Source organism: Amia ocellicauda, chromosome 13, assembly GCF_036373705.1.
Source record: "Amia ocellicauda isolate fAmiCal2 chromosome 13, fAmiCal2.hap1, whole genome shotgun sequence".
In the NCBI taxonomy this organism is placed as follows: domain Eukaryota; kingdom Metazoa; phylum Chordata; class Actinopteri; order Amiiformes; family Amiidae; genus Amia; species Amia ocellicauda.
In genome coordinates, this window is record NC_089862.1 from 7,561,752 (window position 1) to 7,691,047 (window position 129,296).

Below are 129,296 nucleotides of genomic sequence, written 5' to 3' on the forward strand. Positions count from 1 at the left end.
ACTTTGATGATGGTTGGGCATTAGAATAGCTGAACTACTGCAGCCCAAGTCACAGTAACCCGTCTATAAATCACATTCTCAAACTTTGAAGATATTTCTACCATGGGACATGACTTATGTTTTTTTTTTTCTGCACAGATATCTGAAAACAGTTGCTCTCCAGTATGGCATAGTATCTGTGAAGTTATTTCCATAGAAATTATTCAAGTGATAACCCGCGGCAATGAAATCTGCATTTGGGTATCATAGATGGAGTTATCTCCAGTGTAACCAATGTTAATTTAGCTATGGTTTAGGAGTTAACCAATTGAGTGCATGGATATGTCTTTTATAGATACACTTTCTGCCTTTCATATACATACAAAGACACTAATGTGCCTTCCTAGCCACACCTTACAGTGTCAGAAATCCAATAAGAGGGTTTTTTTTCTGCACCTTTTTTGTTGTTTTAAGAAATCAATTAATCCATTAGCAGAAGCCTGAAATGCTACAATACTTTATTTCAGGAAGAATTATCATGAATTATGTACACAATAGGGGCATCCCATGTAACATGTAAAGTGTTGGTCCCATGTTTCATGAGCTGAAATTTAAGATCACACAAAAAGCTTATTTCTCTCAAATTGTGTGCATGAATTTGTTTACATCCCTGTTACTAGTGAGCATTTGCCAAGATAATCCATCTACCTGACAGGTGGTTTTAGAAGCTGATCAAACAGCATGATCATTTCACAGGTGCACCTGTGCTGGGGACAATAAGAGGCCTCTCTAAAATGATTGATTATCAGTCACACAACACAATGCCACAGATGTCTCAGGTTTTGAGGGAGCGTACAATTGGCATTCTGACTGCAGGAATGGCCACCAGAATTGAATGTTAATTTCTCTACCATCATTTTAGACAATTTGGCAGTACGTTCAACCACACCAGCCCCGGACCTCCACATCCGGCTTCTTCACCAGTGAGATTGTTTGAGAAAAGCCACATGGACAGCTGATGAAACTGTGGGTTTGAACAACCGAATTATTTCTGCAAAAACTGTCAGAAAGTGTCTCAGGGAAACTCATCTGTGGCTCGTCGTCCTCACCATGGTCTTGACCTGGCTGCAGCTCTGGTGGACATTCCTGCATGCCAATTTGCACGCTCCCTCAAATCTTCCTGAGTTCCTTCCTTCCCCGTTTTGTTTGATGCTCACACTTGTCCCTCGGACCTGGTGTTCCACTGTTCCATTGTGTGTTCTCCTGTGAGTGTCCCTGATGATTAGTTTTCACTTTGACAGCATGGGTACATAGTATCCCATAGTCCCTTAGGAACTATTTTGAAAGATTACATTGGGTTGTGGATGCAAACTTGGTAACACTGAAGAAACAGTTCCCAACTTTGGGAAGGAGTTGTAGTCCTATCTGTCTGATGCAAAGGCGGGTGTTTCGCCTGCGTGCAGTGAACTTAGCCTGTGAGTGGGGGCGGTGATTCCATAGTAACCACAATCTATGTTGATCTCAAACTGCAACATTCAAAACGAATGATCATAAATGTGTTTATTTTAAAATATGATATAACAGTGATACAGGATCGGGATATAGAGAAAGGATGAGAAAGATGTGGTAGAGATAGACAGATGTGGCAATTGTCATCCCTGGGTCTGTGCTTTCTAATAAGCCATAAAGCAGCAATATGCAATTTAAAATGAATTCATGAAGCGGGTTTAGATCCACCCCCCTTGGGTCTCTGAAAATAAACGGGTGCGTTGTAGGGTACAGGGGGGCACATTCATGAGGGACAGGTTGTGGGGTTTGTTAGGTTTCAGAATTGGGGGGGACATGCATTTTGGGTCCTCTGCAGGTGGGGGGGACTTCTTATTGAGCTGGGGGGATGCTATCAAGCAGTCTTTGGGCCATATGCTCTTTGTCTATGTGTGCATAGTATACCATATCACACTACAAATCATATGTTACCATGATTTTACCAAATGTTTCCATGTGTTTTTACCACCGTACACCTCACTACAGTGTAGACAAAAGTGTCACAGCTTCATATGCCACGTCGTATGACACTATTAAGCTGCCTTCTACAACACTTTGCCTTTTCCTTATTGTAACTTCATTACTGTAAGGGCTATTTCCATTGTATGATCAAGAATAATAATAACACTTCCATCTACTCTATTGTAACTTACTGCCCATAACTATACATACCTGATATTAAACTACAGCTCCTTATTTACCTTTACATACTGCATACATCCCATACGCGCTTCGGAGAGTATCTGCCCGACACTTCTGCGATCCTTCGCGCCGTCCCGGGCCGGATGAAACTAAAACGCTTTCCCGGAGTTTCACACCAGGAAGCACAGACCCCCCCAAACCCACAGACAGAAGTGCGCTGTGAGGAGCACCATCTGGGAATAATGCATGAGGTCCCGGTGACGCAGAGCAGGTCTATTGGCTCTGGGGCCGAGAGGGACTCGGGGCACAAAGACAGCGGGAGAGCGGTGTGTTGTTGAGCCGCAGCGCCGGGCGGTGGTGTGTTTTGAAAGAGCCTCGACTCCGGCTGCAGCACCGGTAAGTAAGCGCCTGTCTGGCTGCAAATGTAATTGTACGTTGTGCTGAAACAGCGTTTTCCAGTGTCAGTATCTCTGCCTCAACTTCAGGCAGGGAAGCTCTGTATCTGGTCGCAAATTTGTCAAGTTTGGCACTGGGTGAGAGCCGGGCAGATCAGCTGTGTGGAGGTGATGGAAATGTCCGCCGCAGGTGTGTTAGTTACATGGCAGGGCTTGATGACAGAGGACTGTTTGGCTGGGCTGTGCGGTTATCAGATGGGATCCACTGTGCTTGCAGGAGAGTAGATGTGTTTATGACTTTTTACAAATGTTAAGCAGTAAGAGAAAGTAACCCCTGTCTTCTTCAAGGATTGGGTTTGGTGAAGCACAACATGCGGTTATTTTCCAGGCAACCCGGTTTACTTTTCATTTCAGTAAAAGTGCGTGTGTTCCCCAGTCCTATATTCAGTTTGGCAAAAATGGGAAACCGATCATCTCTTTTTCAAATTGCTAGAGATCATTTGACTGCAGTTTATAGGCAACGAGACTCTTCTATAAGGACTACCTGTACAGTACAACATCTACCACCGGTAAAACGAGATTAAAACATGGCACCAACCAATATTTGCAGTCCATTGCTGTCAGTATCATGGGGGGGCGTTTGCACAAGGGTGGTCCATCAAAGCAGGCCATTCGTTTTTTACAGAAGACCACCCCTGTTCACATTGCTTGTGCCACAAAAAGGGAAAGAAAGTTGGTCAGTTTCAGAGGTATCCTGAGATCCCACTTTGTGTAGTAGAAAATACATCGTGGCTATTGACATTATTTAAGATACATTATAGACCCATAGATTGTGAGGGTGGTCTTTAGGAGTATCACAATATCATTCACAACTTTACTAAGTTCCTTGGGATGTGTGTGAAAAATGGTCAGTCCTGTTTAAGAGCTTGTTCTTCCTCGAGTAGGCAATCCATTGGCTTAGGTCTGATCATGATTTCATTGACTTTGTGTAGCTCTTAATGACAAAACAAAATGCCTTCAGAATCAATGTGGATAGCGTTCCTTTGTTTGATACTGCACCCCCCCCAAAAAAAAAACAACAACAACAACAACAACTATTTACTTTAGAAATAGCATTTGAGAAACAGGTGCTTAATCCATATTTGTTGTATCACTTTTCCCATTGTCTGTTGTCCGCATTATAGAATCCAATAAGACCTCAGCACCAATACTCTCTATAAACTCCAGACCGGTTTTGAAATATTAGTTGCTGAATCGCACACAAAGCCCTAAGCTGATGCATGTCGTGGCTTCAGAGGGCGTACCATTGATGTGTTCTCTGTTGATTCATTTTACTTGTGTGATATATAAGGACTATCCTAATTCAGGGTATGTGTAAAATGTGGCTGAAAGTGATTTATTTTGTAAATGCTGTGTTTACAGAAGTGAGAAATTGTGCATTGCCAGTGTTTTCTCTGCAAAGCTTTAAGGACTGATTGGTATTAATATTGATCCTGCCCGCCTTCAGATGCAGTAGATGTGATTATGCCCATCAGGTACAAGTGAACACTGTAATCTCTCGTTAGTGGAAATCCAATCCATCTTCATCTCTCTGAAATCCCTCCGGATATCAAGATTAAAGACAAGATGAAAGTATTTTTCAATAGCAGGTTGTAAAGGTCAGGTAATTGTTGTGTATTAAACCTGTCAAGCTGTGTACAGATTTTCTATCCATTTTGAAAATTCATTCATTATTTTTGTTTTTCTTTTCACCTAAAAAGAAACAGACTTTACTGCTAGTCTCTTGTGGATAGGCTTAATGTGGGAGCATAAAGGGCTGATGAAACCTCACAAACTCATACCAAATAACTTTACCATCAGTACTTTTCGAGATAGGGAGATTATCCCCCACCCCCAGTAGTTCATGGGGTTAATATCAGTCAGTTATGATCTTGGGTTTTAGGACTAAGAGTAGCCTAGGATTGAAGTCGGGGTTAGTCTTAGAGCACTAATTTAGCATAAGACTTGAGTTTAGCCATGCTGGAATAGAGCTGTCCCAGCTAATGAAGCGAAATCCTGCTTTCTCCAAACATGAATGTTATAACACTATCATAAAGCTCTTCATCCTGTCCTTTATCTTCTATTAATTTCTTCAGCTTCTTCAAGAGAGATGAGATGATGGTAATCCAACTCATATGGGGCTATTCAATCCCTTTACTTATGTGCTACCCTGCCCACCGGTGTCGTTTCAAAAATAGGTGAATAAAATATTTAGTTCACCTGAGATGGAATAGGGTTCATTGACCACGGCCTGCATAATGTAGTGTATAGTCCCATTCAAACTGAAATGCCAGCAAAATACAGGCAACATTTGCCTGCTTTTTTCCTGTTACACCCTCTTTCACACTGGCTTTGAATGCTGTGGATGTGTTTGTAGAAGTTCAATAATTTCCCCATTTTGCAAGTTTCCTTCCATTGGGTTTACTGGGCTATTGGTTCTAACCAGGGTGCCGGTTTGGTTCGTACTCACTACCAAGACCAAATAGTCAGGAGGGAAAAGCAAACGATATGTAAATCTAGGTGCGTATTCACGCTATGACCAGGTCATCAGGTTAGCTGGTTGTGTGTTTTTGCGGTGTGGTCATTGGACCCAGCGATCACAGATCATTTGAAAAGTGTTGGTGTGCAGATCTGCAATTGATTGATTGCTCAAAACAGCTTATTTTATTTTTCATTTTTTAAAGTTTGATATTACTGCCTTAAAATCGAATTAAATAACTTGAAACAAACTATTGTCATTGTCATTGTAATGCAGTCTAATAACACGTTTCGCCGTATAGAGATTATATTTTGCATGATTTATTGGTATATAACTTCTGACATATGTGTGACAATAGTTAGCATTACATATGTCACCAACCTGTGGGTTCATCAATAACACTCCTAACATTTGCTGCGACAACAATATTTTCAACCTCCACCATTTCTAACGAAGCATTCCTTTTTTCCTTACGGTCATAAGTTCTTTGTCAAAGGTAGCTTAACCTCGTCGTGTTGTGGTCAAAATGTGAAAATGCGCCCCTATTCTGATTGGTTACATCAGTTAACTTGACACACTGCGTCGACAACGCAAGGACGTGACAAATCATTTGCCTGCATTCGTTTTTGTGCTCCATTCACACAGACCCTTGCCGGAAAACTGTTGGCATTTAGAGGTCCAGAGGAGGAAAATTGCTGGTGTCGAAATGCCAGCAGTAACCCTTTCACACAGACCTTGCCGGCTTTTTAGTGGCATTTTGTTGCCGGAATTTGTTTCGGTGTGAATGGGGTATATGATCATGTAGGCCTATCCCCTGCAGCAGCTGAATTTATTAAATCAATGCAGGTATTTCTGAAAACTATGCAAAGTTGTACTCGCTGTAAGAGTCTACCAAAAACATGTTGTCTTAAAATTTTAATTGTTGGTGTTGTTGACATCATCAGTGTTAAGTTGTTTATTACAGATGAACTGATGTTTTCCTCATCATTGAGCAAAATTCAGTGGGTCCAATCCCATTCATTGGGGGTCAAGCATCAGTTCACCAGTCTCTTGCAATTCCAACAGTATTCCAAAATATTTTTCAATGCATTCAATACACTGTCTAGACACTGGACAGACAAAGATGTCTGCTGTTTTTGTCACCAGGCATTGTCCTTTCTAGTGTTTAATTAAACATAATATGCAATTAGCACAGGATCTGCTACACTTTGCTAATTCATTCTCCATGACATTGGATGAAACTGTTTTGATCTTTCAAGGATGTAGACATTAGGATGAGGGTAAAGCATGTTAGGGTGAAGACTACTCTCAGGGTTATCCTTAAGTTTATGGTAGGAACACGAGTAAGAGTAGAGTTAAGTTAAAGCCTAGGATTAGGTTTTGGACAGTGGCTAGTTTGAAGGCTAGGATTAGAGATGAGTAAAGATTTGGGATTGGTTTAAATCTAGGGTCAGAGTGCTGCTACATGTTTGATGGTGGTAATTACTTGAACTTGTGTTATTGATAATTTATGTATTTTTGTTATGTACATTCCATAAAATTACACAAATCATTCTATTACCATGATCTGAAAACCAAAACCAAGCATGCATCCCGTTTTCCTATTTATGGACTCCAATCGCTTGGCATGTCATCATAGTTTTACATTAATGTGCACTGAAATATTTAGAAAACCTCCAGCATTTGCTCCAAATTTAGCCTGTTTATCTATTACTCATTAAAACGATTTGATGCATCATTAAAATTATTTTCATGCACTTCAGATAAAACCATATATTTTCTCGTCAGTTCCTGAAAATCTGACCCTTTTCCTTCAAAAGATCAGTTTTTAAATAAATTGAGGCATCCATTGACCTCAAGCAATGAACCACAGTCATGGTACGAGGGTCAAGCAGACAGGTAAGATTAACATCCGCCCAGAAATATTTTTTCAAAATGAAAGTAGTCTGTGCAGAAGTTAACCGGTGACTGCTTGTAATAGCCATAATTTAAAGACAAACAACCTTTTTTGGTTATCCTCAAATCTGAGTGAAAGGGTCCAGTAAATCTTCCGCAGCATATTCCTAATTTAAGGCAGAAGAAAGCAGCAGCAAATGGTTCTCAGGGTGTAAAGTGCTTTGCTCATTATCGACTAACTAGTGTTTAATGAAGTTCAATCTTCCTGCTGAAGCAAATAATGACACACTTGACACATTTATTTTAGTCTGTTTTTCTAAGTGAGGATTTAAGTATTTGGTAGTATGTATGCTAATTTAGCAAAGTTTTGTATTATAATGGATTGCTTTGGACAGCAAACTTATCTGGAGGTTCGACATTGTACTTGCAGATTTGAAACTCTTTGATAATTCTCCTTTACTCAGCCAGCTTCTTCAAAAGTAGATTATTCCACACAGATTTTCCCACTGTGTTGCAGACAATGAAAAATGTAGAAGAGATTTGAAAGGACATGAAACACAAGGATGTTGTTTCTGTGCAATATGTGCCAATTTGAGGCCTCCAGTGTATACAGGGAGATTTATGATAAAACCAAATACTTTATTAGGGCTGAACAGCACAACTTCTTGGGAAGTAAAAATCGGAAGGAAAATCCATCTGATCTCTAAGGGGTTTCATTTATTTTCTTTATCTTAAGACAGTAGATCAGCAGGAATTTCAATGGACTTGATACATATAGGCATACATGTAAGTGCATATGAGTTTTAAATAGTGAATCATACACCAGAAGATATGGGTGTCATTAAATACGAATGCGCAGATCTCAGAGAAGATTGGGATAACTTTCACTGTGTTCAGTTTGCGCTGATTTTTTCTTTTTCTTGTGGCAAGTGAGTTGCAGCTGCAGAGTATAGGGTACAGCTCCATAGTATATCATTATAACATTTTCAGAGACTTTAAATAATTACAAAGAACTGTTACAATCCAAAATTCCTCTTTCGAAAAACACAAACGAAAGCTTTCTGATATTGCACGACTACATCTTCAGCTTTGTGGCATGAGCACGCCGTATTTCAGTGTATCTATTGCATATTGTCTGAAATTTGACGATGATGGTGGTAATTCCACTATAGCAAGGGTTGCTGGCCTTCTCTGCACTCTGAATGACTTATGCCTCTTGTTTTAGCCCTTTTTGTATGCGCTTACTTCTTGATGATGATTGTAATTCATTTGTTAGGAAGCAAAAAATTGAACTTGTGGTTTAATTTAATTGTTCTCCCTGAAAGCGGGGTTGTGAATGGGTGGCTCTTCTAGCCGAGGGTGAGATTAATAAACAAGTCAATGCTGTATTGACGAAGGGTAATAAAAACATTCCTATTGTTTATTACTAATGAAGCTGCTTTGCAATTCCACTAGGGCTGTACTACAGCTTGTGTGGGTGAAGAATTGCATATTAAAAAAGCACTTAATCATCAGTGCTTGCAAGATGGTTATTAATTGTATTTATTTGCCATGAGAGAGCTGCCTCACGCTGGGCTGATGTGTCACCTCCTTAAACACATTCTCCCTGGTCCTCTCTTTCACGTCTCCTCAGTATTTAGTGCTGCAGAAACTTCTAGCTGTGCAGTGACTGTCAGTGATTAGAGGAGTTTTGCCCGCAGTGTTTTCGCAGGCTGCCTCAAGACAAACAATGGCCTGTTATTCACATCTTTGGGTGTGTGCCTCTTTGATTTGCTCCATGAAGCAGAGACTGATTCAGTGGCTACCCAGGAGTGTTATTACTTACGCTCAGTGGCAGTTAATCGATCGCCGCTGATTGTGGAGTGATGCAGGTCAGTTAGAAAAGAAGTTACATTAATTCATGATGTCAAAGAACAAAGAAAAAAGGTGGGATGAGAACCTTGACATCAATTCTTAAAAGGTTTTCATTGATAAGGTGCTCCTTTATAATGTTATTGATAGATATGGTAAGGGTCTGTAATTGAGGCTTTTTGTAATCCAGCTCATCTGGGTTTGGACATGTTGTGCCTCTAGAGCAGTGTCACTGTCGAGCAACAGTCACCTTTTGTTAAAAGTAAAAAATACAATAAAAAAAAAACCATAATTGGACATTCCTAGTTATTCTTTTGTATCACTGGAACTCGTTAACCATGAACCAGCACTGCTTTTATAATTTTCTGATACTCACACCAGGGCTTATGTTTAAAGACTGGAGCAATTAAAGACTCATTGAAATTCAGCACATTTGGAGACCTCCAACAAGAGCCTTGGTAGTTTTATAATTGGGTTATAATTAGAGCTGTAGGAACTAGTAGAATTTGCTAGATAACTTTCTGGTGCTGCTAGTCAACTCCTATCAGCCAAGTCATAGTCTGACTGTAATGTGTTGCCAGGTGCTGCATTCTCACTCCTGCAGTGTTATATGGCACATTGATCTGTCATGGGACGAAAAATGATTGTCATTGAAAACCAGCTTGTGATTTTACAGTTGCTATACTGCACTTAACCCAATCCTGTGCTTTGGGAAACCAGTGTGCCCTGTCTGTATGTTTAATTTTGATTATAAGAGTGTGCTATGCCAGTAATAAAATGGTATTTAAACACTGTTCCTATGCACTTTCCTAATCACAGCTCGGATACTGTTGGGTTTGTGTAATCCCTTGCATCACGTGAACAAAAAGGAAATAGCACACCAGGCATTTATTGCCAAATATATTGTCTTCTGTGTGATTATTATAGATTAAGAATGCATGTATTGCCATTTAGAAGTGCAGAATAATTAACAAAACTATTAAAATGAGTAAACTGTCAGGCCATTCACTGCTTTGAAGCGAAATCTTTAGATTTAAATTGTTCTACATTATAACAAGCACAATGTGCATTTCTAGTGATCATTGTCAGTAGAAACTGTACATAAACACCTGGCATACGTATTCCATACTCCATATTCTAATTAATCAACTTGAACAGTACGGATAGATAGGGTCTGTTGGGTCACATGGTGCAACTGACAGATATGTACTTAACCGAGACTATGAAATGCAATGACAATATATGACTACAGTCATAGCACTGTATCAGCTAATCACATTTTATAGAGCTTGTTTTTAATGAAAAGCAGTAAATGTGTGATGAGTCAATTCCTTGTCAATTTCTGCCTATTTTGAGCTCTATACTTTTTTTATTTGAATGCTTTCCTGCTACATCAAAAGCTGAGATGAAAGGAAACTAAGAAATTATTATTTCCTCTACCATGATACATTGACTGTCATATATTGGGGAGTTTCTGAATAATAATCAAAACCCCAGAAGATTCCAGCCCTTTAAAATAAATATATAAATAAAGGATTGCTACAGAACTGCTCCTGTTTCTGCCAAAATGTGTGCCTGAAATTCAATTTGCAGCAGCAAGGGAAAATAAATAAGTACACCACAAGGGCTTTAATTCTAGTCATTTTCACACTGAAGCCTGGTAGAAGCACCAAATTATAGAGCTGGAGGACTCTTAATTTCTTCCTATAGGAGATGTGCTTTTACCTGCTGAGGGTTTCCCACAGCTGTGGTCTGTTGTTGTGTGGACTTCATGTAGTCTCTGCTGAGCAGCTAGGTGCAGAGTATATCTTCGGATTCACTGAACCACTTCTCTCTGCCTGGTTTACTTACAGTATTCTGGGTCAGCACATAGAAGTTGATACTGGGTATTTGTCCTACTTTGCTACTCATTCACAATAATGCCAAATTGGCTTTAGGGCAGGATCAATGTCTTTCTTTTAAACAAATGGCAAAAAGCAAGCAGACTGTTTAGTTCCTGTTTAGAATAAAAAAAAAATGATGCAAGGAATTGTATGGCTTAATTTCCTTTCCATTCTTGTATGAAAGCTGATTCTTTCTGTTAAGCATGCTACATTATATATCACTGAAGCAGAACACTTCTTCGTTCTTAATTTATTTATTTCTAGCATTGGGAATTCATGTTTATTTTATAACTTCCCAAATTGGAATCCCTAATTGTTAATCAACTGGGCTCTTGACTGCATGTCTCTTGCTTACCTCGTGAGAGATTTTGGCAGTTATCGTGTCCTCCAAAATGTAGCTTATGAATCAAATTTCCAATGCAAACAGCAGGGCAGCAGCATCGTGGGGGGACCAACGCAGCTCTTACTAAAACAGCAGACTCCGAGGCAGCTGGTAAGTTCCAATGGTAACATTGAGAAGGATAATCCTGGCAAACTCAAGCCCACTCACCTCTGGCAGCACCTGGGGTGGAATCCTGGTAATAGTAGGTCAAAATTGAGACAAGGGCTTTCTGCACTAATAGGCCCGACCTTTGCTTCAACTGGAGGCAAAACGAGTTTGCAGTCCTTCGTGCTTTCCCAGTTTGGGCTATGAAGCAGCTTGTTCTTTGCTGATTGAAGTATGGCACTTGATGCTGTGGACCGCAGTTAAAAATATGTAATTCATAGAGGCTGCCCCTTTGAATAAAATGTTTTGTGTGCCAGAAGTTATGTGCTTTTTTACCCCAGATGTGGTTTTGTTCCATGTGATATTTGCTGTTGGACATACTGGTGAAGTGATTAGGAATTCTCTGCTCATTAATAATGCTGTGTAAAGGCACAAAGTAATCTTTGAATTAAAATGACAGTGGATGGATTATGTATTGCCCTTAATCCTCATTGACTTGTTTACGAACAGTCTTTGTATCCACAAATAAATCATAATTTACCATTTTGAAACATATTCCACAGTTTCAGTGGCAAAAGGCATTGAGTGTTTGAGAGGAATATTTGTGTTTCTGCCCAGTGTATATAGACTGGTGATAAAAATACCCCAAAAGTTATGTATTTCAATGTACCTATGCATCTTACTCTTTGAATATGTACATAATTTGTGGATAAATCTCTGGGGCTGGTTGCGTAAAGCACATAAGTAGATGTCAAGTTCAAAGCAGTCTTCTTAGGAATCCCTCAAAAAGAAAATGAGATGTTAAACAGCTTACTTCTGATTCCTTAATCATTGCACATTGCATAAAAATCAAGGTTAGACTCCTCTTATGTTTATTTATTTAAAAAAACAAATGTTCACTCAAATTAAATCATATAAATATGTATCTACTATATTTAGTTTGGCTTTAAAAGATACTTCTTTATAATTAGCTTTTCCCACATTTATTTTCTTCTTCATTCCTCTTATGTTTATTCTTAGTAATTTTCTGTTAGCTTCTGCCTTGATTTTTATTTGCTTGTCTTACTCAGAATTCCAACAAAACCCGTCTTTGAGAGATTCCTCAAGGCTGACGGTGTAGAAAGGAGGTGGGGGAATACATCTGTTTATCTAGCTCGCTTCCCCATGATTCCTCCTCGCAGTCAGCTTTGAGGACTCATTTTCGTAAAGCATGCTGGAATATGTATAGCATTAGGCATATCATGTAAGAAACCATAACCCAGAAGGACGAGGAGAAACGGGTGGTGGGGGAGTAAGTTATTCCTTTCGGGATTTGTTTCTTTCTGACCACACCTCTCTGATCAATATTGCAATAGTGTATATGGTCTGATACAGTCCTGATATTCAGTTGTTGACTGGATCCATCTGGAATACTCTTACTGATTTAGTGATAAATTGACCCATCAGATATGTCTACAGCCTCCCTCCCAGGAAGTCTCTGTTTGAATCTCAATAGCAAAGAATGCTTCCAAGTTGGGGTACTTTGATTTAACAGAATTGCAACTTGTGTTCATGAATATTTCTCTGAACCAGGGTGTTGCCAATATCTGGTGCTGTTCAGCTTACCCAGAGTGTCAGCATGTTCTGTAGGTGTCCTGCCAGCTTTGTGGGCAGTAAAGAACGAGCATTGAACTAATACTATTAACCAGTACTGCTGGTTAAATCCAAGCCAAATCCACGCAGCAGCATCTTGTATAAATTCCTTCTCTGATATTCTTTCAGTTGATTGTGCTGCACACTCTCAACCATTTTTGGTGAAAATTGCATTCTGTACTACTTTTATTTCCTGTCACAGAAGGCCAGAACTGGTAGCTAGTTCCTGAAAACCACTAAATAAGAAAAACGTAACATCTGTCCGTGTTGGTAATAAACTAACAGATATGATATTAACATAAGAAAAGAGACTTTCCACCCCTTGTCCTCGTTTTTCTCACTGTAATTAGTTTGATATATGTGTGTGTTATATCTGAGCAAAAGCTTGAGCTGAGAAATTGCAGAAGTGCTGACTGTCCACTTTATTCCCCTGAGGGAATATAAAGGGGACAAACTGGCTCTGAAAGTGACTCTCTGCTGTAGCAGTCAAAGCGGTTTCTGTGTTATTTTTGTGAAAGAAGAGCATCTTAATAGCCATATGAAATCTAATGTGTACTGTACTATATTTTCTGCATGTCTTTCATTAAAAAAATAAGTTTGGTTTTAGCCTGCACTGTAGGACTCGAATCTTTACAGTTAAGAGATCATCAAACTGCCTGTGTATCCTTCATTAGAGTCCTCATTAACAAGAATCAGAGCCTTGTCATTAATATTAAAATACAAGATGGTAATAATGAACATTAATAGGCTAGTTACTTCTGCATTTTTTTTTTTTTTTTATTAGTGTTAATCGTCATAATTTATGTTACTGTGATCTTTTGTTGCCATTAAATTTTTTTCCTGTGTTTGTGCATGTGTTAACCATGGAGGTGCTCAAAATTTCAGAGGATTCAAATTTCACATTGCCATATGCAGTCATCGAGGCTATATCAAAATTCAAGCCTAAAGATTACATTAACACATGTGTAGCTTTATTGTCAGTTTACAATTCATCATGCTCACCTAGATTTTAAGGGATCTTATTCAAATCATATAAGATAGGATGATCAATAGTTAGCCTACCCAGTGTTTTACATCAATATTGCACTAGATGACCATATTGTAATACTGAACTTAACCTGAAGGCACTACAGCTAGTTGTTACATTAATTATTCTCTTTAATCGCTAAGCTTATTTTGATTTACGTTTTAATTTTCCTTCACTTAAATTGATTATATGGCATTTTGTTCCTGAAGCTGTCATATGCGGTATATAAATAACTGAATAAATGAGTGACAGGAATAGTGTTCTTTATTATTTGCTTTTTGTTTCCTTTCGTTTATCATTTTCTGTTAACTGACGCTGATCTTTACTGTTGGCATTTGAGGTTATCATTTTGCACTTGATATTTTTTCCACTACATTTATCTGGTGAACTGCATCCAAACTACAGATTACCACAGAATAGACCCCGTTGACTTGATTTGTAGGCTAGACACTCAAATGTGGATTTAATTGTTTTTCTTTCTGACAGGTTCCCTAATAGGCTGTTGGGACTCTGATAGTCATAGTGCGGGGAGACAATGTCTTCCTGAAGTGAACTAGCTGTAGTTTTATTTAGGTCAGTTTATTTATTTATTTATTTATTTTATTATTTATGTGCCATCTTTTAAGTGTGTGTGTGTGGGGGGTGGGAGACAATTTACACAAAAATAAGTACATCAAACACAGAGCTATACGTAACCCTCGTGGTCATTACATTACATGCATTCCAGTACAAGGCGTTTTGAAAGACACGTCCACGAGTTTGTTGTCCTTGTGATGTACAGATTTGGAGGAAGGAACAGTGCACAGTAGGGTTTGCCATCTGTTGCGGATTTACCCACAATGCTGGGAATTGGCATCTATGTCTCGGTGGCATGACAGACAAGCCCTGCTTACTGTTGTCTATACATGAATAACCAAGGCATCTACTTTTCTTGTTCTCGTAATTGTCCCTCACTTTCCGAGCTTAAAGCTTTGAATGTGGACTTGCATTCAAAAGTATTACAACCAACAGAGAAATGTAAATTTATATCAAACATATTCTGCTCAGTGGCCTGTTGGGGTGAAAGTGTGCATCTGAATTAAGAGCCAAATGCCTACTTTATCAGACTTAACCTAGAAAGGAGGATTCATTTATTAATCAAATATTACATATTCAATATATTTTTCCACAATGGCTCTAGTGAACTATACTGTATGCTGCGTTTGTATAATCAAGATTGCCCTGCTTTAAATGTCATTGTAACAGTATCTGTTTTCATCTCTGTGTTTCAGGCCTCCAGGTTCCCATTTCGGGTCTTTCCAATAGGAGGAGTGCTTCTCACTGTAGCAGCTGTTTTCCATCATTGCCAGAGATGGTGCATTGGCTCTGTTCTGCTCTCAGCTTCCACAGCAGTTCACTTGTCATCTAGGAGAGCGCAGGCATACGCGCACACACCACACACACACACACACACACACACACACACACACACACACACACACACACACGCTCGGGCACGCATCCACTCAGCACTCGCAGATACACACTCAGGAACGACGAGCCGAGGACTGGAGAGGAATCGCATCTGTTTATCTCCGGCTGACAAGAACTGAACCTGGGAGAGATGTTTACAATGTATTTATCCCAGGAGCCAAGGACTTAAAGTTTTTATGCTGCTCTTCTGTTCTTGAAAGCTTTTTTTTTCTTCTTCTGAGAAACAACCAAATAAATAAAGAAGAAGACCAGCAAAATTCCCCTCCCCTCCCCAATAATCCTCCTATATATTTTTTTCCTCCCCCCCTACCCCCTCCCTTAATTTTTGCCTGAATTCTGCCAACCATGGCTGGAAAAGTGGGTCTGCTGTGTGTATTGATGTTCTGGGGCTGTACTGTATGCAAATCCCAATTCTACTTGGAAAAATCACAATCGGAAACTTTGGAGTTTGGATCCGTTCCTGCTGCAGTTTATGATACGCATGTTTATCATGAAAATGGAGCTATTCTAGGAATTCTTTTTCATATGGTGCATGCTTTCCTGTTCGTGGTGCAGCCCAATCCATTCCCACAAGGTAAGACCTCTTCATGTAATTATTCTTATGTTTGATATGAAAACATTTTCTATATATGTATTTTTTTAAATTTGATTTTGCAAGATGTGGTTCTGGCTAAGTAAGGCTACAGCTGCAGTGTTAGTACTATTGTTGTGTAGCCAAAAAGTGTTTAATCAAAATTCATATGGGACAGTTTGCTTATGGTGCTAATGTTCAGTTTGTGGTTATGGTAAGAATAATTGACTGACATTTTATTTCCCCCTCCTTATTGATTTGACTATTACTGAGCTAATGCAAAATTGAATGAGAATCAATGTTAATATTTTGATATCCTATAACCAGCCAGCATAGCTGTTAAATCTATACAAGTTTAATAGAAAAAATGCGGTGTGCCTATAATTCACTTATAAATAACTTCTCCAGAAAGATTAATTTACTTAAGATTTATTATTTTCCAATAAGCAAATAGAATACCGTGTTCTGCAGCTATTTGAGAAGAAATTCAAATGTCAGACTATTTATGGAACCGATTGCTCTGTCAAACCTTTTAAAAAGTTTTATGTTTTGGCCTCAATAGTAAGTTGCCTTTAATTTATTCATTATGTTTATTTTTCTGTTGTTGGGGTTGTAATTTGTGTGAAGCAGTGTACAAGTCGCACAAATGTGTTTTATTTTCCACTCCATGGAAGTTTTCATTTTTGTGTAGTTTGCAAGAAGCGGTGGAGTGTTTTGGGTCATGTAGGACAGGGGGAGTGCAATAGGATTGGATTTAAGTTGGTACCATTGTGGCGATCGTAATCAATTACAACATCTAGAGATTAGGTGTGACTTTCTGAGTCACCTGCTTAATTAGGTAAACCAATAATCTTATGTGCCATATGCTGCTTTGTTTTTGGTTTCCAGCCGGACAGAGCTGCACATTGCTATGGTAAAGCAAGACTTATTTTGAATGGATTTGTTTAAGGTCCAGAGTGTATTGAAAGTCATAGGTTGAAAAATGAAAAATTCTCCCAACATTCAATAAGCACTGCTGCCCTTCTTTTCATCCACCGGATAAAGATCCAACACAAATTGTTTTATTTATTTGTACTTCCCAGAATTAGTTAATGCTTGGAAAAAAACTAATCATATTTTGTATTAGTTTTAGATTTTTAATTCATTTAATTGATTCCAGCTTAAGGCTCCTTTCTCACATGGTGCATAATTCAGTTAGCTGCAACACATTCCACCCATATAGTTATGTTTATTTTTAACATTGACAATTCAAGGGAAACCGACTCTTTTTATTCCTTGTGAGTTGAGACTGATTTGATATTTTGTCATACACACACTGATTAATTCCCTGCAGAATACAATAATGTAGAAGCAGGCTCTGTGTAAGCATCCACTAAGCACACAGTGTGCAATGGTGATAGATTGCAGTTTGAGATGTATGCTCTCTCATTGTATTCCCAAGGCCTAAATAGCTTCAGAAGTAGCGATATGCATTGATTAAATGGGACAACAAACAGCATGCATAAAGAAAAAGACTTAGCTTAAAATAATCTGTCTGGTATTTTGATTAGAAGAGACAGGATCAAATTCTGAAACTCACTAGGAGGCCAGATAAACTGCAAGGCTTTGGAGAGATGCATGCAGCTCGTGGAAGGGTTTAGGGGACTGGTGTATAGGAACTTTCATTTCAGATATTTTCCATACACTGCACATGCGCTTACACTGACACAATCCCCCTCCTCTCCTCTGTTTAACCCCCCACCCCCTCCGTTCGTAAAAAGGTGTTGTCATTTTGTTTGTTCGTTATTGGGGTCTGCACCAAATGTGCTGCATCTATACACAGCATTGGAAGGGGAAAATTAATTTCATACTCCTTTATAAATGATACATGGGTCACAATCAAAGTCATATTGTATCTTATTTGCTTGAAATTGGATTCTGAGTGTTTTCAAAGACAAAGGTGTATATACTAGTTTTCTGAAAAGACCACACTGGGCAGTGCTGCTGTGTTCCGCATTTTAGGATGATACTAGGATGATCTTAATTTACACCTGTAGTAGGAAACAAAAATGTTTTTCCAAATACAGGGGTACATTTATTATTTTTATCAGAAATTAATGACATTCCTTAGTTTCTAATTGAGCGTATACGGTTGCTTTGGATGTATAGATGCCGAATAACATCTCTTTGTATGTCATTGTGTTGCCTGATCGACCGCTGTCTAATTAATACAGTTTGATTAGTCTGTGGTTGTTCTGTGGGCATGTGGGTTTGATTTCTGTGTTTCAACGTCGGTCCCCCAAAAAAATTACTCCCAGAACTTTCTAATTATACATTGTGCCTGGCTTTTCAGCTTTCTTAAATAGTTTTACTATCTGGAAAATTCTACAGCTTCTGTGGTGACAGTAGAACATGGCAATTTCTGTGTGAATCCTTTACACAGCCTGGAAATGCAACAATACATTATGATGTAAGTGTGTGTTGCAAGGAATTCTTGTCATCAGAGTCACTGACCAGGGAGAAGAAACAAGTTTTTCTTTTTAAAGACTGAATTCAGTTTTAATGTTGGTCCTCCCTTTGTGAGAACCAGGTGTGGTATAGATTCAGTGATTGTCGACTTGATAGTTCATTTCATAAGTAGAGTAGTGGTTGCCAAGGAAACAAACTGCAAGGCTTGACTTTACTTAAAAAAGGCATATATTTTAATGTTTTACAGCTTTGAATAGATTTCCATGAAGCATATGCTTCCAGTAAGATTTGCAGATTTGTACTGTTTTCAAGTCTTAAACTCACAAGGCTTTTCTCTTAAAGCAAACCTCTGCACATTAATTAATTCTTGACTGTTGTATACAAGTGAACTAAGGACATTGGCATCCATGACCGAATATAGCAAAATAACCCTTATTCAGTAGTCTTGTAATGGTTAAGAATGGTTAAGGTTAAGGGCTGACGGTGTTTTCTCCGGTAGCAGAGTTTTTCCCCTTGTGTTGCCGTCGATGCTGTGGTTCCTGTTAAGTTGCCCCTTGGGGGCCACCCTTCCAGCTCAGGGTCCCAGGCAATTGCCTAGTTTGCCTACCACGTTGCGACTTCTCTGACCATTGAGTGAACTGCTTCAAGCAGTTTGTTGGCTTTTTAATTTGTATACAATTGTACTAATAGAAAGGGTCACAAAACTCCATCACTATGTTTCTCTGTTCCTCTGTATTCATCAAGCACCAATTCTTCATCACGACAGCCAATTGCCATGCATTTAGCAGTTGATGTGCTATGATCTGATGACCACTGACAGATTGGCTAACAAACATGCCTGTTATCTGCATGTTCAGTTTAACTCCCCATAGTCCAAATCGAAGTTCACTAACAATTATTATTCGTTAGATTATTTCCAGCAGATCCATTCATAATTCCAGTAAATAAGCATCCATTCATATTAGAGTTTTTTTCAAATTAAATTGGGAATAAAAGGTAATTTCACATGTCAGTCAGTGTCTTATCCAGCACAGAAAGCATTTGGAAAATCTCTCACTTTTTTCCTTATTTTTCTAGTTCTCAACTTTCAGATGCATTATAAAAATGCCAACACTAGCTACAATGAGACATTGCCACTGCAGTTCTCTGTCTGTGTGTCTGTATTTCTTTCTTCAGAGCCACACTTTTCCTGACCTTAGATTAGGGTTAAAGGCTCTTGAAGGTCATTTGTTATTATGTCTGGAATAAAACCCCTTATCTGTTTAGAAAGTCTAGTATGTAGTTATCCTTCTGTAAAAATGAGCGTGGATTACAGGATTAGGTGCAATAATGTAGCGTGTAGTGCAGATGCCATTGTTTCTGAGGCAGCCAAATAATGTATCTGTACAGTCCATCTTAAAATTGGGTCACTGCTTTTCATTTGACTCTTAGGTTTAATTATTGCATGCATTGACATCTTGTTTCAATGTTGTAGATGCTATGTGTTCATTTGACCAATTAGAGATTGTGTAGACTAATAGTTTGGATATAAGCATATGTGTGAAAGTCACACTAAATGGGACTAAGTAGATAAAAATAACATGGATCTCAATATTGTTTTTGAAGGCACAGCAGAGTTTAGCATTGGTATAGTCATTGTTTAAATCAACTTCAGTTATTGGAACCAGTGTATTTTATAGACATGGTGTGACTTCAAATGGGTATATTTCTCAACTAGTATCATCCCTGTGTTTGTATGTAATGTGAACATTGCTCCTTAAAATACAAATAATTCAAATCTAAACATTTTTAAAATTACAAAGATGTGATTGGAGGCATTGCCAATATTGAAAGGCAAGTTAAAGCAGGATTGGAGTGAACAGTTAATGTAATGTAATTGAAGTTAAAGCTAAATAGAGGATGGAGTGAGTTATAAAGATGTAACCAAGTTATCTTGGTTTATTGGCTTTTTCAGAGTTTAACTGAGAAGCAAAATCAGGGACAAAATAAGACTGAAGTGATGTCACCGCATCATACAATTAAACTGTATAACTTCAAACAAAGTGTAAACGGTTTGAAATCCATATACCTGAACAGAAAATAACTTAATACGTGAAATCCATATAGGCATATGGTTTAATATGTACAAAATAATTCTGATGGTGCTTATACGCTGACAATTTTAGTTTTGTTTTTTGAATGTTTGTGTATGTGTATAGGGTTAAATAAATATCCTGAAAACTGATTTGTTTTGTGTGTTCTCAGGTTCCAATGTATCCTTTATCTCCCTTTCTCTGTGTCAGTGATACGTCGGGCTTTCAAGTCTTAACAAGACGGCATGTCGTGTATTGGGTCCCACAGCTGGGCCAGTTCACCTCGAAACTGCAGGACCACTTTAAGAAGCTTTCTGAAACAGTCTGACACATTACCTATTCTAAAATCACAGCCTTTAATGTGATAACTAGTTGAAAATTATAAAAGAAATCTTGCTTTCAACTCCCTGGAACACAATTATGAGTTTCATCATCCATTATGTAAATCTTATCCAAATGTATAATGCTTCAAGAAGCCTAATCTGGGGAGAATTATTAAGTTGTCTGTCCCCTGTATGAGCATCATTTTAGGATCTTTGTTCTTCAGTTTTATGATGACAGACAGTTGGAAAAAATGGGTTAGAGTAGAGGTGAGGGTGATGGCTTTATTTTTGCTGTTCATACAGACCATTATATCTAATCCAATTGGACAGGTACAATATTTGATAATGGCTTAACGTTTCTGTTTTGTGAGATTTGTGAGCAGGGACCATGTATCCTAAACTGTGCCATCTATTTAACAAATGTATTAACACTGTTTAAGTTTCTTTGGAGCTCTCTTGCAACGATTAAGTATATTTCAATCACAAATGTATGGTTACAGTGCCCTGGTACCCTGCCTCAAATGATACTTCATATATACGAAAAGAAGAATTCAACAGTTCATATTGAAACAATTTGTTAAAAGTAAACAAAGGGGCCTCCTCTAAAAAGTATTTAATTTTTTAAAGAATAAAAATAATCCTTAGCTACTAACGTTTAATTAAAAATAAGCCAAGATACAAATGTACCAAAGGCCAGTTGCTGTTTTAATGTTTTGTACCGAAAAGCCAGCTGTGTGTGTGACGGGCTGAAGACCTGCTTTTTGCCCGTCTGATTCCAGGTTCCAGTAATATCTTTGTTTGTCTCTGGACTGTAATACCTTCCTGTAATACATGAGGAGGTAAACATGGTGCCCAGACTCGTCAGAGGTAATCAAGGCAATGTCAAGCTGTTTCTTAAGATCTTAAGACCTGCTATTCCTGTAAATGGATTCTGCTAATTTTAAATCCCAATATCTTGTGAGAGTTTTGAACTACAGATACACATTTAAGCGTTTTACTTTTGGAATCAGGAACACATATGAAAATGAAAAAAACAATATTTATTTTACTTTATGTATGTATGTATGTATGTATGTATGTATGTATGTTTATTTTTATTATTCCTGAATGATCGTGTATTTGCAGGGTATACCTAGGATTCTTTCTGGAATGTTGGGATATGGTCCCCAATGTATATTCATATACAATTCATGTATTAGTTGCGATCAAAGATATTTCTTTTGAAGTTTATTTCCATCTAGTTCCATCATTCCTCCTTTTAATACTTTATGGTCTAAAGCTCAAAGGAGTGGTGCTTTTCTTGGTCAGTGCCACTGCTGGAAAACTGAACAGAAGTCAGTCTCTTATGCTTTTTTGCGATTTTATTACAGCCGTGTATCGGTACAGTATTCAAGGATATCGGACATTTACCCCTCAAGGTATTGAATTCCCTGAAGAAGGAAGCCCAGTTTCAGTTTTGAAAGAAACCTCTATTTTTAGAAGAACTAGTTTCTTCTAAAGGGTGTGGGTTTGATTTCTCTGGAGAATGTAACAAAGGACTTAACCCAGGGAAAGTAGGCGGATGCAAGATCCTACTGGAATTCATGTTATGCAACCAAATTCTTTATAGATGCCCGTTTCCCATCCAATGGAAGTCAATTTGAGCTTAAGAGGTAATAAATGAGAATGTCCACAATGAGAAGCTGTGACTAATTATTTGCTGAAATAGCGTTATTTAATTTTGATATTTTTTTACTCCGTGCTCCTTTTATTTCTTCTTCTTGTTAAGCACAGTAAAAATAAATGTCCCAATTGGTGCTGGTCCTTAAACATAATCTGATGAAGAACAATATGTGGAATGGTTATGCTTAAATATTGCACTCTAGAATCCCGAGGACCTGTTTACTAATATTTATTAATATTTTATAACCCAAACTGATTTTTAAACTGCAGAACAAAGAATGGTACAGGTTAAAACTAATTTGTACATCTGATTAGTGATGCCACTTGTTTGGGTAGTGTGACTAGGATACGGGAAGGTGTAGCTGTGGTGCGTATTTGTGAATGAGATATTTGTGTGCCATAACCATTTAAATTGCTTTGAAAGCTGAGAGAGCATGTTATCCCATTATTAAGTTAGTGGTTAAAGGAAGATAGTAAAGGTATTTATGAGGTATTTATGTATCTATTGAGCAAGAAATCGGATCAACTAAATCTGCTTGTATCCAGATAACAAGTGTAAATGGGAGAGTGTTTTAAATGCTTGTGATACAAAGCCATCAGGGACACTTTAGAATTCAATAAAACATGTATCTTGTGATTTATGGAAGCCAAATTATATGGACAGTATGTAACTACACTTGTTTAAACTGTAATGTAGTATGCAAGCAAGCGAACACATAAATTGGACCACTTAAAGTACACAAAAGGTGTCTTCGTAATCTTAGTAATAGGTAAATTTTGCAAATCTGGACAAGCATCAACCTGCAAGGAAGAAATACCAACTAGCAATTTTGGCTTCATCTGCATTTTTGTCCAAGTTCCCATCACTCTGACAATACCAGATACTAATGAAGACCAGGATACTCTGCAGGATTGTTATGAAGAAAGTCTCATGAGCGTCTCTTGCACTTCCATAAAGTAAACATGGATGCATCCATGTTTGTTTATTGGGAAGAACTCAAAAGGGGACATATTGTAAAGAGAGCAAGTCCTTTTGCAATCAAGTCAAAGTGGAATTTCCTTTAAAGCTAAGAGATGTTTACTGAGAGCCCTTTAGTGTCTCAGAACGAAGTATTGTTTGTCATTTCTGGAAGAGTAGAGGTGGGATTAGTAGTTCTTTGCTGATCAATAAGGGTATCTTATTTATAGCTCTTTCTGTCGGTCATTGTCGCTGTGGCAACCAGGTGTTAGCCCCAGTAAGCTGATGTTAATCTGGGATTCATTTGCCAGCTTGATGTGCACAGCAAATCTTCAGCTTTGCAAACGTGGCCTCCTGCGGCTAAGCCTGACCCACCAGTACAAGAAAGCAAGCAGAATGTAGGACTCACCCACTGCGATCGTTTTTTATTTGTAAAAGTAACGGCAATTTGACCTGTTTACTAAAGTACTTACTGTCTTAAGTGGAAGTCTCTGTGTTAGTTACCAAGCATAACCTTCCGAAACCCTCACTTTATCTCATTTAATCATGCTGTTCTTGAAAACTGCTCAAGGCAGAATCATTTAATATTGCTCAGGAAAGAGGTGATTTTCATGAACATGTTTTTGTGCTCATGATGAATAGTGAATTTGAAGAGGACCCCTAATCTCTAAGACACCATTTCCTGCACTTTTGAAGCATTTTTGTTGCAGGGTGTTTATTTCCATTAAGATTGGATGAAATATCCTTTAGTACCTTGTTTCTGAACATTTCATCAATAAAGCATAAGGTAAATATCCTAGGGTGCAATTAATTTCAGAGCACAGGTTCCAGGTACAGGAAAATGTTTGTAGCTTGTGTCTGTTAGATTGCCTTTGAAATAAAATAAAAAAAAAACATATATAGAAAATAAAATGAACTATTTAAAAAAGTTGTCTAAATAGGGCACTTCTATTTAGTTATTTATTTGGGCTGGTTGTTTCTCTACCATATTATTATAAAAAGTTCATTATGTATTTACAGTTTTGAATGTTATGGTGTAGGCTATACACTGTTTTTCAGTTTTCCCTATTCATTAAATCCTTATTCCATATAATGTAAAGGACAGCCATTGTGTTATGTATATCATCTGAAAAGAACAAAACCCCAGGCAGTGTGCGTGAGAGAGGGGGATCTCACTACAGTAACCTTTGCTTATCTTTCCAACGTGAAATAAATGATTGACGGTCTAATTGGCTTTTCATTTTTCAGTCCTTCATTGAAAAAAGGAAACCTAATGCCCTTTTCTATAAGGAGTGCAACAGCACCTCCCATCTTTTGTAATCTGTTTAACGAGTCCTTATCATCACTGACTGCCAGAGGAGTTTTTATTTCCAGTCTTACACACACATTCTGTTCATGCAATTCTAGTAACTGAAAAACAACAGCAAAGTGTCTATTTGAAGGTGTCCTTGCCTAGCATACAGTTTCTTGCAGACATTATTCACTATGAAATAAACAGTAGAGTGAGTCAGCGTATATGTATTATTATAATTGCTCAAAGCTCTTTGCAGTGTAGAATGACTGCGACAGAATGTTATATAGGCTAGCTGATAGGGATCTGGGGGAAAATCAAATACCTTTGAATGTACTCAAGTAGCTCTTTCTATTGGTTTGAAAATAATGTCTGCAAAACATTATTATGTGTGTGCATGAATTATTGTGGTTATGATTATACAATCATTGAATGTTTCTTTTAGTGACGAACTTGGCAAATTATGCCTCTTGAGGTGAGCCCCAATAATGCGTTCATCTTATGCTTTACAGTGCTTAACTTGAAAAGTATATTAAAGAACAGGAATTTTGTAATGACTGTTTTTCATTGTCTTTAATTTCCTTGGCCTGTAATTTCCTTGGCCTGTCTCTAATGGGTTCCTTAAACCCTCCATTTTCACAGGAGATATTCTCTCATGACGTATCACCTTTGTGTTTAGTTTCTTTTTTGTTACATGAAAACGCAAATATGAATGCTGACATCGAACCGAATTGCATATTCCAGACCGCGTACTTCATGAGGACTTTTGTTGGCTAGGAGTTCCCTCCATCCAATAAAAAACCCATCGTCAGATACTGAGCTTGTAATTTTCTATTGACTGGTGCATTGCAAGATTTGACATGGTCTTCACCGTTTTGTCATTCTCCTTTGCTTTCGTACCTGGCTGTGGATTTTCAAAAGCATACATCTATAGTAGAATTGATTCAGTAATGCCATCAACAGCAGTTTGCAGTGGCAGCCTGTTTAAACTCTGGGCCAATTCTCTGGCAAACACCATCCATTACTCTCCTGTCAGCATGTATATCTTGACTAACCATCTTGTTTTCTGCCAGTCTGTCTCTTTGTCACTGCTCTCTGTGGAGCTCTTATTCGTCTGTCAGGCTAAGGTTTGAAAGAGGTAACTGGCCCCTTTTAATTCACTGGATGCAATATTGATACTCCAGTTTTCATTTTTTTCCTCCCTAATGCTATACCCCATTATTCTTTTGTAGTTTTCCATTACGGCAGTGTATAAATAATGAAGGATTTTATCATTTGATATTTGAATGGAACAGATCACGTGCTGTGGGGGCAGAGATGATATCTGACTGACACTGTGCATGGTGAAGCAATACCACCTTGTTTACTGCTCTCCCTTCAGTGTTAATTTCCGTTTTTGTCTCCATAAGGAATGTGGCAATGAAAATACTTTGGCAGTATTAATATATCAAGAGATGGCAGCTACAGTTGTTTACTTGTATGCTTCATACACTTCTGGGTAGTAGAGAGCGTATTCTGTCACCAGCTTGCTGAGATGTCTCATGCATTTCATTATCAGCTGATCATACATTCATTTTTTTTAAATAAAATGTCATTTTTTAAACTCAACTTTACTTAATCCATTTATTAAACTCCTACTGAATTCTTAATCTGAAGATTTTTTTCTTTTTTCCCTATCTTGTTATGTGTTAAATAAATGTTCGGTGTCATGTAAGTTTGAGGAAATCAAATGCCATTAACAAGTAGCTTTCCCCACTGTGCTAGTGACACGAAGACCGCTATTAGCACACTGTGCCTAATGCCTTGTTAATATTTGATAGTAGTGTACTTGCTGTCAGCATAAGGCAGTGATTTTAGACTCCTATGACCTAGGTCCTGGACAGAATCTGAGCCTAGCTCCCTGGGACTGCCGAAGACGCACTCGGCCGCTCCACCAGCAGAGAAGGAGCCTCCGCAGGACTGTATATAAGAGCTTGAGGCAAGCGTTCATCATCATCATTGCAGTAGACACTAGGGGTCGGCAGTTGTAATGAGGATGCTTTTACTTCAGGGTACTATTTTACCACCTCCCGTAAAAAACAATAATTAACGATTAAATGCATCCTCCTTTCCTTCCCCATTTCTTGTGTATTAATGCTTATTTTTTATATATTTTTTTGTTTCTCTAGATTAGCCAGCTATGGGTTAGAATAACCAGTCATCAAATTGAATTCTTAAATGTTGAGTCTACAGTTTGTCTTTTTTCTCTCTCATTTCCTGGTATTTGTTTTTTTACCAATAGGAGAGAAAGCTGTCATCAGATGAATGCTTCTTAGAGCTATTATCCATTTTTTCAGTATTGTTAAGCTTTAGTGAATGGTTTTATCCCACAGACCTGCAGGAGTACAGAAGTGGCAGTGGAGTGGCGAGAGAAAGTAGAAGACTCTCTTGCATCTTGCATCTCGGGTACAGTGTTAATTATTATAGAGTGACACCCTTCATAAGATTTTATCGTAATACAGCAGTGATTAAATATCACGTTATATGTCCGAGATCCTCAAACTGATATGTTAAAATAGCCTAGATCTCTGTCCTGCAGCTGTTTTAGGTAATTGTATCTGTGCCATGGTTCAATCCCAGCAAAGCATGGCCTTGTTTCCCTTTCAGCACTGAGTTCAAGTGACATACCTGTGACTGTGATACTTCTATCATGGATTGAATCCACCATTTATAGTTACATTTAAAGCATCATTATGCAGGTCTTCCTACAGCATACTGAAAAACAGGGAAGTATAGAAAAGCAGCTGCTTTCAGTATCTTGCCTAATGAATTTAAGAAAGTAAGAACAAATCTTTGTGTACCAGTAATGACCTCTAGGTTTAGATTTGGGCTTAAGTGTTTTAAAACCCTCTTAGTTGTAGCTTGTGGGAAAGCCAAGAGAATTCCCAAGAATCCTTTTTGGATCATGTCAGTGCCAAGAAAGTCATGAAGCAGTCCTTTTTTTTAATCTATGGTAGTAAAAATGTTGGTTTGGTATTGGTTTTAAGTATCTTGTTGCTAATGGCCACAATATGTTTTAAAACTATTAAATGCACAACTTTAGAAAAAGTATTTTATCGAGTGAGGACTCTTCCTCAATTGAATATCTATGGAGATTTTTTTTTTAATTGGCATTAAATATAGCCAACAGAAGTATTTGTCCCCTGAAATATGAGGCTTACATATCTAATAAATTGTACTACAAGACATTTGTTATTTCTCTTTGTATTAGATATATGGGTCAAGGATCATGTAAAAGAGGCTGAAATAAATCATGCATGTTTGAAGGTTATTAATGGAAATACTAAAGAACTGACAATTAGCTGGCTCCTGGAATTAGTATACTGTGGCAGATTAGCTAAAAAAAAAAAAATCTTCTGGGACTGTTCACACTGAGGGTGGATATGAAGTACATTGCATTACACTCTGGTTTTGTAAGTGCATTTTTGCAGCCTCTTTGTTGCTGTCAGTTATGATGGAGATCCACTTGATCTTCCTGCAGGGCTTCCACTCCTGGTTTTGTTACGTCAAACTCACACAGTGCCAATCCTTTAATTGATCTTAAAACCTCCCGACTATCTCCATTGTCCAGTCATTTTTGGTATACATATATTGAATGGACAGGCAAAACTGTTTTATATACATTTTTATATACAACACTTCTCTTGCTGTCTTTTAATAATTTTGGGAATAACCTTGCATTGTTTGACAAGACATTGTGAATGAAAAGATATGTTACACTTAAATAACTAAGTGCTCATCCATTCAGGGGATTGTAATTTGAGAAGCTTAAAATTAACTCTATACTTCACTGGAAACCATTGTGAAAAGGCCATCAATTTGCTCTTCCTAATATTAGTCTGCACTCTAGCTGCTACTTTTCGAACTAGTTGTAATGGAGATGATAATGATATGCTTGTGCTTATTTTTCAGCATCAGGTTTGGAATTATATCAGATATGTTAAAAAGATAATTTATTGATTTTTGTAATATCCCAGACAAGAAAGGAAAGGCAAGAACCAAACGGAACATCCAGGTTTCTTATGTGATGGTTTAAAGTTAATGGAAAACTGCTACATTCTTAACTAAACAATGCCATTCAACTGTTAGTCTGACTATAATAGCATAATCTGAGTTTTATCTTAATTTAACATCAGGAAATGCCAAGATATATAAAGCCTGATATCAGATACAAGAAACTAATACATGTCCCATAGTCGTATTACCCGATTTTAATGACCGATAGAACTGAATATCATGGAGTTATAGCATATGATGGAGTGCCTAGAAAAGACAGTTGAAAATAGAGAGAACCACAGTGCACTGATGCTCCGGTATCATCAGGAATAACTGTAATTAATGCATGCAATGGGTCTGTGTTTACTCTATCGGGGGGATCCATTTACAGTGAATGGACATTGAATACTAGTTACAGTTCATCAGGACCCTGTAAGCCGATGGGATCATTGTTGTGCAGCAACCAAAACATCCCTCCGGCCCTCATTCCTCACCATGCAGAAGAGACTGCCACTTCGCCCGCCTGGTTTTCCCATCCATCAGCCATGCCTTTCACACCTGTGAGATGTTTGCCTGCATCTGCTCGGGGTGCCCCTACACTAGAGCCCTACAGTAATTGTGACACAACTGAGATTTCCCCAGCCTGCAGCCTGCTCATACCTGCATGCCATGTCGGCTGTGTTCAGTGTTTGAGGAATGCGTGAGGCTCATGTGCTGTACGTGTAGAACCTTGGGAAAACGCTGGAACTCATTTCAAGATGGTTTAGAGTTTGTTGGCCGTCATGTATAGGGTTTGTAAGGCAATCGAAAGCAAGAAAGATCGTATTGAATTGAATATATTTTGTACATCAAATTACATTATAGAAATACAAATTTTAACATTTTTCAGGGTATTACAATACATCTTCAAATGTAATTTAATCCGCTTTTCTGCACTGGCTGCTGGAGGTCTGTCTTCAACCTCCCAACCTGTTGGTGTCAGTACTTGTTGGCATTCAGTTCCCCAGGTTGTGCCAAACAGCATCATTCTCTGCTGTTCACTGTGTGCCCTTATTCACTCCCTGAAGGTGCCGTCTAAGTCCAGCTTGCTCACATGGCACAGCCGCAACTGGGCTGCTGTCTGAACAGATCTTTGCTTTTCTCTTGATAAGGACTGATAGCCACGCTAGGGTTTTACACATAATTTAACTATTTAAGTGCATATCACAGGCAGTTGCACTTGCTTTAGCCTTGGCAAATTACAGTAGGCCAACTTGCTCAACTCCTTGTAGGTGAATTATACTCCCTTGTATCTGACTAGAAATTTTGCTTAGCAAGATATTTAAGCAGAGATTAAATGGTTTATCCTGTTTATTAAGCACTGTTTATTAATCTTTTGTGAGATCTACATTCTTTGAATACATTAATATTCCCATGCATTTTATTAATAATCTGTTAATAAGTTTTATGTAGGCTAAATGGCAGAGGTTGCAGATATCTGAATTAAACTGCTGTATTAATCTTCCCAGATTTGGTTTTATGTTCTATATTTACCTTACTGTTTACTCCTGTATTGATCTTTAAAGGTATTTTTATATCCTTCATAGCTGTCAAGGAGAGGAGGTTGAAAAAATAACCTGATTACATACATTTTCGGCAATATTTGTATTTTGTGTTAAAACTGAGAATGTGAGTTTCTCATTTTCCCAGATGTCATCTCTCGTCCTCCGCCAGGCAGCTTTGTGAGGCCTGAGAGAAAAGGAGGTCAACGAATCAACTGTTTCCCCCAGCAGATCAGACACTAAGCTGCTCTTGACATGTATGCACCTGATGGAAGGGTCTGTGGAGAGCGTTCTAGAATGTTCCCGGTCTGTTCAGTCTTCAGTCAAAACGGGGACAAGTATTATAGGTCTCGTGGCAATGTGTTCTAGAGAATTACTAGAGCTGTACTGTTTATTATTATTATTTTTTTAAGTTTCCGCACCTCCACGATTTTGCTGTTTTCAGGTATTGGTATAGAAAACAAAGCAGCCATTTAATCAAAATTGACTTATCATTTTGTTAAAGATACCAAATTAAAAAGAAAACAAGGCTGTTGTTCAATACTATTTGATCCACTGCATACACACCCTCCTAGGTATAGGGATTTTGTAGAGATTCTCAATTTGTCAACTAGTGCTTTTTCATACATCAAAGATTGTTTTTTTTTTTTTATGATGATGATTTTACAATAATAGGTGCCTTATCTAACTGTTAATTAAAACGGGTCCTCTTGTAGTATAGCCTACATTTTATTGATTTGACATGACAGGGAAAGAGTAAATCCTGGATTGGCATGTAATCTCCTTTCCACCCAGGCACAGCGAGGTTACATAGTCTCACCAGCCATCATCTGTGAGTCAGTGTCTGAGACTAAAGACATAAATGCCTTCATTTCAGTAGCTCTTAGCACTTTTAATTTAATTTGTTTTAAAACCTTCCCATCCAGGTGACTCGTCTTGTGTTCTGCTTTCATGAATACTACTAGCTCTAGGTCTCTAAATTAATACCTACCCCAGGGCTGTGGGGCAAGGTTCAGCTGTGATTTAATTTACACTTGATAAGAATTTCAAACATCTGCACAGTTAAGTATAAACAAATGACAATAACAATTATGATTTAATCCAATTTTTAGTTCATGTAATTTGAGAAATACATATGTTACTGTTCATTAAAACTATCTGTAAAATATACTAATGAACTAGACAAATGTATATTTATATACACACTTATCTGATGTTTTTATAATTCATACCCTGCACTTAATACACAGTATTGTGAAGAAAGTCAGGACACAATCTCAGTCTCCCAGGAGATTGGACTCAACAATAAGAAATCTACAGAACCTACAGCTTAGTGGCAGTGTGCTGCTAAACTCCACCATGGGCCTACTAGCTTTACTTTGACTTAAAATACTATTTGCTCTTTCAAAACAGAAATGCTTTCTACTACAAACTTGCCACTTTGTTTGGAACTTCTCGGCAACAGTCGCCGAGGATGTGTTGTTCTACTAATTAAGTCTACAGACATTCCTAGTAATTAACTCTTTCCGTTAGTTTGGTTTGCCAACTCACATTTTTAATTATTTATATATGAGGAAATGTCAAACTCACTTGAGAACCACTTTCTTCCCCTGTTTTTACTTACCCACATCATTTAATACTACAATGCCTGCTGTACTATTTTATTAGCACTGATTGGTTCTACAGCTGTAGAGACCAATGGAGTTATCAGTACAGGATGTGCTGTATGAGATTTCTCAAGGAATACCAATCTTTATTATTTTGGGAATTTGTGTAAAAGAAACAGGATTTCACCTCTATTAATCAATAATGTTGTTCTCTTTTTCTGAACTGTCTTTATTACTTAAGGATGTTAATTAGGAAACATCATGTTGAAAGCTAGCACAAAATGTCTACACTTTGTGCTCTATCCACATAAGCACCCATTCCAAATTTGAGACATTAGCATCATGAGTTGGCTTTTACGTTTTTAGATGTAGTTACATGATGGTCCTCTCTCTTCCCAGTCAGATGGTTATGTTTATTCCTAGCCCAGCTACTGAGAAAATTATAACTTTTTCTGTGACTTTTTAAGTAGGCTTAAAAATGTCAAAGCTTGTAAATTGAATTTACCGTGTCCTTTGGGGGCACCTATAAAACTAACTGAAATCAAGATAACTATACATAAACAATTGGCTTAATCTGATAATGCATGGGTTTTAACTGCCATTTTAACTGAAAATGTTCCTTCTACCTGAGTCCAGTGTACAGGTATCAGTGCACCTGAAATAACTGAGACCACAAAAAAACACAAACGTTTGAATAAAGAGTATAGTTCTCTCTCTAATGACAGTCGACTTAAAAGCGTTTTACACTAAACAATATTGAGGGCTCAGACTGAATGGGCATAATGATGTATGCGTTGTGTGTCTATTTCTTTCCTGTCCTTATAGTTTGTATACCGTGGTGCAGCAGTTGCAATGGGGCATGCACTGAAGCCCTCGGTTGTGATGAACAGCCTCAGCTGTACCTCTGTGAGTGTACACATTGAAGTGGCGCACACCGACATTTCTGCATGACTGTGCTTGTCATAAGCGCTGCTGCAGCTCCACTTCCACAACAGCTGTACTTGCAGCTGATTCCCACTTCTAAAGGGAACCGTAATCTGAGCAGCAGTTTATTCCCTTTCTTATTATGCCCCTTTTACTTTATGTTTGAATATTTTGAGCTAAATATCGTGCCATGGTTTAAAAACTTCCCTAACGCTTAAAGAGTGGAATGCAATGTATTTATTACCACACAACTTTATTTTAATTTAAAACAAGAAACAAAGATTCTAATCCACTGAGTTTATTCAGTTTATCAAAATGGAGTTCTCCATTCCCTGGTGCTTGATTCAGGTTACAGCTGAGAGCTAGCTATTGTTCAACATATAGTTGGTGTCATAACAATAAATAACTGTTCTAGTTGCACATAAACAGCAGGCATGGTCACAGATTCATGAAGGATTAAAGAACTGCTAAATAGCCTATATTTAGCCTAAGCTTTACAGGAGATACATTTCCTTATCATTTTTTAGATCTTTATCTTTGCTCGACTAGTCTAAGGTGAGGTGAGTTTTACAGTTTGTCTTTCACAGACTGTGCAGATGGTGCTTGCGACCCCTGAGGTAGTCTTCCTAATTGATTTTAATTAAATGATATGTCCCTTGGCTCAGTAATTAGAAAGCTCAATGAGCATTTTGTGGGGAACACCGCAAAACATGCTCAATAAAATGTGATGCACTTACATTCATTCAAAGACTTTAACATAACAGATTGGCATTAATGAGAAGGAACATTTTTATGCCTCTCCCTCCCTCTGAAATCAAATAGATTCACAGTAATTAAGGATGCCACAGAAATTTGAGGAATGCTATAATGAGGAAGTTGAAAAATGAAAATGGCATACGTACCCATTCCACTTGGAAACCAGCATACAGCTTCCTCATATTTGCATATTGTGAAAGCTATCCAATATTTTTCACACTGCTACCCCAGAATTCCCATAGCATTCATCGTTTTAAATTTTGATATAGCTGGAACTGATAACAATCATAAGCAAGTGCCATAGAAGTCATGGAGAGTCGCTGATTGGGATGAACTGAGCATTGCCCAGGCGATTTCTGTCTACCCTGGCCCAGTATCACTCGACCCATTGCCAATTGTAGAAATCAAGACTAGCTTGATCCCGGCTGTCGTCTGTTGCACCTCAGATTGAAACTTTTACTGGATTTGGAAATAGTGTTTAGAGATTTTTGGAAAAGTATCCAAAAGGCCTTTAATGATGTTCTTTATTTTAGCTGAGCTATAATCCCATTTGTAATGGATGTCCCTGGACAACTTCAATTATAAATCTGAATGATAACTGATATTTGTTATGTGCCATTTTATCCGCCTCATTAATTTTGCTCCACATTGTGTTTGCTAGTAGCTCCTGTTCTTTCATGTGCAAATGATCTACTGTATTATGCAAAAGTCTCCTGAGTGTCAAAACTGATAGTATTGCGTACTGCATCCTGAAAATATTGCAAGAACAGTTAGTCCAGCAGCATGGCTCTCACCACATGTGCACGTATCACATAGATAAACTCTGGAAAGATTAGCCAGCATCAGTGTTTGGCAGGCTTCATTACTTTTCATTATTAAGTAAATGATACAAATCAATATACATTCTTCACTCTGCATAGTTTAAAATCAATATTATTATATCAAAAGATAACTGTGTGTATCTCTCATTCTTTAAACACTGCACCCCTGCAACATTGTAAGACTCATAACTCCTCCCCCCAATATTGTAAAGTTATGTGAACATTGCCACACTCAAAAGTAAGGTGATTCATATCATACCATTCATAATATATGTATAATTGAACTCGTAATTTTCTTCTGAATTTCAGACTTTACTGCATTGAAATCACTGCAAACTTGTTAACTTCATTTTAGAGACAATGCCCAATAAAATCTGATTGAATTTAGCATACAAGAAAAAGAACATCTATACCCTGATCAATCCACAAAAAATACACTCAAATACAATTTAATATCTAGTTATCTTCTCATTGCAAGAATATACCATACTAAGCCTGATTTACATTTACATATTGTCTTATTAGGATTTCAACCAGTACAAACCAGGAGCCACTAGCCTTGTGGGATCAATGCCAACCGATCCTTCCTCACTTTCACCTAATATCTGGCAACAATTCAGTATCTGAGTTCCCAGCTGGAACACAAACCGCATGATACAGAGCCACTCTAGGACCAGGATAGAGAGCCATTGTTCCAGAGGACACAGTGTGATTTTTATATTAAATAAAGCAAATGCATATAAACTCAAAGATGCACTTAAAGGAAAGCTCACACTGGTTCTAAAATCACGGTTTTATTTATTTTTGTGTTATAGTGTATAAATCAGACTTTTCCGGACCGAGTCCATCATATAAGCAACTTTTAAAAATGTAACATGTTAATCTTACCAAATAATGTCAAACTTCGGTGTGTTAGTCTGGATGTTTTGTGTCCTAACATGGATAGCGGGAAAATATATGAATCCCCAGATTTATATTCCCCATGGCAGCTAGCAAGTTAATCCAGTCAATTCGTTTTTACCTCCAAAACCAGAGGAGATTAATCTGTAGGGGAGATTTCAAGTAAGCAATCACATATTAAAATAAATACATAAAACCACAATCTGCAGTGATTACTTTGATTGCCTACACTGGTTAGCATGAATTGGCTAATGCACAGTAATGTGTGTTACAGTGTGTGTGTGTTCTACCATTCTTATTCCAGTACAATTTGTACAAAGGATTTTGATTTATTTTGCAATAACATGGGTCGTTAAAGATAAACACTGTCCCTACACTGCACCACTTACAAATAATAATAAATTGTACCACCATAATGATTGCTTGTAGATCTTTTTACTTATCAATTTTAGTCCAAACTGAAATAGAAACATTCAGTTTTATAGCAACCCAAACTGAAAAAAGAGTGGTATGTATCTTACTTATACACCTATAACACATAGATGCATAAAACCATAGTTTTAGAACTACTGGGACCTTTCCTTTAAAGGAATGTTATATATAAATCTTATAATAAGACTACTGGTCAATTCTATAGTCATTGTTAGTGGAAATAATATGTATTCCTGTCAGTGTCTCTTTGACCCCTGTCATAATGCCTTAGCCAGTGAAACCACTGGATTGTGGTATGATCTACCACTTGTGCAACTGGACTGGAGGGAAATATCCTTTCTTACTACTGTAAATCTGTCAGTGAGCAACAATGCACATGATTCACTAAGCACAGTATAAAATCTTACTGAATTCACCAGCCAAAGTTCAATGTAAACTATTGAGTCAGCTTAGAGACCTCATCAGTTTATTGAACAATTAGTGTGTTTACATAGCTATCCTAACGGCATCTGCAAGCATAAGGAAGAAAAGGGTCCCGCTTTAGACAATCAATTAAAATCAATGTGTGTGTTAATGCTGTCAGTGTTCACAAACTCTTCGTTGAGTTGTTGAGGCAGTGATTTTTAGACCTACCACACTTGGCAGTGCAAAGAGCTCTTGTGGCTCGAGTTCGCTTATCATGCCTGCATTGTCACAACAGCCCATTACTTCCCTAGACATCCCCACAACCTGAATTGTCACCAGCATAGGCATGGGTTTAACGGGGATGAGAGAGAGCGATTGAGAAAGCTTCAATTTGTCCGCCTCAATTCATAAGAATCACTTTTTGAAATGTGGTGAAAGACACGATCATTGGAGATGTTATTTACGAGGTGTATAGGGGAAATTGTCCCCCCCCCCCACTCTCTCTGACATGTCCCTCCACACTGGAGAAGCCAGCAGTAACCTCCCTATTATTATAGTAATGTGTATCGCATTTGGACAACTTCTCCACACTCAAAAACATATGGAGTGTGAGTAAAGCTGGACAACGTCTCTATTTCTCCTGTACAAAATGAGGAAGTACATCAATAGCTGTGGTAATGCATCTTAAAACATATTTTTGGAGGCGGGGGATCCTTCTTCCAACATATTGTACTTTGAAGACTAAAGTAATGATAAGCATTTTGCACTTGATTGCCCACTCTATATTAACATGTAGCCTACCAACAATTCTAGTCACAAATTAAAAAAACATTGGCTTTAAGTGGAAAAGGATGGAGACTAACTAATGCCACAGTATATCCTGCTGTGTGTTTCTTTGGGGGACAAGATATTTGAAAAGCCATGTTGATTTGAAAGGTGACAGACATAAACAAACAGGTGTAGTGTTGATATGACTCTCCAAGGCATATTTCCTGCACACGTACACAGTGTTGGAGAGGTGTCTTTCATTATCTTATTTTTCCACAATCTCTACTTCACACTATCAACACTTTGCTCTCTCTCAAAGAAAAACAGATAAAGAAAATAGATTAACCCCTTCGTTTTAAAGCAGCCAGGACTAGGTCATGTTTGTCAGTGTACTGTTAAAGCCTACCGGTTCATCCCAGAACATATCATTTCTAGAGGTCTTGATGATGCCCTAAAATCATGTCACAACTGTATTAAAGATGGATACCGTATTCGTCCTAATAGACGCGCAATGTGCAAAGACAAGACCCTTTGCATGCGTGTCTAATAAGTATGACATCCCAAAATTTGCATTTTTCCCCACAAGTCATGATTTTTGTACATTTATGTATAGTTCATCATTTTAAAGTTATGACAATATTTGTCCGTTTTACCAATCATGAAAAGGCGATGCATGCATTCATGACCTTGTTATACAGGAAAATCAATCAATGGCAACCAATTTTGAGCGGGTCCTCTAAAATCATTGGGGATGTGTTCTTGAAGATAGCGTCAACTTAAGGGGAATTAATAACCATAAGAAATAATGTGAACAGCCCTAGATGTGTTCCAACACCCCCAAAAAAATTGCGAGGACCCCCTATATATTGCATTCCAAAGTACCACAATGCATACCAGCCTGTAGATTGTACCATCTACAACAAGTGTGCTGATTCGCTGATTTGTCAATTCACCTTGGAGAACTGCAGGCTGAGAGAGCTGTGACACTTTTGAGGTTATTTTGCCTCCAGAATGCTTTGAAAACCCTATTAAAATAAGGCACAAAGAGTCTCACAGAGGAGTAGCAGAGCTAAGATTGTCTGTTCATCAGCAGTCTTCTCTTTCATCAGCATTATATTTCATTTTTATTCATCATTATGAAATAAATCAGGAACCACTTAGTAACAATATACCTTTCGGGTCAATGGATTGACAAAGAAGTGTTTGTATGGAATGACACATACTCATACTCATAATCCTAAGTAACTGAGCTGAGCTGTGGATTGATTTCAAATACTTCCTCCTCCATCAAAAATATAACAATGGAAAATATCTGTACTAAACAAGATGAAAGAATATGCACAGGTTTTGTTTGTTAGTATCTTTACCATTCAAGACTGGCAAGTTAGAAGGGAAAATGTATTTCACAAAAGTTTGGTAAGGATGATATATTTGTGTGTGTGTTGGGGGGTGGGGAGTTTAAAATCCTGAAAACTCCATAAACTGTGTTCGTTTGTCTGCGAAAAAGTCCACCCCATCACTTGAAAAAAAAATTGTTGCAGAATTTACAAACTAAACGGGCACAAGCTTCACATTTTCAGACACCCACACTGTTTATTTTTACCTAAATGGCTGACCTTCTATTTTTGTCCTTGCTTAAATTCTAGCAGGATTGATTTATTTTTATTTTTTTGTTTCATCTCTTTTCAAAGAAGAATGAGGTATTGTGCATGCATAGCCTGCAGCCATTTTTGTTTTTCATTTGCAAATAAAACTTTAATTCCTTCATAACACTTCCATGCACAAGTATCTATACATTAGAGGAACACTGAACTAATTAAAATACCGAAGCCATTGTTTATCTTTTCATCATGTGGCTTTGTTTCAGAATTTGTGTTATTGATTCATGGTGCAGTAGCCCTGGGATTTCACATGGCAGTTCAATCGACAGCATCAAGTTGAATGAAGCTGGCCAATCAGTTTCTTTTGAAACGGGTATCAGAAAACCTGTAATTTACACAAGTATGTTAACATCAGACCAGATGACTGCAATTAATCTGCAAAATACTGCAAAATACTGTAAGACTATGCAGTAGATTGTCTAAATATAATTCAAAGAACAGGAACAGAATTAAAAGCTTTTTCAGTCAACTGATATATTAATTAAGATCTCTGAGTATGGGTATGGACAGTTTGCAGTGTATGCCTGCAGCTTGTGTGTGTGGACTTTGAACCAGGCTGTGAGCGGAGATGCAGTGCATGTATTCTATCTTTCAGTTTGTGATATTTACTGGAGTGTATGGCCTCTTTCTGGCAATGATGGCTACTTTGTGTGGATCTCTTTATCAGGCTGTGCTTCCTCACTTCCTCACAGTAGGCATCAGAGAGACAGATCTGTCTGCTGTGCTACTCCAGCTGGGATCTCTGTACTGCAGTCTCAGGAGAATGGAGAGCTCTATATATATCTTTCCCAAGTGGGGCCATTTTTCCAGGTCTTTAGCAGAGGATACATTATGAGTAAAACATACAGTGAGGGAAAAAAAGTATTTGATCCCCTGCTGATTTTGTACGTTTGCCCACTGACAAAGAAATGATCAGTCTATAATTTTAATGGTAGGTGTATTTTAACAGTGAGAGACAGAATAACAAAAAAAAAAATTATAAATGGATTTGCATGTTAATGAGTGAAATAAGTATTTGACCCCTTCGACTTAGTACTTGGTGGCAAAACCCTTGTTGGCAATCACAGAGGTCAGACGTTTCTTGTAGTTGGCCACCAGGTTTGCACACATCTCAGGAGGGATTTTGTCCCACTCCTCTTTGCAGATCCTCTCCAAGTCATTAAGGTTTCGAGGCTGACGTTTGGCAACTCAAACCTTCAGCTCCCTCCACAGATTTTCTATGGGATTAAGGTCTGGAGACTGGCTAGGCCACTCCAGGACCTTAATGTGCTTCTTCTTGAGCCACTCCTTTGTTGCCTTGGCTGTGTGTTTTGGGTCATTGTCATGCTGGAATACCCATCCACGACCCATTTTCAATGCCCTGGCTGAGGGAAGGAGGTTCTCACCCAAGATTTGACGGTACATGGCCCCGTCCATCGTCCCTTTGATGCGGTTCAGTTGTCCTGTCCCCTTAGCAGAAAAACACCCCCAAAGCATAATGTTTCCACCTCCATGTTTGACGGTGGGGATGGTGTTCTTGGGGTCATTCCTCCTCCTCTGACCACAACACTTTCACCCAGTTCTCCTCTGAATCATTCAGATGTTCATTGGAAAACTTCAGACGGGCCTGTACATGTGCTTTCTTGAGCAGGGGGGCCTTGCGGGCGCTGCAGGATTTCAGTCTTTCACGGCGTAGTGCATTACCAATTGTTTTCTTGGTGACTATGGTCCCAGCTGCCTTGAGATCATTAACAAGATCCTCCCGTGTAGTTCTGGGCTGATTCCTCACCGTTCTCATGATCATTGAAATTCCACGAGGTGAGATCTTGCATGGAGCCCCAGACCGAGGGAGACTGACAGTTATTTTGTGTTTCTTCCATCTGCGAATAATCGCACCAACTGTTGTCACCTTCTCACCAAGCTGCTTGGCGATGGTCTTGTAGCCCATTCCAGCCTTGTGTAGGTCTACAATCTTGTCCCTGACATCCTTGGACAGCTCTTTGGTCTTGGCCATGGTGGAGAGTTTGGAATCTGATTGATTGATTGCTTCTGTGGACAGGTGTCTTTTATACAGGTAACGAGCTGAGATTAGGAGCACTCCCTTTAAAAGAGTGCTCCTAATCTCAGCTCGTTACCTGTATAAAAGACACCTGGGAGCCAGAAAACTTGCTGATTGATAGGGGATCAAATACTTATTTCCCTCATTAACATGCAAATCAATTTATAACTTTTTTGAAATGCGTTTTTCTGGATTTTTTTGTTGTTATTCTGTCTCTCACTGTTAAAATACACCTACCATTAAAATTATAGACTGATCATTTCTTTGTCAGTGGGCAAACGTAAAAAATCAGCATGGGATCACATACTTTTTTCCCTCACTGTAACCTGTGTAATCACTGTGTGATTATTTAAAGTGCAATCTGCTCTTTAGTTGTAAGATGCCCATATTTGCACTGCATAAAGCTTAAACAGTATTACTATTTAATGTGTTAAGGAGGAGTGAGTGTTGGAAATGTAAAAAGCTGAGCCCTCGCTGAGCCCTCACAAAACAACAATATCCAGAATGAAATGAAACGTGATGCACTGGCCTTTTTGTGGATTTTGTTAGGTATAGTACACTGACATTTAAATTCAAGTAAAGTAACAGACAAAAATAAACACTATTCTAGTACTTTGTTTCAATGTACTTTAACAGCCAAATCCATTTTTTTGCACTTTCACAAAACACAACAGTGAGATGCAGGAGATAGGCTGCATTATCTGCCCCAGAGCAAAGACCCCCAACCAGCAGGAGACCATTCAGCCTGAACCATTTTAGAAGTTGTCCGATGTATCCATGATCTGACATTTGTGACAGCCTTTCCCTGTGTCTTTCTCTTTTGACCTTTTATTTGAGTGGTCTGAAACAATATTTAAAGTTGCCATGTTGAGTCAACAGTAAGACCTGTGTTATATTAGTTCAGTATGTGAGGTGTTCCTGTTATGGTAGCCTATACAGGTCATTTAGTTCAGATTGGGTATGAGATTGCCAAAGCAGGGTGTTTTTAAAGATGGTTTCACAAAGGGAAGTCTGGCAATATTAACATTTTTGAACATCTCAGAAAGTATCAGTTGTGGAAGTGCGATAAACAAACATGTTGTATCGCTGTTGTGTTCCCAGCTGTGTGAGTGATTCCTGTTATGACAGAGATAAAGCCCTGTCATTGCCAGTAGACAAACAAAAGAGGAAAGCCTGGATTATGAAAATTCACACATACAGCTCTTAACTGATTCATAACAATTTAAAAATAAGATGTGTATTTACAAAATGTGAAATGTCACTTAAATAATACAAGTTTGAATACAAGTGTCACCTAAGTAACCTAATACTATTGATTTCAGCTAGATCCAAAGGCATAGTCATAATATAGCTAGGGCTGCTCGTTTTTGGTTTTTATTTTCCGACTATCTGCCTTTAAGATTCTTAACCAACATGGCTTTTTCTAAAAGTTACAAAGTATAATTAGTTACTTTTTGCATTCCCAGTACTAGGCTAATATTATTATTGTTTCACAGATTAATGATGGCACAAGAATGTGTATCAAACACTTCAAGGACGATGTTTGCCTGTTATTTACTGTATTATTTTTTGGTCTGTATAATGACTGCTGTGTGCTACATGCATGTTCTGTATAAAAGGGCATTAAATTCCCAAAGAAAGAACGGAAAGAACACATTTGCCATATATTTTGCACCTATGCATAATGTGCCTATTTACTCATACTACAACAAGCCAGATTAAGCCAGTCACAGAAGGCTCTGTGTTTTTATGTCAGATGAAAAAATTACCAAAATCTATACGTGACCGTAGACCTGCCTACCTGCAGTCTTTATGGCGATTCAATTAACTTATTTGATTGAAAACATAGCTCTCTTAAGCTGTAACCACTGTCTTCCACTTTCACTGCAGCAATTGAAAAACTGGTTATAATATGGACTCATATTTAATCTAGAGCTATAGTATAAGACTTGACGAGCTATGGTACAGTTATTTATGATGGCAGTGTTTCTCCTAGAAAATCACATAGGCCCAGTGCTTATTTGTCCGTTTGTCTGTGTGTGTTGTATAGGGTAAGTCCAGTCTGTTTGCAAACACTGCCTTTTTGTGGCCGATGTTACCTTCGATATCATGCGTGTATCCCTCGATCCAATTACTTCTCCTGCTTTGACCTTGGAATTATCTCTTCTTCATCTGCCCACTTATTTCTTTCCACCCGTGTAATTTCTGGTAAATACTCGATATTTTTTGACCAGATTGTTGTGTCTGTTTCGTTTTAAAAATTAAGTTGGCGCTGGCATGAATAAAATCTATTTGGTACCGGGAAGGGAAAATTGCAGAATGTAGAGGAGCATAAAAGGTGAAATAATCTATCACTTTACAGAGCAGTGAGTGGACGAGATGTTCTGGGAATTGGTAAACAGGACCAAAATGCTGAATGCAGACTGCTTAAGCACAGGGATTGCAATGGGCTGTGCCATTTCAGTTCCAGCATAAGGACATTCTGATTTCTCAGTGCTTCTGAAGTGAGTTAGGACTTGAAATCCACAAGATTTATTTCTTATGCACTCACATTTGAATATTTATTACTCATGTTTCTGTGTTTGTGAATATGTAAAATATGTGTGTGTATGTAAACTGTGGCATGGCGTGGGGTGTGAGCTGTGTCCTGTTTGGGTCTAGCTTTAGCATTGTCTTTGTTAATGTCTGTTCCAGGGTTCGTTTAATGCAGGACAGGGGTGGGTATTTTGGCAGGTGCATGACGTGGCACTTTTTCCATCATGCAGGGTGCTAAGAGGTTGATGTAAAAGTCTCCTCCTGTACCACATCTCTCATGCTATCACAATATATAAGTATATATATTTGTGTATGTGTATATATGTATAATATAATATGCTTTAAATTGGGTATTAGTTTAAATTCAGTCATCTTTCATCTAGTTAAATGCTAGACTGCGAGACTCTCAGATACCCACCATAGTCAATAATATTGTGCTTCTCATTTTCTTTTTTTTGCGATCATAGACATCAGTAAATGTCAGCCATTTAAATAGTAACTGAAAATCTAGAAATTACACATAAATTCTGTATTAGCTGAAGGGCATGATTAACATTTGAAAGTCAATATCCTATGCTGTCCATCTGCAATGTATGTGAACGGGGAGAAACGTTTCTAACCAAATCAGATATGATTGTTTTGTCAGACTTTTTATGTTTTTCTGGAGGCAAGTGCTGACATCCCAGTGCTCTGTGGTTTGTGCTGTGGGAATGGTAATGCAGCAGGACAGTAGCAATAGTCCTATCTTTCTGCTGTCAACAAGTTCACTGAAACCAGTGAAGTCACTTTGGGCAGATGAAAGCACCGCTGCTGTGTGTACTTAGGAAACGGTAAACAGACAGCTTGGGGGTCAGTGCATTAACGTAAGCACTGCTGTAGGTGATCTTCATCAGGACAATCTCTTTAACGGTCTTGGTAATCCAGGGAGCTGACATGGCAGTATGTAACGTAACAGCCATACCCTACTGCAGAGATCTGGCTTGCCTCACCACAACTTCACTGCTCTAGTTAAAAAAAAAAAAAAAAAAAAAAAAACTTTAAGATTGTTGAAAGTTGTAAGAAGGATGAAAGTTCCTTACCATGGCATGACTGAAAGCAGGTGCTCCTTAAACACTCACAGGACATGATAAACACCTTTAGTCAGTTTCTGTTCAGCAAAATCTGCTGCTCTCACACAAACTGATGTGAAGCACTAGTCACACATCTGCTGTACTCCCCTGATACTTAAGAACATAAAAAAACTGAACCAAGGAGGCTATGACTGAAATGAACAGGCAGCAAGAAAAGGATTATAAAGTGTACTGTACTGATATTTACTTGTCCTGGCTATGGAGAACCATTTAAAGCATAATTTAGACAATACATTTTTGAGAATGTTTGCCTTTTGTATTTTATTATTTCACTGTGAAGCCCCAGTAATATGGAGGATAATCTGTGCCAAAATCATTCAATAAATAAATCTGTATATAAATAAATACATAAATAATGTGGAAATAAATAAATGCATAAATAAATGTTGAAGTAAATACATAAATGAATGAATGTTGAACAAAATGAATGAAAACATAAAATATACACCGATCAGCCATAACATTGTGACCACTGACAGGTGAAGTGAATGACACTGATAATCTCGTTATCATGGCGCCTGTCAGTGGGTGGGATATATTAGGCAGCAAGTGAACATTTTGTCCTCAAAGTTGATGTGTTAGAAGCAGGAAAAATGTGCAAGCGTAAGGATCTGAGCGACTTTGACAAGGACCAAATTGTGATGGCTAGACGACTGGGTCAGAGCATCTCCAAAACTGCAGCTCTTGTGGGATGTTCCTGGACTGCAGTGGTCAGTACCTACCAAAAGTGCTCCAAGGAAGGAAAAGCAGTGAACCGGCGACAGGGTCACGGGTGGCCAAGGCTCATTGATGCACGTGGGGAGCGAAGGCTGGCCCATGTGGTCTGATCCAACAGACTAGCTACTGTAGCTCAAATTGCTGAAATTGTTAATGCTGGTTCTGATAGAAAGGTGTCAGAACACACAGTGCATCGCAGTTTGTTGCGTATGGGGCTGCGTAGCCACAGACCCGTCAGGGTGCCCATGCTGACCCCTGTCCACTGCCGAAAGCGCCTACAATGGGTATGTGAGCATCAGAACTGGACCACGGAGCAATGGAAGAAAGTGGCCTGGTCTGATGAATCACGAGTTCAGGGTGTTGACTTGGCCTTCACATTCCCCAGATCTCAATCCAATCGAGCATCTGTGGGATGTGCTGGACAAACAAGTTCGATCCATGGAGGCCCCACCTCGCAACTTACAGGACATAAAGGATCTGCTGCTAACGTCTTGGTGCCAGATACCACAGCACACCTTCAGAGGTCTAGTGGAGTCCATGCCTCGACGGGTCAGGGCTGTTTTGGCAGCAAAAGGGGGACCTACACAATATTAGGCAGGTGGTCATAATGTTATGGCTGATCGGTGTATGTTGAAATGTATACATTTAATTATTTAAATGTATTTAAATGAATGTATTTAAACATTTATTTATTTAATCATTTAATTGTCGATCATTCAATAATAGACCATGAAATTGCTATTGGTTCGTGGGTTTTGTCCATCTCTGCAAGGGAAGCAAATTCAAACATGCCATTGGTCTATCAGTTTTTTGTGCTGTGCTCGATTGTTTGTGACTGCTATCTCCAAATCTTGAAGGAGGCATTTAAAATTATAAAAATATCTAACTTTCAGCCCCAAGAGTTTTTTTGAGATTGTCAAGGAACTACTTTAGCAAATGAACTTGATGTCAATACAGTTAGTCAAGATGTTATTTTGTATCGCGTGGAAAACCTTTTGGAAAGACTTGGTCAAATTGTGGATCTCAGTGATTATGATATTGACAATGTAATTGTCGGTAATTTGCAAGAATTTTTGAACAGCGTCTCGCTGCAAAAGAACGAAATTGCAACGTTAAGCAGAAACTGCCCTGATCGAACATTATTCGATTTATCAGCCAGGAGAATTGAGGCTTATGGTTTGCATGCTCCTGAAATTGCAAGCCTATTTGGTGTGTCGGAAAGCACTGTTAGGAGAATAATGGGAGTGTCAAAAACCACCAAATGTAGAAAACGCTTAATGTGTCTTATTCTTGTGTGTAACAGGGCTCATCAGGTATATGAGCTTGTTACAAGTGACGTAACCCCTCTGTGAATCAGTACAGTGATAAAACTCACGTGGTCCTTTGGCGTAGCAGGTTTATGACTCAGCTGGGTGCAGTGGTGCGCTGATTAAATCATGACCAGGGTGCTCCAACCTGCACCGCTACATGTGCTGTAAGCATAACTATTACTTTTCAAAGTTTGTACATTTACATTTGGGCACTTCCTAATGCTACCAATAAAAGATGGAGACTTTTATATAACATTAACAATATAATAACAATAGCAATTGAATGGTTGACAATGAAAAGATTAAATAAATAAATATATATTGAAATAAAAAAGTTTAAATAAATGTTTAAACACATAATTAAATGATTAAATGTATAAATGTCAGTATATATTTTAACATGCATTTATTTTATTTTTATTTTTTTATGTATGTATGTATTTAAACATTTATGTATGTATTCATTTATTTATGTATTTATTTATTTAAGTATTTATTGATTGATTGATTTTGGCACAAAGTATCATCCATACAGTAAGAGTTGCATTTTATAGGAAAACAAATAGAGAAATGGAACAATAATTTAAATACTACAACACTAAAACTATATTAATTGCTTGAAAGGGGAATCAAAAGTCATACATTGTACTTTGCTCCATTGCATTATTCCAAACGCCTTATTTCCATGTATTATCTACAATTATGTAATAAACAAATGTAGAAGTATGGTAATACAAAAAAGGCCTCTACAATTATATGGGGGGGGGAACTAAATAAACTGTAATTACCTTGCCTCTTCTCCACACAGCAGTGCTTTGTTGAATATTATATCAAATCTTTGCAAAGATGCCTGTCATGGGTTCGCTAGTCAAAATGGCTTTCTATTTTTTTTCTCCTCTTTCCCACTGACTTTCCCCTAAGCACTGCATTGTACCAAGGGGAATTCCCTTCATCTTCATGAACTAATGTACATGCTCCATTCTACAGTTCATTAAACTAGTGAATGATACTGGAGGCTGTCATCAGTAGAAACAATATATTAAATAGGTTTTTCTATCACAGAGGGATGAATGTGGGCATCGGAATGATGGTGATATTACCTAGGGAAACAAAAGGGAGGGTTCTGGGAATGACAGCAAAACAAAATAAAAGTATGTTGGATAATTAAATGTATTATATTTTTAACAGCCATGTAAGTGGTTCTTACTTATCTGAATTGCTGTTCAGCCAGACACAAGAATGAGAAGTGGTCCTTACCATCAGATGTGACTAATTGACATAGATGGTAATAGATAATGTGAAATTCAGTGCCATCTGGGGAACAATCCATCTCCCTCAGCAAAACATTAAGGTTTCTTAAAGGATTATGAAATGACACGAAAGCAAGCTATTGCTGTTTAACCCATTTACACTTTGTTACTCTTGCCCATCAATAAGAGTCTGATTCGGCTGCACAGTTGAAGCATTACATTTTTTCTCTTTTGCGATTATCGTTTTGCAGTGCAATAGATCACTTTCTAGGCACATCTTGACGCATTCTCGAGTGTTGTTTCTCCTGAGTGTTTTCTGTTTTTCGTTTCTCATGAGCACTTTTCCTCAGCAGCAGTCAGCAACCTACATCTCAGCTCCTGTTCTCCCACTGATCCTCCCTGCAGCTCATATACCCACCTCTGGTTTAAAATAGCAACGCTGTGAACTTTCACACACATGCAGTACTGTGATTGGATGTATGTGAGGATATCCAAAGAAGGATGTGATGCACTATACTGGAAAGCCTTTGCTGACGAGTGTAATTTGTTATTATTCTAAACCAATGCTAATGACTGCAATGTAACTGTCTCCTCTTCAATACATGTTAAACATTAGAACTGTCACAAAAACAATGGTTTCCTCTTTCCTTTTGCACTACATACAATATAATTCTGTATCTTTGTGTCCTTTCAGATCTTGTCACCAAAATAGCCCAGGAAACATTTGGAACATATGGATCGGGTCGAATCGAGTACCACAAGGTAAGGTCTGGGCTGGATGACACTGACAAATACCCACCGGGAATAATAGCTAGGAAGTAAAATCTACCTTAAGAAAATGTGGATTCTGATCCTCTCTGTGGGCTACATAATGCCTCATTTAGTCAACATCCATCAGTGCATCGAAGTGTTGTGCAAAATTAATGAATAATAATTACTGTTACCAATAGTGTCCTCATGAGAAGAAATTAATTTGTTGCTCATAGTTACTGTAGAATTAAAGAACACATCTGGTTAACTGGAAAGGAAATATTTGGACTTAAGATGCATTGATTTGCTGATTAGCAACTTTTTAGAAAAAAGGACATTTAACAATAACTTCACCACTTTCTATCAGTCCTGTATGACTAAATAAACCATAATAATCAGTCTTGGATAAAGTGAACAGGCCTTCTGGGATCAGTGGCATTGATTTTACTGTTTCTAGTATGAATAACTATATTTGCAGGATCTGTATGCCATTCCTACGCCATAAATATGATCCATTTTGTTTTCTTGTCACCTGTGACCCATTCATTTTGTCTTGTTGTTCTGTGTTCATTTACCCTCAATGATTATTCCTTCACTCATTTCCGTGACTTTGTCTTCTGCATGCTGCTGCCTCATTACATGTGCTCTCCATCTGCTCTGGTCCATCAGCCAGAAAACGTTGTTCTGACACTCCAGGTAAAGTTGCACACTCCCTGTTGCATGTGAGCCGCTTTCTGCTTGTGTGTGCATCTTCTGGTAGTTCAGCAATGCTCTGGAGAACTGTCTTAGAAATTACAAAATGTGAAACTTTGGACTCATCAGATGTGTAGTTCATATGTGTAACTGTAGTAATCAGAAGTCGAATTAAGGGGCGATGTAAAAGGATTTGGAATGGATTGAGAAACTTGTAATGGGTCATATAAAACAAAACTGTATGAAGACAAGCTGGCAGGCCTGTTATGGTGGACAATGCTGGTGCCCCTAGTCCTTCTTGCTTGGAAGAATTAGATCTGTTGGGGGTGGGGAGAGATGGACAACTTAAAGTAAGGTAGAGAATTGGACACTAACACATTTCTAAGACATTGTCTCCACCATTGAGTGTAAAGATTTGCACGTGTCCTGCAGGCGTACCACACATGATTGGCCTGACTGTGGATTAAGACGAGATCCTAGCCATGCCATTGAGGTGTCTGCAGAGTTTGTGGGTTCCGCCTCATTCCCTTGTGCATTTGCAGGGGATCAGCCTGAGAAGAAATGGAGCTGACGTTTATTTGTGTCATGTAGCAAACTGATTTTACTTTTGAACAGCCACAGTAAATTTTTAAGAGTTTATTTGTAAGTTAACTGTAATGATCAAAAGGAATGCAGAACATACAGTGGATAAAGAAGTGATAGCCTGTACCCTATTACAAGTGATCTACTTTTACAGCTGTGATTAGCACACACAGGACAAAGATGACTTTTGAAATGTTAGCTTGGAAGTTACCAGACCCTGAATAACTTGAATCATCTGACTGGTGGCTTTAATAGGTGGATCACCCACCATTTACCTTTCCAAGTGCACAGATAACAAAAAATCTTTTTTTTTTTGGCAAAGTAGATCAGAATAGTCTGCATTACTTTCTGAACTTTCTTTTATAAAGGGGAACTGCTGTTCCTACATTTCAAAAGCACTGTATCAGAAAGCTCAACTGAGAAGTGTCCGGAATCAAAGTATTTACTTGGTGGCTGAAAGCAATATTACAAGAAAACTTTGACCGTTTTGCATTTAGATGAAAGTGTAATGCTTTCATGACAGTTTTGAATAGGTTTAGTGTTTTTTTATTTCTACAGTAAGTTCCTGCTACTAGGTATTTGGACATAGTGTAGGATAAAATTCCATTCTAGGGGGCCCTTTTTTCTACCCTGTTTTCATTATCATAAAACACCTTCAATGGGCATGTGCATAAGCATGATAAATTCAACTATGACAAACAATACAAAATAGTTCTGCATCAGTTTGTCAGTGGATTCTGAAACTGAATTCAAAAAATGTACATGCATTCGTATAAAATTGGTATTAAAATCACCCTTTGCTAATATACGCTAGCTAACCCTAGATAGTTTGCTTTCTGTACATAGGTTAGGCTAATTATATACGATGACTATGGAAATAATAATGAAACTAACATATAAACGTTGGTTACACATACCAAGATTAGCAATGGTGTTGGACCACCCAAGGTTATTTTCTGAAGGGTAGTCCGAGACCAATTCCAATCGAGGTCTTTGAAACCAGCTGCAAATGTGTGAATTGCTCTTCAGCGTAATGTGATTTTATTATAGTCTTGGCAGATAGATGTACAGTATTTGGAATTTAAATCTAAGGGTTCATAATGTAATGACAAGGTTATTTTATGTATATTGTGGCCTATACATTCTGTAAAACAACTGCAACAACTTTTTTGTCTTGTAGTTTTGCACATTTCTACTTTTGGAAGTTGTGGGCCTCGAAGAAAACAACCTTAGAAATGCATCAAGATATGTTTAAATCTTAATGACATTGTCAACTTTAATAACGTAGACCTTCCATGATGAAACCAAGCCTCTGTTTCTATGTGAAGTTAGAAAAATATAAGAACTCTTTCTTAGTGCTGCTTTCAGGCTGTGTGCATTATTTATCTCCTGGAATATCTCAGCCTGAAAAACTAATCAAAGAAGATATTGTTGGCCTGTTAATTGCTGTAAAATTTATTAAAATGCTTTCAAGCTCTCTCTTTTAATTACAGGCCATCTACTATGAAATCGGTTTCATTGTGTGTGCCTCTCTGGGAGTTCTGTTTGTTCTTTTGATGCCTCTTGTGGGGCTATGCTTCTGCATGTGTCGTTGCTGTGACAACTGCGGAGGGGAGATGCACCAGAGACAGAAGAAGAACGCTGACTGCCGGAGAGGCTGCTTAACAACGCTCCTCTTCACCACATCTCTCGTCATCTCGTAAGTGAACTCTTCACACTTGGACAAAGCCCCGGAGCCTTCGGATATAATGTGGAAAAGTAAAGATGACAGGCAACAATACTGATTTTATACAGGCAGTTGTAGTTGAAAATATTCCCACCCTCAATTTGAGGCAGTTATTCAGTTTCATTTAGACTTATTAATATTGTCCTTAAAACACTTGTTTATGAATGATTTCTTTCCAGAGGCTGATGAACACTGATTCAGCTTATATACAAGCATTAAACTTTACATTTGACTGAATGCTTTCCATTTTTTAACTCCCTTCAAACAGTGTATGCAGGCTTATAATCACATAATTTGAGGCCATCGTTTAGTTTTTTTTTTTTGTTATAGATTCATCCAAGGCCTCGAAGACCTCTGTGTACAGTGCCTTTCCACACAAGTACATGCATCACTTTTATAAAAATTGTGATATTCTTGGTTATAGGTGCTTGGTTTTCAGTTGCTTGTTAAAAGTACATTGTTCTGCATCGCAGCTACAGTATCTTCAATCAAATGATTGAGTGTTTAATTGCCCTTTTTTATTGGTTTATAGGAAAACAGCATTTATAGACATTCCCCAAAGGTATCTTAGCTGCCGGGATACATGCTGCTTTCCCCTAGAAACCTGTTAATAGATATCTTAGAGGCCAGAAGGCAGAAAACTGATTGTACTGAGAGCTTTACATTGTAGAACAGGCAATATATTGCACATCTCTGGTTGCTCAGGCAGTTTTTAATACAAAAAAGCCAAGAGAACAATTGCCTTCTGTTTAATCCTGTCACTGCATAAGACTTAGTGCACTGCATAAGAGCTAGTGAGTAAAAAAGTCAAGACATTTGATATTCACAGAGAATCTCAAAGACAGATTGGAAATAGAGTGGAAGTGTCACAGAACCTTCTACGCTGTTCATTGCTGTGTGTCAGTGCTGTAGTCAAGACCACCATATCCGAGTCCGAGTCGAGACCAAGACCGGGACTGTCCGAGTCAAGATCGAGTCCTCAAGGGTCTGAGTCTGGGTGTGGAGGGAAGTACCATGACAAAGAAGTGCCAACAGGGTGGACAAAGTGCTGAGGAGGGCGGTCTCGGTCAATCCTCAGGTGGCGAGTCCAATACAAATACCAAGTCCAGACAGTGTCGAGTCCGAGATGAGACCGAGACCATGCAAATCCAGTCTCGATGTCTCCAGCTCTGCTGTGTGTTAGCTTTACGTTGATGCAGCCTGCTTAATAGACAGACTTATTTGGTATTCATCTTATAAATGTATCCGTATGACTTGAGCTATTTATGTATAGTGCCAAAGTGATTCCATTGCCCACGACTCTCACAGCTTTTGAGAACACTTGAGATAATTTCCATAATGCCATATTGCCTGGTGTTAATGACTGTCACACGGTTGGGAAGGATTGTGTTTTGTGCCTCAGCATGCCTTTCTGTGATGTCTCAGTTTTGTGTTTGTAAGGATCTGTCCATTTCTAATGGGAGGAAAATTATAGAATTAGCAGCCTGCACATCCTCAGTTTCCATTAATAATGAATGTAGAAATATAATATTGAAAGCTATTTTATCAAAGAGGTTCAATGACAGTGCTAAAAGAAGAGGAAGAAAATTGTTAGTGTTTGTACTAAATGTGTCTGTAAATAAGTTTAAAATAAACATATAAACTCAGGATGTGGCAACATGTACCATTTCTTAATAAAGCTAGTTCTGGATTTGTTTTTAATTGCGTTTTGTTGAACACAGAGGATTGTCCATTTTGAGATGCTCATAGAAAACGAGTACCGACTTGTATTGTGGCACCATTTTAGAATAGCTGTTGTTTTGCTGTTGCAAATACCCCAAAACACACTGGATAAAATACAGCTGTTATAAATCCATGATTACATGTTTACTGCGTTGTCATCTGACATCATTCTGACCAGAGGGTCCAGTTAAAGTTCATTAGACTAATTCCTGTTTGAGGAGAAAAAACATGATTAAAATAGTAAAGAGGTCAAGGATGGTGTCGTCATGTCATTAGAGCACGCTGTCACGGTGGAGGGAGATGAGAATCTTCAATCCAGTGATCTCTGACGGCAGTGTGCAGTGCCGCTGTCCTTGGCAATTATACTGGGAGAAGTGACTTACAGGTTGCCTTTTTTCTGCCAGTTTCTCTATGCGTTGTAAATCTGCAGTTCCTATTTCCCCCAACTGACGCTATTCCCTCTTTTTCATTTAAACCCATCAGGAGTATATGGCAGCAAAAATGAAAAGAAATGTCCAAATTAATAAAGCATAGCAGCACAGATGCTTATTCCAGGAGCGTGCAACCCTATTGCCTCATTCTCAAGATTACAGAAGTGCCATGCTTCATGCCTTTTTTGTTTTTCCATTTTTAAATATCGGAGGTAAATATATTATATGGTTTTCAAATATTCAGTACGTTGCAGTCGCTTCATTACAGCCATGAAGGACTAATACAGTTCTCTGTTTTTCAAATACATGTAGCAGTTCATTTATCAGTGTACCCATCAGACACTGGATTACATTAAGATATTCTGTGTGTGACAATTTTTAATTCAATGTTTGTAGTTTCAACTAGAAATATATCTACCAGATTGGAAGAGGATTTTGATCTAATATTTCCCTACTGCTTGTGCAATTCTGTTTTTTTTTTCCTCTGTTTGAGTCTCTGGTTCTCTAAATTAATACAAATAGTTAATACTCCAAACTAAATACAAATTAAAACAAATATCCAAGCTTAAACATCCATTATCTGCTATACTGCTGTTCCCATTTGACAGGTGCAAAATTAAATAAGTGGCATTTTGCAACAGTGCTATTTTTGAACATAAAACCTCCAGGAGCTATAAAACATGTTGGCTGTGTCAGTAACACCTCTATAAAGACCTGCTCACGTGCTGATAAGCAACTGAATCCTGCTTTGGTAGGATTTCAGAAAATATCTTTCTTACAGCAGACAGCCCTATTGTGATTTACAGCATAGCAGATCAATACTGTGGTGTGATTGTATTTATTTTCCCCACTTTTAGCAGATTTTAATGAGAGAAGACTTGAGCCTTCTAGTCCAGGCTTAAATACTGTCTAGGGTTCTGGGAAGCTGGTTGAAAAACATCTGAAAACTGTCTCGACCGAAGCCAAATTTTCTCTTAATCCTAAATCAAAGCTGAGGTTTATTAATGTGCTCCTGGATTCTGTCAATCTATATTTAATTTTAAAGCTTAGCAAGAAATGCTGATGCAAGAAAAGTTGGTGCAACAGAATTAAAATTCTATTGAAAAAATGTATGTACTAAAGTACCTTATTGTCAAACATAAACACTTACTTTTTCATGCATGGTTATAAGCATTAATGTCGTAGTCCCTTATGTATAATCATCATCTTCCTGACCAATTCTGTCTTGCTTTTATTTGGTGAATTCCATAATATTCCTAAAACCTAAAGATAATTATTTCTACCACTGTCTTATGAGGTCCACTGCAGTCCACTGACCATCTGTTCAGCTACATGAGTTTGAGGGTCTTGTTGTACCAGTCATACCTTCAGCAGGTGTTCTTTTGGGGGAGTGAAGTTTAGTATTAATTGAGTATTAATTTGGACTAATCTAATTAATACTCACCCCAGACTTGAGTGTGTTATACAGGTTGCTTGGTATTGTTCAGTGTTGAGGATGTCCCATTGCAGGGATACGTTTCCTTATGTATGTTATCTGGCTCTTGGGTGCACAGTAATTTAAAAATACTAAATGAAGATGATGATGTCTGTGACAGATGACATAGGACTAATATCTTGGTTCTGAGTGTTTTTAGGTTGTTAATGGCCAGCTGCTTACGTCCGTTGCTCTTCCTTGATTAATGTGTTGAACAGCTTTGCCCTAAAGTAGACAAGATGTTTAGCATTGAAGTGCTCAGCCAACTGGCAGCCTTTACTCACTAATTTAGTTTTCAGGACTCTTGCATTCTTAGCCTTCAGCTATTGCCAGCCATTTGATTCAGGGGTTGGGGGGGCATTGTAAATGGCTACAGGCTTGAATCTGAATATTCCTGGGTAATTTACAGAACAATGGCCACACCAGACTTTGCACCAAAGGCAAATTACTGGTCTGTCTTTGTCCTTCCAAACTCCTGACCTCTGTTTGTCATTACATGTTTATATGATTTGTGGCGGAACGTGGTATGAAGTTCTCCCTACACACCAACTTGGGAAAGACTAATTTGGTCTTCACCTTAGAGATGGCCTCTCTAATCCCACCACATTACGTGTATCTAAAAGGGGTATTGCAGAGGGATACTGAACTTTTAAGAACAGTGGAACCAAACTTAGGCCATAGGACAGCAGCTCAGTTTTGGTGGATACCTGATCAATAGGATTGGCTCGGAAACCACTATCTTCAGAGCGGCTTATCGACAGGTTAAACATTTTGGACCTACTTTTTTGATTGTGATTTTTTACTAAATTTTGAAGTTAATAGTTAAATACAGTATTACCATCTGAGCAGAATGCAATATGGACGAGTACTACTGCAAACTTGCTTTATGATTATATAAAGGAATTGTTGGAAATCTGCCACAATGCAATGCCAAATTTTTAATCCTGAGAGCACACAATACAATTTTACTCATTTGATAAAAACACTTTGTTCGTACGACCAAACGTGTAAAATATATATTCAAGATAAACATACTGTGAAACTGTATAGCATTGAGCTGAACAAACATGTTAAAATTGAAATTGTTAAAACTATTCTAAGCTCTTGAATCCATCATCTTAACTACCCTAATATTGACTTGCTTTCCTAAGCTACTGCTCATTAGAGATGCTGTGAGTTGTGCAGAGGTGAATAACACCTAGATTAGCCTAACATTTCTCTTGTTTTCCAATAGAGGGTAATGAGGCTGGTAAATTGATGTCTTCTCCTTAAAAAAATATTTTATTTGGGGATTCTTCTTTTATTACTCCAGTTGTCCTCAAAGTGGGCCAGCGGGCATTTTTGTACCCGTGATTCCCAGGCTGCCATGCCTTGTCACACCTTGTATGTCTTGGAGTAGTATTATGGCCAGGGTTTACGGAGTTTTTGTTTCGCCCCTTTACTTCTGATCAGGAAGGAAGACATTGTGTGTGCTCTGAAACTCCTGAATATGGCTCACAATAAATAATGCGTCTCTGTTACAAAGTATGACTGGACTATAAGTTATTACAAACCCTGTTCTCTATCTGTATCGTATTGCAGATAAGTGTATAAAGTATAGTGCTTAATGTTATCTTTAGATTCCTGTTTAGTTGTTATTGTGAAGCGAAATCTGATGGTAGCGTATGTCAAAGCTTGACCTGAATAATGTCTAGAGGGAATTTTGATTTGTTTAGTTTGTTTTAGCTGATGTTGCTACTTTCTGTGTAGTTCAGCACTGTATGTACATATGGTGGAATTCTAACAAAGCTGATGAGATGGACACCAGTTTTGAATGTCTTATCAGGTTACTCCATCAGCAAATTAAGTTGTTTTCTATTTAAGAAACATGGCCTATATTTCGAAGCATTTTGTTTTCCCTTTTTCCGAATGAAAGATAAAGAGCCTAGTAAAGAGCCTAACTGACTATTTTTAATATGCCATTAGAACTGTTCAGTGTATTTAGTGTGGACAAGGACACTCATCATGCCTATCTAAAGGTTTAAAAATCTGCTATCTGAGGCTTTACTAGAGGTTTCATCTCCAGTTTTCTCTCTGGAACCTTTCAGTTTTCAGTCAGTATATATATTCTTTTAATGCTGGAGATTGATTATTCTATAAAACAAATATCCTTTTCAATAAATTCTGCAAATACTAAAAAACTGTGCTATGGCCAATGAAATCACTTGCAGCTTTCTGTGCAAACTCATGTAGTTGATCTATTGTACGTTACTCCTTATGTAACAGATAACCTAATTTCAGTGGGTTGTTTTACTGTAAGTACAAGGAGAAATATAGGCTAATTGTTTGAAATGGGGGAAACCACACTTGATGAAGTAATGCTATACAAAAGTGTACTTTGAGGCAAGAACAGTGAGTTTCTAAGGTGTGGACATTGGAGCATGCACTCTTAGCTTTTTTCCAATTACTTGAATTTGTTCCCAGCTTTAATGAAATACATTTTGTAAAGGAATCTAATCTTCCAGTTCAGCTTAGAACAAAGTTACCAATAAAGCCTTCAGTCTGGTACTTCCCATTGGTTTTCCTTCGTATTATGCACCACTGAGTGTTCATGGACCCACATGGGAGAAAGCTCTCTGAATGGACTGTTGTCTGCAGCGAGATCTCACCCATCTTCAAAGCACTTTTGTTCACGGGAGACAGAACCCTGCTCCTCTGTGTGGACAGCAGCCTAGCAGATAAAAAGGTACATCACAAAACGGCCTTTGTGACACAGTGATCTGGATACCTCCTGTTGGACAGTTCTTAGTTAAGACTTTTGTTTTATGAAGTGGTTGCTGCACATCAGCATACTTGTCGTTCATTAGCTAGAAAAATCCCTATCAGCCAATACAACATTTTCCCTAAATACTTCTTTAATTGCATTTTCCTTAGAGAGACGCATGGCAGATAGCCAGTCATCATCTGTGAATTCCTGTCCTCAGTGTTGTGCAATATGCTCAAGAAAATTAACTTATGGGTGAATGGTTTGGTTTATTTTGTAACATGATAAAGACCCCTAACACAAGCCACTCTAAACCTAAATTACTTGAATATATAAAAACAGAATTGTATAATTATTTAAATCAAGACTCTCATCATTTCACTTCACTTGTTTTTCATTAGTGTTTGTTCTTTGCCATTTAGATGAGATTACTCGGGTGTTGCGGTCATTTGATAGTCAGTGTGCATTGAATCTCCTTAAAATGAATGCATAACAAATATGCATAAGGAAAAAAATACCCTTATTTATAACCAATATTGAAGAACATATAGAATGAACATCAGTGATGGTTTGTTGTGCTACTCAGGAATGTTCTTACACAAAATAGCTGTGTGTCAAGTCAGTGTCACCCAGAGTTCATGTTACATTAATTATAATTCTTAAAATGACTATTACTTTCTAAAATGTGGTCTTCTTTTAATTATGTAGACTAAGAATGCTAGAATTACTGAAATATTGACAGTGGTGACGTTACAATCTGTTGATGTTTCATATAAGTTAGAGATCGTTTCAATGAGGAATGTTAAAACCAGGACATTGCTGGTTTGAGTGGAAAAAGGCTTGAGTGAGCAATATTATCAGTATCTGTCCAATTTGTAGGATGCATTACATTTACAATAAAATGCTATAAAATGTAGGAAATGTGGGTGTGGTTCCCATTTTGAATGATTGCTTTTAAGGACCAGACTATGAAGGATGTGTTTACATCAGTCACAAGTTGTACTATCATGTTGAAGCTTTGGATCGGATTGTTTTGGTATCAGACCTGACTTACACACTTTAATTGAAAAATGTTTCCTGACAGGCTAATTCAAATGTCGGTGTTACAAAACCTATTAATCATCAGCTGGGATAGTGGAGGGTCTCAGAAGCAGATAGCGACTCATTTGTAATCCTAACTTGTAATTTTCCTTTCATGGAAGAAAAAAAAAAGGCAGCCAATTATCGTTTGGTGAAAAAGGAGCCATTGATAACTTACTGTCTGATAAAATCAGAGGGCCAGCTGAGAGCCATGCCTGTGATGTTTGCAACAATGAATGCTACAGCTTTGTTTTCATGATAAAGGTGTCCTGTGTGTCTGTGAGTTTCCTGCAGGGTGAAGGCCCATCATCGGTTAGGTAGTACTGTGCACTTGTGGGAATAGTTTGTCTCTGCTAAGTCATGTGAGAATCCACAAAGCTGTCATGCGTCTTTTGGAACGCTGTGTATTGAGCGGCAGAGTTTCACGTCCGGTGGGCCTCCTTGTTTTCATGTGTGTTTGCCAGGGCACAGTCCTATTGGGGAAATTGTATACCATATGCACATTTCCATTGAGGTTGCTGATGCGAGGTATTTTCCGAGTTAATGCACACGCTTATCGTTGTAGTGGTAGGACCTGCTTCAGAATCATCTGATGACTGAGAATTCTTTTTTTTTAGGGAAAAGAAAGAAAAGATGCATCCATAGCACTGAGATACCTGCAGCAGATCAGGGCTAAAATTAGCACAGTGCCGTATTCTACTGTAGTACAGTATGTGAGCGAGAAACATTTTGCCTTTAGCTTAACTGATGCTTCCTCTTCTCGGCCGCCTTCCATAAATGTACAATGGGTAAACCCCTTTTTTCTTTTTCTTTCTTTCATGCTTGCAATTAATCCATATTGACCTCTACAATGTATTAGACACAGTGGGTTCGACAATGCACAGTTGTTGTGTGGAGCAACATCAATGCAAAGAATAAAAACTGAAGAAATGACAAAAGGCAACTCTGCTATCTGACTGGGTGCTACAGACTTACCTTAAACAATCTGAATACATTGTGTGAGAACTATCCTTATAGTACTGATAGGATTAGTGGAATGCCTTGGTCTGGACTATCCTAAAATTATGAAAAATATATAGTCGATGAAGGTCGAGTCCAAGGCTTTGCTTATGGGGACCCTGAATCTTAACATATAGCCTAGGAAGGGGAGAAATTTAAAATGGTCATTGTTATTTGTATCCCGAGTAACTATACTGATGCCATCTTTTGAAACACATTACTTGATCCTGACTAGAGTACCAAGACAGCACAGTTATTTACCAGAATAGGAAGCATGATCCAATGTTGTCATGCTGTGGGCCAGGTTAATGAGCTCACAGCGTGGGTCAGGGGAGGTAGAGAAGATGTGGGTGGATCCACCGCTTGGTTTGTTTACACCTCACCTCAGTCGCTGTAATCAGAGATTAACGCAACAACCTAAGAACTCGTCTTTAATGAGCTTTGATGATTGTTACTGCACTTCCAGGCTTTTAATGAGTATCCAGTGCTGGACAGGAAATTTGTTTTCTGTGCTTGGTCAAGATAAAGCTATTGATTGTCAAGACAACCAAAACCATATATTTTCATACATTTTATTTTTTATTCTGCATAATTACCTTTTAATTGGATTTAATTCCAATTATGTCTTTAATGTTAATTTTAGTAAATGATAACATCTATCAATCTATATATATATATATATATATATATATATATATATATATATATATATATATATTTGGGTGTGTGTTGCCAAAAGTATTCAGGCAAAATGGAAAACTTCATGACATATTTCATAGGTTGTTGTATATAATGCATACCTGAATGTTATAGTTTAGTTCTTCATTCTAACCATTTAAAATGTGTAAACCAGTGTTTTCCAAATAATATATAGATTTTTTATTTATTTACTTCTGCATCTAATATTAAATAGCTTAATTTTATTTTAGATTTTTAAGAAAAGGGTGCATCCAGGTTTGTGTTTCAACACTAGTCACATTAAACAATCTTGAGTGGACTATTTCCCTGGGTTGATTTAAAAGATTGTGCATATCCAGGGATCCCTTCTCCTGGAATTTAAGAATTTAAATCCATGGAATGTCAACTGCATATTATGTTCTTAAAATGTAGCTTCTACCATAGTTCACTACTGCATAGTTTAAACTAAACCATAGAGATATAGTGACATCTGGTGGAGACTCAATATGCAGCAGTATTCCAAGGGGAACTCGGTAAAGATCAAATAGTGTACAAAAAAAAAAATCAACAATAAAACCTGTTATAGGTGTTTGTTTTACAAGTCTCTGTTTTCATGTGAATTTTAAATCCCTCCATAATAAATAGCCAGAGGCAATGTTGCCTATCCTCCTTCTTCCTCCTCTGCTGGTATCTTATTGATCCCAAAATCTCAGACATTTCTAGAAGGATCTTGTTTAATCAGCTTCAACAGCTGTCCCTGGTTGTGTGTTACAGAAAACACCCACCCCTCTGTGTACTCACTTGCCTCCTATTTTCACTGCTATTTGATTTGTTTGTTGTATTATTATAAGGTTTACAAAGGAGAGATGATCTATGCTGTAAAGGAAAAGTTCTCTCAGGAGCAGTTTATTATTTAGTACCTAGTCAAGATCTGGCAATTGGTTGTCAAGCACATTCAGAATTGATTATTCTTTAACTGTTAAGATCCAAAGTGGCCTACCTGTGTCATTATGGGCAAATATATCATTGAGTATTCAATGTGGAGTGTCTGTTTTGTGTCTTGCATGCATTCTTCATTTAATACGATTTGTTTGTGATGTGGATAGTGACAAGTCTTTTCTACACACCTCAGGTGATCCAGTCATTCCTGTGAATTTTCAGATGTTTTTGCTTTTCTGTTCTCTTTCAGAGCGGGTGTGTTGTGTGCATATGCTGCTAATCAGAATATAAGCAATCAGCTCAGGGGAGTTAAGAAACTGGTCAACAGCAACTTCAGAGATCTGAAAACGCTGGTCAACGATACACCATCGGTAAGGATTTTCATGTGCCAGATTTCTAATCTAAATTTGTTTAGTCTCTTTACATATTGTAATATTTCACCATTCAAAACCTAATTTAAAATCTGATGTAATCATAAAAAATGAAAATAGTGTTTAAAATAGATTTTGCTTAGTGTCCAATGCTTTGCAAATCACACCACTTGTTCATTTCTGATTCTGTATTCATAACTCCATTACCATACAATTGTGTGACAGCTGACATGATATGAAATTCAATATTTCTATCAGTTTGTAAGAAATGTCTAGATATTCCATCTTCCATTGTATTTATTATCTTTGCTGTTTTCCAAGAATCATCATAGGGTACAGTAGGCAAACCCCTTGTTAAATGCTTTTGTTCCTCTCAAGGGGAAGAAACCTACCTTATTCCACTTTGCAGACTTGTCTTGTACTTGATTGGCATTACAAATGCATTGTCGTTCATGGTTGTGTTTCTGTTTTATTGCAGCAAATTGAGTATCTTGCTTCACAGTACAACACTGCCAAGAACAAAGTCCTCTCTGACCTAGATAGTAAGTATAATAGAAAACCCTTGGATGGCATTATTGTTTGACCTAAATGCTTGTGTTTCTCTGTCGGAACAGAGTCCCCGGGCATCTTGTTGGCAGTAAATGGCTACTCTACTATATATTCACTGAGTCATCCTGGGTGGAGGAAATTCAATGAACTGGCATATAAATATAAAGGGCAATACTTTTTTCTCGTCTGTCAGTCAGTGATGAGCACACCGTTGGAAAGATCTTGCAGTGTTGCCCGTTCATTATCAGTCCTGTTTAAAGATTCTTAGGTTTCACAATAGGTGCTAAAGTAAAGGCTGCTGCACATCAATTAACAATTGTCCTAAAATTAAAACTAAAAATTTAGTTTGTTTTGTGATGATTAAGCATGCAATTGTAAATGTTGTACAGATCTTAATATATGTTGCAGGCATGTTTTCAAAGCATGTTAAACAGTTGTAGTTAACTGAAGTTGCATGTAGGGGAACATGGGATTGACCGATAAAGAAAACGTATGCATTGGTCTGTTCTTCTGAGTGGTTGGCACTTTCTCCTGTGTGATTTGTATTTTCTCTCCATCGTAAGATATTGGCCCTTTGCTGGGCAAGAGGATTCATGATCAATTGGGAAAGGAAGTTCGGCCCGCCCTGGATGGGGCGTTGAACATGGCTGGAGGTATGGTATTCAGATTGAATTTTGACATTGTATTCTGCTTAATTCCTCACCTGTGTAATCTGTCTTGTGGTTTCACATGACATGTTGAATCATCTTCAGTGCCATACAATTCCCTAATAATAGTATTATTGTTGTAGCCAATTTCCTTCCTTAAAATTAGACTTTTCTGTTTTTGTGTAGTGCAGTTACTTATATGGTATGGTATTAAAGTATGCATATATTTAATATAATAAGTAATGGCTATTTATTTAATTTCATTTGTGTGAGATTTGAGAAGTCTTTGATTATATATATATATATATATATATATATATATATATATATATATATATATTACGCTCCTGTAGTATCCCTTTTACTTGGAGTTGATAAGCTCTTGAATTCCTGTAAATGTATATAAAAATATATTCAAAAATACAAAAAGTTTGAAGAGGATTCACAATAATACAGTATTTATCAGAGTACTATCTGCACATTACTGAGATTTTGTACGTGCGTGTGTGTGTGCTTCATTTGATCATTTTTTGATTTCTTAACAGTTCCTGTAAAAGGGATACACCGAGGTTTAGTTGTTGTTTCATTAATTTAGTTTTATAAGTTTAATAAGCATTTATGGCATTACTTTGTATTATTTTTCAACATCACATGACTTGCGCTGTCGATAGAATAAAAGACATGGAGCCAAGTCATTTTTGTCAACGTTTTAGTTTCCATACATTTATTTTGTGAGTTGTAACAGTAGAAGTCAAGCCACCTGAGAGAAACCATAACTTTATTCATATTTTCTTCCTCTGGTTCATTGAAAAAACATTTACATTCCATTTCCAATGTACATTATCAAACAAAAATGCTTTGAATGAGTATTCAGCTCAGAGACATGTTGTTTATATTTGCTCCAAACAAAGTTAAGTATGAAAGCATCCTAAATTTCTAATCATTCATTCCTATCTGTTTGTCTTACTACTATTGTTCTACAGTTCATTAATTATCCAGAGGAGAGCATCTGTAACTCCACTAAGCAAACCAATTTGCTTTTTTTTTTTTTTTTCTACCATTTTCATAATTTAATGACACCAAGAATTTTCCTCTAGCTCTTTATCAGAGAGTTTTCTGTAACCACCCAAGAACGCTGCCCCTTCTAATTATGTATGATATTGAGCAGATGGAAACCGGGTGGCTGTGTGTTTAGGGTCTTTATCGTATTGAGAAATAACTCCTTTACCCAGGAGTCTCCTCACTGAGCATACTGGAGTGCCAAAAACATGTCCACATCTGCCTTTCACTTTGAGAAGATCATAAAATCAGTGGCCAATACTGATTTAGCCTTTTCTCACTCACAGATTGTCCAGATGTCCCCATAATGTTGACAGTGTCCATCAGTGTATCAGTGTACATGCAGATCTTAGATCTCAATCTGAGCACAGCCAATGTCTTTGGGAAATAACCTGTTCACAGTCTGTAATAATTTGACTGCAGGCAGGATTTCAGAGTTTTCTCTAAAAGATGTTCTAAGTTGCCCAGGGTCAGAGAGAAAATATTCTTTCCGTCTGTTACTATCAATCATACCCCCTGAATTTATTGAGCTCATTCCAGGTTTCTTAACACAGCTTCTTAAAGTAACATTGGTACTCTCCTCTAGGCTCCTCACGAGTTGGATGATTCAGCCTTGATATTTGTTTTCTTGTATGGCTTCCTCTACTGATTTCCTCAGTATCCTTTACCTCACTATCGCTCCTATTTCCATTACCAGAAGCTTACATTTTAGTGTATTTACTTACTACACATACCTTGTCTTCCTGGTTCATATTTTGTTTACCAATTTGATGGGCGTTCTGGCATAGTGGCAGCTACCTAAAAACAATTGAAGTCTTTGATAGTTTTCACTGAGGAGACTGCAATTTCTTATGTTACTATTGGCTACAGTTCACAGGGATGCATAATAAACTGAAGGTATGATAGGTTTAAAAAAAAAAAAAGCACATTGTAACATACTGGTGCAGTTCAAGTTTGAGATTATGTAAGTGGAACTAGTTCAATGATGTATGAAGCTCAGTGGTTTGATTATTCTTGCTAACCCACACCTCTTATATATAGCCAATACCTCTTCCAAATATATCATTTTTTTATTATTCTGATTATTATTATTATTTCTGCTTCATCTTTTTCTTTTCCTTTTGGCTCGAAGTCAAAGTGGAAAGGGCTATCAAAGGTAACGGTTGCTCAAACCTAACAAGTGCTGTGAAGTATGAATCTATTTCCGTCATTCTCAATGTTGTTTCGTCTTGTTCCAGTTTTTACCCACGTGACCAGTGCCGAATGGCCGCCAGTAGAATTGATCCGTTTTTGTGTTTTTTGTTTTGGACTCAAAACCCACCATATTAACCCCACTAAATTTGAAAAGAATGAAGGGTACTGGTACACATTTTAACAGGAATTCAAGGGGTTAACTTTTTCTCTGATTCATTCAACATGTACATGTGTTGTTTATGGTAGAAGGTAGAGTAGTTTCGTAGCTCCATGCACCTTGTCGAACCTGTGACCCTCTGCATAAAGTGTGTAAAAGACCAATACCACCTTTTACTAATACCTCACATACAACGCACTCATATTTTATATAAGGATTTTATATATATATATATGAAGAATTTTTGGTCTTCCTTTCTTAACCTTTAAAGGTCTGATCCCGCCAAATTACAGTTATTCAATAAGTAAACCAAAATACCAACAATAGAATAAAAAAATAATTTAAAAAAATACAATTTTACTGTACTGTACTTTCAATAGAATAATTATAATTTCAGAAACTTTCAAATTATTTTTTTAATTTGTGTTATTGTGTTGCTTCCCTGAATTTCCACTTTAATATGAACAGTACAGACAGGCGTCTTAACAACTGTAACAATAATATAGTTGTTTTGTGTTGTGTAATGATGTGTTTTGTGTTATTAATTGTATAGTTTGTGTGGAGTACATTCTTGTCTTCCTGTCTGTGTGGTGGAGTGCTGCAAAGTGGCAGCTCCCTTTCTCTGCAAATCCCCACAGGTGTACCCCTCTCCCTCTGGGTTCTTTAGCATGGTCAGAAAACAAGCAGACAGAAAGTATAAACCTGTTGTTCACTTAGCTGCTATGAAGTGATGCACTTTTTACTGTTCCAAAATTAAGGCTTTTACTGATAAATCCTGACACCAGACAATATTGTCAGATATTTGGTATGTTGTTATGCAGTGGCCTGCACATTAAAAGTCGATATAGAAATATCACACAAGAAAACATTAGGTCTAGATCTCTGATGGCCAAACAAAAGCACTGATTTTGAGCTCCCATAACCACGTTCAGATACCGTATACAGATGTGTGCTTTGGATTGAGACTGTGGTGGAAAGTCCATTTGTGACCAAGCTTGAGCTAGATGAAAAGGAGGTGCCATCAGTTTATGGCGAAAGAATCCTGGTATATTTTTGAATCCATCCTTCCTTCAGTTGTAACAAGGGCACCAGGACCAGAAGCTGAAAAACAAACCCAAAGCAAACCCAGTCCATCTTTCTTTTACAGTGGGTATTACAAAACATTGGACTGATAAACTTGAGAGTTATTCATATGATTTTGGGCTAATTCAATATATGTATTTTTTAAGCAGTATATCTGAGGCAAAAAAGTGAACCATATTCTGAGAGGAATGTCATACCCACTGCAACACATGGAGGCAGATCTGTTTTGTTTTATGGCTGAAAAATGTAGCGGACATCTGCATCTTGTTAAATCAACCTTTAGTTAAACTTGAAATAGGACATGACTAAATACGCTACTGTATATTAAATGAATTGAAGCTGCTGTACATTAGACATATTCCATTACATTTTTCTCCTTTACTTATATTTTCCTTTAGAACATTTTACATAATCAAATGAAACAACTGCTCCGAAGATTACCTGCTCCTGTAACTCTCCCCTTTTCACTCTTCTGTTGTTGTTGTTGTTGTTGTTTTTGTTGTTGTTGTTTGTTTGTTTTTAACTTATCATTCAAGCTCTCAGTATTATGGACCCCTTTCATTTAATTAACAAACCCACTGAAAACCAGTGCTTCAGACAGGTGCTTTCTAAAAACAAGAACAAAAAATCTGAATCCTTATAAAGGGATTGCTTTTAAATACTGCAATGTGGTGGGTTTTGACCTGAAAGAAAGCCCTGAATGGCACGAGAGTGTACTCTGCTGGTGGACCCTAACACTCTTTGCTTGCCTTGATGTGTACAGCAATGAGGGAAACCAAGGAAGCTCTGGAGAACGTCAGTGTGTCCCTGGAGATCCTGCAGGATGGCACCAGCAAGCTGCAGGTGAACCTGAGCAACGTGAGGAACAGTCTGAGCAACACCCTGAACGACCCGGCTTGCTCCGCCCCGGGCGTCTCCAACACCTGCAACGCCATCCGCAATACGTTGGGCCAACTTGCCATCAGTGCCAACTTCACTGCGGTATGCCAACCCTCACCCTCACCTTCAGACTGGCACTGCCTTGCCCCTCCAGCCTTGTCAAAAAAAGTAGTGTGTGTATAATATTAATCTTATGGTTCAGACTTATACTAGTATGAAAACTACATATGAATGAGACCTAATTTTCCTTTGCCGAAATATATATATAAGGGTTTAGTTGGTAAGACCATACCTTGGAAGCTTAAATACACATCTCAATTGAAAATGACTGGTAGCTAGAGATAAATGCATAAGAAAAATTAAGGTACAGACATATACAGCAGTCATGAGGATAATGATAACCATACATATTGCTTGTGTTTTTTACATCTGCCAAACATTAATAGTTATATTATTATATTTTTCAGTTGCCTGATGTGAACACCCAATTGAATAATGTGAATGATGTACTCAAAACTGACCTCAGCAACATTGTTCAGAAGGTAAGAATTATTTAACTTAATTAAAAAAAATAGCTGATTTAATAAAAATCCTGCCTTGTTTCTGAAATAGTAAATTACAAATTCAAGTCTGTTTCAGCATAAAAACTCTGTCCAGGACCTTAAATAGACTAGAAGGAAACACCTTACTTACAATAATGTTTTGCATGTTTGAAAATAAGAAGTTCCGTAATAACTCAAGGTTATTCTGTTTCTCTGATTCTCTGCTCTGGACATGACATCATTAAAAAATAAACTGGTGTTTCAATATGTGTTCAGAGTACACCAATATCAAACAAAGGACTCGCCAATAAACAAACTAGATCTCTGTCAAGTAGCCAATCGCTATTAAGTGTGTGTTTTTAATTAAATGGCCTCTGTGTTAACATATATTATACAATGTTCCCGTGGCTATGTGCTATGTTCTACCTGTCAAAGGAAAAAAGTATTTGTTATAAATGTGTTCCATCTGACAGATATTAAAGATACAACAGTGTCGGTAATGCTGTAGGTGTTAGACTACTTCTGGCTTCTCATCAGCTCTAGGCCCGATGGCACATTGACTCACATAATCTGCAGTATTTTTAGAAATGTTCTTTTATCAGCTCAATATACACACCAGTGGAGATCCAACATCAGACAGACATATTTTCTTGTTTTAAGCATTTCAATTAGTTTAAAATAATAATTCCTGTGCAGATGGACAATATGTCTTTAGCTATGCAAGTCTAAATATACATTTTGTTCTTTCAGTCAGATATTTAGTTTTTCTCTTTGGTAGTTCTCTTCAATTTTTTTTTCCTTCCTCTCCTCCAGGGATATTCAACATTTAATAACACCCCAGGCATGGTAAAGAACCAAACAAAGAATGTTGTTGCAGGTTAGTGAAAATTCATGGTTTGTTTGTTTTAAATGCATACCTTTTATTTAAACCAATATGTTGAAAGAGATTAAAGGCTTTTTTATATGCAAACTGTAATCATGTAACATGTCTGGAAAATGTCTTGTTTTTGAATTAGTATTTGCCAAGTAAGACAGCTGGTTTTGGCTGATTTAATATAATTAATCTGCAAAACATCTTGGTTGTGCAAACCAGTGACAAATTCCTGTTGTATTAAATTGCCTTCCACTGAACTATCCTTAAACTATTTTATTTAGTTTTTTACAAGGCATCTTTACAGAGCCCGGTTTGTGAAAATAGTATAGACTTACAGGAAGAATCTGTCTGTATGCATTTATAAATGTGACTTGTTATAACATGCTAAACAAATCTTGCTTATTTTATTTTGTCTTTTGTTCCTTTGTTTGTGGGACAATAAATCACAGCCCTGCCTCGTAAGTTTACTGAAGTGCTGTATAGAGCTATAAAGAGTGGTGGTGCACTGTGATTGTTCCTTGTATTAGCATGTGGTCATGATATGTCAACCCTCATTGCACTACTCTCCTCCCACCAAAAACACACCAAATCATATTGCCATTTATTGGATACATTAAATTCCTTTTCTCCGAGCTATTTATTATCTCTCTCAATTATTGATTTATTAAATGAACAAAACCAGTATGGTTGATCCTTAGACATATATCATTTATCAGGGTTCGAGTGATACATGTGCATGTATGAATAATCATACTTTATGCAACATTTATACATACAATACTTTTAGTATTAATGTGTTTTTCCGGTACCTATACATCGTCAGTGAAAATTATGTAGTCACCTGAAAAAAGCTACAAACTCACTGGAGATAAAACATATTTGTCTTGTATCCATAGACACCCTTCACAAGGAAGGGAAGTTCAAGAAATGCCCATATGACCCAACATTTTGCATGGCAGTTTAGGTTGTCATTCTTTATTTATATGCCTCTCCTTGATCTCACTTTTGACATCAGCCATCCAGGCATGTTGTTTCATGTGTTATTCAGTCATGTTAGCGGAACCCAAGATGTGTCACCTTGCAATCCCAACCAACCTCCAGCTGCTCCTGTGAATCCCCAGCCTCCTCCCTCCACTCTCTCCACTCTCTAGTGTGTAGAACTGATGATTCATCATGCCTGGGCAGTTGATCAATCTCTGTAATGTGTGTCTACAGGGATCAAAGGGATGCTGGACAGCATAGGATCCAATATCACCGGCTTTTCCAAGCACTTGCCTATCCAGAGCATTCTGTCCAACGTCACCCTGTACATCAACCAAGGCCAGTCAATGATTGAGGACTACTACCCCTTGATCGATGACTATGACTTCTACAGGTATGAGCAGTATCTTCTATCACAACTCCAAAGTGTCTCGAGATAAGCTAAGTGGAATCTGTGCAAAACAAATACAGCGCATTTTACATAAACACCTCTCCAGTCACTCCATGCAAATTCCAGTTTTGCTGTGAGAAACGTTTTCTGTTGTTCTTGAGCTCTTGCATGTCTTTTTTCTATCCTCGGCTGCTGCAGGTGGATTGGGTGCATTGTGGTGTGTTGCATGGTGGTGCTCATACTTGCCTTCAACTTTTTGGGCCTGCTTTGTGGCTCCTGTGGATATGACAAGCACTCTTCTCCAACTACCAGGGGCTGTGTCTCCAACACTGGGGGCAACCTGCTCATGGCGTGAGTTTGTTTGCTTAGTTTTTCCCCCCCTTACTCTCATTTTACTCAAATATTTAATAAACCTATGAAGTCATTATTTTGGTTAAATACTATACGGTCCCCCTTTGGTGGAAATTAGAAAAAACACTCTAGTTCGTAGTTGGTGTTAGTTCTGTGCACTTTCATTTAAATTGACTTTATATAGAGCTTTATTAATTCCATTCAGGATTGTAATGGGCAATATGTGTGTGCTGCTACTACCTAGATCTTTAATTGCCTGAGATCCTACAAAAGATACAGCTCTAATTAAATTATAATAGTTATAATATTTGAATCTTAAGAGTTTCTGAATCTGTGATGCATAAAAAAAAGAAAGATCAGTATTGAATGCATTTATAGCCTGTTGTACACTGTGTGCCTGTTTCATTTCATTCAGTGGTGTGGGGTTCAGTTTCATCTTCTCCTGGTTGCTGATGCTGGTGGTCTGTATCACTTTCACCATTGGGGGAAATCTACAGAAGCTTGTCTGTGAGCCTTTCCAGAGCAGAGAGCTGTTTAAGGCAAGTTGGAAAGGTTGTTACAATTACAAATGAAGATCTAATAAATAATTACTTTTCCTTATTGTAGAAATACACACATTCAAAAAGAAATTTTATTTTCTGTGGAGTTTTAATTGGAAGCACATTCATGATGGAAGATGTCTTGGTGGTGTCTTAGAACCTTCCAGTATGCAAAAGATATTTATAGTTATTAATGTATGGAGGTAAAATGTATATTATACTGTGGGAATATTTATTTATAGCACACTATTGATTAAATTCATTACACTATCTATAAATGTGGTTCAGCAGTCTGTCTTCTAAAGTAACTAATGTTTATTTTTGTGCACACTTGCCATCAATTCTAGCACTGCAAGTATCTAAATACAGGCTGCTTAACTGACTGTCTGAACAGCAATTTATTTAGTGGGACAACCTTAGACAAACAGATAATTAGTAATGTAATTCACACCATCACTGGCAGCTATATGGAAATGTCTGGGGACACAATAGTGACGCAATAGCAAGAAGTGATATATCATCCTGCTTTCTCAGTTTCTTTACATGACAGATTGCTGATTAATGTGAAAGAATTGTTGTCCTCCTCCTGCTACGTGGAACTGGAATAGAAGCACATGCATGTAGTGTATCACAATATAGTGCAAGTAACAGGCTAGTGCAACTTGAAGGAACCTGCTTATCTCAAAGTTTATCACCTTAAGTTTTCAGCTTCCTGCCATCATAGATTATTTAATCCCTTAAGAGGATGCTAGGAGTTCAGCCCACTGCCACTTATCTTCTTTCTTAAGTCATATTCTTATGGGGGGTAAAAAAGAAAATCGAAACCAGGCCTCGTGCTTGAGAGCTTAGCTTAGTGTGTTCATTTATTTGTAAACAATATGCTTTATACAAAATTGATTTAACATTCAAGCACAGAACAGAAAGGATGTTTTCCCCAATTATGCACTTTAATGATCAATAACTTCCACCCATGCAGCACACTTAATTAAGATTATTCTCATACTTCACAGGTGCTGGACACTCCTTATTTAATCACTCCTTACTGGAAGAACTCCATCCCTGGCTTTCTGTATCAGAACTCTGAGATAGATCTCACCATTGAGAAAGTTTACAGGTAAATGCCAAGGACCTGACGTACTGTTCCAATGAGCATACACACTGTAATGTTTTTGTTTGTTTTTATGACATTTACTTCTTCGGTAAATACTGCATGGGTTGTATCCACAAATTAGGGCAAGGTTTTAGTTTCTTGAAATATTTCTCAAGTTCTGTTTTCAATGTGAAAGTTTCTGGATGACTATTTAATAACATGAAGCAGATCTCTGAAAGACACATGCTTATTGAATGCCCTTCAAACCAGGTCCTGCTTTTGCAAATACTAATGATACATAGACCTCTTTTTGAAACCCTATATACTGTGTATGAACATGAGGCAGAAGGCTTGGTTTCACAAAAGAAGGTAAAACATTTGTCTGTTGTTCTTCTAAAAAATTGTGATAATTGTTTTGACTAATTCCTAATTCAAATAAGCCTTCTCTTTTCTTATGTTTGGTGTGTCAATTCTGTACTTTATTTCCCTACCCTTCTTATGTTCTACAGTACTTCCTAGTACACATTACTACAACCTGCAATATTTAGATCTTTTTCTTCACACGTTATAACCTTTCAATCATTATAGTGACTGCCCTCTCCCATTACACTTGCAACTCCTTGCAGGTCACAGTCACTTCAGGAATCTTGTAAGACCCATTCACACTGAAATGCCAGAAAATTGCAGGCAACGTTTGCCTGCTTTTTTTTCCTGTTGCACCCCATTCATACTGGCTTTGAATGCCAGAAATCGCCGGCAAGAGCGCTGTAGCCATGGGAATGAAACGCTACAGAAGCCTGTGGATTTGGGAGAGGAGAGACGGACCCATATTCTGGACGTGTTTGTAAAAGATTGATTATTTCCCCATTTTGCCAGTTTCCTTCATTGTGTTTACTCGGCTACTGGTTCTAACCAGGGCGCCAGTTCAGTTCGGACTCACTAGCAAGAACTAGTCAGGAGGGAAAGGCAACAAAGCTACAGACCGGCAGAGGGCGAAAACATCTCTCCACTGACCAGGATGACCACCAACTCATTCGAATGTCACTCAACAACCATAGGATGACATCAAGTGACCTACAAGAAGAATGGCAAACGCCAGCTGGGGTGAAGTGCACGGCGAGGACGGTTCAAAACAGGCTCCTAGGGGCAGGGCTGAAGTCATGCAAAGCTAGAAAAAAGCCCTTCATCAATGAGAAGCAAAGAAGAGCCAGGCTGAGGTTTGCAAAAAGCCATAAGGATTGCACCGTAGTGGACTGGAGTAAGGTCATCTTCTCTCATGAGTCCAGAGTTCAGCATTGCCTAATACCTGGTCATCTAATGGTTAGACAGATACCTGTAGAGGCCTACAAGCCACAGTGTCTGGCACCCACTGTGAAATTTGGTGGAGGATTGGTGATGATCGGGGGGTGCTTCAGCAAGGTTGGAATCGGGCAGATTTGTCTTTGTGAAGGACGCGTGACTCAAGCCACATACAAGGTTGTCCTGGAAGAAAACTTGCTTCTTCTGCTCTGACAGTATTCCCCAACTATGAGGATTGTTTTTTTCCAGCAGGACAATGCTCCATGGCACACAGCCAGGTCAATCAAGGTATGGATGGAGGACACCAGATCAAGATCCTGTCATGGCCAGCCCAATCTCCAGACCTGAACCCCATTGAAAACCTCTGGAATGTGATCAAGAGGAAGATGGATGGTCACAAGCCATCAAACAAAGCCGAGCTGCTTGAATTTTTGCACCAGGATTAGCATAAAGTCACCCAACATCAATGTGAAAGACTGGTGGAGAGTTCTTTTTCAAAGGTGGCTTTGTGTTGCAGTCGCCAAAAATGCACCCCTATTCTGATTGGTTACGTCAGTTAGCTGAGCACTGCATTGACCATGCAAGGATGTGACGTGTCATTTGCCGGCAACAAAATGCCCCCAAATTGCCGGCAATTGTTTCAGTGTGAATGGGGTTTTAACATTCACAGTTCAAACTGTGCAGTGGTATACTTTGGCCACTAGACTGAAAGTCTTACTCTTGTGTGTGTTACAATGTGGAGGAAGTAGGTTTGAATATAAATGGTAGAGATGGAATAATACTTAAGCAACAAAATTATTTGAATTATCATTCTACGTATTCAATAAAATCTCCATCTTGCTCCACCAGATGGCAGGACCAGAGGTGTATAACTAAGCAGAAGTGTATGCAGTTATAATGAACTACAATAATACAATAATCTCTTAAATACGGAAGCGTATTGCTGCCACACATAAAAAAAATATATTATATATATATATATATATATATATATATATATATATATATATATATATATATATATATATATATATATATATATATACACTCACCTAAAGGATTATTAGGAACACCTGTTCAATTTCTCATTAATGCAATTATCTAACCAACCAATCACATGGCAGTTGCTTCAATGCATTTAGGGGTGTGGTCCTGGTCAAGACAATCTCCTGAACTCCAAACTGAATGTCTGAATGGGAAAGAAAGGTGATTTAGGCAATTTTGAGCGTGGCATGGTTGTTGGTGCCAGACGGGCCGGTCTGAGTATTTCACAATCTGCTCAGTTACTGGGATTTTCACGCACAACCATTTCTAGGGTTTACAAAGAATGGTGTGAAAAGGGAAAAACATCCAGTATGCGGCAGTCCTGTGGGCGAAAATGCCTTGTTGATGCTAGAGGTCAGAGGAGAATGGGCCGACTGATTCAAGCTGATAGAAGAGCAACTTTGACTGAAATAAGCACTTGTTACAACCGAGGTATGCAGCAAAGCATTTGTGAAGCCACAACACGTACAACCTTGAGGCGGATGGGCTACAACAGCAGAAGACCCCACCGGGTACCACTCATCTCCACTACAAATAGGAAAAAGAGGCTACAATTTGCACAAGCTCACCAAAATTGGACAGTTGAAGACTGGAAAAATGTTGCCTGGTCTGATGAGTCTCGATTTCTGTTGAGACATTCAGATGGTAGAGTCAGAATTTGGCGTAAACAGAATGAGAACATGGATCCATCATGCCTTGTTACCACTGTGCAGGCTGGTGGTGGTGGTGTAATGGTGTGGGGGATGTTTTCTTGGCACACTTTAGGCCCCTTAGTGCCAATCGGGCATCGTTTAAATGCCACGGCCTACCTGAGCATTGTTTCTGACCATGTCCATCCCTTTATGACCACCATGTACCCATCCTCTGATGGCTACTTCCAGCAGGATAATGCACCATGTCACAAAGGTCGAATCATTTCAAATTGGTTTCTTGAACATGACAATGAGTTCACTGTACTAAACTGGCCCCCACAGTCACCAGATCTCAACCCAATAGAGCATCTTTGGGATGTGGTGGAACGGGAGCTTCGTGCCCTGGATGTGCATCCCACAAATCTCCATAAACTGCAAGATGCTATCCTATCAATATGGGCCAACATTTCTAAAGAATGCTTTCAGCACCTTGTTGAATCAATGCCACGTAGAATTAAGGCAGTTCTGAAGGTGAAAGGGGGTCAAACACAGTATTAGTATGGTGTTCCTAATAATCCTTTAGGTGAGTGTATATATATTCACGTTATTATGTGTTAGGGCATTAGAACGTGATAGAGAATTATCCTGTTTTTACGTGTTAGGGAATTATCACGTTATTTTGTGATCGGGAACTGCCACATAGTAACAAACTGAACTTGAATACAGGAGACAAAACAATGATGTCAGACGTATGAAATTACTTTAGGTTGGGATTTAGCCACAGGGAAATGTTATAGTATTTGGCTTATGTACACTATGTCATAATAAACATTAGGATACTCAGCAACATGTTTAATGTGACATAAATTAAAGCTTATGTATATGTTAAAGGTAATGTAAAAAGAATCAATGCCATTTTCTTTATTCATAACTAGCGACTGCAAAAACAAAAAAGGAATTTACACAGCTCTGCAGCTGGACAATATCTTCAACATCAGTGATTTCTTAAACACAAGTATGGTAAGTATTAATGCAACATTTGTTTTCACATTCTGCAAACATTTGACTTATCAGTGCATTGACAAGATGTGTATTAATGTACAGGATTGTGTTGCTTATGCTACTGTACGTATTCATCCTTTTTTAATTATATATCAATAACCTGAATATTCAGTTATGTAGTGAGAAATTGGCATGCATGTGTGGTCTGGAAGATGATTATTTATTGTAAGCCTGAACTGCATGGAAAAAAATAATTTAATTATAACTATCAACATTAATCTGCTTGAATGACAGCTACCCTTCCCCTTGTTCCATCTACTTCAAAGTTTGTGTCTGTAGTTCAACTTCTTAACTAAGAATATGTGAATGGTTATCCTCCAAATATGTATCTTATTAATTAATTTGAACATTCTAATCAAGGTATATTTGTTTAGGTCATATACCTTTATACTTAAAACATTTCCTATACCCATTAGGCCATATACTAAGCTGAAATATGCCTAGAAAAATTTGTTTTGTCCCAGCAATATGGATACAACATATGTTTGCCAATATCGTCACAGATGTTTTTATTTACTGTGAAAATAATTGTATTTTAAGTAGTTGTCAATCAAGATTTAGACAGCAGTTGTTGCCCCTCTGGTGTGTTTTAGGCATCATACATTTGTACAATCATTGATCCAACATGTATAATTAGCAATTCAATACCACATCTTTATTTTGATAGTAATTATGATGACATTACCTACAGGGTTAGTAAACAAATCATGATACACAAACCATAAAGGGACTATATATGTACGTTGTCATTGTGCTTTTTTCAGTACACCAAGGATGTGGTTGACATGTTTGACAAGGTCAATGTGGATCTCAGTGACATAACACTTCTGGATGCTGCAGGAAAGCAGAATCTTCAGAGTTTTACAAATACTGGCATTGGCAACATTGACTACCCAGCTTATTTGGCAGAGGTAAGTTATCTATTTTGTCTGATGTAGACAAGTGACATCCCAATGATGTATTTTGTTTTATTTAACAATACCACAAAGATATCTTGTATAATACAAAAAATCATATCTATCGTAAGACCTACAAAAAATATATATTTAATTCTACACTCACCTAAAGGATTATTAGGAACACCTGTTCAATTTCTCATTAATGCAATTATCTAACCAACCAATCACATGGCAGTTGCTTCAATGCATTTAGGGGTGTGGTCCTGGTCAAGACAATCTCCTGAACTCCAAACTGAATGTCTGAATGGGAAAGAAAGGTGATTTAAGCAATTTTGAGCGTGGCATGGTTGTTGGTGCCAGACGGGCCGGTCTGAGTATTTCACAATCTGCTCAGTTACTGGGATTTTCACGCACAACCATTTCTAGGGTTTACAAAGAATGTGTGAAAAGGGAAAAACATCCAGTATGCGGCAGTCCTGTGGGCGAAAATGTCTTGTTGATGCTAGAGGTCAGAGGAGAATGGGCCGACTGATTCAAGCTGATAGAAGAGCAACTTTGACTGAAATAAGTACTTGTTACAACCGAGGTATGCAGCAAAGCATTTGTGAAGCCACAACACGTACAACCTTGAGGCGGATGGGCTACAACAGCAGAAGACCCCACCGGGTACCACTCATCTCCACTACAAATAGGAAAAAGAGGCTACAATTTGCACAAGCTCACCAAAATTGGACAGTTGAAGACTGGAAAAATGTTGCCTGGCCTGATGAGTCTCGATTTCTGTTGAGACATTCAGATGGTAGAGTCAGAATTTGGCGTAAACAGAATGAGAACATGGATCCATCATGCCTTGTTACCACTGTGCAGGCTGGTGGTGGTGGTGTAATGGTGTGGGGGATGTTTTCTTGGCACACTTTAGGCCCCTTAGTGCCAATCGGGCATCGTTTAAATGCCACGGCCTACCTGAGCATTGTTTCTGACCATGTCCATCCCTTTATGACCACCAGGTACCCATCCTCTGATGGCTACTTCCAGCAGGATAATGCACCATGTCACAAAGGTCGAATCATTTCAAATTGGCTTCTTGAACATGACAATGAGTTCACTGTACTAAACTGGCCCCCACAGTCACCAGATCTCAACCCAATAGAGCATCTTTGGGATGTGGTGGAACGGGAGCTTCGTGCCCTGGATGTGCATCCCACAAATCTCCATCAACTGCAAGATGCTATCCTATCAATATGGGCCAACATTTCTAAAGAATGCTTTCAGCACCTTGTTGAATCAATGCCACGTAGAATTAAGGCAGTTCTGAAGGCGAAAGGGGGTCAAACACAGTATTAGTATGGTGTTCCTAATAATCCTTTAGGTGAGTGTATATGTTCATATAAAAAAATATTTTTCAATATAGATATATTATGCACCATTTTGCATGATACAAATTTAAATATTATTATTATTATTTATAGGTCAACAAAGGTGTAACAAAAGTGGATCTGTTAGCCTTTGCTAATAATTTGGAAGCACAGGCAGACCAGCTGGTAAGTGGAACCCTTTCAAAATAACTGAAGTAGATACTTTAAGAACATGTATAATTTACAATTTGTTTTTCTCCTTTTTATATTTACAATTTTACTGACTTCTAAAGGCAGTTTATTTGACACTTTTAAATCCCAAAATATCAAGCATCCATAGAATAAATATGTTTCCTATTAAAAGCTGTCATTATTTTGTTATTCTGCAATAAGAAAAATGTGAAGCAGACTCTGGAAACATTCTGTGATGGTATATGGTAGGGCCTATTTTTCAGTTCCTAGTAAATGAACAAGCTCCTTATTCATTTATAAATGTTTCAAAAGCAGAAACGGTAGACCTTAAACATTTACTAGAAATAAATTAGGCTTTTAAAGTATTAGCAGTACAGACTGCTAGGTTATGTGCTGCAAATCATTCTCTTGAAAGTCTAGTGGTTGGTTGTTGCATTGGTACAGTGTAGTTTTAAGGAGGAAACATAAGTGACTTGCTGGAATAAGCTGTCCTCTTTGGTTTCTGTACATTTTTCAGCCTCGTGGAGCTCTGGAAAATGCGCTGAAAGGTCATGCCAGCAGCATTCGATTGATCCATAGTCAACAGGTGGTTCCAATGGAGCAGGCAATGGTAAAAAACAATTTCCCTAAAGCGATAGCAAATGGATTCTCAGTGTTTTGGGGATCACTATTGAATATGTCTAGGACAAAAGTGTTCAAGTGCTTATAATCTTATAATCAAATAATTCTTTAAGGATCCACAACAAACCTACACTTATTTTTATAAGACAATAACATGAAGAAATTGCAGTATTGGGATGAAAATTAAGACTCGCTCTGCATTTTAGTTTAACTAAAATAAGACTACTAAAATATGTCAAGACTTACATGTATTTCGATTGGCTATGCTGGTTGGTGCGTGTTTTGTATGGACTGCTCTTTTTGTACATTAAACTCTGAAGTCGTCAATGCCATAACACAACTCAGTTGACCATGATCCTTTGCTATCATCCCTCCCACTACATTAATCAAAATAAAAACACCTGCCACACTTGATGTGTGCCCTAGGAGCATATACTTTAATGAGTGAGTCTTGTAATTTACAATCTCTGATATATTTTGTATGCCTTCCCAGCGTGTCCCACCTCAATTCTTGTTATAAAACAAAATGTCCATATTTGTAGTAATATTTAATTGAATGCAGCACTAATTATGTTGCAGTTAAACTGCTGCACTTAACTTGTTTTCTAAGTATGGCGAATTTAAATCCCCCATGTCGGGAAATGAGTGCTGCACCTACAACATGAGGAAAACATGACATTTTTGGTAACATGTATATACTTAAGGGTTTCTGTCTGATTGTTATTAATGATAGTTCACCTTGTTAACTAGTCAGCTGTTAACAAGCAGAGCATGTTTTGACCTTCTGAGCCATACATAAATGTTAATGTAGCTTTTTGAAAATATTTTGATTGCTCTAGATGCAGAAACAATACACTACTGCTACCAAATGTACTCTTTTGATCTCTAATTGATTAAGTACATTTCAAAGCGTGCACTTAAATATGTACAGTTATGACAAAAATGTGACTAAAATATATGATTTGCTAGACTTGTAAAATGCTGTTTAATGTCAATACTGCCAATTTGTGCCAATTTGAATGAAAGGCAAGACCTGGTGCCATAGTAGCATTACATTTCCTTATACTTATTATACAAGACACAGAAATTGGAGGAAAACAAATGCAAAATAACTTGACAGACGCAGTTAGGAGCAGAAATAAGAACTCAGTTTCACAACAATAGTACCTGAATATCTAATGTACATCTTCTGAGTTTTAATGTTGATTTTATGTATGTCTTCACTCATATTGTCTGTATACCTATCTCTAACTCTCATAACCCTTCCTTACCCATGTTTCCTGTGTAGTTATGGTTTAGTTTACTACATCAGAACTTGGAATAAGTACATTAACTGTTCAGGTACTTTCCTTGTGATATTCAGTTGTAATTCATTAGGAATTCTGCAGCTGTTATTTTACAATATGACCAATAATAAAAATACATTTCAAAATGTTTTTCCCTGCATTATTCCTAGGATATAATTTTGTTGATTTTTTTAATTGTAGCACTCATTTTTTTAAATTTGATTACTGTGTATTCCCATCTACTTTTTGTGATCCACATATGTGTTTTATGCACCAATTTATAAATGTATAACTGTAAATCCTGATGGTGTGTGAAACGTCTTCTCGGTGTGCAGGATCCCCTTTCACATCTTTCGTTTTCAGTCTTTTATAAATGGTTCTGTGGTCACTGGTATTTAACTCGCTTCCTTCCTTTTCTCCTTTGCCGAATTCTTTGTCTTTGCAATGTAAGGCTGTCTTATCTCTCTTTTCCCAACTCTGCTTTTTATCTTAAATGGCTGCCAAGAAATATGTTAGAGCAAGGGTAAGCATATCTCTTTCTTCTTCCTATCTTTATCTCAGTACAAGTTGATAAGAAAGAAAATCCTATTATTTACAAGTTTTAAGAACGAACTGTTTCTCTGCTGCTGTCCCGACTTGCCATGTGCCGTGACTTAAGTGATATGATTCCAGTTCTATTATGATGTTACTTAACGGAATGTACATTACAAATAGAAGAAACCTTAAATTAGGGACTGAGACGCTGCTGGTTCACTTCCACCTCTCTGCACCCCTTCCTAGACTGATGTACCTGTTTAAAAATTAGGCTACCGATAGTTTGCATTCAGCAGAGAAGAATAAGTCTGCTAATGGTATATAGACCTGGAATAACCTCTGCATCCACTCTTCTAGTATTTTGAGAGTGTAATGATATTGCAGTACTTTGTCCTTACTTTACTTTTTTAGATTTCCAGTGGCAGGTATCATTTATTATTACATTGCTTAGCTGACACTCTTATCCAGGGTGACTTACAACTGTTACGATATATCACTATTATTTTTACATACATAAATTACCAATTTTTTCAGCAGTTTTTTACTGGAGCAATCTAGGTAACGTACCTTGCCCAAGGGTACAACAGCAGTGTCCCCCACCTGGGATCGAGCCCTCCTCTCTGAAGACAGGCCTTGCTTGCTACTGTATTGTTAAGAATGATTGAATTTATTTTTTTCACAGAGTACTTTGAATCAGAGCATCCGACTGCTGCAGAGGACTGCGTCTGATCTCCCTGTAAGTTGAGCTGTCAATAATACAGTGTAGCTTTACTTGGACTGAAAGTACAAAACGCCATGATGTACAAAAAAAGCAAACAAGCACATTTGGGTATCAGTATTTAAAGAGATTTATTTACAAGCTTCTTTATTGGGGATACAGTGTACTCTATGAAGGTGTTTGCAGATGACTGCTTTATAGAGCTCTGGAAAAAAATTTGACCACTCCAAGTTCAGAAATCAATGTTAAGTGGTCTCTTAATTTTTTCCAGAGCTGTATAACACATATGGTTATAATGAGGCATTGTGGTACAGTTAAAAGGTTCATATAAAATTGGTGTTAAATGTTTTTGGTTTTTAACAGTCTATGACACCATCTTGCAAATACATTCTGTGTTTTCATTAAGAGTATTCAGGGGAAACCATTCGGATCTGTGTGTTGTTAAATTGCTTTTAAAATTATTTTATTTTCAGAACAAAGTCACCAATGTGATAAGCGCTATAGACGCAGCACAATACCTCATCACCCACAACGCATCCTTTGTGGTGAATCAGGTAATCACAGTGCTTTCAATTGATTAGATTTCTTTAATGCATTTATAAAAACGTCTACTTAAATGTTCACACTCATTCTCATTTCTCCACCTGGTGCAGGAAACTGAGAAATACATGGAGGTTATAGTTGGCTACTTCAAACAATATATAAAATGGGTCCGGGATTCTGTAAGTATTCTACTTTTTGTAATGAATGTCCTAGATCTTAAATTCTCTGTCTGTGTTTATCGTTCAGATCTGATAGTCCTCGCTTCTCTTCCTGTACACCTTCAAAGTGTTCTAATATTGCAGTCATCTTGCTTTATTTTTTCAGATGGCAATGGATGTTGCAGCCTGCCAACCTATCAGCAATTTTGTGGATGTAGCAGAGATGATAGCGTGCACCTTTGTGATCGATTCTGTGGTAAGAAACAAAGATTCCAGTGAAAAAATAATCATTAAACACTCCTTTCTGTGTTCATAAACAACTTCAGTGTTTCCATATTAAGTCAGACAACACACTTAATATCTAACCATATGTGTGCGTATAGGTACACTGTACCTTTTTTTTTTTAAGGGTGAGGGACTAATGTGTAGGAGGGAAGAAAAAGCCTTTTCATAGCTGGAGTTAAATGGTAATAGTTAGGGTATTTTAAAACTTCCCCACCAAGGCCAGAGTACTGGGCCCCCTGACCTTTTAACAGTGAGCTGTGTGTTAGCAGGGTCTTTAAGCAGGCTGCTTCTTATTCACTGGGATTTCACCAATTCTTAAAGGCACTTTGTATAACCAGTTGGGGGCTGGGCACCTGACACGAGCAGAAAGAGGGATGTAAAGAAGATCTCATGCGATGTATACCTCAGATTTGTTATATGGGAGTAATGTTTGCTAGTACAGAAGCTGAAGGTACACTACATGGCCAAAAGTATGTGGATACCTGCTCATTGAAAATCTCATTCCAAAGTCATGGGCATTAATATGGAGTTGATCCCACCTTTGCTGCTATAACAGCCTCCACTCTTCTGGGAAGGTTTTCCACTAGGTGTTGGAACATTGCTATGGAGATTTGATTCCTGTGGTGGTCCCAAAGTCAGACATGCAAGAATAAGGGCAGCAAGGCTTCAAAACCGGACCATTTATTGTCTTCCTAAAGATCCAGAACAAAACCAGTGTAGTCACTGCAACACACTATGTAATCACAAACAGACAGGTGTTAATCTCTACCAGGCTCTCCATTACTAAGGCCCTTGAACCAGCTTTTATACTTTTGGCCCCTTAGACCACCCTCTAGATCCAACCATTAAAAAATAGGAGTAGGAGGAGTTTGGAAGGTCTGTTCTTTCCCAAACACCTTAACAAAGGGATTTCCCAAACGCCTTAACAAAGGGATGGGCCTACTCCATCACACTTCCATTCAGTCACATGCGCATTGGTGAGGTTTAGCAGTTGGCATTTGAATTAATCTCAAAGGTGTTCGTTGGGGTTGAGGTCAGGGCTCTGTGCAGGCCAGTCGAGTTCTTCCAGAACAATCTCGACAAACCATTTTGGTATGGACCTGGCTTTGTGCATGGAGGCATTGTCATGCTGAACAGGCCTTCCCCAGACTGTTGCCACAAAGTTGGAAGTACAAAATTGTCTAGAATGGTATTGTATGCTGTATGCTGTAGCGTTAAGATTTCCCTTCAGTCGAACTAAGGGGCAGAACCATGAAAAACGGCCCCAGACCATTATTCCTCCTGTGTCAAACTTTACAGTTGGCACTATGCATTCAAGCAGGTAGCGTTCTCCTGGCATCCACCAAACCCAGATTAGTCTGTCAGACTGCCAGATGGTGAAGCGTGATTCATCACTCCAGACAATGTATTTCCACTGCTCCACAGTCCAATGGCGGCAAGCTTTACACCACTCCAGCCGCCAATGCTTGGCATTGCGCATGGTGGTCTTAGGCTTGTGTGTGGCTGCTCGGCCATGGAAACCCATTTCATGAAGCTCCTCATGAACAGTTCTTGTGCTGACATTTGGAACTTGGTAGTGGTTGATGCAACTGAGGACAGACTATTTTTACCCGCTACATGCTTCAACTCGGCAGTCCCGTTCTGTGAGTCTGTGGTCTTCCACTTCACGGCTGAGCTGTTGCTGCTCTTAGACGTTTCCACTTCCACAATAACAGCACTTACAGTTGACCGGGGCAGCTCTAGCAGGGCAGAAATTTGACAAACTTGTTGGAAAGGTGGCATCCTATGACGGTTCCATGTTGAAAGTCACTGAGCTCTTCAGTACGGCCCATTGTGCCAATGTTTGTTTATGGAGATTGCATGGCTGAGTGCTTGATTGTATACACCTGTCAGCACTGGGTGTGGCTGAAATAGCTGAATCCACTAATTAGAAGGGGTGTCCATATACTTTCGGCCATATAGTGTGCATAGTTGTACACATTTGGAATACAACAATTTTGCATAGATAACTCTAACCCTACAGTAGTTTTATTTCTTAATTTCCATGTATGCATTGCTTACAATTCCTGTTCATCAGGCATTTAAAGGCTGAAGACACTAGTAGAGTCACGATTACGGCAGCTTTGAAAGCACTTGAAAGCACAACTTAGAAGAGCAGATCTGCATTTCAAATCTTTTAATGACTTTTTTTATTGACATATTTCCATAGTTACTGTAACCATTTTTCTTTGTTTTTAGAACACTTTCTGGTTTGGCCTGGGCTGCTGCACAATATTTCTAATCCCAAGTATAATTATATCAGTGAAGCTAGCCAAATTCTACCGTCGCATGGACACAGAGGATGTATATGATGAGTGAGTATTGTAGATAAGCATCCTTAAATTGTCCCTTTAGAACTTTCTGCAGCTGGAGATTCTTTAAAGCTTCCTTATTATTTTAAAACAGTATGACAGAAATGTGGTGTTTTTCTAATCATGCAGCATACATTTGAGACAGTTTTCATTGGTTGGTTATGTATGCATTCTATGTATAAAGACAAACCTGAAAATAGAAAATCTGTTTATAAAAATTGCAATCAGCTATTTTATTCTGCTCTTTTGAATGTCCCTCATTGTGTTTTATTCTTCTGCTCGTCTATAGTCTATATTGATAATCTGACCAATTATTCACTTGTGCGTTTCCATACCAGATGCACAATATGCACTTTGTCAATTTGAATTGCCTTTCTTTACTGACAGACATTTAGGAAGAGGAAGAAAGCTTGCCTTCCATTCACATTGCATGATATTCTATATTGCATTTCTAAAAGACTGCAATTTAATATGGTGTATCTATTAATCTTCTTCAGCTATGAAGCTGTGGTTCTGACTTCTTATATTACTTGAGCATTAGAAATGTACAACACAATGAAGGTTTTAATGCTGGTTTTATAAATTAATCTCCAGAGTGGCTATGAATAATACAAGGTGCCACACTCATGACTAGTACTTATGTTGATTTTGAAGTCAGAGAACTGCATCTTTCCTCCTTCCCTTCTTATTGCCATCTGTTCCTTCTCTCTGTAGTATCCCTTATAGTAACCTCTCTTTTTTTCTCTTCCTTGCAGTTCCTCTGTCTCAGGGACTTGGCATTTTACTTTGTGATAACCATTTCTACTAGTTCCATCTCAAACATTTATATTTTTTATCTCATTTGCCTCTCTTGGCATCATGTTATGCACTTTGCACTTTAAGGTGGGGTGGGGTCCAAAAAAAAAAGCCCTTTCTTTTCTCCCTTCATTTTCCTTTGCACTTTTCATGCAGTCTGTTTCTTACCTTTCAATTTGAAAAATGAATGCTATAGACCTGTCATTCAGAACTCCATCACAATGTGTCTTGAACAGAAAGTTACTGTTATAATCTAAACAGTGCTGCATAAGCTTTAGTACGGTTCTCGCCATATTTTTTTAATATGTTGCTTCTTTGTATCTTTTAGTGTTGAGACTATACCCATGAAAACGTAAGATTTTTTTCCATTTTCTTTTATCCCCCCCCCCCCCCCCCCATCTTATTTTTCCACTTCTAAAACTGCAGGGCTCTAGAATTCTTGTACATATAAAGGATTACTTTGCACTTAATATTAAATGCTGTAACATTTTTGGTGCTGGGTTGAACATTTGAGTTGAGCTTTTGAATAGTTTTTCAGTTGAGGATTTGGCTATTGATTTTGTGTGCTGTAATTTTCAGGAGTCATAACGAATTGGCTCTTGTTTGAAGCTTACGCCCACTAATTATACTTACATCTAAGAGCAAATGCATATGATATAATTTATGTAAATTGTAGGTCATTTGTAATTTAACATGCTAAAATTTATACTTGGGTTATTTTATATATGTATATATAGATTTGTTTTATTAAATAGCATTTGTATTATTATTGTTATTTTTCCATAACACACATATAGTCACTTTTATTATTGCAGAGTCTTCTCTGTTATGGCCGGCAACAGCATGGCATGTGCTTCATTTATAATTTGTGTTTACATTTTTGTGTGTAATGTTTTGTTGCAGTATGGAAATTGGTAATAATGGTTATCATAATGAACATTTACAAGGTATTCAAAATCCTGTAATGACAAGGTAAAAAAAACAAAAACAAAATACTACCGAAAATCTTTAATCGCATGCTTTTGCACACAGTAGCTAGCTGGGGGGTATTAATTAAGAGTTAAAATGTACTACAAGTTCTTGAAATTGGGTGCATGTTGAAATACAATTGAAACCCGAGGCAAGCATCTGCAATTCAGCTGTGATTTTATTTGTCAGTACACAGTGCCACAGTGTATGGGCATGATCTGCATGCTGTGTAAAATAGTACTAACAGAATGGATTCTGTGCAAAATGCTGGGAGTTTTGCCAAGTATTTAAAGATGTTGCATTCACAGCAATATTTTTATCATCTGTATTTTGGGAAATGGCCGAAAAGAAATAAACTTTTGAGGCATTTTTCACTAACAACCAACATTCATTTTGCATGCACACGTTTAGAATTTTCCATGTAGGTACCATTGTAATATTTCCATCACAGTGTACAGTGTTCAGTGTGTTGATTAAGGGATTTCACAAAATAAATTAAGCATACAAGTTATTAACACTGCCCTGTTCACTGAGAAGTAACCTTCTGCATGAAGTGAGCTGCTTTCATCCGCTAGCCACACTACTCTGCCTGAACACCAGACACTAGAGTGAAATCAGGTGTGAGAGACAAAAGGATAAGAGTGTTCTGATTCGGTACATTGAAACAGCTGTACCTTTGAAAAACCTCTAATCCAATGCTGATTAGCAACATTATAGCTGCAGATTTAGGCTCACCTCCATTCCAGCTGCCACTGCAAAGAGTTTTTCCCCTCTATGGATGCTTTCATTCTCATAATTGTGGCACATGTAATCTGCATGATCCATAACCTATAGCAATTGCAAATTAAGATCGTTTGTAATGTATTTATTTGTACTCAAGCCCATACTAAGCACTCTCTTGCATGACAAATGCTTGCAGCTTTTCTTCCATTATCCTTTGATAGGAAAACCTGAAAAATGACAATCCAATCAATATTCTAAATGAAGCACAATCACTGTTTCTCCTGGCATGAGACTGCACCCTCTCACTATATTTTTCAGTGTCTGTTGTGGAAAGAACCCTGAATAACATTGCCTGCAATTGTTTTCACATTAATAGCATCCCCTCCTATGACACTATGACTAGATTTCCCCGGGCCTCTGCTCCTCCAGGGCACGCAGAGTGGTGAGACTAACCCAGGTTTTACTGGGTCCAACAAGGTACTTCATTACAGAACTCTGTCGTGTCCCTCATCTGTTTGTCAGAACCTGTGTCCTGTTTCACTGTGGGGTTTTTTAAATCCTCCTTCTTCATTTAAATACTAGAAACAAAGACTATGTACCCAAATGCATTGCTCACCTCACCTATTGGTCTTCACAGTTAACCAGTTGCATATTGTGTCCTACATTCCAGTTGACTTAATTTCCCCCCCCTCAAGTAAATATGCTTCCTTTCTCCGTTTTAAACAAATCAAATACAGAAACAAAACAAATTGTTTGGAATTGCCAAGTGCCCTGGCCATTTTAAACAAGCAGCACAATTACAGATAGATATCAGTTCATTCCCAAGTACACTACCGGTCAAAAGTTTTAGAACACTCCCATTTTTCCAGTTTTTATGGACAGTTAAGCAGTTCAAGTCCAGTGAAGAACCTGAAATGTTACAAAGGTAAGCGGAAAACTGTCAGAGGTTTAAAAAAAAAAAAATAGAAAAGTTTCAGTTACCAAAAACTGAAAAATAATGATAAAATAATAATAATTTCAGAGTTATATACTGTTACTACACCCTCTTAAGCATTATTTGGCAGTGTTACGCAGCTCCTGTGCATAGAAGTGACACTGTATTCCTACAATGCACACATCGTTTGAAAGCTTATTCTCTTGGCTACTAGCACGTTTCATTCTCAAACACATCCGATTTACAGTTTCCGTGTCGCCCACTGTCATTCAGAGCTCGGGGGGTAAACGTGCACTATGCTCGGGGGGGGTCTCAGAGGGTCACAGATCGGATTTCTTTGCAAATAGGCTTGTTTTGTTTAGAACAACCTAATGATTAATCCAGTATATATTATTTGATGTTCTATCAAACACAGAGAAGTTCAGATCCAATTATGTAAAATCATTGTGTATTAGTACACTGTAAACAGAGTTGTTCATCTTGACATTTTGAGCTCTCTGCGGGTGTGTGTTGCTTCTACCAAAACGTGGATGGTCTTGTTTTGATGGTTCCAGAATATGTTATAATTGTCAATATTTTCTGAGATTCTGTATTCCTACATCCTACATCCTACGACCAAGTATCCTCTCACACCCCCGTTTCAGAATGGATATCAAACACTTGGCAACTACACAACAGTACATGGGATAAAGAGAAGCACACGGATTTGGTGCCCTTCTAAGGGTACCAGAGGGGTTTGTCAGCTTAAGGGGTTAAATTTTGTTAAATAAGCATGATTTCTTTTTTTTTTCTCCAATTGTTTATTTGTTCTGTGCTTTAATTTCAGAGTACACTGACACATTAAACTGTATTAACTATATTTATCAATAAAAACTGGAAAAGTGGATGTGTTCTAAAACTTTTGACCAGTAGTGTATCTCATATAGAATAGAGCTAGCTCTCTTAGCAGTCTCTGTGACATCTGATTAGTTAGCTGTGCAAGTGCATCAGTGTCATTGTGGCTCATTGTGATACCAGTCGCATACAAACACACAAATGTGACCTTCAACTCTCTGTTTGGAGGTTGTGTTTCTCTCTGTGGGTATCAGAATATATTAAACGACTATGAACCTAGTCCCTTGAGTAGTATGAATTACATTTTTACACGAAAATGCTGTTTTGACAGCAATCGGTATACAATTTAAATATTATACTTTTGTTTTGTTCAGACACTTAATCAATTCAAATATAGTATCTGAGCACTTGGAAATCTGGTAAAATGAATTTGAGTCCTGCACAACTCTCAGTTCGTTATCAAACTTTATCCATATTTTAATTCTATGGGCATGATCTTTATTCTCCCGACCTCTGCTTTAATTAGAACGCCCATATAGACACATTTTGGGCTGAAATGAGGTCTCTGGTACATTCTACAAATATGTACAGTGTATAAGCCAATTAGGAATGTATTTGCTGTACCTTTTTCACTAACACTTTTACTTTTTCATTTCATTCTTTTCAGTTCTACCTGAGCCGTAACACTTTCCTGATTAACCGTACACCCATCCCATTGCTTCCTATGTCTTGCTGTCATTTCCCCCCAGCTCTCTTGTGTGTCTGCAGAACACGGGACCAAGATATTCCCTTCAGGTTAACCTTTTTCGCAGAGGCTCAGTGGAAGCACTCTCTAGCCAATAAAAAGGACATCTTGTCAGTGTTAAGCATGCATTTCTTTTCTGAAATGTGTTTTTTGAAAAAAGGATTAATCCTGATCCACAGTATTCACAACTTCTGAATACCACTTGTAGCAGCAGTGTAATGGGCAGTAGAAGTTTAAAATCGAGGAGTAATTAACATGTAATAGCTCTGTCCTGCTGTGGAAAGACTGGACACTTGTCTAATGTTCTCATGATCACTACTAATCATTTTCTGTATCTTGTTTTTCTGTAGTGCTGTTGAAAATTGGTAGAAGACACTGAATCATTCTTCATGGTATGTATTGATTTGAAAATTTAAAAAAAACTTTGTATCCTGAAAGAAATTGGAGGTATAGTTTATGTTAAGAATTAATAAAAAGTGAAAATCGTATTATTAGTTAGTAGTTTTCTTTCTAGAAATGTAGTTTTTTATGTGTGCGTGTTTGTACAATTGCAGTCTATTGCAAGCTGCATTTCCCACTCCATGATACTAAACCATAGTTGAAAACATTTTTAGATTAATTATTGATTTACTGGGAAAAGTTATTTGCATTTAATTTACACACCTTATATTGTAATGTCTATAGTGCATTTTTGCAAGTACGTGTAAATGAAACTGTGCTATACACATACAAACTTAATCTGGATGCATTTGTCTTTTCAGAATATCCACTTCCTATTTTCTGGACCAATGTTGATTCCAGAAAAGACAACCAAATGAAAAAGTAGTCCACCAGACGACCAGAATTTCCACACACTTTTTTTCAAATGCCGTTCTTTTCTGTACAGTTTGTAAATGCTGTGAATGATGAAGTCTCCAAACACTGCACTTATTGTACACACGTTCTGGCCATTATAAGCACAAATAAAAAAGACACAACAAATATGTTTATGGTCTTGCTGTACAGGTGTGCTGTACAGAAGCAGAATGGATACAAGCGGTCTATTTTCCTTTTCATCATAGAAACTTGAAAGTTCTTTGAGTAGATCTTTCATACATCACAGCCTGCCATGGTCCCCGTATTTGTTAGCATTCGTGGGTTTGTGTATTTCTGTTTTGTCTATTCTATTTACATGTAAAGTACATATCAAAAAGGAAAGTACATTTTATATGCTTTCAACAACTTCGAAGCTTTTATATATATTTTGGTTATTTTTTTCTATTATTCATTCATAGTCCTAGTTGGGTTGTGCATTTGTTGCAGTTAGAAATATGACAGTAGTACAGCCCTTTTCACTGGTAATCAGTAAAATCTTGCATTGCTGTGGTGAAGAAACTACAGACAACAGTAGTTTTTTAGTACAAACAATTGAGTACTTACCTAGCAATATTACTGGTAAGCGTTTTCAAAGGTAGTTCTATCTCAGTGGCTTTTACATGGATATACATTAATAATTGACCATAAGTAACAAGAAATTGATGGTAACCGATTGTAATTGTGAGGGCTTAAATATGTATTGTTGCTTCATTCTGTGTCATTGATGGCATTCTGAATTGCACTTCTCATTTGGAGATTCCTGTGAAAGTCTATAATTTAGTTATGTTATCTTTCAGTTTGCAGGTTAAATAGATCATAACCTATGAAGGCATATCGAATAAATTAATACAAAGTTAACAAATAAAATAATAACCCAAAAATAAAATCATTTCATATCCTTCTAGAGGAGAAAACATGCTTGGTACCCATTTATTTTAGTTGTACATAATTATTGTGTTTCATTTTCACACCATTATGGTAACATGGGGGACGTTTATTAAATATCCCCCAGTAGATGACTGGATTAGAATTATGACATGTTCAAAACTGCTGTTTGAAGCCAAAACTTGTTTTTACAGTATCTCTGCTTTTTTTAGGTCATTAGAATGGATTAATATAAGAGCATAATGAAAGATATCTTATGTTTTTGTATGTCTGAAAGGTGTATTCAAAACACTCTAAAACAGTAATCAACATTCATAGGGTATCAGATAGCTTACTGCATTTACTGTTGTGCAGACAAATACAAAAAAGTGACGTAAGTCAAGTAAAACAGCTACTCCTTTAAAATGTTTAAAAGTTCATGACCAGGTATTGTTGCTTTTGATCAGTGTCTTATGTGTTTTCCTTGTTTGTTTATGTTGCTACACAAAGGGCAGTATGTTACCTTAACACCTGTAAGATATGCCATAAACTGTTCCCAATGAGTGCTAAAGAGAAAAACAAAACAAAAACTTTTTTTTTTTCACAAATCTAATTTTTTAGGTGCTTGTAATATGTCCATGTGTTTAGAGCTGCACTAATTGTGAAATAGCTGTTTACAGCAGTTGGGTGGTGGTAGCTACCACTGGATATGTTGTATCACTGGTTAGCTAAGGGTGTAAAAATTGTGAATAAAGATCTCAATTCAGTAAGTGATTTGTGGTACTTCATTTTCCAGGTATTGCTAGTACAACATGAAAATACTTGTTTTGTATTTTTAGGTGGAGAAATATAACATTGTATATATTAATAATCGATGTTGTAGATTTATAAGGTTTCTATTTTCAACTTGCTGAATTGTACCTATTCAATAAAAAAAAGAAGTCAATACTCTATAGTGTTTGTTGAACATGATTGTGATCATTTGTGTTTTGCTTTACATGCATCAGCTCTTAGGAAGAATGTGTTGAAATTGTGTAGACTTGAGCCAACAAAACAAGATGTTCAGATCCACATTGAAAGCAGTGGCGCAGATGGTTGTGTAGATACAGAAGATATCAAGAAGACCTTATTAATACTCATCGTCACACTTGTAACTAATCGACGGAAATCTGTGCCCCTTTACATTGCTAATTGTTGTGCCACTATACTCTTGTTCCTTGCTATTTTAGTTATTTATTTAGCAGATAGAAAAACCTTTACGTAGTGTAAAATAACATGTTTGCGATCCACATTCGAACTGCTTTGTATGTACACATTTAAACCATAGAGAAACGCTGGAACAAGCCTTTCAATAATACATTCAGATGAGTTCTTCACTCAGTCGTCTTTAGCTTTCTTTAAACTATCATGCTGCACCTTCCTCTGAATTGAGTTGTGCTACGTAGTGTGGGGTGATGTGCTGGTGTCCTATAGGCCTGCAGCTATTAAAAGGCATGCAGGTGAATGAAAAGGATTTAAATGAAAGGTACCTCTGACCTCCACTGACTCCAGCAAGCATTTGCTGCAGTCTTTGATTCCACCCACTGCAGAAATCGTGCCGCGGATATTTACATTACACATTCTGCGTCACTAACAAGGAAACCTTTCATTTCTAGCTGGGTTCATTAATAAGCAAATACAATCCTGAGAAGCTGGCATCCAGATGCTTTTTAAATGTTTGACTTTCTCCGTCTCCCTCTAATCCCTCTCTCCCCATGGATATTCTGAGTAATATACAATATATGTAATATGTCCATGTATTGAGATAAAAAATAGATTGTATTACTTTTGTTTTTGTGACAAGATCCCAAGGTAACTTGTACTATAGCGTACCTGTATATCCAGATGGATTTACATTTAAAGTAAGATAGTTCTGTGATTTATGTAGAAGTCATTTACATTTTTTGTACAGTTTTATAGTCTTCATTATAACTATTCAAGCCAAAAAAATTAAGCACAAGAACAGACTTCATCCAGGCTTGTACCACCACCAGAGCTAGAACTAACTCCCTTCCCCAAAGTTATGGTAGAAGATAGACAAAATATACCATAGTTGGTTTGCAAATTACATTTAGTAAATGTGCTTTTAGTTTACAGTTTATTATGTCCAAGTGTAATTCAAGTTGTTGCATGTAAGTTTGTCTGTTATTTGACAAGTCTACTCTTGGTCATAAATTATAGTCAAGTTGCAGTAGTAATGCCTTCCCTCATCAGAGAAAGCCTTGCTTAGTTAGCTGAATGCCTTCTTTGTGAAAGGAGGCTATATATAGTGGAGAGAACCAACACTCGGCCCCTTACACTCAGAGGCACTTTGGAAGCTGAACTCCCTTCCACTGCCACCTCAGCCAATATGAAGGCTTGGACCAGCTCTGTTTTATTCTTTGCCTGCTGCCTGTGGGCTGTCAATGGACAGAGCAAGAAAAGCAGTGCGGAAGAGCAATTCCGCTTCAACACCAAGAGCAAAGATGCCTGTGTTATGACAGTGAGCGGAGAGGGAGAGATGAAGCTCCGGATTGTGTGTAAAAACCAGGGCAAGTCTTACTGGTGTGAGTACACCGGCAAGCCGTCTGTGTGCCGCTCTTTCAACGCCAACCCCAAGCAGTACTGGAACCAGATCAGTATGGAGCGGAGGAAAACTACCAACGCCTGCCAAGGGGCCATGATCCTAAAGCCAAGCATGTGTCAGAAGGCTCCTGTAGATGCGCACATGAAGCAAATAGCTGCTGGCCCTAAGCTGGTTATGCAGAAGCCTACCCAGTCAAAATCAGTAGCTAAAGTAACCCCAGCAAGAAAAACTCCATCCAAACCAACACCAACAACCAGCACTGAGCAAAACGCTGACAGGATGGCACAAGAACATTGCTGGGAATCGCTACACGATGTTTGTGCTTATATCTTCGACTTCTTCCAGGGTTTAAATTGAAGGTATGCTGTTTTAGTGTAATTGTTTAAAATTATTGGGGCTGATAAAATAACTAAGGTGTGTGGTCCTCAAGAAAGGCTTTATTGTGGGAAAAAAATTTTGGTTCTCTATAACAAGAGTCTATAAATATCCCATTCTGAAGTCAATTAACCCACCATATTTTATCGGTCTACAACACAATATAGAAATTTAAGAGAATTGTATTTTTCTAAATCTAAGCAAAACATTTGAGTTATTTTTACTAGTATTTAATGTATAAATGTTTAAATCAGCTTAATATGTTGTTTCAAAAAATGTTTGATACTGAATAAGCTAAATAGAATATCTGATAAATTATATAAGTATATAAAGTGCCCAAGAATAACTGTAAAAGCAAGTTTTTTAAAATATATATTCTACTTAAATGTACTTCCTGTTCTTCTAGAGATTACTCTCTTGACATAAAAAAATAAATCAACACATTTTTGAAAGCCTTATTGCTTTTTGATTCAAGGTTTGTGCCCTCACTCTGATATCTTTTCTCAGCATCTGGAACATCCAGCAAATCCTGAAGTCTGCTGGTTTTCACAACTTGGATTCAGACTATTTTCTGGATGGTAGATTTAAAAAATCCTGTACGAAGAATTCAAAAGTTCCGACTTTTTACAATTTAAAATCTTAGAATGTTTTATTCTAGCTGTGAAAGAAATCCATGTCCTGTTAATTTTACAAAACAATAATGTCTTATGTAACTTGAATTAAACTGTTCTTTTGATTAGTATTTCCTTTTATAATGTGTTGATTGCAGTCCAAGCCAAAGACAGTATGCTCTTTTGTAATACATTATAGCAGTGTGGGAGCAGGTACAGATAAAGTTATAGATATAGTTATTCTAATGCACTAACGTTACCTGAAGGTTTACTACATATTCTATTAACTTTAAAATCAATGATATACATGTTTCCTGTGTTTTCTGGATCATATAATTTGAACTGAAACCTGACTTTTGTGACTTGATGTTTTTGTGCTTCTTCAGCCAATGCCCTTTCCCCCATCTCTGTCTCTTCTGTAGATTTGTTGTATGACTGTATGAATTGTTATTTTGCTTTTTGTTATTGTAAGGAAGATGTGCCCACCTTAACTGATGCTTAGTGATAAGATTACATTTTGTCTGCCCCATTCTTAAAATAAATCCATCAAGATTGGTGTGTTTATTTCGCATTTTCAGTGATATATATATATATATATATATATATATATATATATAGGTGTAATACAACTACAGTTTAATTCATGAAGAAGCACTGCAAACTGTACTTTAAATATATTGATTTTCCATTCTTCATCTACTTATTGTGTTAAATGTTGTCTGTGCATTTTGTGTATAGATAATTATATTATATAAGCGTTAACTATAACTGCAATTTAAATAAATATAATAATATTGCTATTATGACCTGTTCAGTGCAATATATGAAATGAGGCATTCATTCTTAGTTTATAATACCTGAAATGAGAAGAAAATACCACTGGGGGGTGCTGCTGCACTAACAAGACAGCAGGGGATAGAAATTAAAACACAATTATGAATCAAAACCCACTGACACTTCAGAATTCGTTTTTAAGATACCATACCTCAGTAGTAAAAATATATTCACCATGTTGGAGCAACACGTGGTTTATGAGAGCTTAGAAAGTATTATATTAGTTTCCATACACACAATCATGGTATGGTGCAGTCTTTGAAAGGTAAGTTGCTGCATCCGAATATCTTACATTGTGGGTAAACTCATTGTATACAGCCTTAGTAATGAATATAAAAGAAAACGAAATGATAATACATATAACCATTGCTTCATATTTTGAGTTACAACAGACTTTATTGATACAGTTTCTCTGGTCTTCTATATAACTCATTGTATGAATTACTTTGAAACCATAAATGCCACAGGAAAAAGAAAAAAAAAAAAGAAAAAACAATTCCCTTCTGAATGAACCTTTGTGGGATGGTCTTGTGCTGTTACACTCACAATGTTTAAAACAGGAACATGTAATAACTCTTTCAATTTCCCTTTAGCCTTACATTACAGCCTGAAGGTTTGTCATAAATGTATTGCATGATTTCTGTGAAGACTATTTCCCAGGTGAAGTACTGCCAAAGGTCAAGATACAAAACCTCTGTAATATAAATATATATTTGTTGTCCGATTGTGTTATGTAGAAATTTAGTCTGCAAACGCAATCAAGATCAGAACATTTGCAATAACATTAATGATAAGTTGAAAGTATTAGAAAATGATATTCAAAGCTTTTACCAATTAAACCTCTAAAAGAAACAAGGCAATAAAAGCTGCCTGTAAAACTATTTAGTATTTTAAAGATGTGACTGTAGAATCTGATACTCTAGACAAAGCTTGTTAATGGAATCAAAGCAAGTCTCTGCAAGTAAAAATGACCAGCAGTTTGGTTGAGAGCTGGAATATAAATGACGTTGCAAAGCCATGAGGACGATTCATATTAAAGTTGTTTTAAGGCTTTACAGGCACAGAGAGTTGCTTATCCAAGCATAATGACATATAGATGTCTCCTGGATTCCACAGATCACCCCCACCAAGCTGAAGGTTACATATAATGTACATGTTTAAATAGAAATTTAAACAGAAGAACTCCAAGATGGTTTACTAACATCTGTTTCCACCTTTTGAAAGGTGGACTTTACAGTGACATCATTCTAATTAGAATATAATCATTATAATTTTCTTGGCATATGTCTTCTACACATGGTAAAAAGACACCAGAATGTATTAACAAACATGCTGTCTTGTACACTACTTTTACTTGATGGAATGAATGTACCATATATGAGGGCACAAGAACATCACATATTTTTTCCTACACAAATCATTATAAATACATACTTACATACAGTATACTTGTTTAGGGAAAGTGTACACACAGAAGATGCATACTAAAAGGCTACAGCTTTTTGTGACTGATTCAGAACCAGCCTAGATATACTAGATACTACACATTTTGTAATTCATGAGCTGCAGTCAGTCAGTGAAGCATAATAATAAGGTTGACCTATTTAATCTATGGCGGGACCTCAAGTATCATACTGAACATTCGCATCTGTATAGGGTGAGGAATTTGGGGCCTCTTCAGTGTGCAATCTAGCTTTCAAGTCCCATCATTATTTACTGTTTCAGTACTTATATTCCAAGGATGTAAGGTAACCAGCCGGTCTCTGGCTACGCATCTGAGCGTGTGTGAGTGCCTGTTAGAATTGTTTGGCAACCGTGGCAGTCTATGTTGTGTTTGTGCAGTGACTGTGTTGACAGTTGAAGCGGGGGGGGGGCATGCATTTAATAAGTGCCATTTACCAGAGGCAGCTCTTTCAACCGCGTAGACCCTAGCAAGCTTCTTTTGAAAGGGTCCTATCTGCAGGCGCCAGCCCCTCATCTCCAACACACAGCACATTATTATTGGCAGCTTCATCCCATCCTTCCACAAATGCAATGTTAGTTAGTGTTAAAAGTAGAATATACACTCAATGTCTCCATCTTGGAATGCATGTACTGGTATGTTTGTATCCAAAGCTAACCCACAGTCAAAACCTAAACTTACACTTCACTATAGTAGCTGGAGAGAATCCAGCGTCATTGTACTACGTCTATACATGCAACTTGAAGTTAAAAATGCAGCTCAGTAGGGATATGCATGCCATAGCATGTCGCTGCTCTATTGAGCACGTTATGGTTTCTTCCTGCAGCTGATGTGAAGCGGCGTGTTCACACGTCACTCACCCGAGTGCGCTGCGCAGGCGCGCTGTAATATCTGCCGATGGGAGGCGCGGCGGGCGGGACGCGGGGTATAAGTGGCGCAAGCGGGCGCTCAGGTGTGCAGCAGCTGCTGGGTGAACAGGGTTCAAGTGAGTTCCTCTAGACCCCGATTACAGGTTGGTGTACTTTGAATCAGTAAATCATTATTTTGGAGCCGAATAATTGTTTTTACGTTTGTTTTTTGTGTCTGATTTGGGTGTCAGTGTATATGAATGGAAACACGCTTGCAGAAGTAGATCCAGTTTTGACCATGTGACACGATTGATAGCCTGTTGTGTGTCGTTTTATGTTGCTGGTGGGTTACAAAAGCCAGGCTATGGGGGTGTAACAGTAGAGCTTAATACATGTAGTGTGTTGTAGCGCAGATGTCCGCAGCTCTGCACAGATCTGCTGAATTCCGGCGATCCCGTTGGCGGAGCATCGCAGATCCGCGCAGAAACGCGGAAAACTGCGCTATACGACCTTCATGTCAATGACCTGCCCAACATCACTTTACAACAGCAACTTGATTATTATTATTATTATTATTATTATTATTATTATTATTATTATTATTATTACTATTATTCCAGATTGTTCGCACAAACAACGGGCAGCAACATGATTGTCCTGCAGAAGCTCACGGTGGCGTTGGTCCTGGTCTGTGTGGCACAGATGGTATTGGTGGCCAACGGGGAGAAGGATAAGGAGGGCAAGAAGAAAAAGAAAGAGGGGGACAAAACACTCCCGGACACCAAGCAGCGGCACCACAAGTCCCAGGCAGACAAATCACTGAAGGGCAAGTTTGCCAGCAAAGACAAGAAGACGCAGTGCAGCTGGGCAGCCTCTGCAGGGGACACGACCAGCCTGCGTGTGAGCTGCCAGAAGGAAGAGGCCACCCTGTCCTGCGAGTACACGGCCAAACCCGCCGCCTGTCCGGAGTCTGTGGCAAACCCCAAAGCCTTCTGGAAACAGATCGCCAAAGCCCTGCGGAAAGAGAAGCAGCTGTGCAAAGACGGGACGGGGCTGATCAAAGCTGGGATGTGCAAGAAAGCCCCCAAAGAAGCGCACTTCAGACTGAGCGCCCCCGCAGCCGCAGCCGCAGCCGCAGCCGCAGCCGCACAGCACCCCGCGCAGAAGAGCCCCGGCCCCGGCCGTGCGGACAGCGCCACCCCGCAGCCGGCGATAACCGCCAGAAAGGACTGCCTGGAGAACATCGAGAAGAAGAAAGCGGCCGAAGAATATTGTAGCGGATCCTGGTCCTCTCTGTGCAGTTTCTTCATCTCCATGGTAGACAACGAGGACTGCTGAACCGATGTAAGATACTGTTATGCCTGTATAGGCTGCGTTTGGAAACAGTCAAGTCATTTAAGCACTGCACAAAGCTAACCAGTTCTTCTTGCAGTTCAGAATGAGGGGTCTTATATTTTTCTACTGATTTTCTATGTTTTAAATACAGATGTGTGTACATATACAGCGTTATGTGGAAATTATAAACTAAATAAGTATGATGTTCTTATGATATGGAGAAAATGCACTGTTTTCAATTTCATTTTTGGCACATTAACTTTTTTACATATATATATTTGTTCTGTTTTGTGTATTTGAACTGAGCTTAACTGTGCTTTTGTATTTATAAAAGTTGTATGAAAACTAAAAATAAATCCTTTTTTATTTATGTATTATGTGTACCTATACAGTATATACACACACAGGCCAGAACACGCCAAGTTACAGATTGAAGTGCCCTTCTGACACGTTGGATGTTCTTCAAAGTAAATAAAAATGCACAGATGTCTCCTTTTTAGTTAAATCAGAATGAAAATTGACTGGAACATGTTGTGACATGATAATATGGTTTCTAGAGAAATGATGCCAGTTTATATGGTATTAACACTTTCAGAATAAGACAACTGACAGGAAGAAGCCATTTCAGATCATGTCTATAATCATAATTTCTCTAACCTGCACACATCAGTTCTTATAAGTATTTACTGTAGGTAGCACTATAACAAATTATACCCAATACCACTGGTCTCGCCCATTCTTGTTTCCTTACATTCTTGTGTTGACAGCAGCTGTAATCACTGTTGTACAGACTTGTAATAACAGTGCCACTCAGATAAACCATTCAGAGTGTGCATTTGGATGCCTCTGTGGTCTTGTGGTGTCAGAATTAAGAAGCGGTTACCTCTAAACCTCTGCTTCCGTTAAAGATTACATTAGACCTTGCCTGAGGCTGAGTAATCCCTGCATTCCCTCTTAATGGATTGACGGCATGGGGAAGCTCATTCAACTGACACACTTGGAAAACGATGTATCATAAGAAAATCATAGTATACATTTGTGAAACAAAAGTAAGAGGTTAAACATATGTACTTTCCATTTCTGAGTTCTGTAACCGAATCAGTACATTGATATTTTCAAGGGTTGAATAAGTGGCCTTGTCTGGGTCACATTTTACAGAAGCCCTTCAGTGAGCACAAGCAAGAATAGTACATCATTTCGTGACCTATTACAACAGTGATTACGGCTGCTGTCAATAAAGTGTATGTATAGATCAATTGTATTGCAAATTGCACCACAATCTGATACCTTTAACATACATTAACAGACCAAAGAAGAGATTATGTTTTTGTGAAATTCCCAGAGCAGATGTCAGAATCAGATAATTATATTTTTTGGGCATATTTTTCAACCTCAGTGGAAAAGCATTATTTGCTTTGGGTTTTGCAAAATAAAACAGGGTCAGAAATTAAAGCCAGTAATATTGTGTATTGTTGCGATAGCATCTAAAACATCCCACACAGTTTATTATCTTACAAGTTTAAATAAATATTTACATTCTTGGAATCTTACTAATGTTGTTTTATGCTATTGGCCTTTGTTCATATGTTATATATTTACATCAATAAACATTGTCTGTTTGTTGGTACACATGCTTCATTTGTAACACATTCATTGGAGAAAGTTAGAATCTGTTTAAACAAGCTAGGAGTGTTTGTATAAAAAGTCCTGGAGATCTCTGCCCTTGAATTCTGCCTCCAATGTTGGTATCCAGGCATCAATTCCAAAACAGGGAATTCAAATGAGAAAAGGTATAGGACACCAAGAGCTGCTCTAAGAAATCTATGAGTCTCCTTGGAAAAGTATTATTTAATGTATCTGTCGGAGAGTTTTCAGCCTTCTAATTGTGTTGCATATTTCAACAGATTCCCATTCTAGATAAAGAAAAATATTTCAAGCAATCAATCCAACAACCAACTAATCATCCCTTGCCTTTGTTGAGCATCTTTTACTATTTCCTAGCACTACCATTACTAGTATCCCAATGCCTTTGACATTGAAACCAGGAAGAAAAGAGAAAAAACAGTCAAACATTCAAGACGGAAGCTATGACATAATTTCAAGCAAATCAACATGAAAAAAAATAAATTAAAGCTGATCGAAAGCGAAGTTATTAAAATAGTATCAATAACAGTCAAAGCATTCAATTGTCTTGGCTTGCAGGCTTTTAAAAAATTTTAAGAACTCACATTCTGTCTGGTTCTTTCCATTTCTGTCTTCAGGTTTTGGGTAGGAATTGTAGAACATTATTTTGCATGTTAGTCTTTTAAATACTTCTGCAGGTTGCTGTTATTTGCCATTTTAAATGAAGCGGGCAACAATTTCCTTTATTTTGCTTTACAAGAATGCGGGTTTACATTATGGAACAAAGCAATGTTGATAACAAATGCAGTGCTTTTACACAAGAACATTTTTAACATCACAGGTAGTTTGGAAAAAAAATGAACATACATCTAACAGTACCTCACTAGCTTTTTTTTTTTTTTTGGTCAAGGCATAGACATTTCTTAGCAGAAATAAATAATAACAGTTGACTCCTGTGTAACCTTACAACTATTGTAATTAATGGACTACAATATTTTTTTTACAAGACATTAAAAACATGTCTGCCTTGAATGGTCAGAGATTGAGAATAAGTCAAACGCTCAATTACCACGTTACTTTCCATTTCCTGAATTTAAGATGAAAATTTAATTAAATAAGAATTCAGGAGCTTTGGCCAAACCCTCATAAGTCTTCGATGGGTGGACTGTATTTAGATTTGGCTTGAGCTCGCTTGGCTGAGGGAACGAGGGAGTTTGCTGCAAAGGTGATGTTTATGGAGGATGGAGAGATTCGAAGCAATGAATGCTGAGAAAGCTGAGCTCTTTATTTATACATGCTGTAGGCAGTATTATGGTCTGACTGCTCTCTTGAAATTTAATTTAACTCCAATAAAAAGGGAAAAAAGGTCTTCCCATCATTGAGCAATTATGACTCTTTTTGCTGAAACATCAAAGTATTCTGAATACTGTCCAGGGTCACATATTCAGTGAAACCATTTAAAGCAATTCATTCAATTTACTTCAAGCTACTTCAAGTTTTTCCTCTTGGCATTTAATTATTCACAACAACCTTTGGCTATGCATAACATCAAATGCTGCATATCTTAAAACATAAATAAATCCACTGGATATATTGAAGAATGTGTGTATGTCTGTGTATTTCTGTTGTGTTGTAATGCGCAAAAGTATTTTGTACAGGCTTTGATAAGGTAACATAGCCCTTTCCCAAGCAAATAAGTGCCTCAAATTATCCAGTTGTAAATCACTCGTCACATTCCCTTACCTCGGGTTTCATCTGTCTTAAAGCCTGTAACATTACATGTGTGTTTCTGTTGAAAGCAAGCATGTACACGATTCATGCTAATCGAAACTCCAAAGTCCTGCCATTCTTCCTGCAGACCAGACAGATTAAGTACAATTGTAAGAAAAGCATATTTAGAAGAGGGCCATAGATTGTGTCCTATGTGCTTTACAGATAAAGTAATAAAACCAAGAAGTTTTGCATTTCACAAGGGATCACATGATACAGACAAGCTGAAAAGGACGTCTGTGTGTGTGGTCTGCCACCTAGGTTAGGCACAAATTCGGCACCCAAACTTTCCGATTCTAATGAAAGGAATAATCCCGATATGGGATGCTCTGACGCACCGCAATGAGGTGTGGAGCCTTCTGTGTTGTACTTTGAGGATGTTTTTAATTCATCACTAAATTCATGTAATCTGAGATTCCAGGGTGCTGATTTGTTATCTCTGTGCTTTAAAATAATAAGGGAACAAAGAGGTTGCCTGGTTAACAATTTGCACTACATTCTCTGGTGGGAATTCAAACCGTGGAGTTATCATATCCTTGACATGTTGTCTCTGGAGATTGGGCAGTTTTGAAGGATTTGGATAACCAGGCTGAGATAATTGAGTGAAAATATAGAAGGTTATTGTGCAAACAAGATAACAGCATTCGGGGGACATTTTATTGCAGATTGAATATTGTTACTGGAATAAAGAAGATTGTTGGACAGCAACAGCTACAATTGTCCCAATCCATGTGTGTGTTTGGCCCTTAAGAGTCCAGTATAATATATATGTCACAAACATTTACCCGGCATCTCTACGTTACATGTATGTCAGGCTGGTTTCCTTAGGGATAATCCTGTTTTTAAATGTATGGCAGGAATGAGCTGAAAACCATTCATTATAAAACTGGAACACTTTAAGAGGATTGTCACGTTTTGCTACCCAGAACACAGATGTTCACAAGTGAATAGTTAGAAAGCTGTGAGGTGGAATATATTAGTTCAATTTTTCTACAGTTCTGCACTGTAGATTGAAGTGTTATGGAATACCCCATTCCATTCTCATTCTTGCTGATATAGCTGTAGAGAAACAAACCGAATTCATGAAACATTGCATCTTTATCTGATGTGTCAATGATGGGGCACTTGATGGAACAACACTACTATTTGACTTTTGAACAGGTCAAATTCCACTTCCACATTACCGTATCATGTTTGTAAATATCCCGTCATGGGGTCTTTACCAATTACACCAGCAGCCTCTCTCCGAAGATTATAAATAGATTATTAACACCATCAGACAGGTGCTGTATAGCGGAGGGATCACAGGATTTCCCCAGACTGTGATTAAACCATCATCATGTGATACTATTGCAGTTCACCGCTATCAACACAATGGACATCGTTCTGATATTGCCACGTTATTTTTAATGCCACGTACATCAGTCCATTTATTTATCTTGCTGTACAGGTTCACGTACTCAAAAACACCAACATATATCTGTGCCCTGCAATATAATTTTCAAAATCGTGTTGCTAAACTATTCTAAACTAAAGAGCTGCTGCTTAGGTTGATTAACTAATCCAAACTGCCCTCTATAGTGGTGTGTGAGATAGTGCTGTCCTGTGCTGGACTGGGGTTCTCGTCAGGGTGTACCCTGCCTTGGCCCTGTGTCTGTCAGGTTAGGCTCTGGTCCACCGAGACTCTGTAATGAATGAAGCAGTTATTTGACACAGATGGATGCATGTCTGAAAATGTCATGAGATCATGCAAATGCACTACAGTGTCTATAGGAAACATACAGCGACCCCCCCAGGACTTACTTTCAATGTAAAACACTAGTGGCTTTTCCTCAGGAACCAACAATTCAGGGAAATTGATTACTGTAAAACAATGCTACTGACTAAGTTCTAAAATACTTCTCTTGAACCATTGTCCTAATATATTAATGAAACACAGGGCATATCCACAGAATCCTGTCACTTACTGTATATCTATATAGACTAACTCTTGCAACCTTGCATAAGTGTAGCACAAATAAGCCACTATTATACCCAAGAAGTGAACATAATCGTAAAAAATAAAAAGCAACACAATCACAGTTTCCTGTAGCTATGGTTGTATTCATGATTCTTGTTTCTCTGGAAATCTGTTTTCAGGACTTCTTTAATTGTCTGCATTCTTCTATTAATATTCTGATCAACCATGGTCTGTATATCCCTTGAAATCTATCTCGTGAGAATGAGGAAATGAGCAATCAAAGTATAATAATTCCAGATTCCAAAAACATAACATTGATACATTTTTATTCTGTGATCTGTAAATTCATAATCCTTGAAAAATACAACTAAATGAGAGATCTCATTGTGAGGCAAACTTTTAATCATTCTGAAACAAAATATATTAAATAAGAACATTAAAATATTAAGGAATTCAAATGTATTTTTATAAATGAAGTGTTGTTTAGCATTCCATGCATGAAATGTGAAAGTTAAAATGTTAAGACTCAATACTATGTATTTCATCAACTTTATTAATAGCAATCCAGGATCCACATACATTAAAATCATGTTATTGGCATTCATTTCACACCTTGGCACGGTGGATTCCTTCTGTACTGACTATTTACTATCTACATACTAGGCGGTTAACAGTGATATCATTCCAATCTGCCCTTATCACCTGAACTTCAAGGTAATTGGGTCAGCCGAGGTTTGTTGCAGAGTCCTTTTGAACCCAGACTTGGCTGTAAGGCTCCAAATTGTAGGAACACATTTCCCACCCACAATATATATATAATAAAAATAGAAGTTCATTATATGTAGATCATTTTGTTTTTGTTCCAATTGAGATTGAATTGATAGTTGACCAGCAGGCAAGTTTATTATCTATTACAGCATCATTTTTAGTCAAGCACTGCATTGGAATCTATACTGGAGCATAAATACTCAGAATGACCATTAGAACTGTTACTCTGTCACCTGAGAAAGCTATAATCCTTTTCCAAATCTTCTATATAACTCCTACGTCTGCCATTTTCATTGACATTTAGCATGTCACATACCTTGCCACACTGAGCAAACAATCTGGCCAAGATAAAATGTTCTTAAATCTCATTTGTCGATTCTTTTGGGATTTTGTTTTTTTAAATGACTCATTCTGTAATTTGTGGTTTTGCATCCCATCTGACTACACCCTCTATTCAGAAATGTTTTGATAACAGCTGCATTATTCACTGGTGAGTCACGTAGAGAATAGTAAGGATGGGCAATTACCCCTCATTCAGTTTTAATACCTTAAGCAGGTGAAGTTCCAAAATGCTTTAAAGAAAGTAATAAAGATGCTTACACAACACTTTCATCTGCATCCCTTTATCAGTATACAGTTAGTAAAGAATAACTGTTAATTTGTTTTGCTCATGTACAAACACAGCTCCTACCTGGCTATTTCCAAACTAATGCATTGCGGAAACTCATTCAGATTATTTTATGACTGAGGGTTAGCATTCCATAAAAGGTGAGAAAAGATACAGAGAAAAGTATGAACTCACTTGGTGGTCTTCAATCAAAGTGTTGTGAAACAACAATAGGAAAGATTGTTAGCCCACAGCATTTATATGTTAAATAATATATATAAAATGATAAAGTATTATTCGACCATGTATTTAATTTCCCCGAGACATATCTGACCATTTTAATAACACAGGGTTGAAGAACAGGCAAAATAAATACACTCCGCCTCTGACACTAATTTTTTGTCATGCATTTCTCTTTCTTCATGCATTTATGCCCTGCTCAATTTTAGTTATTAGATGTGTTTATAATTAGAACAAATCAAATGTGTTTTTCCTAGATAGCGAAAATACTAAATAAAGAAGCATTTTAAGCTTAAGTAGCAAAGAGGGAAAATGTGATGAATCCTGGATTAAGAAGCTAACCTAACAGCTTGTAACATACTGCAGTCATGCTTAAGAAACTGTCTGCATCTCTAAACCTGTTGACCAGCTGATGTGTGGCGTTCTCCTCAGCCATGTGAGCCTTTGCTTTGGCCGGCAGTTGGGTGAATATACCAGAGCGTACAGGGATCACACCCAGAATGTTAGTATTGTCAACAGCATGTTCTCACCAAACTAAACTAACTAAGTAGTACCTTCAATTCTAAAATAAATGAATCCATTTAGATTACATTCAGTCATTTTTTTTTGCTTAATTGAATAACATTCACACACAAAATGAAAGAGGCTTTGAGGTGTTTTATTGACATCTGAAGCATAACTAAACGTATTCTGGTTTCTTTTGGAAGAAAAACCAAATGAAGCTTTTCTGGGACACACTTAAAAGATCTGGTTAAAATAAACTGTTTTGTTAGCTTTCGTTGTAAACGGTTGATGAAAGGGTGGAAAAGAAAGAATGGCTGTCTAATGATTCTAATGGAACGTCAGATTGGAATTTAGTTTTATGGTAATACTTTACAATAAGGTATCGCGATTCCTCATGAATTAAAATATGAATACTATAGGATTTAAACATCAATACATCATGAACATCATCTCAGCTTTGATGTTGAGCACATGAACCCACACTAACCCAAACCCAATAATACATGTGATTAACATAAGAACTCAGATGAAGTGCATGACATGTTCATGTGTTTATCCTGTGGTATTCATATATTAACTCATGAGGAATCACAGCACCTTATTGTAAAGTGTTACCGTTTTGGTGTTGAATTCATCTCAAGCTGGAAATATGTTTCTCGTGTTCTCACATAGGCTCAAGCTACTTATGCCCGAGGCAAAGCTTGATTATAATAGGTTGATTAATGTGAATTGTTTGGCTACATTTCATCATGTAGAGTCAGATTGGAGCTTGCATCTAGCTCACATTCATGTTTTAAGTATTTGATGGCTCCACATCATTTTGCCCACAGCAAGGTCTGGGAGATTAAAACATGAACAAAAGGATTTTTTTTTTTTTTTGAAGAGGGGTCTTAACTTCTTGCATATTACAGACAATGTACTGTACTATAGCTTTATGTGGGTGAAAAATAATCATGTTGTCGGTGTCACATTCTGGATTCAACAATGACAAATACTGTGTTGCACTTGTACAGGAGTTCTTGCATGTCTAAATCAAATAACAATTGGCTGAATCTAACCAAATCCCATTTCCCAGGGATTTAAAAAGACTTATTAAAACTAAAACTGTGGCACTCCAGCCCCGGAGCTGTGCATGGTCAAATAACGGCTGCTGTTCCCCTTAAAGAAACCCTGGATGTAGTGTAGTAAGCTAGATGCAACACTCACCTGCAGGATAACAAGGAAAATCCAGGGATCACAGTCCGTAAACTGTTGAGCCTGGTGAAAGTGTGTGGTGGCAGCCTCAATTATCTACTTCCACTCAACAAGCTGTTGAATGGCCTTCCCCATGATTGCATCATCTACTGCAGAGGGTACTTAAGACCTTGCCTCTTGGTTCAAACATTATTCCTGGAATATTCAACTTGTCCTGTTCCTGGAAAAGAACCTTTAATGTTCCCAGGATCTTTATTGCTGCAGAACACACATGATTGCTTGCCAGGAATATTAACAGATTATTCACAAAGCATTTGAGGATTTTGTCGGTCACTGTGTGTTATTGGCCTGTCTTAGGAGATTGTGTTGAGATAAATATTTGGTATATACTTATCCCAGGCTTCTTGCTCTGTTCTAAATATCAAGCTGAGAGAGATTAAACCAATGGGTTCCCTCTCCAGGGTGTTCCCATGAAAACCAAATAAAGCTAGTGTGGGAGGTGACGTTTTGTTTATTTCTTTTCTAATCATGTCAGTTTTCCCGGGGGTAGGGTCTGAACAATGTAGAGCAAATCTACTTCCTCTACTCAAGCACATACTAGACACACGTTGGCCAAATTCAAATCCTCATAACGTTATTGTCAGGCAAAAGTAGTCTGAGTGAGAAAACATTTGTTTCTGTCATACTCAATTCTTGTGAAGCTTGGAGTTTGGACGGAAGGTTACCCTCTTCGTTTCGTGGCATGGCACTAATGTGTTTGTAGATATATGGATTTCACCATTTATGTATGGTGGTCATTGTGCTCAAGAACCTTTACACAGTGCAGGACATCTAGTACAAACAATGACTGGTGGAGTGGAAGGAAGCGGTCACACGATCTTTGGTAGCATACTATACTATATATAGTCTTTTTATGAAATAGTGATCTATTTATTAGTTCCATGCAAAAACAAGCAATAATTACCAGGTACCAAGCCTGTAGAAACAACATTTCCATGGAAGGGCTTTGGGGGCTCTTGTCCTTCAGATTCAGCCCACATTTCTTGCCAGCACAAGAAAGCAAAATTATATTATTACCAGTAATGCTATAAAAAACAATCAATTTCAAAGATACACCTCTTAAACCAGTAAGAGCTTGAACTAGCGTAGGAATACATAACCACTACCGAATCACAGTCCTTCAGTAAGTCAGTCAAGTTCAGTGCCATCTATGATACAGGATTTGTTTAGCCTGGCTGTGAAATTTCTCCTACCCAGCTCCTCTACAAGTACATATACTCCAGTACTTTCGTGCTTTCTTTGGTATGCAGCTGGTCATTTATTTTTGACTGCTTACAAAAACAATTATAAGGATACATTACACTGTTCTCAAGCTCATTCATCTCATAACTATTTAGACCACGTGATGCAACTTCATTCACTCATAAATGGAAACCAGTCCAAGAGATTTTAGAGTAATATATCCAGGAATGTTGTTACCCCTGCCAAGTAAAGGTGATTGTATATCAGGTAGTCAGAGAAACCAGAAGCTAACACATGCCTCTACCAGGTGAAACAAGTTTTTTTTTTTTCTTTCTTTTTCCTTTTCAAAACCCACGCACAAGGAGGCTGGGATGATTTCGACAGGCAGTGGAGTGTGATTGGAGTAAACGAGCGATCATGTCATTTGCAGACCAATGACAATTCAAATGGGCTAAATCTCCTGATTTTTGGGAAACTCCTCTGCATCTGAATAATTCAATACTTCTGGGAGGGTAACAAGTCTGTAAATTGTTATGGAATAATTACAAATCTCTTCTCACTTTTATAATGACCTGTTTGATGTGAAGTGCATTTCTCTCTTTTGATGTGTAAAAGTGCTCACAGGCTGGTCTTCCTCAAATGACACAGGCATGTGCATTATCAAACTCAGACATAGGATAAAACAGGTTACTTATCAACTGCAGGTAAATAAGAAAAAATATATAAAGATCCCCCCTAACCTTGTCCATTCAGTTCCTAGTAATTATGGACCCAGAACTTCATCATCACTCAAGTGACCCAGCCCTCTGAAATGCACATGGTATTTGTGCCTTACACAATCACCTCTACGTATGAAGGAAAGCCTCCTATTCTGAGCTGAGAGTACTCAATTTTCCAGTCGTGCTGTCAGATTTTGGAGTCTGATGTAATGGGCTTGTACTCTTCACTTATTTTGAATCATATTATTTTTTAACAAGTTTATTTATTTATTTATTTATTGCTATCTTTCTTTGTAGTAAGGTGGTGAGTGACCAGCTTCAGACTTTAAAGTTCACAAATCTGGCAGAAGTTCTAGGTTTAAATGAATGGAAATTTGAAACCCTATAGTACTGAAGCCCTCTAGTGTGTAGTTCAGTCACTGTATTGTGATTGGCTTCCCTCCAGATTTGTCAAGCGTCATGATACAGCTTCATCTTTTTTATTTCAGTTCAGCACTTTTTAGTTGTGCTTTAACAGGGATTGTTACCTGAGCTCTAGATAGGAGAATCGATTACTCATACACTACCGGTCCAAAGTTATAGAACACCCCCATTCGTCCAGTTTGTATTGAAATTTAAGTCCAGTGAACAACCTGAAATTGTACAACGGTAGGTGGTAAACTAACAGAGGTTAAAAAAAAAGTTTAGGTTACCAAAACATTTAAAATAATGTACATTTCTTAAGCATTATCTGGCAGTGTTACGCAGCTCCTGTGTATAGAAGTTACACTGTATTCCTACAATGTGCACATCGCTTGAAAGCTTATTCTCTTGGCTACCAACACGTTTCATTCTCAAACACATCTGATTTACAGTTTCCGTGTCGCCACACCGTCATTCAAAGCCCGGGGGGTAAATGCACAGTTTGCTCCGGGAGGGGGGAAGGGGGGGGGGGATTGTGCTTGTTTTGTTCAGAATAACCTAATGATTAATCCAGTATATATTATTTGATGTTCTATCAAACATAGAGAAATTCAGATCCAATTATGTAAAATCATTGTGTATTAGTACACTTTAAACAGAGTTTTCCATCTTGACATGTTGAGCTCTCTACGGGTGTGTGTTGCTTCTACCAAAACGTGGATGGTCTTGTTTTGATCAGTAGACTGTCTGGTTCCAAAATATGTCATAATTGTCCATATTTTCTGAGATTTTGTATTTCTACTCTAACCAAGTATCCCCCCACCCTCATTTCAGAATTGTTAGAAAGCTGAGAGTCTCATCTTTCATGGAATACCAAACACTTGGCAAAAAACACAACAGTGAAGAGTACACATGGGATTAAGGAGAAGCACACGGATTAGGTGCCTTTTTAAGGGTACCAGAGGAGTTTGTCAGGGTTTTTTTTTATCTCGAAATTGTTTATTTGCTCTATGCTTTAATTTCAGAGTACATTGAGACATTAAACTGCATACATTTCTATAAAAACTGGAAAAATGGAGGTGTTCTAAAACTTTGACCGGTAGTGTACATTGGTAAATTACATAATACAGGTTCCATGTCATAAGTACAATGGAAAATGCAGACATAGTTTAACTGAATAATTAATTTATGGCATGTAAGAAGTTGCTTAATGCAAGTTAGTTTATCTTTGAATTGACCTTCTTGTCTGGTTTAACTCAACAATTTTACATTGATAATACTGTGTAATTACATTGGTATTGAATACAGTAAATCTGTTGATTTACATTTAATTTGATTACAAGGACAATGTGGGTTTTCAAGCCTTCTTTGTGAAATGTAAACACTAACACTAAGTAAGTCATATAAATGTGCTTACAGAAACATTTGAAGTACAGGTTTATTACAATATTGTGAAGAAACGTAAAGAAATTTATATTTTTTATTTTTATTTTTTATTATAGTTTTTTAACAAACTGAAGTAAAACTCGAAATTATCAGGCTTTTTAAAGTTACAAAACTGTTAAAAACGCACCAAGTATTTCTGTTTTGACATGATCAGAGTTATGTAAGAATCAAATTATTGTTATTCTTTATTCATTAGCAGACACCCTTATCCAGGGCTAGAGGTGTAAGAACAGCTTGAAGTATTCTGATGTTGTGTTAAATGTTGTATACTTTGCCAAGTTCATGTTATGGAGAAGTACACTTTATTCTGATAATCCCTTTTGAATAAGATCAATTCTAGCTACAGGCTAAAGAAAAAACAAAGAAAAAAACTTTTGTAATAATATATTTTGCACTGTCCTGCAAACACATATCATAAAAGACAACAACTGTAACTTAACCTTCACATTGCTGAAGGGAAAATTGGGATGTGGAACATTTTATGATAGAACATTTTAATGTTTTGTTTCCTGTGCTTTGCAATATAAAACTTTAGTCACTTGGATCAAAAGCTGCTGCAACCACTGCAATGTAACGGTGGAAGATTTTATTTATTTCTACCTAAGATTCCTGTGCATGTGTACTTAGTAGCATTTCTAAGAGCGTGATATGATGCCTCATGAATGAAGGTTAAGCAGCTGGCGGTACAGGTAGGATAGATACCTATTCAGGAGGTGTCGCATTATGTGGTTTCCTACAGGTGTCAAATGAAACAAAGCGCAAAAGAAGTCATTGTGGATCGCTGAACCCCACTTCTCAACAGGGCTAATGCTACTGCCATTGTTCACAACACAACATACGGATGAACAGATGTTGAATGAATGATTCGATTTCCCTTCATGCGGAATAATGCAGTAAAGTACAATATTAAGTATCAGATCCAGAGTATTTCTGGTATGCGTTCTATTAAGCTTTTCAAACACAGCCTAAGCTAAAGAAACACAATCAGTAAAGCAATGTAACTCACATTCCTTTGAACGTTATGATCCACTACTTTCAACATTATTCCTTGGGAGGATTTAGTCAGTGTGATTGAGATAAACAGAGGGCATAATTAAATCGTTTTTCCATATTGGTTTGTTCACTTCTAAATCAGGCCCATGTATGTACAGTGGTATAATTACTATGGTGCAAAAGTGACTTTGCTTCAACCTATTTAACTTAGAATGATTGGCTGTCCAATAATCAAAACATTAAGCACAATTAAACAAAGAGAACATTGTATAGGGGAAATATTTTGTTCTGAAATGGCTTTATGAATAGCATAGACTTACATGTTTCTGTTTATACAGGCTATATACCAGAAGATTTCATTAAATCTGCTCAGTGACACATTGAGACGTGAAACATTCTCCTGCAGCAATGTATGTATGTACTTATATGTATTACTCAAATTGCCCTTTCAGCAGTAAGAATGAAGAAATAAATTGCATGAAGACATTCCCTATAGAAACCATTTGTATTCAAAGGCTTCCTAATTAAACTAATTTGAAATGCAAGCTTTATAGACACAGTGCAGCCCTCCTACTGAGTATGACGTATCCATAGAGCTGTGATTCAAAAATCAAATAAGATACAGAGCAAATTACACATGAAAACCTGTAAACATAAATTGTTCAGATAACACAGGCCAACCACTTTCACCAGCAGATGTACTTGTGCTCAGCAAATTTAAATGCCATATAACTTTAACAGCTTGTTTTCAATTTTCAAAAACGTTTTGTGAATTATAGGTTTCCGCTATAAAACAAACCACTTTTCTTTTGTTGCGATTAACCTTAGCCTTTTAAAAGTTGTTGCTTCATAATGCTTTGTTGTGTTTTTGCAGTTTAAATACCAATGTGTTTGTGCTGGTGCCAATACAAAATAAATAGGGACGTTTTGCTAATACAGCTTTACTTCATATCGCTTTGCAAGCATAAAACACATTTTCCCCCTCTGTTACCACAGCCTTTGAGAAAGTTTGGAAATGAGGAAAAAATGCAATAAAATGGCAATGCAAGCATCAAACTTAAAGACTGTATGATGAATGCTGATTTGTTAGAATTAAAAAATATATATAATAACAGCCTTGGATCAAGATGTACTACTAGGAATGAAATGAGGACAGTGTTTTCTGTTCCATTTCTATCCCATACTGAATTGAAGGTCTCCAAAACGGAGTCTGTCTGTCAGTTCTTTATTCACTTTGAACCGTGTGTGAGATCATTGCCAATAAGTAGGACCCTGTCTTTTGTGTGATCTGTCAAAATAATTAATATGGCAAATCACCCGAAATACAGGGCACTACCCATAGGTGCCCACCCTCACCAGTAATGGACTTTTCCAACAAACCTGAAACTAAACCATGCAGTCGTTTCATTTTCTTTCTTGCATACATGTTACGGCTCTTGTATTGTAACCAGTCTATACAGTGATGTCATCCTTCTGAACCTTGTAGAACATTTGAGCTCCCCTTACGTCCAAGGACCTGTGTTTTGGCATAGCGGAGTGAGGCTGTGCGTCCGTTCAAATCCCACCAGAACACATGCCCAGTTTGTCAATCTTTTTTATTTTTCTAAGATACAATACGTATCCTGCAGTTTTGTTCTTGCTTTACCTGCTATAGCCCTTTCTCTCTAATTTGTAATGTCCTTAATTGAAAGTCCAGTTCCTCACCATGGTAGGTAATATATTCAGCTCTCCAGACAGGTTATGTAAGAGCATGGATCAAACTTTTGTTGGGAAGGTGTTTTTTTTATTTATTTTTTGGTTTTGCTATTGCCTTATATCCGTCACCTGCCATTAATAATGCACTTGTGTGGTCTTGGAAGCATATTCAGCATTATACTCTGCAAGCCCTTGAGACACATGAATGTAAGGGGAAATTAATTATTGCAAACCTCCTGCTGTTTAGCACACCATTAATCACAGAGCTGACAGAACAAGAACATTAGAAAAATGGGGGTTATTAAACTATAGATTTTTTTAAAAAATGTATTAAGATGTTTAAAAATAAACTTCAGGGCTTAGGGATTAGGGCTATACAGTCATTCTAAATTAGCAGCAGAGCTAAGCAGAAGAGAATACAGTGCATCTGGAAAGTATTCACAGCGCTTCACTTTTTCCACATTTTGTTATGTTACAGCCTTATTCCAAAATTGATTAAATTCATTATTTTCCTCAAGATTCTACGAACAATACCCCATAATGACAACGTGAAAGAAGTGTGTTTGAAATCTTTGCAAATGTATTAAAAATAAAAAACAAAAAAAGCACATGTACATAAGTATTCACAGCCTTTGCCATGACACTCAAAATTGTACTGATAAATAACCTGGAAAAATACATATTATGGTGTAAAACATTACGGTCAATACTTCACATAAATATAAAATACTTATAAAATACACTGTCAGGAAAGCTGCTTCCATATCACATCAAACCAATGCAATCTATGGAAGTGCAATATTAGGCTTCATTGGAACACTCATTTCACGCACGAGGAAAAACACACACAGGAGGGAATACTTCAGTGAAAGCGTTTGAAAGAAACGTGACTTGACGTGCTTGGCAGAAACAGGCGAGGGTGGAAAGGATTTCCACTCATCCCTCTTAGGCAAATATTTCTCTCTCAGAAGGAGGGGAAAGTTTAAATGCTTCTCATAAAAGAGGTCAATGCTGAAGCAGCTTGACATTTCCCACAGTAACTCAGCCCTTTCATTTCAGTACAGCCTTTACGGTTCACGTGTCAATTTTAAAATTATCATTTCAAAATATTGGGACCACCTATCATCTTGTTCTAGAAAAGAAGGAGCACAGAAAATATGTGATATATGCTGTACGTGAGCTTCCCATGTTACTGAAACAATAAATGCAACAGAAAAGGGGGAAACCCAAACAGATGCCTGACTGGAAACTATTCCATCTAGGAAGCAGGACCTCTTGTAATGCTGTTGGAAACATCCATGTAGCAGGTGGTTGTTTGCATGTACATCTTTATAACAATATATTAAAAGGTGCCGAGTCTGAGATGGTTAAACTTGTGGGTGCTTTAAGGAAGTGCTTAACTAGGGTGAGAAACTGTCCTTTATCTGGAGTCAAAAAATAACAAATATTTGTATTTTATTTCTTGGCAGATATGCTGAATTATGTTTTTACACTTGAAATTGTGTAGGTGTTACATTTTATCTTGTGTAAAATATACATAGATAATGTGAATATTGAGTAAAGTGTTGGCCTGTTGTCTCACTATATCTGAATAATCTTTCAGGGGCCAAACACTGAAGAATAGCACATCGCTGGCAATGCACAACATGCTCAATGTTCTCTCGAATTTTCACAAAGCTCTTATCAATTTTGCCCAGTATGTGAAACTTCATTTGTATGTAGGAAACTGAACTGTAATTTCCTTTATTCTTAGAAATACATTATACTGCTTATAGCCATATGAAGGAGACAATTATATTCTGCAAAGGAAAATTACACATTACTTACATGTCAAATCAGAAGTCTACATGAACCATTCAAAGTTAGTGTATTATATTCACAAATTGTATATTGTATTTATAGCAATGTACCAGTCAGTATGAAGGGAAACTGATGGAGGCCTTATTAAAAAGTGCTATGAATATGTTTTTTCTTAAAATGTTTTTCCAAAATACCCAAAGGCATATATATTTTATAAATACAGCAGCACAACTAACTGAAATAAAATGCTACACCTTGGTTCTTAATTTTAATCTTGATCAAATCACCATCACAGGATATAATCACATATCTTTAATGTTGTACTTCCTTTAATTTGTCCAAATCCACACTTCACAAAACATAGTACCCGGGGGGGGCGGTATATGGAGGTGTTTCAGTCTGTGAAACTAAAAGCTGCATGTTCAATTAAAATGCTTCACACTTTGATATAAGAATGTGCTGGAAAGCCCCTTTACCTCTCCTGGGGGCGAGCTGGGCTCTGTATTTAAATGCTGTGCAATTGGAAATGGTTATGCATTCCACAAATGTGAGTACTGACATGCAGGGTTATGTCATTACATTTAAAAATCACTTTAACAAATAATCTCCTGTACTTTATTTTGCAGTTAGATTAGAATGAATCACAGTTTTCATCAATGACAACATTTGACTATAATCGTGGTGGTCACACCTCTTGGTTGAGTATTTCTGTGTTCTGTATGGAAAATATGGTGTAGTGTTCATGGAAAAAAAAACATTATTTATAGGTTCCTAGGAATATGTCTTTAATAATGCTTTTGGATTTTAATTAAACCTCTGGATCACTGTTGTACTTATCGTGCAGACATAAACATCGTTTAACTATTTAACATACAAAAGTTGTGTGTAAAACTAACAGTTTAACTACCAGTTATTTCCTCAACTGCAAGGGCCCCAGTCATTGCACAAATGTTAAAATGTAAGAACAAGACTGCCGAATTACTATCATTTCAGCCCAAGGTTCAGTGCACAGATCCGTCAAGTTAAGGAATAAAAATCCAAGCAGCAGCAAGCTCAAATACTTTCATCTTTAACCTGTTTTCCCTCTGAATAGCATACATGCAAGTATATAATAGGATAATATAGAAAGACTCAATAGAATGATTCAGTACATGCAGGTTTTACAGCACCACCCATTAAAATTATGCATTCACATTTGTAGCAAGGAAAGGACATTTAAATTAATTATGAATTAAAAACTGTGCCGACAGAAGTTTAAACTAAATAGGATTTCATTGTCTACTACCAATCTTGAATCAATGGACATAGACTTTATATCTTGAATGTGACTTATTTGCATCACAGTTCATATACAACCAGCATGGTGACATAGCTCTTATAAAGAAGCTGCAAGCACTATAACTTTCATCTATAGATCAAAGTGACATTTAGACCTAATTACATAGAGTTCATTTACAAAAAGAGAAAAGGGGGGAGTGTGAATATGGCCATCATTCTGTGTTCACAAATGGATTCTTCAGTTTGCAGACACATCTTATAAAACTGGACATAATGTGTTTACCTGCCTTTCTGTAGTACAAACTGTCCATCATGTGACAATGCCCTTCTGACAGAGGCTATGCAGTGTGGATACTTGCAGACCCTTCATAACAGTCCAAGTAAAGAAATAACAGTCTTGATTGGCAGAAATGTTTCCAAAGTGGTTGACAGAAGCAAACATTCCACTGGAAACTGTAAAAGCCTATGGCAATGTTACCATGCTGATGAATCCCAACTACAAATATATTTTTGTGTCTTCATATGCAACTATTTCTCCTTCCGGGCTTTACATGTCAGATTTCTGATTTCTAAACAATGTTTTACAAACAAAGAAAAATGCCATTACAGGGCCCGCTGAAGTTAAGAAGATCATTGTGGCTCACTGATAGGAAAAAACAAACAAACCCCAGGACACCCACTTAAGCCACTGAGTAACAAGCTGGTCTTAAGGAAGCCACTTATCTTCTTCATATATCAGGATCCCTTAGGTAACACAATGAGTTCAAAGGAAAAGCACTATTCAATGTCAATGGGCTGTGATTGGCCGCCATTCATCAAGGTTGTGCAATCCCCTCGGGGAGATAATGATAATGACCCATGACACATTGCCACTACTGTGTACGTACATCTCCAGTGATGAAGACAAAGGTATTCCCCTCTTTCTAAGCTATGCACAATAAGCCATATACAGTGTAAAAAAATACCAGATCACATCTATAGTTGAAATACATGCAGCAACTTAACACGCAATATTATAAATCCCAAATACAGGCAAACCAGTGCAGTGTTTGGTTACTTTGATCTCTTCAGTGCTTTAGGAATGGGGTCTTTCACAGAAGACCTGAGGTTGTCATGGATTTACATAATATACACAGAAGATTATAGTGAATATCCTGCTTTATTGACTTTTAAATGCAGGAAACAAACAAAAACAAAATAGTTCCATGTGATTTTAACATCTAAGGGTATCCTTCTGGTGTGTTATATATATACACTCACCTAAAGGATTATTAGGAACACCTGTTCAATTTCTCATTAATGCAATTATCTAACCAACCAATCACATGGCAGTTGCTTCAATGCATTTAGGGGTGTGGTCCTGGTCAAGACAATCTCCTGAACTCCAAACTGAATGTCTGAATGGGAAAGAAAGGTGATTTAAGCAATTTTGAGCGTGGCATGGTTGTTGGTGCCAGACGGGCCGGTCTGAGTATTTCACAATCTGTTCAGTTACTGGGATTTTCACGCACAACCATTTCTAGGGTTTACAAAGAATGGTGTGAAAAGGGAAAAACATCCAGTATGCGGCAGTCCTGTGGGCAAAAATGCCTTGTTGATGCTAGAGGTCAGAGGAGAATGGGCCGACTGATTCAAGCTGATAGAAGAGCAACTTTGACTGAAATAACCACTCGTTACAACCGAGGTATGCAGCAAAGCATTTGTGAAGCCACAACACGTACAACCTTGAGGCGGATGGGCTACAACAGCAGAAGACCCCACCGGGTACCACTCATCTCCACTACAAATAGGAAAAAGAGGCTACAATTTGCACAAGCTCACCAAAATTGGACAGTTGAAGACTGGAAAAATGTTGCCTGGTCTGATGAGTCTCGATTTCTGTTGAGACATTCAGATGGTAGAGTCAGAATTTGGCGTAAACAGAATGAGAACATGGATCCATCATGCCTTGTTACCACTGTGCAGGCTGGTGGTGGTGGTGTAATGTTTTGGGGGATGTTTTCTTGGCACACTTTAGGCCCCTTAGTGCCAATTGGGCATCGTTTAAATGCCACGGCCTACCTGAGCATTGTTTCTGACCATGTCCATCCCTTTATGACCACCATGTACCCATCCTCTGATGGCTACTTCCAGCAGGATAATGCACCATGTCACAAAGGTCGAATCATTTCAAATTGGTTTCTTGAACATGACAATGAGTTCACTGTACTAAACTGGCCCCCACAGTCACCAGGTCTCAACCCAATAGAGCATCTTTGGGATGTGGTGGAACGGGAGCTTCGTGCCCTGGATGTGCATCCCACAAATCTCCATCAACTGCAAGATGCTATCCTATCAATATGGGCCAACATTTCTAAAGAATGCTTTCAGCACCTTGTTGAATCAATGCCACGTAGAATTAAGGCGAAAGGGGGTCAAACACAGTATTAGTATGGTGTTCCTAATAATCCTTTAGGTGAGTGTATATCTATATCTATATCTCTCTATATATATCTATATATATCTATATCTATATCTCTCTATATATATCTATATATATATATATATATATATATATATGAAATAACATCTCACAAAACACATTTAAAGTGAAATAAGTTTCCAAATATATTTATATGTATAGTAGAATTGAATAAAGTTCCCGAACAGGATGGGTACACCAGTTTCCTCAAAAGACTGCAGATTGAGCCTAAACTTTGTTCTCACGTTGTGAAAGAAAGTTGATGTTTTGAGGGTGGAGCTCAGAGTATTGTTTCAATGTGGACTGATATGGCCTGACTCAACTCAGAGCCATACTATGTCTTCGATTGGCTGCATGTGCTAGGCTGTAAACAATGACAAACACTTGAAAGTCCACCCCTAGTGAGACTTCCAAGAGTGTGGGAGACGAGGGAGGGTTACAAAGCACAAAATGCCACCTGAAAACTCCACTGAATGTCTGTGGCTGGTTTCACAGATATAAACACAATTACTGTTTACAACAATTATTAATCAAATATCACTTTACATTACTTATAATTATTGTTCATACTTGAAACAACCCATAATACTAATTAGCTTACCCAACAGTGTTTACAAGACTATTCTTAGACAGCAGCTCACACTGATGGCAGCACACAGTTTTGTTGCACTGATCTTTCTGTGGAAAACTTGATTGATTGCTTCTGTGGACGGATGTCTTTTATACAGGTAACGAGCTGAGATTACGAGCACTCCCTTTAAGAGAGTGCTCCTAATCTCAGCTCGTTACCTGTATAAAAGACACCTGGGAGCCAGAAATCTTGCTGATTGATAGGGGATCAAATACTTATTTCCCTCATTAACATGCAAATCAATGTATAACTTTTTTTAAATGCATTTTTCTGGATTTTTTTGTTGTTATTCTGTCTCTCACTGTTAAAATACACCTACCATTAAAATTATAGACTGATCATTTCTTTGTCAGTAGGCAAACGTACAAAATCAGCAGGGGATCAAATACTTTTTTCCCTCACTGTAGGTATAAGTAATTGACATGACAGTTGGGGGAAATCGGTCAGATTGCTTCACTTCTTGTCTTTAAATATTACTATAACAAAGAATAAAAATAAATAAATAAATCCATCAGCCCTACATGACTTAAATACAATGCAGCAGTGTTTGTTTTGTGGTTTAAATTATTTAAATAGTTTGTTGTTGCAGGTATGCTATTAAATCAACAGCAACTACTTTTAATCACAGTTCTAATGACAATATCACAGCATATACTGGTAAACATTTTTTGTAGATTGCACTTTGGTGCCACCTTGTGTCAAATACCTTAATTATACCAATACAGTAATAGTATTTTTTTTTATTAGTTTTGGCAAAGGCAAAGGCAAAGGCAAAGTCACTCTCTCTCTCTCTCTCTCTCTCTCTCTCTCTCTGGAGTTTACCTCTCAAGAGAGACAGCTCCTAATTGACCTACTTCTCCTAACTAACCCATTCTGTAAGGTGCAAAGTTAGAATATATAAATATATAGTCAAGTTTGCTTGAAAGAAATATGATGCAAGGGGGGACTTCTGTCCTTCTGCAAATGGAAACAAAAGTGTGACTTAATGTAGTGACAATGATGGCAGTAAGCATCAATTAACAGCATAATCTCCAAACTTTATGAATCAAGCAATGTGTTCACAAGGAAACAGGCTTTCATCATTGCAATGGAGTAGGCCCATCTCAACTGAACCAACAGAATTAAGATTAGACATATAAAAGGGGTTACATTAAAGGTTGTACTTACCTGTTATGAGGGAGGATAAGGCCAAGCCAACATGCAAATGGGGTAAATTTAGGGCAAAGTAGCCTTGCAACTTTTTATTCTTTGGTTTGGATGGAGCAAGGGGGTGGGAGCTGCCATATTTGATGCTGGAGATTACAGGGGCCATCTTGGTGAGGGGCAATATTGGGTTTTCCTTTACCATAATGTTGGTAATAGAGGGCACTTGTTTTCCAGCAATGAAAGGATTGGCCCATCTTAGATTTGAAAGGGGTTGTAGAAAATTACCGAATTATATTTATTGGTGATTTAACTAATAGTTGCACATGTTGATACTGTCTCTAAATGTATTTCTAATGTATTGATTGTGCTGATGAAAATGGATTAAGAATTGTATTTTCTTTGAGTTTTATACAATTATTTTGTTACATTGGTTGGTTATTACGGAAGCCGAGGAGTGCAAAAGCAAATCAAACTCGTTAACAGGACGTTGCAGCGACCACAGAAGAGAAAGAGCTGGAAACACTTGAATGACGTCAGCAGCGTCAGAAGAAGGCGTCGCTGCAACCAGCAGAGAGAGGGGCGGTAACTGTGAAAACACGCCAGCAGCCAGAGGAGAGAAAGAGGTGGAAACCTGAGACATGACAGCGCATTAAAACAACAGCGACATTTAGAAAACGCGGGGCGGAAACAGGGTCCTGAGGCGGAAATACGATTGTGTGGCGGAAATAGCTGAGGCGGAAATAGGATTATGTGGCGGAAATAGGGTCCTGAGGCGGAAATACGATTGTGTGGCGGAAATAGGGTCCTGAGGCGGAAATACGATTGTGTGGCGGAAATAGCTGAGGCGGAAATAGGATTATGTGGCGGAAATAGGGTCCTGAGGCGGAAATACGATTGTGTGGCGGAAATAGGGTCCTGAGGCGGAAATACGATTGTGTGGCGGAAATAGGGTCCTGAGGCAGAAATACGATTGTGTGGCGGAAATAGGGTCCCGAGGCGGAAATAGGGTCCTGAGGCGGAAATACGATTGTGTGGCGGCAAAGACAGATTCCAAGAGCTCGCCTAGTTTCCCATTTCTGCCATTGTGACATCGCTCTCGGTGTTTGTGGACAATCTCTGCTATGTTTAGGGTCAACGTGGCTCCAAAAATCGGAGGACGTGAGACTGAACGGGATTGGTAGTAAATTGAAATACATTAATGTGTAAATTAACCATTTAACTGAAATGAATAATGGTGCTATTACCATCAACAATTAATTGTATTATACTAAGAATTAAATGCAACCGGTTGCTATTTACTTTATATTTTGTTAATATTTAATTAGCCATTATGTAATACGATCAAAGCAACATCCCTGTGTTCTGTAGCAATGCCCTAGTTACTGATGTATTTAATTGCAGAGCTGTATCTTGGTAATGGGCTATTAGCTTAATAATACTATATTAATAAGTGTTTATTATTTATTTATTTAAACGGTTAATTTACACATTAATGTATTTCAATTTAGTCCCAATCACGTTCGTTCTCACGTCCTCCGATTAATGCTGGGTCGCGCTACACGATTTTGAGCCCGATTTGGCCCTCAGGACAGATCGGCCCTGATCGTCACAGGCGTGTCGCTGCCGATGGTCGTGCAGTGAGAGACGGGCTGATGCGTCGCTGTCCTCCGATCTGATCGTAAGCCTGTCGGAGTCACTACGATTTTATTAATCATGTTTAATATTTACGACTCGATCGGCACCGATCATGGAGAGTGACGTCATCAGCAGCCAATGAGAGCCGAGCTGACTGAAGAAGAGAGAAGAAACAGAAGAATAAACATGACGGGAGAATGAGATTTTCATACGTATTTATTAAAATACTTCAACTACAAATGGTTGTTTCGGCGCAGGTTATTTAAAACACTCTAATACAGGGAACATAATATTTTCAAATACCAGTTAGTATCTGTAATTGACCCAGGTCTGCGCTAAATATCGACCCTACACTGCGCTGCTCACACAGTGGGATGGATAGAGCTGTGACTGCAGCTGCAGCTCTCACGGCCGTGTCTTCACACTCATCCTCTTTTCTCTGCGCTTTGTGTTTGTCCGACATGAACAGGAACAGCATCAGCAGTTTGTGGTCGTGTTCTTGTTGCGCAGATTTCCGCAGTTTTGCACACATCTGCAGACATCCACTGATCCCATTGGTGGAGCAGCGCAGATCTGCGCATAACTGCGGACATCTGCACTTTACGAACGTGATCTGTACATGTGCCCGTCCGTGTGTGTTGCCCTTTTCTCTGTGCGGATCACTGTGTTTGTGCGGGATGTGGGAGTGTGCAGGCTGTGGCGCAGATCCACGACAGGGATGTCAGATCAGTGGTGCAGTGTGTGTCCCCTGTACTGAAGCGCTCGGCTGTGTGAGCTGCGCACTGTGCACAAAATCGGGTCGGATTGTAGAAATAGTGTAGTGTGACCCCAGCATAATCTGGAGCCACGTTGACCCTAAACATAGCAGAGATTGTCCACAAACACCGAGAGCGATGTCACAATGGCAGAAATGGGAAACTAGGCGAGCTCTTGGAATCTGTCTTTGCCGCCACACAATCGTATTTCCGCCTCAGGACCCTATTTCCGCCTCGGGACCCTATTTCCGCCACACAATCGTATTTCCGCCTCAGGACCCTATTTCCGCCACACAATCGTATTTCCGCCTCAGGACCCTATTTCCGCCACACAATCGTATTTCCGCCTCAGGACCCTATTTCCGCCACATAATCCTATTTCCGCCTCAGCTATTTCCGCCACACAATCGTATTTCCGCCTCAGGACCCTGTTTCCGCCCCGCGTTTTCTAAATGTCGCTGTTGTTTTAATGCGCTGTCATGTCTCAGGTTTCCACCTCTTTCTCTCCTCTGGCTGCTGGCGTGTTTTCACAGTTACCGCCCCTCTCTCTGCTGGTTGCAGCGACGCCTTCTTCTGACGCTGCTGACGTCATTCAAGTGTTTCCAGCTCTTTCTCTTCTGTGGTCGCTGCAACGTCCTGTTAACGAGTTTGATTTGCTTTTGCACTCCTCGGCTTCCGTAGGTTCTAGGGCAGGGGTCATATCGAGCTAGGGTGTATAACCAGGCGGTGGAGGAGTTAGTTGGTGGTGTGCTGGAGTGGAGAGCATGCAATAGAGTACTTATGTTGAATGTATAGACAACTGCGAACCTGAGTCTAGGTAGCTCTGTGGCATTAATTATCCTCTTGATTCTTTTTGTCTTTTTCTTTACAAGTGACAACAAATATATATATATTCTATAAACACCTGACCCTTGGTCCACAACAAGCATGAAGATATTAAAACATCCTTATTTGTTATGTTTGGTGGTAAATACATTGTGCAAATTCCAATTACTTTTTGCATTTACACAACCATTTCTGATCCAGATCAAATGCATAGGAACAGTTGATCAGGATCAGTGGTGTTGAGTTTACACTGCCATTTGATCAAGATCAACTTTCAGACGCCACAGGGGTCCAAACTTCATTATTTGCATATATTACATTAGTCCTTTATAACATGGCTATATCAAGAACTGTCATTTTAGCTCGTTTTGAATTATTGAATTATTTTGAATTATTCAAGTAACCCGAGTCTAATGCACTTGCATATTTTTTGCAACCGAAGCATTTTAAATAAATTTAAAAAAAAATTGCAAACATAAAATAAGTTACATTCCCCATCCAAAGCATTTCAAATTCAAATTAAATTCTATATTTTTTGCTAAGGTAAAGCAACAAGTCATTTAGTGTTAATTTAAATATTTTATTTGTAATAAGGGAACTAGGAAATGGTCTTATCTAGGGATGGCTCGATACCACTTTTTCTTTTCCGATCCGATACCTCAACCTTTAATATCTACCGATACCGATACCAATCCGATATTTTTGTTTACTACTAAGCTGTTAATATGCCATATGTATGGATGATGTGAAACAAATTCTCTATTTCCTTAAAGGAAAAAATACAAAGCCCACAACAACATGACTTTAGTGAAACTCTTTTAAATTAATATATATAAGCATTCAAAATGAATACTGAAATATCACCGAAAGTACAACTGCAAAATTCAAATCACAACATTTAGTTAACGCTATATATATATATATATATAATTCTAGTGTCATACACTGGATTAAAATATGACGGTATAAATAAACAAATATGGAAATGCTTTATATATACACTCACCTAAAGGATTATTAGGAACACCATACTAATACTGTGTTTGACCCCCTTTCGCCTTCAGAACTGCCTTAATTCTACGTGGCATTGATTCAATAAGGTGCTGAAAGCATTCTTTAGAAATGTTGGCCCATATTGATAGGATAGCATCTTGCAGTTGATGGAGATTCGTGGGATGCACATCCAGGGCACGAAGCTCCCGTTCCACCACATCCCAAAGATGCTCTATTGGGTTGAGATCTGGTGACTGTGGGGGCCAGTTTAGTACAGTGAACTCATTGTCATGTTCAAGAAACCAATTTGAAATGATTCGACCTTTGTGACATGGTGCATTATCCTGCTGGAAGTAGCCATCAGAGGATGGGTACATGGTGGTCATAAAGGGATGGACATGGTCAGAAACAATGCTCAGGTAGGCCGTGGCATTTAAACGATGCCCAATTGGCACTAAGGGGCCTAAAGTGTGCCAAGAAAACATCCCCCACACCATTACACCACCACCACCAGCCTGCACAGTGGTAACAAGGCATGATGGATCCATGTTCTCATTCTGTTTACGCCAAATTCTGACTCTACCATCTGAATGTCTCAACAGAAATCGAGACTCATCAGACCAGGCAACATTTTTCCAGTCTTCAACTGTCCAATTTTGGTGAGCTTGTGCAAATTGTAGCCTCTTTTTCCTATTTGTAGTGGAGATGAGTGGTACCCGGTGGGGTCTTCTGCTGTTGTAGCCCATCCGCCTCAAGGTTATACGTGTTGTGGCTTCACAAATGCTTTGCTGCATACCTCGGTTGTAACGAGTGGTTATTTCAGTCAAAGTTGCTCTTCTATCAGCTTGAATCAGTCGGCCCATTCTCCTCTGACCTCTAGCATCAACAAGGCATTTTCGCCCACAGGACTGCCGCATACTGGATGTTTTTCCCTTTTCACACCATTCTTTGTAAACCCTAGAAATGGTTGTGCGTGAAAATCCCAGTAACTGAGCAGATTGTGAAATACTCAGACCGGCCCGTCTGGCACCAACAACCATGCCACGCTCAAAATTGCTTAAATCACCTTTCTTTCCCATTCAGACATTCAGTTTGGAGTTCAGGAGATTGTCTTGACCAGGACCACACCCCTAAATGCATTGAAGCAACTGCCATGTGATTGGTTGATTAGATAATTGCATTAATGAGAAATCGAACAGGTGTTCCTAATAATCCTTTAGGTGAGTGTATATAAGCATTTCCAGTAAAAAAAAATATATAATTTTTAAATGTAGAATGTAACTCAACTTAACATTAACGTAAATAGCATCTCTAGTGTTAGTCCTAAGTCATACATTTAAGTTTTCACTTAAAGATCTTCAATTTGTTTGATTTATTTTTCATTCAATAGCCTAATAGTTTAGCAATGTGAGCTGCACCGAAAATGCCTTAACATTAGCGTACTTTTGGCAATGTTTTCTGGTCATAACAGCGAAATACAAAATGTATTAGACTATGTACGTAACTAATTTATACTATGTACTTAACTGAACGATTGACTTTTCCACGTTTCCAAACCACACTGAACACACAGACACCGCTGCGCTCAGAAACACACTGTGCGCTCGAGTTATAATAACGGCAGTAGCTGCTGTGTGTGTTTTAATAATGTGAATGTGTTTGTTGCTCCTCTTTCCTTTCCTTAACTCACCAGCTGTAGATGTGTGGTAGTTTAATTGCACTGCACATATTACACACTTAACAGTGTTTTCATCTCTGTGAGGAAGACATTGGTCGCGTTCTTGTAGCGCAGATTTCTGCAGACATGCGCAGATCTGCCCAATTCCATCGATTGTGCTTGTATGGAATTTGTCGATGGAACTATTATAATCCTAGAACACTTTGATCCAGGCCATTAAAACGTCAGTCATTAAGACTATGAAAAGTCATTAAAGTAATTATTTTCCCACATCCTTCACCTGCAGGACCCTTGCTCTAATGTGACTGAGGTTTCCTGAGGTCGCTATTATTGAACAGGATTACTTTATTGCAGCACCGCCGTGTGGCTCCAGCACAGAGCAGCTCTGTGGAGAACACGCGTGCGCAGTTCGCACTGCGGTGCTGCAATAAAATAATCATGTTCAATAATAGCGACAGTTCTGGGTGGTGAAATACACTTTTTATGACTACAAAGCGATGGTTCTTTCGGAAAAATAGCATGATGGGTCCAATCGAACGTGCATAAAATGTTATTTTTAATGATTTTCGTGACTTTGCTGTTTTCCCCCATTAACTCTCAGGAAAGCAGCTCCAGAGTTAGGACCCCGGTGACGTCACGGTATATTTCTCAATTTCTGGTACATAGAATGAGCTGGACATGAAATACTCACTGCACAGAATACGTTTCTACTTATAGAGCTTTCTACTTCGGTGGAGTTCCCCTTTAAGGCGAAGTTTCAGGCTAGATTTGTTGGTGGATCGTATCAGATTACAACATCTATTATTTCCGATATCCGATCCAGTGTTTTTGGCCTGTATCGGACCGATACAGATACGGATTATCGGATTGGCGCATCTCTAGTCTTATCTGCTCCACTGATGCAGGTCTGCCACCTGCCTTTAAAACACCATCGCATTAGCACATCAGACCAAACTTTATTATATGTATATATTAAATTAGTCCTTTAGAACACAGGGCTGTATCGAAAATTTTATTTATCTCGTTACAAATATTAAAACAAGTAAAACTAACGCATTTCCATATTATTTCACTACCAAAGCATTGAAAATAAAAATACAATGATATATTTTTGGTAACATGAAATAAGTCATTTAGTGTAAATTTTAACAGTATT

At 37.8% G+C, this 129,296-nt stretch overlaps 3 protein-coding genes across 13 annotated transcripts; all 3 read left to right on the forward strand.

Moving 5' to 3' along the window:
- The first annotated feature begins 2,400 nt into the window (after positions 1-2,400).
- Positions 2,401-92,479, forward strand: prom1a (prominin 1a). Of its 11 annotated transcripts, XR_010821730.1 has the most exons (31): positions 2,401-2,562; positions 15,127-15,902; positions 48,178-48,245; positions 48,903-48,929; positions 51,002-51,207; positions 61,551-61,671; positions 62,150-62,213; positions 62,784-62,873; positions 65,059-65,082; positions 67,124-67,341; positions 67,707-67,781; positions 68,595-68,658; positions 69,871-70,030; positions 70,226-70,378; positions 70,794-70,917; positions 71,928-72,031; positions 75,918-76,002; positions 76,809-76,955; positions 78,413-78,484; positions 79,008-79,100; positions 80,903-80,920; positions 81,614-81,667; positions 82,123-82,203; positions 82,303-82,371; positions 82,517-82,606; positions 84,874-84,989; positions 86,110-86,133; positions 86,685-86,753; positions 87,850-87,950; positions 90,337-90,378; positions 90,748-92,479. XR_010821730.1 is itself a non-coding variant. In XM_066719813.1 (30 exons), the coding sequence occupies exons 2-29, from the start codon at positions 15,674-15,676 to the stop codon at positions 90,353-90,355; spliced, it is 2,664 nt and encodes an 887-aa protein (XP_066575910.1). In that variant the 5' UTR covers positions 2,401-2,562; positions 15,127-15,673; the 3' UTR covers positions 90,356-90,378; positions 90,748-92,479. The 11 variants fall into 11 exon arrangements, 4 of the variants coding, with proteins under 4 accessions (XP_066575910.1, XP_066575911.1, XP_066575912.1 ...); XR_010821733.1 differs by lacking the exon at positions 48,903-48,929; XM_066719813.1 differs by lacking the exon at positions 87,850-87,950.
- Positions 92,480-94,049: 1,570 nt separating this feature from the next.
- On the forward strand, positions 94,050-95,851 carry fgfbp2a (fibroblast growth factor binding protein 2a). Its single transcript, XM_066719817.1, has 2 exons — positions 94,050-94,669; positions 95,193-95,851. The coding sequence occupies exon 1, from the start codon at positions 94,095-94,097 to the stop codon at positions 94,665-94,667; it is 573 nt and encodes a 190-aa protein (XP_066575914.1). The 5' UTR covers positions 94,050-94,094; the 3' UTR covers positions 94,668-94,669; positions 95,193-95,851.
- Positions 95,852-98,512: 2,661 nt separating this feature from the next.
- On the forward strand, positions 98,513-100,147 carry fgfbp1a (fibroblast growth factor binding protein 1a). Its single transcript, XM_066719818.1, has 2 exons — positions 98,513-98,604; positions 99,061-100,147. The coding sequence occupies exon 2, from the start codon at positions 99,089-99,091 to the stop codon at positions 99,776-99,778; it is 690 nt and encodes a 229-aa protein (XP_066575915.1). The 5' UTR covers positions 98,513-98,604; positions 99,061-99,088; the 3' UTR covers positions 99,779-100,147.
- The last annotated feature ends 29,149 nt before the right edge of the window (positions 100,148-129,296 follow it).

Bases quoted from the DNA above. Each gene is read 5' to 3' on its own strand.
- fgfbp1a (XM_066719818.1), top strand. From the start codon at position 99,089: ATGATTGTCCTGCAGAAGCTCACGGTGGCGTTGGTCCTGGTCTGTGTG.
- prom1a (XM_066719813.1), top strand. From the start codon at position 15,674: ATGGCTGGAAAAGTGGGTCTGCTGTGTGTATTGATGTTCTGGGGCTGT. The intron at 48,930-51,001 runs GTAAAGTTGCAC...TTTTAATTACAG, and splicing joins ACGTTGTTCTGACACTCCAG to GCCATCTACTATGAAATCGG. The intron at 68,659-69,870 runs GTTAGTGAAAAT...GTGTGTCTACAG, and splicing joins AACAAAGAATGTTGTTGCAG to GGATCAAAGGGATGCTGGAC.
- fgfbp2a (XM_066719817.1), top strand. From the start codon at position 94,095: ATGAAGGCTTGGACCAGCTCTGTTTTATTCTTTGCCTGCTGCCTGTGG.